At 41.8% G+C, this 144,179-nt stretch overlaps 2 protein-coding genes across 2 annotated transcripts in view; both read left to right on the top strand.

Moving 5' to 3' along the window:
* The first annotated feature begins 51,238 nt into the window (after window positions 1-51,238).
* Window positions 51,239-109,740, top strand: LOC126298465 (uncharacterized). Its single transcript, XM_049989794.1, has 2 exons — window positions 51,239-51,900; window positions 99,101-109,740. The coding sequence occupies exons 1-2, from the start codon at window positions 51,363-51,365 to the stop codon at window positions 99,412-99,414; spliced, it is 852 nt and encodes a 283-aa protein (XP_049845751.1). The 5' UTR covers window positions 51,239-51,362; the 3' UTR covers window positions 99,415-109,740.
* Window positions 109,741-137,121: 27,381 nt separating this feature from the next.
* The window catches only part of LOC126298475 (uncharacterized), a 49,537-nt gene continuing 42,479 nt past the window's right edge, over window positions 137,122-144,179 (top strand). The window contains exon 1 of the mRNA XM_049989809.1: window positions 137,122-137,293. Within this exon, the coding sequence (XP_049845766.1) occupies window positions 137,161-137,293 (133 nt within the window). The 5' untranslated portion in view covers window positions 137,122-137,160. The remainder of the gene's footprint in view (window positions 137,294-144,179) is intronic.

Below are 144,179 nucleotides of genomic sequence, written 5' to 3'. Positions count from 1 at the left end.
AATTTTCATATCAGCGCACACTCCGCTGCAGAGTGAGAATCCCATTCTGGAAACATCCCCCAGGCTGTGGCTGAGCCATGACTACGCAATATCCTTTCTTCCGGGAGTGCTAGTTCTGCAAGATTCGCAGAAGAGCTTCTGTGGAGTTTGGGAGGTAGGAGACCAAGTACTGGCAGACTTGAAGCTGTGAGGACGGGTCCTGAGTCGTGCTTGGGTTGCTCAGCTGGTGGCGACACGGTAGCTCAGCAAGCCGGCACTGTAGCTCAGCGTGTTCGGTCAGAGGGTTAGCTGCCCTCTGTAATAAAAAATCGATCAACAACGAACTTAAACGGATGTCTTACGACGTCCGCCCCGAGCAGATACAACGAACAAAATGAGATTTAAAAAAAAGCGTGTTCGGTCAGAGAGCTGGCTGACCTCTCTCTAATAAAAAAGAACTAATAAAAAAACTGAGTGATAACATCATCAACGAACTTCAACGGATGTCATGTGGCGTCCGCTACAACGCAAAACAACGAACCATAACGAAAAAAAAAGACGGTGGTAGAGCACTTGCCCGGGAAAGGCAAAGGTCCCGAGTTCGAGTCTCGGTCCAGCACATAGTTTTAGTCTGCCAGGAAGTTTCATATCAGCGCACACTTCGCTGCAGGGTGAAAATCTCATTCTGGATTGATAGTGCTCTTAAATAATGAAAGTTAATCGATTTATTTTCCACTATGACTAATAATTAGTTCTAATATTTCAGATAAATTTTCCTTAGCAAACAGCCTGCATGTTAAGAACAAACTGAGCAAGTTTTAGGCTTTGTATATCTCTTAGACTCATGCGTTCAATGTTGTCCTTGCATTTTACGCTCTCAAAAATTCTGGCCTTAGTTATTATGTGGCTAATGCACTGTATAACAATGGCTTTTGGGAGTGAGCATAAATACACACTAGGCCATCGCAAACAACTTTTTTTCAGAACCGAAATAAAAAATTAACAATCAAATTTTCTTTACCTACAACAGGGAAAATAACCATCATTACTACCTTTCGTGTAGCCTTGTTCGTTACGTAGACGAGAACAAGCAGTACGTCTTTTTAAATATGCACCCTCTCTTGTCTTTATTCAGTGGTCCACTCACTCTCCTGGAGACCTGTTCAAAAACGTATCGCGGGGTACCATTCACGTCAATATGACATTATTAGAAACGTAATACTAATTTGATATTGACTTTGCTGTGTGGGTACCTGACGTAACGTAACTCGTCTACTTGCTGAAGTTAGAAGTAAACAAATGGAAACATAAGGAAATTGAACACTATAACTCAGTCAACCATCTTTACAAGTGTGTGTGAGTACAACGTACACCAACGAAGAGCAGATAGAAGCATCTGCGGAGAACGTAAGTCAGCAGAACAAAAATGGTTCAAATGGCTCTGAGCAGTATGGGACGTAACTTCTGAGGCCATCAGTCCCCTAGAACTTAGAAGTACTTAAACCTAACTAACCTAAGGACATCACACACATCCATACCCGAGGCAGGATTCGAACCTGCGACCGTAGCGGTCGCGCGGTTCCAGACTTCAGCGCCTAGAACCGCTCGGCCACCCTGGCCGGCTTAGCAGAACAGTAACTGCATTAATTATTTCTTTTTTACAATATAGGTGCACGTAGTACAGTACCGTAGTACGATATGTAGTGCACAGTAAAGGCAGTCCTTAATTCAAAACTGCATCATCCTTACTTTTCTTTTGTTGCTAGTGTAATACTACTCAGGTAGAATTCTGAAACTACCGTAGATGATCGTAAGTAAGCGCAGATTATGGTAGTTTCCCTAGTAGCTCTGATCAGTTAAGGTCGTAAACGCGCTACCAGTGTGCTAAGCGAGTTTCATACCTCCCGGGCGTTAACTCATTTCGGTCGCTTTGTTTGCGTGTACAATCAGTACCTTAGTAGATTCCCCTAGAAACCGGAAGCGGTGAACCGTCTGGAAACTGAGTGGGATATATAATGGGCCGCATAGCCTACGGAACATTTTTGTTTTGCATAGGTATCCTCCTGTCTGCTACTTAAAAATAGACAATATTTGTAGCAACACAGAAATTGTCATTCTTTAATTCAAGTTTTATCCGAAAATTGTTGATTTGTAACGAGAAAATCAGGGATGTTGCAGTAAAAATAAGAAAAACAATACAGATTTATCATATAGGGCCAGAAAACGCAATTTCCTCCAAAAAAGCAAATTTGAAAAATAATGCAAAACAAAAACATATCAAACATCACCTCAATACTTCGTCGATATTATACAGGGTGTTACGAAAAGGTACGGCCAAACTTTCAGGAAACATTCCTCACACACAAAGATAGAAAATATGTTATGTGGACAAGTGTCCGGAAACGCTTACTTTCCATGTTAGAGCTCATTTTATTACTTCTCTTCAAATCACATTAATCATGGAATGGAAACACACAGCAACACAACGTACCAGCGTTACTTCAAACACTTTGTTACAGGAAATGTTCAAAATGTCCTCCGTTAGCGAGGATACGTGCATCCACCCCCCGTCGCATGGAATCCCCGATGCGCTGATGCAGCCCTGGAGAATAGCGTATTGTATCACAGCCGTCCACAACGCTAGTCTCTACATTTGGTACCGGAGTTGCGTAGACGAGAGCTTTCAAATGCCCCCATAAATGAAAGTCAAGAGGGTTGAGAACAGGAGAGCGTGGAGGCCATGGAATTGGTCCGCCTCTACCAATCCATCGGTCACCGAATCTGTTGTTGAGAAGCGTACGAAGACTGCGACTGAAATGTGCAGGAGCTCCATCGTGCATGAACCACATATTGTGGCGTACTTGAAAGGCACATGTTCTAGCAGCACAGGTAGAGTATCCCGTATGAAATCCTGATAACGTGCTCCATTGAGCGTAGGTGGAAGAACATGGGGCCCAATCAAGACGTCACCAACAATGCTTGCCCAAAGGTTACTTGATGCTAGTACTGTAGAGCAATGAGTCGCAGGTGAACACAAGCACAGAAGTCAACATTACCTTCATTCAATTGGGCCAACTGGCGGTGAATCGATGAAGTACAGTACATACTGACGAAACTAAAATGAGCTCTAACATGGAAATTAAGCGTTTCCAGACACATGTCCACATAACATCTTTTCTTTATTTGTGTGTGAGGAATGTTTCCTGAAGGTTTGGCCGTACCTTTTTGTAACACTCTATATAAAACATGTTTCTGTTATTGCTAAACTTTTGCATTCATCAGTTACAACAAGAAAGTCTTGATTTACATCATGATAAAAAATGTTCTATTCAGTAAAAAATAACAACAAGAATTATATATATTTTTTGTGTTTCTGCACGTGTAATTGTTTTGATTGCATAAAAGCGCAGAAGTTACGCTAGCAGCTGATTTTTTTAATTACAAAATGCAATTTATATTTTGTAAGGATATAAAATACACAGTGGATTAACACTGGAAAATGCGCAGTTTAATTTCATGCAAAGGAAACAAACAAAAAAACAAGGAGAAGTTCATTCAGATATTTCAAAAATCCGTGCTGAAGAGTTATATTTGAAGAAACATACACGTAATAAGAAATTGTATGTTTTGCCTTTATTTACTTTAAAACATAAGACGGGTCGATGTTTACGTTGGTTAGTATACTTACTGATTATACCTAACTAGCAGGTAGCTTCCTTCAAACTGTTTGCATTTACTGCATTCCGAAATAGACACATATTCTGACAATTATTACCACTCATATTTCCACTGACTGAATTAACCGAGAACGTCGAAGTGTGTTGTACACACGGCTAAAACTCACCTGCCTCACGTGTTGTGTTTCTCGCTACAAACGCAACCACGAAACGAAAAAGTGGGCGGAGCGAGGGGTGGTACCTACAACGGAATTCAAGTATTGATTGTCGCGCCTAGCAAAGTCATGGCAAATCAATGGGCAAGGGGGGAGAGAATCTGAAACACTCTTCAGAACATCGCGACGTGGGGTAATACTACACCAGTGGAGTCTTAAACGTACTGAGCCATTTGTGATATGAATGCGCATTGTATTTCGAATTGTTCGCAGCGAGTTTCTTTCGAAAGCTAACATTTCCGGCAGGCGTGAGTTGTGTCCCTTTTTTCATTGATCGCGACCCCCTGGCGCACTGTATTTTGTCTTTCTTGGTTACCAACGTCGACCCGTTCTGAAACTCATTTCGGAATTTTAACGTTCTGAGCCGTTTGTGATGTGAATACGCAGTGTATTTCGAATTGTTCTCAGTTACCAAACGTTGGGATATTTGGCGTGTCAACGGACAAACCTTTCACAAAGCGACAGGACGACCATTAATAACCTTGAATTTGTCTACCTTCTAACAAACTTTAAATCGATTCGCACAAGTTTGAAACATAGAAGCAGCGCGCTTAAAAACACTCACAAAAACGTGGTTTTTTGCATGTAAAACTCAAATGAAGCTTGATTTCTGAAAGCGAGTTTTCAGTTGTATCGCAAGAATGCATTTTTTATTTATTTCATTCACTGTAGACCGCGGATTCGATCTACGTAAGAACGAATTTTACGTGCTGCATTTAGCTTGACTTTAAACCATCGCATGTCAACAGTGGATAAAAATTATTGGATAAAAAATTTCGTTTGGGCTCTATCCATTTCTCTGCCTTTTTGCAAAGGTTGAACCGATTCTTACAAGTTTAAAGTATAGAAGTGGTGCGCTTCAAAAACCTCCAAGAAAAACGAGTTTCTTGCACCTAAAATCCAAGGAAAGCATTTTTTTCAAATGACTAAAATTTATATTAGAAAAGGTTCGATATATCGGTCGACCAAATCTTAATTGTTAGTCTCGCTCTGGTACGAAGTTTATTTTTGCACGTAAAATCCGAATGGTGCAAATAAAAATGGTGCAATTAACTGAGCATTAATATAAGCCCCATTAAATTTTTTGCAAAAGGAGTTAACCGATTCGAACAATTTCCCTGGGCGCCTGCCCCTTTTCATCGTTCAAACCTGTAATATAGCTACAGTAAGACATATGCTCGAGTGGCTATACAAATGTCCGCTGGTCTGGGCTAAACCAAAAACTTTTCACCCCATGATCCTAGCTCAAATAGGAACCGAGCACCAAGACCCCTGAACATTACGATTTTGTGCACGGCTTTTTCAGTCATATTTGTTACAGCAGTTCCGCGCTGTAATGATAGGTGGGCTTATTACGCAGGTGCTGCGTGTGACTGTATGCGCAGGAACTGACAATAGGGCATACTGTGCAGAACGGCCGACTCCATGCTTTTCAAGGAGGTCTGAGACAGTTTCACGAAATGACTCCGAGTGCCACCATCTGGTTGTCAAATTTAAACATCAACCTGAATAGTCGTTGTTTATGTTCTGTTACGACATACGACAGTAATAGCAATGAAAGTGTTGTGAACCTAACATCTAAATTTAGAGTTTGATTATTTAAGAGTTTACATCATATGGGAAATATGAAGTTTTGAAAAAAGGTACGGGAAAGAAAATCAGTGCGAAAGGGGATAATTCTTGCGAAATTCCAATGTAAGCAAGAAAAAGCCGAACAATCGTAGTAATAAATCTCTTGCGAACAGAAATCAGACTGTCGCCGTGTTTTTGTAATTTTCTGTCTCTCATTTTACCTATCTGCTTCATATGTATTTTATTAGCATCATCAATCCTTTGTTCTATGTTTTAAGTTCTACGATTTTCCACCATTTTACCATTTAAGTCACCGATTTTATCGCCTGCATTTATTATTTATTATCTTCATCTTTTTAAAACAAATTCTGTAGGCTGAAGAGCGGCATACTAAGCTGGTGCCAGCCCGCCTCCTTCGGGAGGAATCGATAGAAAGAAGGAAAAAAAATAGTAATATAATGAACCCCACTTCGTTTGATTAAAAAACTATTTTTGAATGCCAACAGCGTCAAACTGTAAAATATATGTAATTTTCACAGCACCAATGATGTTTTACATTAAGAAAATGAAACATGAAAGCTGACTAAAAGGTACAAGTAGCACTTCCATTGACGGTAGCAGTATCAATAGAGAATTCTATACAACTGTGCACACTAGGGCTGTAGAAATGATGAATTTGACAAGAAGAAAGTTGAAACGACTGCTCACAGATCGGCGTTCGAAATAGGCAGGTAAAGGAATACGTGTCTGCTAGATCACGAGAAGTGATACTTGAGGATAGCCCCAGAAACGGAACCTACATTGCCACTAGCTATGGGCAGCAGACGTCGTTACCGAAAGCGCTTGTCATTGTTGCCCTTTGTGCTGTAGAGAAATCGCGAGGAGTGAATCGGGTCGCTGGCAACTCACTAACACGGCGCACCCGGTCCGTATGTGTGACTATAGCTACGCACACTCTCTCCGAGGTACAATGACAGCGGTCCAATACGCACGGGCTTTTGCACTCCGAAATGGGAACTGATGTTCTCTCTTTACACACGATGACTCTCGTTTCGGGGTCCAAAAGAAAATACATCGTCATTGTCTTCTTTGGACGAGTTCTCATAACCTATTTGCAGTGGGCTTACCAGCTGCTTAGGATTACAGGTATACAACCAAAGGCCTTCCTCAGGTTGACACAGTGTTGCTTGACTTCCAGAGGGCGTTCGAGAAAGTTCCGCGCTGTCGCTTCACGAACAAAATAATCGAGCATTAAATTCATATGTTGATTTCGGAACACTTCCATTACTATTATTATCGTTTGTCGTAACAGAACATTATCAAATTCATAAACAATGAAATACAAGTTGATGTTTAAAGCCGGTCGGGGTGGCCAAGCGGTTCTAGGCGCTATGGTCTGGAACCGCGCGACCGCTACGGTCGCAGGTTCGAATCCTGCCTCGGGCATGGATGTGTGTGATGTCCTTAGGTTAGTTAGCTTTAAGTAGTTCTAAGTACTAGGGGACTGATGACCTTCGAAGTTGAGTCCCATAGTGCTCAGAGCCATTTGAACCATTTGATGTTTAAATCTAACAAACAATGTCAGCACTAGGTGTCACTTCATTCAAGTGTTTCAGACCTTCTTGAAAAGCATGGAGACAGGAATACTACATAATACGTCTTACTATCAGTTCCTCTTCATGATTCACACGCAGCACTTCCATTATAACACCACCTATCGTTACAGCGTGGAAGTGCTGTAACTAATATATCTGAAAATGTTTTATGGCTTCGGCACGACGCTGTTCCGTTACGGGCATTTGATTCACTGATGAGTGATTTTGTAATTTCAGCTCGTCCTTCAGTTCCCCGCTTATGAAGCTCGCTTCACGTTGTTTTGGTGTTGACATTCGGTTCTGCAGCGGCTTTTGCACCTGTCGTCCATTTAGTTTTTCGTGACAATCCTCACGATCAATCAACACACACGTTCATTCGCATTGTGCGGAATATTATACCGGCTTTGAATTTGGACTGTTAAGAACACATTTTTAACGGAGGGGAATCTTCAGGTGCAGCAGTAACTACGAACGTACCCCAAGGGAATGTTACAGGACCATTACTTTTCATAATTTATGTAAATGATCTATTGGATAACATTGGAACCTCCATGAGGCTGCCTGAGGATGATGCTGTCGTACAAAAGAGAAGTCGCAACATAGAAAATTGTAGCGAAATCAGGAAGACCTGCAAAGGTTTGACGCTTGGTGCAAGGAATAGCAGATGACCCTCAATATAACAGACGTAACTTATTTCGCATACACAGACGGGAAGACTCATCATTGTATGATTACAAGGCATCAGAACAATCATGGGAAGTGGTAGACATCTGTTTAAGGAGTTGGACATTACGACTGCTGCTTCACAGTATATTTATTCCCTCATGAAGTTTGTGTTAAATAATCCACTTCAGTTCAAAAGAAAATTTGTTATGCATAATTAAAATACCAGGAGAAAAAATGGCATTTAGTACTTCACATCAAGGTTATCTTAAGCGCAAAAAGGGGTGCACAGTGCGGCTACAAAAATTTTTGATCACTTACACAGTGAGATGAAATGTCTGACAGACAGCAAAGTAAATTTTCAAAATGAACTAAAAAAGTTTCTCCACGACAACCCCTTCTATTCCGTGAAAGAATTTCTATTATTTTAATATGTAAAACTTGGTAGGGAGGAATTACTAACTCATCTGTAAATTAAAAATATTTACAAATTGATTATTAAGTTGCGATAGAAAGTAAAATTACTCATTTCACGTCATTATGACATGTCGTGCAAAGCGATCCAGGTAACATGAAACTAACAGTCACATCCATTAAATATCTGAGAGTATGCTTAAGGAGCGATCTGAAGTGCAACCTCTCTTCTCCTGCTGTTAGGACAGCGTCTTGGGCGCTGTTATCTTGTTACTGCTTGATCAAGTTCCACACATGTTATGTCGCTCAAGTAATCTTAGAGAGCTCTTTTCAATGACGCAAAGAAAGGTATATAGTTCAACTTAAACCGTTGCTGGCAACTACAAATGATAAAAAAAAATTCCAGCACGCTATAAAATGTACCACATAGTCTGCTGTAACTGAGCGAAAATAGCACCAACACATATTTACTCGGTCTGGTTATGTTTGGGGCGCCCTCTCATACACTATGTGATCAAAAGTATCCGGACACCTGGCTGAAAATGATTTAAAGTTCGTGGCGCCCACCATCGGTAATGCTAAAATCCAATATGGTGTCGGCCCACCCTTAGCCTTGATGACAGCTTCCACTTCCGCAGGCATACGTTCAGTCAGATGCTGGAAGGTTTCTTGGGGAATGACAGCCCGTTCTTCACGGAGTGCTGCACTGACGAGAGGTATCGATGTCGGTCGGTGGGTGAGACCTGGCACGAAGTCGACATTACAAAACATCCTAAAGGTGTTCTACACGATTCAGGTCAGGACTCTGTGCAGGCCAGTCCATTACAGTGGTGTTATTGTCGTGTAACCACTCCGCCACAGGCCGTGTATTATGAACAGGTGCTCGATCGTGTTGAAAGATGCCATCCCCGATTGCTCTTCAACAGTGGGAAGCAAGAAGGTGCTTAAAACATCAATGTATGCCTGTGCTGTGATAGTGCCACGCAAAACAACAAGGGGTGCAAGCTCCCTCCAAGAGGAACACGACCACACCATAACACCACCGCCTCCGAATTTTATTGTTGGCGCTACACACTGGCAGATGACGTTCCCAGGGCGTTCGCCATACCCACCCCCTGCCATCGGATCGCTACATTGTGTACCGCGATTCTTCACTCCACAGAACGTTTTTCCACGGTTCAATCGTCCAATGTTTACGCTCCTTACACCAAGCCAGGCGTCGTTCGGCATTTACTGGCGTCATGTGTGGCGTATGGGCAGCCGTTCGACCATGAAATCCAAGTTTTCTCATCTCCCGCCTAGCTGTCATAGTACTTGCAGTGGATCTTTATGCAGTTTGGAATTTCTGTATGATAGTCTGGATAGATGTCTGCCTATTACACATTACGGCCCGCTTCAACTGTCGGCGGTCTCTGTCAGTCAACAGACGAGGTCGGCCTATACGCTTTTGTGCTGTACGTGTCCCTTTACGTTTCCACTTCAAAAAATGGTTCCGAACACTATGGGACTCAACATCTTAGGTCATAAGTCCCCTAGAACTTAGAACTACTTAAACATAACTAACCTAAGGACATCACACACACCCATGCCCGAGGCAGGATTCGAACCTGCGACCGTAGCAGCCCCGCGGTTCCGGACTGCAGCGCCAGAACCGCATGGCGTTTCCACTTCACTATGACGTCGGAAACATGGACCTAGGGATGTTTAGGAGTGTGGAAATCTCGTGTACAGACGTATGACACGAGTGACACCCGATCACCTGGCCATGTTCGAACTCCGTGAGTTCCGTGGAGAGCCCCATTCTGCTCTCTGACGATGTCTAATGACTACTGAGGTCGCTGATATGGAGTACCTGGCAGTAGGTGGCAGCACAATGCACCTAATATGAAAAACGTATGTTTTTGGGGGTGTCCGGATACTTTTGATCACATAGTGTAGCTGCCTCATGATGTGTTCTGAAGTATATTGCAGAATGATATACGTGTTCCATTATTAACTTCTATTACAAATTTACCAAATTCTGGTCTACGTTATTGAACTGAAAGTTGACAACATGGTTCTGATGAATTAAATATACTGATTTCAATTATGTACATAATTTGCCTGGGCTATTTACTATAATAGTTGATTCCTCAGCAAAAACTTCTCATATGAGTTTTTCGTTCATTTTTTTCATTCTTTATATAATTTAATTCCTACGCTTTTGCTATCTCTATTATTCTTATTGTAGTAATTGTTGTGTTTTCGTTAATGAGCGTGATGGGTTGGTAAATGTACTCACACGATGCAGATAGAGTCTCCAGTTGTTATAACAGATTTTTAAACTAAGCCTGCTTACTATTTTTATTCATTATTTTTACGGCAGTTTTCTGTAGCTTAAAAAATATGTCCACATTTCATGCTTCGAATCCCTAGAAAACGAGTCCATAGTTAAGGGCAGAGTGTACATAAAATAACGTTTAGCTACAAATTCTTGCTTTAGCGCTCTGGTTATAAGACACTACGGACACAACATATTGAAGATCCCCTTATGATACAGACAAAGTAACGTTATTTTTACGAAGACCTGTCGCAGTCAGAAACTAATACGACCAGCACTCGCTCCGGCATAGTCCACAGCGTACTCAATCAATCTGCTCCGCATTCGGGAGGACGACGGTTCAATCCCGTCTCCAGCCATCGTGATTTAGGTTTTCCGTGATTTCCCTAAATCGTTTCAGGCAAATGCCCGGATGGTTCCTTTGAAAGGGCACGGCCGATTTCCTTCCCAATCCTTCCCTAACCCAAGCTTGTGCTCCGTCTCTAATGACCTCGTTGTCGGCGGGACGTTAAACACTAACCACCACCACCACCATCAATCTGCTCGTCATCAGTTCTGATAGTGATTGTAGAACTATGTACACACTGTACTTGTGTCTTCAGTGCCAGAACCTTTGTGGTTTTCTCAGTATTCATACTGAATGAAGGTGACACACCGCTTCTCCTACTCATTCAGCGATGGAAGTATGACTGAAATTTATCGTCACGTTAATTATTCACTCATGTAGCTAATGAATCTCTCTAAATCTTTCTATTTGAAACTCTTGTGGCGACTGGGGTGTTTAGCTTCTTAAAAGTAACTGTTTATCACAGGTGAAGGGAGTGAGAGAATGTGGAGTGTCATGCTGTTTTTTTGCTGTTATGATGAAAGAGAAGGGAGAGGACGAAGTCCCCTGCCATCATTTAGCCTAGTTCTCTCCAATAGCATCAAACGGTCGCCGAGTTAAAAATCCCCATTCGTCGAAAGGATTGCGAGCATTAGCATCATATGCCCATAGTGCATGAGACGCTGCGAAAAGATTCCTCCATTTTAAGATCAAGTAATAGCGATGGAAATTTGTCCCGCCTCTAGGATCCCAAACTAGAGCACAATAACGACCATAGGTATGGACACTGGTATTACATTCGACTGAAGACCAGAGCCTTACAAGCGAAACGAAAGCTCTATCGAAGAACGTCGAAGAACGATTGGGAAGAAACTGACAGTGGGATTTAATGTTATCTCCTTCGGGATACTATTCCAGGGCTCCTCCTGAATACCAGCTAAATGTCTGAACTGCCGCGACACGTCGACCGATTCACCTTCATAAACGACAAAAAACACGGAAATACTGTACTCATAAAACATTATCACGCCCAATACGGTACAGGAAAACCGTTGGCATTTAAAATAGCTTCCAGTCGTCTGGCAATGGATAAATACAGGTCCTGTATGGTTATCAAGGAAATCTTATACCATTCTTCTTGAAAAATTGTGGAAAATTCAGGTAACGATTACGGAGATGGATACCTTACCAGAGCGGGCCACAAAGGCTCAATAATACTGAGATCTCGTGACTGTGGTAGCCAGGGGAGTTATCACAATTCATCCTCGTGCCCACAAAACCAGTCCTAGGCGATGTGAGCTGTACCTGTAACCGTGGAACACAGTATCACCATTGACGAATAAACATTGTATCGTGAGATGGACCTGATCAACCAAAACAGTCATATAATCCTTGTCAGTAATGCGACCTTGAAGAGTATTGATGGGACCCATCGAATACGACGATCAGAATGCCCAAATCATCACCAAACCCTCGTCATGTTTCACTCTTGGGACGTGAACTTGGCCAGAAGTTGGAAACAATATGAAACAAGACTCGTCCCGCCAACTGACATTTTCCATTGCTCCACAGTCCAGGTTTTATGGCTTCGGTACCACGCTGTTCCGGTACGGGCATCTGCATCACTGATGAGTGATTTTGGAATTTCATATCGACCCGCAATTCCCTGCTTACGGAGCTCCTTTCACGTTGTTCTGGTGTTGACATTCAGTTTTGTAGTGACTTTGGCACTTGTCGTCCTCTTATTTTTTGTGATAATCGGCCGGCCGATGTGGCCGAGCGGCTCTAGGCGCTTTAGTCTGGATCTGCGCGACCGCTGCGGTCGCAGACTTAAATCCTGCCTCGGGCATGGATGTGTGTGATGTCCTTAGGTTAGTTAGGTTTAAGTAGTTCTAAGTTCTAGGGGACTGATGACCTCAGATGTTGAGTCCCATAGTGCTCAGAGCCATTTGCCTCATTTTTTTTATGACAATCCTCTTCAATGGCCGTCTGTCATGCTCAATCAACACATACTTTCGTCCGCATGACTTAGCGGATGATGTTTTTTTTCCACTTTCCTTTTGTGCGGTATTAATCTTCGATATGGTACCTCTTGAAACACCAAACACTTTGGCTCCCTTGCTTGCGGAAGCATCCACCATTAGAACACCAACAATTTGCCTATGTTCGAAATCACCTAGCTTCGACGTAATCCGCCCACAACTACACAGAACACTTTCATGACCATGACTGACAGTTGTAACGTATTGAGAACATTGCACAGCTGCCGTTTGTGATTAAATACACCAACAGTGCAATCTGCAGATTTGGCTGTAATCAACATGTACGTTCAAGTAGCAATTTCTCGCTGTGTTTCCATATTTTTGTCCAACCCTTGTAGGTTGATACACAATGCTTGTATCAGACCAGGAAGGTATTTGACATCAGTATTCTGATTCAAAGATCTGTGATTTCTGTCCACAGGTGGCGTGCGCTGCTTAGTGTCGCAAGTTCTAGTTATTTAGTATTTATCATTTGCGGGAAGTTCTCGAAACACCTTGTGCATGATATTTTCGTATATTCCGGAATATTCGAAGTTGGTTCAATACAAGTATTCTGGAATATTACATGCTTCTATAAATGGCTGCACTCCCTGTTCAGGAGATCGTTTCAGTTCTAGCATTCGTAATCAACGCTCTTTCAGTGCTAAGTGTTATATTTCATTGACGGTTGAAGTTTTGTGGCAGTAATACGACTATATGAGCCGTGTTCTGCTCTTCTGGAAGATAACAGATCTACACTCATGAGTTCTAACAGAATCACTCACGGAAGTCGTTTCATTAGATACATGTTATAATTTTATGTTCTGAGCTGAGACTACAAGGACCCAGCAGCTTCGGGATTATTCCAAGAACATTTTTATTTCTTCTTCAAATAGTTTGGCTACAAACCATACAGCCGTTATCTACGAGTGTCACTGACTGATTTATCAGGGCGATCCTGCGCCTGTTAGTTACTTGCGAGGCCAACGAGACTAAAGTAAGAAGTCATAGATAACATGCAGTAAGCATAGTTTGCAAACATATATGCTAGAGGAAAAACGCAACTCCGTAATGATTATATGCCACATGGTTAGCCATTAAAATCTTGAAGTGATGCGGACCCAGGGTGAAAGTTATAGGACCTTTTGGAACATCGTAACTTCATTCACGAGGGATGGTAAGTTCACTGTGGAATGGGACAAGCAGGCAGTCTGCTAATTTTGTATCTGCTTGCTCGATGCAATGATGATTGGTCTGCAGTGCATTCTGTCTGGCGTAAGCCAACCCAAAGTAATTTAACATTTTGAAATGTCCAGCTGCCAAGATCATTCCTAAACACAGGGTAAATCCGGTACAGATGCCGCGCCGAAAGAGACGTAGCGCAAGCTGTGAATAGAGATTCCAACCGTGACCAATAGTTGCCAGTGTGCGTGCTGTAATAACCACAGTGTCCGAGTGTAGTGTAACTTTCTTGGATATAACGCAAATTGTAGTCGATATACGGAGATGTGTGCATATTTCTTTGTGACAAAGTTTTTCTTTGTGTTCTTCCTGACAACGTTTTTCCTTGCGTTCATATAAAAATGGGTCCAGGGTAAGAATGAGCTAAGTCCAGTTTTATAAATTTTACAGGACATTCATATTTCTTTTTAAATCTTTTCTTGATCTGATACTTATGTAAAAATATACATTTATTTTACATAATTACAAACTTTGAGTAATATTCTGTAAGTATATAACAATTTTATAACATATTCACTCAAATTTTAGATGCTACATGTTAAGAAGTTGAGTAAGGGTAACTTTTTCAGTGAAAGAAGACTACACACTAAATTGAGAATCTTACTTTTTGATATGCCTTGCATTGCCATCAATGCCTTACGACAAACTACAACTTCTTACACGCCATCCCCTGTTTGTCCTTGAATCTGTACTTTTAGGTTGCATTGTTAAATATCGCTTCACATTCGTCTTTCCAAAGCCTTCTACGCTGTGTTGGAAGTACAGTAACGAGATCACCTAGATAAGCAATCAGCAAATCTGTAGATTCCATCAAGTTGAATTTTTTTACAATACTTTGTCGTGTCTCTTCAAGCATGTTGTCAAAGCACTATAGCCTACAATGGCAGTTTTCACCCATCTCATCAGACATTAAATTAATCTTTTTGTTTACCTCAGGTAAGCGGCCATGCTTTTTCTCTTTTCTTCGTTAGTTACTGACCTCCTTACATACACAGGCATCACTTAATTGCTCACGTTCCATATACGTGGTTCAAGGCGCTTCAGTCCGGAACCACGCTGCTGCTACGGTCGCACGTTCGAATCCTGCCTCGGCCATGGATGTGTGTGATGTCCTTAGGTTAGTTAGGTTTAGGTAGTTCTAAATCTAGGGGACTGGTGACCTCAGATGTTAAGTCCCATAGTGCTTAGAGCCATATGAACCATTTGAAGGCATATACGTATTTTCGCAAAGTTGTAGACTCTTTGGTACACTGCACAAAGACCTGCACATAACAGCTTAATGTACCAACAATGCACATAATTACAACAATGTTTGACAACAACTGTTTTCATGGCTGCAACCTATATCATTATTTAGAGACTAGAACTTAATGGACTAATAAGCCTTTTATTTCCCTGTTTCACATTGACTGAACTCTTTCTTTCCCTGTACTGCATTTTTCCAACCTCATTTACGGTATGACTGAGCTTGTTTCTGCCTACTTACTACAGTAGGAAATATTGGGTCAGTTTCATACTTTTTCATACTGTTGAAAAGTCGAGAAGATGAAAAAATGGACTTCGCTCATTCTTTTCCTGGACCCTTCATATTGTATATTAAATGCTTAAATCAGCTATTCTTAGTATAGAAGAAGTCATAAGAGTGACTTTTGTAGAGAGCAAACCTATTTTAGGCCATATTAGCCTTGAAGTACAATAGGAGAGTGCGCCATCTCTACCTGACATAAGGGAGAGTAGCCACACGACAATCCGGTAGTGATGCCTCATTGCTACCCCATTGTATAAGTGATCCGAAAACATTTTACACTATTCAAAGGATACCGATGTTACCTCAAGATTTTGTAAATAGATACGTTATTTTATTTATTACACTGTTAACATCACTGTTAATATTTCTTACAGTGTTAACATCACTGTGACTGTATACTGTTCTATTATTTACAGAAATGCACAAATATTTATGAAATTCCTTCTCAATACAAAAGGAAGGGCACTCAGTGGATACAGGAAAATTTAAGAGAAGGTGTAAAAGGCTGGAAGCAAAGGAAATACCATTCAGGGAGGCAAAGGCACTATGGTATTCATGCGTGAACCTTAAAACGAAGAATGGAGCCCGGTAATGTCGAGAAGGTACAATGGGTGCAGCAGGTATAGCTATTTGAACAATCACCAGAATAAAATTAATAATTAGTAATACTTTTAAATTATATTTAACAAAATAAATATTAATGATATTTAAATAAATGCTATCTGCTGTAACTAATTTACTTCGAGAAATTAATTTATTTCCTTTTCCTTTATTTTGACGACGAAATGAGAAAAAATTTGTTGCCCACATTAAGGCTCTTGCAGCAGCTGGGTTTGCAGCTGGCAGGTAGACGGTGACATGAGTTGCATACAGAATGGCAAGGGAAATGGGACTGCCAAATAAAGTCAACAATGATTCTGACACTTCAGGTTACGACTGATTAAATTCTTTCCTACGTTGAGATCCAGAAGTAACTGTATGCCAGTCTGGCGGTATTGTCTTAGCAAGAGGGGCGGGAATGAGTAAGGAAATTGTTGGTAATTATTTAGAAGTTCTGGCAGAAGTACGGAAGGAAAACGATTCCTTTGGTAAACCAGAAAGATTTTTTAACATGGATGAGTCCGGAATGCAGGCAAACAATCAATCTGGTTCTGTGATAACGGAGAAAGGTAACAAATCCGTTTATGTACTAACTTCAAAAGAGAAAGGCTAAATGTAACTGTTCTGCCTTATTGTAGTACGCCATGCCAGTTTATGCCTTCTGTTTTCTAATATTTAAGTGGGTAAATAACATAGTGGACTTTGCTGAAGGCTTGCCTACAGGTTCCGATGTTTACATGAACCAAAAGTCGTCGTACATTATTTTATTTTATTTATACGTCAAGTTCCATAGGACCAAATTGAGGAGCATTGCTCCAAGGTCATGGAATGTGTCATTACATGAAATTACAACATAAGATAATAACAGATAACAATAAAATGTTAATGAATCCGAAAAAAGTCAAGCTATAAGTTTAAGTAAACACAATCAACAATACAACGAGAATAACCCTAATATTCAAAGGAATAGAAGGAGTGGCCCATAAGAAAACTCTTCAGTTTCGATTTGAAAGCGCGTGGATTACTGCTAAGATTTATGAATTCTTGTGGTAGCGTATTGAAAGTGGATGCAGCAGTATAATGCACACCTTTCTGCATAAGAGCTAAGGAAGGCCGATGCAGCTTGCATTCCTGCCGAGTATTAACTGAGTGAAAGCTGCTTATTCTTGGAATAAACTGATATTGTTAAGAAGGAACGACAGTGAAGAATATATTTATATTGAGAGGAGAATGTCAAAATACCCAGACTAGTGAAAAGGGGTTAACAAGAGGTTCGTCAACTTACACCATTTATTGTCCGAACCGCCAGTTTCTGAGCCAAAAATATCCTTTTAGAATAGGAAGAGTTATCCCCAAATATAATACCATACGACATAAGCGAATGAAAATAAGCAAAGTAGACTAGTTTTCGTGTCGAAAGATCACTTACTTCACATACCATTCGAATAGTAAAAATGGCAGCATTAAGTCATTGTACAAGATTCTAAATGTGGGGTTTCCACGACAATTTACTATCTATCTGAACACCTAGAAATTTGAACTGTTCAGTTTCACTAATCATTTGCCCATTCTGTGAAATTAAAACGTCAGGTTTTGTGCAGACCCCACATCGCAGCCATTCTCAACACTGTGTATAACGACCTTTGCTGTATGCTGCTAAAGTAAGATGTGAACCAATTGTGAGCTGCTCCCTGTATTCTGTAATGGTCCAACTTCTGGAGCAATATTTTGCGATCATCACAATCAAACGCCTAAGTTAAATCAAAAAATATGCCTAGCGTTCTAAACCTTATGTTTAACCCATCCAGTACTTCACAGCGAAAATACAATATAGCATTTTCAGTTGTTAAACGACTACTAAAGCTGAACTGTACATTTTATATCAAATCGTATGATATAAAATGATCAATTATCCTTACATACACATCCTTTTCAATAACTTTAGCAAACACTGATGGCATAGCTATAGGTCTAAAATTGTCTACATTATCCCTTTCAACCTTTTTATAAAGTGGCTTTACTACTCAGTACTTTAATCGTTCAGGAAACTTACCATTCCTAAAGGAAAAATTACAAATATGGCTAAATACAGGGCTAACATGTACAGTAAAGTTCTTTAATATTTTACTAGGCACTCCATCGTATCCATGAGAGCCCTTAGTCTTCAGTGATTTAATTATTGACTCAATCTCCCCCTTGTCTGTATCACAGAGGAGTATTTCAGACACAAATCTCGGAAAGGCATTTGCCAAGAGTGTTATATGATTCCTTGTAGAAACTAAATTTTTACTTAATTCACCAGCAATGCTCAGAAAATGATTGTTAAATACTGTACATATATTTGATTTAACAGTAATAGAAATATTGTTACTACGAACTGACCTTATATCGTCGACCTTTTGCTGCTGACCAGACACTTCCTTCACAACTGACCGTATGGTTTTAATTTTATCCTGTGGATTAGCTGTTCTATTTGCGTACCACAATATCTTCGTCTTCCTAATAACATTTTTAACCACCTTACAGTACTGTTTGTAATGGGATACTGTAGCTTCATTGTGACCACTTCCAACATTTTGATGTAATTCCCGCTTTGTTCTACAAGATCTCCTTACGCCACTATTCAGCCACCCAGGCTGTCTTTTACTGCTAGTACCCCGTTTAGAACGTTCTAATGGATAGCATCTCTCAAAGAGCATGAGAAATGTGTTAAGGAAAGCATTATATTTGTCATTTGTGTTATGAGGCGCTATACACATCCTACCACTCTTGTTCCTTAACGAGGTTTAGAAAACTCTCTATTGCTGTTGGATTAACTTTCCTACATAGTTTTTAAATAGTACAGATTTGTTCTACAGGTCATTCCCGAGGCACAAGCCATCGTGAAAGGCCCTTCTCGTTTTAGATGGACATAATCGTTGCAGCTTCGAGTAAACCCGCGTCTGTAGGAGTAGCGCTTAGTGGATTTGAAGCTACGTTCATCTGTCCCTTTAACCTTAACATTTCTTCTCATGTCACAAATGAATCATCGCCATCATCATGGACACAACAAACTTCTAGTTCTATGAACCCCTCGCTCACTCTAGCTGATTCTTCCCAAAACTCTCCACAACCTTCCACAACCAGAACGCCACCTGCTAAAATGACACCAACAAAACTTCTTCAGAAAATAAGTCCGATAACAAAACTGCCCAATTCAACGTCAATAAGACGAAAGCTCAACCCAAAGCATATACTGACGGGCGCTACAAACATTGAAGAGTAGCGTGAAAAACAAAGGCAAAACGAAATTAAGGAAAGAAAGCAGAAGGAAAAGATGAAAACCATATCATCCGCCACTGCACGAGGCAGGACGCGACGAGATAATAGGACCATTGCAAAAATTGGAAAGAACCCAACAAATTCAAAAACCAAGCGCTGCTGTGAATGTTGGGAAAATTAATTCCTAACCACAAAAAAGGTAACTGGATCAAACGTGTGAGTTGCAGTCTGTGGCTCCACGAGACATGCTCTGCATATGTGGACATGGGTGTAGATTGTGGCAAGAAAGATGCTAGAGAACAAATCACTAAGAAACAATCTATGTATACTTGTACCTTGTAAATTAAAATATTACGTAAAATAATGTTGTAAATTATGTATCAGTACGTGTTACTATTCAATCATATGCATATAATTGTCTTGCTGTATGTTACAATGCTCAGTTACATTGAAGTGAAGAAATCAGCTGAAATCTGATTTTGTTATTATTTGTTTTACATGCGGCATCTCTCGAAAAAAGTCGGCATCCATACCGGATTCCAGGAAGAGTCGCCGCTCATGCGACAATTCCTTTAGTCCTTTTCTCACTTTTATTTACACTTTCCGACGTTTTGCTCATATGTGATCTAGTTTTAAACTTACGCTCTATCAATTTTCAAAATTGTATAAGTAATTCTACCACGATATAACAAAAGATATACACTCCTGGAAATGGAAAAAAGAACACATTGACACCGGTGTGTCAGACCCACCATACTTGCTCCGGACACTGCGAGACGGCTGTACAAGCAATGATCACACGCACAGCACAGCGGGTCAGATACATCACATGATCACACTGACAGAACCACAGGCACATAGACACAGGCAACAGAGCATGCACAATGTCGGCACTAGTACAGTGTATATCCACCTTTAGCAGCAATGCAAGCTGCTATTCTCCCATGGAGACGATCGTAGAGATGCTGGATGTAGTTCTGTGGAACGGCTTGCCATGCCATTTCCACCTGGCGCCTCAGTTGGACCAGCGTTCGTGCTGGACGTGCAGACCGCGTGAGACGACGCTTCATCCAGTCCCAAACATGCTCAATGGAGGACAGATCCGGAGATCTTGCTGGCCAGGGTAGTTGACTTACACCTTCTAGAGCACGTTGGGTGGCACGGGATACATGCGGACGTGCATTGTCCTGTTGGAACAGCAAGTTCCCTTGCCAGTCTAGGAATGGTAGAACGATGGGTTCGATGACGGTTTGGATGTACCGTGCACTATTCAGTGTCCCCTCGACGATCACCAGAGGTGTACGGCCAGTGTAGGAGATCGCTCCCCACACCATGATGCCGGGTGTTGGCCCTGTGTGCCTCGGTCGTATGCAGTCCTGATTGTGGCGCTCACCTGCACGGCGCCAAACACGCATACGACCATCATTGGCACCAAGGCAGAAGCGACTCTAATCGCTGAAGACGACACGTCTCCATTCGTCCCTCCATTCACGCCTGTCGCGACACCACTGGAGGCGGGCTGCACGATGTTGGGGCGTGAGTGGAAGATGGCCTAACGGTGTGCGGGACCGTAGCCCAGCTTCATGGAGACGGTTGCGAATGGTCATCGCCGATACCCCAGGAGCAACAGTGTCCCTAATTTGCTGGGAAGTGGCAGCGCGGTCCCCTACGGCACTGCGTAGGAACCTACAGTCTTGGCGTGCATCCATGCGTCGCTGCGGTCCGGTCCCAGGTCGACAGGCATGTGCACCTTCCGCCGACCACTGGCGACAACATCGATGTACTGTGGAGACCTCACGCCCCACGTGTTGAGCAACTCGGCGGTACGTCCACCCGGCCTCCAGCTTGCCCACTATACGCCCTCGCTCAAAGTCCGTCAACTGCACATACGGTTCACGTCCACGCTGTCGCGGCATGCTACCAGTGTTAAAGACTGCGATGGAGCTCCGTATGCCACGGCAAACGCTGACACTGACGGCGGCGGTGCACAAATGCTGCGCAGCTAGCGCCATTCGACGACCAACACCGCGGTTCCTGGTGTGTCCGCTGTGCCGTGCGTGTGATCATTGCTTGTACAGCCCTCTCGCAGTGTCCAGAGCAAGTATGGTGGGTCTGACACACCGGTGTCAATGTGTTCTGTTTTCCATTTCCAGGAGTGTATTTTGTGTGTCTTCAACAGTCAAACATCTGTTAATCATACTGCTTTCTATCCGTTGAACCCAATTAAGTCACAGTCTGCCTCTGCGCCATTGTTTGTCGGTCTATATTCAAACATATTTTTAGATATTCCTTCTTGCCTCATTTTCACTGAGTGTCCAAACCGAAAAAGTTTACTGCGTTCTATTGCATCCACTATGGTATCTGTATTATGTGTTATTTCCTGTACGCCCTCACTTGTTCTATATTCCAAACGGGATATCCCTGAAGCTCGTCTCAGAAAGTCCATTTCTACAGCTTTTCTCCTCTTGTGGTTCTTTTCAGTAATCGTCCAACACTTCGAACCATATATGGTAATTAGCTCATTAATGGCTGTATATATATAAAGCTTCGGTTTTAATCCGATTTTTGTGGTCCTGGAAAGGGAGTTCAATTTCGATGTTGCTCTCCTGCCTGAGCTGAGACTGTTTCTCATGTTATCTTCACGCTTTCCATCTTTGCTACTTGTAACCACTGCGGTCTTCTAATTGATTTCCCATTGTATTGCATTTATTTTTCTGGTTGAATAATGATGAAGATAAACATCAGCCTTGTTTCTACGCTTCTTTTTATTTTAAATGACCTAGAGATGATAGATCCTACCCTTACTTTTCCGTACATATCTTTGTATATGTTATATATACAGGGTGTTTCAAAAATGACCGGTATATTTGAAATGGCAATAAAAACTAAACGAGCAGCGATAAAAATACACAGTTTGTTGCAATATGCTTGGGACAACAGTACATTTTCAGGCGGACAAACTTTCGAAATTACAGTAGTTACAATTTTCAACAACAGATGGCGCTGCAAGTGATGTGAAAGATATAGGAGACAACGCAGTCTGTGGGTGCGCCATTCTGTACGTCGTCTTTCTGCTGTAAGCGTGTGCTGTTCACAACGTGCAAGTGTGCTGTGGACAACATGGTTTATTCCTTAGAACAGAGGATTTTTTTGGTGTTGGAATTCCACCGCCTAGAACACAGTGTTGTTGCAACAAGACGAAGTTTTCAACGGAGGTTTAATGTAACCAAAGGACCGAAAAGCGATACAATAAAGGATCTGTTTGAAAAATTTCAACGGACTGGGAACGTGACGGATGAACGTGCTGGAAAGGTAGGGCGACCGCGTACGGCAACCACAGAGGACAACGCGCAGCTAGTGCAGCAGGTGATCCAACAGCGGCCTCGGGTTTCCGTTCGCCATGTTGCAGCTGCGGTCCAAATGACGCCAACGTCCACGTATCGTCTCATGCGCCAGAGGTTACACCTCTATCCATACAAAATTCAAACGCGGCAAACCCTCAGCGCCGCTACCATTGCTGCACGAGAGACATTCGCTAACGATATAGTGCACAGGATTGATGACGGCGATATGCATGTGGGCATCATTTGGTTTACTGACGAAGCTTATTTTTACCTGGACGGCTTCGTCAATAAACAGAACTGGCGCATATGGGGAACCGAAAAGCCCCATGTTGCAGTCCCATCGTCCCTGCATCCTCAAAAAGTACTGGTCTGGGCCGCCATTTCTTACAAAGGAATCATTGGCCCATTTTTCAGATCCGAAACGATTACTGCATCACGCTATCTGGACATTCTTCGTGAATTTGTGGCGGTACAAACTGCCCTAGACGACACTGCGAACACCTCGTGGTTTATGCAAGATGGTGCCCGGCCACATCGCACGGCCGATGTCTTTAATTTCCTGAATGAATATTTCGATGATAGTGTGATTGCTTTGGGCTATCCGAAACATACAGGAGGCGGTTTGTATTGGTCTCCCTATTCGCCAGGCATGAACCCCTGTGACTTCTTTCTGTGGGCACACTTGAAAGACCAGGTGTACCGCCAGAATCCAGAAACAATTGAACAGCTGAAGCAGTACATCTCATCTGCATGTGAAGCCATTCCGCCAGACACGTTGTCAAAGGTTTCGGGTAATTTCATTCAGAGACTACGCCATATTATTGCTGCGCATAGTGGATATGTGGAAAATATCGCACTATAGTGTTTCCCAGACCGCAGCGCCATCTGTTGTTGACAATTGTAACTACTGTAATTTCGAAAGTTTGTCTGCCTGAAAATGTACTGTTGTCCCAATCATATTGCAACAAACGGTGTATTTCTATCGCTGCTCGTTTAGTTTGTATTGCCGTTTCAAATATACCGGTCATTTTTGAAACACCCTGTACCTTTTATATGCACTATAAGACAAAAAAAGACATATTGTGAAGGAAAATTATCCGAACGGGATGGGAATCGGTTGATGTGGTGTACATTTTACAGGCAAACAAATGAATACAGTTTCAGAAAAATGTGATGAATCATTCAAGAGGAAAATCTTCACTAATTGGGCAGGTCAGTAAGGCACTGATCCACCTCTGGCCCATATGCAAGTAGTTCTTCAGCTTGGTATTGATTGGTAAAGTTGTTGGATGTCTCCTGAGAGATATCGTGCCAGATTCTGTCCAACTAGTGCGTTAGATCGTCGAAATCCAGAACTGGTTGGAATGTCTCGTCCATAATGCGCCAAACGTTCGCAGTTGGGAAGAGATCCCGGTTTGGCGAGCACGAAGACGAGCAGGAGAAACTCTTGTCGTGTGCGAGTGGGCATTAACTTGCTGAAATGTTAGCCCAGGATGCCTCGCCGCGAAGGTCGACGAAACTTGGCGTAGAATATCGTCGACGTACCTCTGTGCTGTGAGGAGGCCATAAATAACCAAAGAGCTCTTGCTATGAAAGGAAATGGCACCCCAGATCACCACTCCTGGTCGTTGGACTGTATGAGGAGCGACAGTCAGGCTGGTATCCCACCGTTGTTCGGGGCGTTTCCAGACACGTCTTTGGTCTGGAATTTCATTGACTGAAGTAGAACAGTCTTCAGTGATGAGGCTCGCTTTGAGCTGAGCTCCAATGACCAGCCAAGACGTGTTTGGAAAATTATAAATAAAGTTACAAAATTTCTTGTGGTACATGATATTCGGGACAAGCACCACGCACTGTTGAAGAACAATGGATGTAACAACACACCCACCTTCTTCAGCCGAATAAATTTTATATCACAGAACTGCTCTTTGAATTGTGACAACCAGCGGCATGATCGTTCTCGTACATTGTGATTAAGCAAACGGTGAAAATGCTGCTAACAGACAATCTAACCAACTCTGGTGAGGATTTAAATTTGGATAAAGTATGAAATCCTCCTGTTGTCATATTTGGTGCTGGAGAAGAAACTGGCTGTTGTTTCACTCAAGAATATACGGGGGTGGCTGGAAAAGTTCTCGGAACGATGTAGAAAAAAAGAACTTATATATCACTGAAACTTTTTTTATTTTTCCATGTTGTCTCCTTGTAGATTTATGCGCTTGGTCCAATAGTGTTCCAGTGCCTTGATCCCATCTCGAAAATGACTTTCCTCCAGGCCTGCAAAATAGTTGTCAACTCTGGCTATCAATTCTTCGTTTGAAGTGAACCTTGTCCGCCAAGAAAAATTATCAGTTTTGGGAAGATATGAAAGTCTGATGGAGCCATATCACTTGAATAAGGCGGGTGTGGCAACAATTCATACCTTAGTTCGTATAATCTTGCCATGGCGACGGCATATGTGTGCGCGCGCGCGTCAAGAGTCGCGGCACCCATCTTGGAGATAATTTTTTCATTTCTAATTCTTCAGTTCAAATGTGATATATCTTTTCTGATTACATCTGGTAAGGCTGAGCACTTCCAACCGGCGATCCTCCATGACCATTTTGCGCATTTTTGCAATGATTTCTGGAGTGGTGACACATCTTGGCCCACCACTGCGCGGATCATAATCTAAGCTCTCCCGACCAAATTTAAATTCATTTGTCCACTTGAATATGAAGGAGCAGAGTCCCCCAGTGTATTCTGGATATCGGCAAAAATGTCCTTTGGTTTCATACCTTTCTTTACGAAGTACTTTATCACTGCTCGAATCTCGATTTTTTTCCATCTTCGCAAATCACAACTCTCGCAACAACAGAATCACATCACCGCCACAGCTCTCTTCCAAGAGCACTGACGAGGCACGTGTTTACAGGCAACAGTCCATTGAATATCATATGAATAACTCATGGCGCTAGCGCTGAACTCTCTTGGTGATTTCGAGGACTTTTCAAACCACCCTCGTACTTTGTCATTAATTTCAAATTAAAACTACTTCGTGCCTTGCATACTTGCATTCAAATTACAGTTTTTTATTAACTGAGCCTAGAACCGCTCGGCCACCTCGGCCAGCAATTAATAGTGGAAAGTATCTTAGAAGTATGTGTGACACTTTGCTTTTAATTTATAGCCTATAAGAAAGAAAAGAGTATCGGTAGAGAAAATGACAGTATGCGCCTGGAAAATGTAAAAAATGCATTGTGTTCAAGTTAAGAATATCGGGACACGAAAACCAGGGAAGAGGGATTCGAATATCCGCCAAAATAATCGGAAACAAATTGCTCACAACAATTATTGTAGTGACGATATGGTGAGTGCGCTATCAGGCTGACATTTCTGCGACACAATGAAGAATAGGGGCCGATAACGAGACAGATCGAAAACGTTATTTCTATTGAAATGGACTTCCTCGTTGGCAGGGAAGTTTAAAAAAAATATTTTATTTATCGTGTTAGATTTTAAAAGGTTTTAGATTAAATAGTCATAAGTAAACGACAAAACATAGTTATGAAAAACTCAAAGTACATCTTCTATTTTGTGAAAAACTACACATTGAAATTCAAATAAGCAGTGATTAAAGATGTGGATTAGTATAGGTTACAATACGAATAAGTGTAAGAAAAGTCACCGTGTGCGACAAACTTTGCTCAAAAAATTACCGCTAGCGATTTATTAATGAGATAAGTTTGACGTCTGAGAGTGCTTCAATGCAAGGACACCGGTGAATAATATACACTAATGCTCATGAATTAAGGATAATTGCAGTATGTGGTGCAACAGAACTTGGCACTGCACTAAACTGGCACTAATAGCATAGGCACATAGGGAACACACACGACACAGATCTGTAAGTCCACGGTAATGGTGTTAAGTTGAGAAAAGCGTCCCGAAACACATGTGCTACAAAACGCCACTGTTTCTGCGCATGTACCCCGACATCAATATGGGATATGATCTCCATGAACACGTACAAAGGCCGCACAACGGGTTGGCATACTCTCGATCAGGTGGTCGAGTAGCTGCTGAGGTATAGCAGTCTTGCACCAGTACCTGTCGGAGCTCCTGAAGTGTCCAAGGGGTTTGAAGACGTGCAGCAATACGTCGACCGAGAGCACCCCAGACGTCCTCGATGGGGTTTAGGTCTGGAGAACAGGCAAACTACTCCATTCGCCTGATATCTTCTGTTTCAAGGTACTTCTCCACGATGGCAGCTCGGTGGAGCCGTGCGTTATCATCCACCAGGAGGAAGGTGGGAGCCACTGCACCCCTGAAAAGGCGGGCATACTGGTGCAAATGACCTGTTACAGTTCCTCTGTCAAAGACATGCAGGGATGTACGTGTACCAATCATAATCCTACCCTACACCATCGAACCACTACCTACGTACAGGTAGCTTTCAAGGACATTAAGGGGTTGGTATCTGGTTCCTGGTTCACGCCAGATGAAAACCCGGCGAGAATCACCGTTAAGACTATACCTGGACTCATCCGTAAACATAGCCTGGGACCACTGTTCCAATGACCATGTACTGTGTTCTTAACACCAGGCTTTACGGGCTCTCCTATGACCAGGGGTCAGTGGAATGCACCTTGCACGTCTCCGGGTGAATAAACCATGCCTGTTCAGTCGTCTGAAGACAGTGTGTCTGGAGACAACTGTCCCAGTGGCTGCGGTAAGATCCCGATCAAGGCTACCTGTAGTACTCCGTGGCCGTCTGCGGGCACTGATGGTGAGATATCGGTCTTCTTGTGATGTTGTACACTGTGGACGTCCCGTACTGTAGCGCCTGGACACGTTTCCTGTCTGCTGGAATCGTTGCCATAATCTTTGAGATCACACTTTGTGGCACACAGAGAGCCCGTGCTACCACCTGCTGTGTTTGACCAGCCTCCAGTCGCCCTAGTATTCTACCCCACATAACGCCATCCACATGTGTTCTTTGGGCCATTTTCAACAGACAGTCACCATTAGCACGTTTGAAAATGTCTGAACACTTACTCACTGCATCGTACTCTGACATGCACCAACACACCTCTCCGTATGTGGACTGCTGCCAGCGCCACTGTGCAACGACCGCAGGTCAAATGCACCGCATGGTGATACTTCGAGGTGATTTAAACCCTCAAACCGCCCACCACAGCGTTGTTTCACCATGTATCAGCATTATCCTTAATTTATGAGCATGAGTGTATTATCTACGGCTCTCTCCTTCTCAGGTGTTAGCACGGCAGTGCTTGGACTTGCGTTCTGTTGGGCACTACACAGTTTCAAATCACCAGCAATTGTATTAATAATTAGAAGTGAAGGTATATTATTTTAGACTTGCACTGACCTCGATACTCCGGAGAAACACGACTTATTGTATTTTGTACAGCATAGATACGTAGCTTAAAAAAGTAAAATGCAGTGCAGTTTAACAAAAAGGTTCTCAAATCCTTTCGTGAAAAACAAAAAGAAACAGCATTACTGTGCAGTCGACGTTTTATTCACAACACACCCATCTTAAAGAAGTCGGTCATACCATGAATTTTACGTACTGCTAGTCCCGCTTTCTGTTTTCCAGAGGTGTCTCATTCCTGCTGCTTCAATCTGACTTCATGCTCGCTTACTCCCTATCAGAAATCTGCAGCTAACTTTGTCTCTTTCTATATCACTCCCTTCTTGAGTAAGTTCTGTCTAACTGAATAAAAGAAACGATTTATTTTTCCCACTATTTTCTTAATTTATTTTTTCATCTTCCCATATGTACTGCCAATAGAACTGAAGCACTGAAATATACAAAGGTGTTCTAGCGGCTTTCCTTCAGCTTGTTTACAACCATGGTTTATGTGTTTACGACGTTTATCCCAAGCCCTATCTTCTGCAGCCGGACTTGTTGCCCCTTAATGAACTCAACAGATATCTGATTCACTGTTCTCACGTAATTCCTGCATTTCGGGTACAGGCTCATGACGTATCTTAAAGCCTGGCTTACTGCAATTTCCTCAATGGACTTCTACAATCTAACTTTAAGGATCCCGTTGAATACCTGCTTCAGGTCTAAAGAGGCAACATGTAATGTCGAAATGTTTTAATTAGCCATCCTAAGCATGATGGTGTGATATTGGGTATCCGTGTTTGAGCGAACGCCACGCAGTTCGTCTTATATTTGTCTTCTACCTTATTTCTCACTCAGTCTAACTTCTATGATCCCTGAGTGGAAAATACCATTTATCAAGAGTAGCGAAGTACTTCTGTAGTTATTGCATTCACAAATAACCCCTTTTTTAAATGTGGGAATGACTACAGTGACTTCCCAATCTCTGAGGACTTTGCCTGGCACGTATCCACCACAAATTTAAACAGCAGCTCTTCTCTCTCTCCCAAAATTTTATCGTTTCCGGTGATTTTCTCCGGGTTACCCACAATTTTAGCTTTTTAGTAGCCATCTGCATTTCGCATAGTTCCCTTTCTTACCGGCCTCTCTTTATCAGTCAATCTTTTCTCCTCGTCTATTTTCGACCAGATTCACTAATTATAGTAAGTTTTTTTTCATTATTTCTGTTTCTGTTGATAACATTTTTCCTGTCTTGTTTGTTTTGAACTTCAGAGCGCATTTTTTTCGTGTTTTTCAACACTGTATTGAATAACAGGAATTGGTAGTATTTAATTCCCAGCCCTAGCTTTAAGCTGGAAACATCTACGTGCAGATAGAAATGTGAAAAGGAACGAAAGATTTACGCAGCAGAAAATATTTATTACGAAGATAAATTTCACGACTGTCCACAGTGCCAGGGTGGTTCATGTCAAGCATCTTGTCCTTGCTTCCCGTTTTGTTGATCGCTATGTCTAAAATATTCTCCTGTGCTGTCTTTCTAGAAAGCGCTGCATTCGTGACGAACAATATCCCTAATCGTTTCAGCAAAAAGTTTCTATAAAATCGGACAATACCCTCTTCCCTTTTCTGGTTCTCATAATCATCCGACCATAGCACTACACACACTATAGTCACCAATACTATCGACATACACATCACATACAAATCGGAAGCACATAAGGCCAACTGCGGCAACTGTATTTCCAAAGCGATTACGTGAAATCCCGCATTTTTCCCAAAGCTAACGAGAAAGTACAAGACATTGTTTTACAAAATAAAGATATATTTGCTGCAGCACTACGGCATTAGAATAAAGACTTCATGTAATTAACATTCTACATAGGTCCGGAAAGGTTTCAACACCGAAATGAATGGTCCCGTTCTATTGCTAGAAATTCTCTGCCGTGAACGTCTGTGATAAGCCGATCGCGTCAGAGCGGTATTCGAACCTAGGCACTTACCATCCGCGGGCAGTGCTCTTGCGCCTAAGATATCTGACCGTGCTGTTTAGAATGACACAGTGCAGGTATTATCGTAATGTTATTATACACTGAAGAGCCAAATATACTCGTACACCTGCCTAATATCGTACAGGGCCCTCGCGAGCACGCAGAAGTGCCGCAACACGACGTGACATGGGCTCGCCTAATGTCTGAAGTAGTGCTGGAAGAACCTGACACCGTGAATCCTGCAGGGCTGTCCATAAATCCGTAAGAGTACGAGGGGGTGGAGATGTGTTGTGAACACCACGTTGCAAGGCTTCCCAAATATGCTCAATAATGTTCATGTCTGGGGAGTTACGTGGCTAGCGGAAGTGTTTAAACTCAGAAGCGTGTTGCTGGAGCCATTCTGTAGCAATTCTAAACTTGTGGGGTGTCGCATTGTCCTGCTGGAATTGCCCAAGTCCATCGCAATACACAATGGGTAAGGAATGGATGCAGGTGAACAGACAGGATGCCTACGCATGTGTCACCTGTCGGAGTCGTATCTAGACGTATCAGAGATCCCATATCACTCCAGCTGCACACGCCCCACACCATTACAGAGCCTCTACTGGCTTGAACAGTTCCCTGCTGACATAAAGGGTCCGTGGATTCATGAGGTTGTCTCCATACCCGTACACGTCCATCCGCTCGATACAATTTGAAATGAGACTCGACCGACCAGGCAACATGTCTCCAATTATCAACAGTCCAATGTCAGTATTGACGGCCCCAAGCGAGGTGTAAAGCTTTGTGTTGTGCAGTCATCGAGGGTACATTAGTGGGCCTTCGGCTCCGAAAGCCCAAAACGATGACGTTTCGTTGATACTTATCGATGACCCATCATTGAAATCTGCAGCAATTTGCTGAAGGACTGCATTTCTGTCACGCTGAACGATTCTCTTCAGTCGTCGTTGGTCCCGTTCTTGCAGGATCTTTTTCCGGCCGCACAAGGGCTGAGTGCGCTCGGCTTGCCAACAGCACTCGGCAAACCCAGACGGTGACCCATCCAAGTGCTTGTCAAGTTCGAAAGAGCTTAAATTCAGTGATTTGGCGGGAACCGTTGTTACCACTGCGGCAAGGCAGATTCTTGATATTCACGGTACACTCGTGAAATGGTTGTACGGGAAGGTCCCCACGTCATCACTACCTCGGAGATACTGTGTCCCATCGCTTGTGTGCCGATTGTAACACCACGTTCAGCTCACTTAAATCTTGATATCGGGCTATTGTGGCAGCAGTAACCGATCTAACAACTGCGCCAGACACTTGTCTTATATAGGCGTTGCCGACCACAGCGCCGTATTCTACCTGTTTACTTATCTCTCTTTTGAATACACATGCCTATACCAGTTTCTTTTGCGCTTCAGTGTAGAAGCCACAGGAGTTCAGATGTCGTGGGCCTTGGTGGAGTGGGGATTGTCGAGTGTAGACCAATAATTAAAGTGTGCTGTGAGGTAGAATAGACCAGTAACTATCTCTTTCCCTGTCTGCTGGATGACAAGATCTTATGTCAAAAATACACTTTTTTTTCTAACGTTGTCTCTTTTTAAATCTACACACTTTTTCCAAAGTTTATTCAGTGTACAGATTCTAGCCTTGAAAATTCATTAACACCCATCTGCAGTAGCCTAACCTGTCCAATGTGTGCAAAGCGTTTTCTAGGCACAAATGTCTTTAGACATTGGAACACAGATAATTTATAACCATCTTAAGATTGTATAAATTTTGCTGAGACATTTTTTCATATTCTGTTTGGTACTGCATTCAACAAAGTGCCACTCATTTTGCAGAAGGTTTTCCCTAACTTATTTCTTGACACAAAGTGTGCAACTATTTTTCTTCTCGTATATTTAAAGCGTCAACCATTTCATACACCTTTAATTTGTGGTCATCCAATATTAAATTGTACCATTTCTCATTTTTCGTCTGTGGTTCCATTTGTGGAATCTCCTTCACAGAGATAATCTTCGAGATAAATTGGGCCACGTTTGAATTCAGCAGCCCTTTTTTTTAACCGTTGGAAATGACGGAATGGAGTCCCTACAAGCCCACGGCCTTGCCACAGTGGTAACACCGGTTCCCGCCAGATCTACATCTACCTTTACATCCATACTCCGCAAGCCACCTGACGGTGTGTGGCGGAGGGTACCTTGGGTACCTCTATCGGTTCTCCCTTCTACTCCAGTCTCGTATTGCTCCTGGAAAGAAGGATTGTCGGTATGCCTCTGTGTGGGCTCTAATCTATCTCATTTTGTCCTCATGGTCTCTTCGCGAGATATACGTAGGAGGGAGCAATATACTGCTTGACTCCTCGGTGAAGGTATGTCCTCGAAACTGCAACAAAAGGCCGTGCCCAGCTACTGAGCGTCTCTCGTGCAGAATCTTCCACTGGAGTTTATCTATCACCTCTGTAACGCTTTCGCGATTACTAAATGATCCTGTAACGAAGCGCGCTGCTCTCCGTTGGATCTTCTCTACCTCTTCTATCAACCCTATCTCGTACGGATCCCACACTGCTGAGCAGTATTCAAGCAGTGGGCGAACAAGCGTACTGTAACCTACTTCCTTTGTTGTCGGATTGCATTTCCTTAGGATTCTTCCAATGAATCTCAATCTGGCATCTGCTTTACCGACGATCAACTTTATACGATCATTCCATTTTAAATCACTCCTAATGCGTACTCCCAGATAATTTATGGAATTAACTGCTTCCAGTTGCTGACCTATATTGTAGCTAATTGATAAGGGATCTTTCTTTCTATGTATTCGCAGCACATTACACTTGTCTACTTTGAGATTCAATTGCCATTCCCTGCACGATGCGTCAATTCGCTGCACATCCTCCTGCGTTTCAATACGATTGTCCATTGTTACAACCTCTCGATATACCACAGCATCATCCGCAGAAAGCCTCAGTGAACTTCCGATGTCATCCACAAAGTAATTTATGTATATTGTGAATTGCAACGGTCCTAGGACACTCCCCTGCGGTACACCTGAAATTACTCTTACTTCGGAAGACTTCTCTCCATTGAGAATGACGTGCTGCGTTCTGTTATCTAGGAACTCTTCATTCCAATCACACAATTGGTCTGATACTCCATATGCTCTTACTTTGTTCATTAAACGACTGTGGGGAACTGTATCGAACGCCTTGCGGAAGTCAAGAAACACGGCATCTACCTGTGAAGCCGTGTCTATGGCCCTCAGAGTTTCGTGGACGAATAGCGCGAGCTGGGTTTCACACGATCGTCTTTTTCGAAACCCATGCTGATTCCTACAGAGTAGATTTCTAGTCTCCAGAAAAGTCACTATACTCGAACATGATATGTGTTCCAAAATTCTACAACTGATCGACGTTAGAGATATAGGTCTATAGTTCTGCACATCTGTTCGACGTCCCTTCTTGAAAACGGGGATAACCTGTGCCCTTTTCCAATCCTTCTACGCTCTTCTAGAGACCTACGGTACACCGCTGCAAGAAGGGGGGCAAGTTCCATCGCGTACTCTGTGTAAAATCGAACTGGTATCATATCGGGTCCAGCGGCCTTTCCTCTTTTGAGCGATTTTAATTGTTTCTCTATCCCTCTGTCGTCTATTTCGATATCTACCATTTTGTCATCTGTGCGACAATCTAGAAAAGGAACTACAGTGCCGTCTTCCTCTGTGAAACAGCTTTGGAAAAAGACATTTAGTACTTCGGCCTTTGGTCTGTCATCCTCTGTTTCAGTACCATTTTGGTCACAGAGTGTCTGGACATTTTGTTTTGATCCACCTACCGCTTTGACATAAAACCAAAATTTCTTAGGATTTTCTGCCAAGTCAGTACATAGAACTTTGCTTTCGAATTCATTGAACGCCTCTCTCATAGCTCTCCTCACACTACATTTCGCTTCGCGTAATTTTTGTTTGTCTGAAAGGCTTTGGCTATGTTTATGTTTGTTTTGAAGTTCCCTTTACTTCCGCAGCAATAAGATCACCGAATTAAACTTCATCCGGTCTTGACAAGCACTTAGATGGGTCACCATCCGGATCTGCCCAGTGCTGTTGGCAAGCGAGGTGCACTCAGCTCTTGTGAAGCCAATTGAGGAGCTACTTGATTGATAAGTAGGGGCTCAGGTCACGAAAACTGGTAATGGGCGGGAGAGTGGTGTGTACCACATGGCCCTCCGCATCCGCTTTCAGTGACGCCTATCTGCTGACTGTGACACGGCGGTCGGTCGGTACCATTGGACCTTGCGAGGCCTGTTCGGACGGGGTTCAGCTTAGTTTTAGACTCCTTGTAAAACAGTATCAACTTTAGATGAATTTTCATTGGGTATAAACTGTCCAAAACAAGGATTTTTGAACAGCACAATATTCTGGTTCATTTATTTCAACGAAACGCTCCCAAGGCTACTACCGATGCGTTAAATATCCCTTTAAACTAAAATATGCCACAGATAAAATTGACACTTGACTTCGTTACTACGCAACGTGCTCTAAAATAACAAAAAAATTATTGCTATCAACATCAACTTTGTATTAGGTCGAGAATTTTTCAGTTTGCGCTCCTATAGTCGGATCTAAGGACGATGTGACAGAGAGGCAATTGTCCACGAACATATAAAGTCAATGACTTTTGCAGGTGTATCACCATGTTATGCTCTGGAGGTTTACAACTGACGGCGGACATCTCGGACTACAATCCCGGTCGATGTCTAAAAATTTCTTCGATATGGAACTGCGTGGTCTTACCCCCCCCCCCCCCCCCCCACGCTACTCAAAGAACACTTCAAAAGAAATTGCATTTCATAAGCGTTTGTTGTAAGGCTCTAGGCAACAGACCTTTGTTCTCTTCAGTACCAAAGTTTCTCAATTGCAGTACCCGAAAAAGACTCCAACTATGATCTGACGTGGATTGGAAACGTGTGTCCAGATGAATTACTTTTTTGTTGTTGCCAAATTTGAATAGAAGTCGGTGTCTATTTTATCTCAGACCTCAGAAAGATTACTGAAAGACTTTACTCGGGGCTTGGTGTAAACTGCGGAATCTTCTTTTATGTTCTGTGGATGTGTTAATCACACAGAACGTAATCCGGCTTTTGGTTGCGGGATCAAGCGCTTTGAATCGGAATGGCTGCATGGTGCTGTTCGACAGCAAGGTTTATCGTCTGTGTATCGTCTTAACGAAGATCTGAACAATACCAGCTCTGTCTCCTAACGGAATAAAACACTGACATGAGGGATATTTAGGAGCAGTCATACATCTGGATTGGTTCCCATAGCCTACCGATTCAATTTGAATTTCATCTCAGGGACTGCCTAGAGTAATGCCCCAAACGACTGTGCAACATCCACGTTTTTTTTTTTTTCAACTGGCTGTAATTGTGTCATCATTAGGTGATCGTTGGTGCCTACAATACACACAACATATTTCAGATCATATAACTGCTCTTATCAAAACCTGATCAGATGTTACACGTTACCAGCAAGAAACTGAATTCTTTGTTGCTGGTGAGTTAATATTCACTTTGCTGTGAAACTTCAGCCAGTTATTTAGTTTCTTTGAGTTGTATACTTCGCAGACCCTGATAATGGATCCGCAATTCTTGAGAAATGCATAGCTCGTGAATAAATAAATGTGTCAGTAATTGTGGCTAATGGTACTTGTATAAAGACAGCGAAATCGACGGGACATCATACCCCAACATGAGAAAATATGTGACAAAACTCAATGACAGTACAGCTAGTAATGTCAGAATGAAGAATATTTAAAAACCGCTACCTGCATGTATCATAAAATTGTATTACACCAGTAGATGGACTTTTCCCGGGTGGTCATCACACGTAAGTTACACTGTAGCTCGAGGTTTAAAGCACAGGCTCAGTTTTTCATTATATTTTTCAGTCACTTCAGATTGTAAATTTTGGTTTGTCTTGGGGTAACACATGTATAAAACAATGCACCATGGGATTTCAACACAAAATCAAACAGGCCATTTAATGATTAATTTTTACGAGGGTTGAAACTTTAATAGTGGCAACTATTTATTTACAGCTTGTACAAAATAGATACGTGTTTCAAAGTTTTACTGGCCTTCAGAGTAGTCACCAGCATTGTGTATAACCCGTTGCCAGCGATGTGGAAGTCGTAGGATACTTTTAGCAGTGCCAGTTGTGTTGACAGTTCGAGCGGCGCGGTCTATTGTCCGACAAATTTGTAGCAGTTCTGAAGCGAATGACGTGAAGTGTTTCCTTCAGTTTAGTAATCGAGTTGAACTTACGAGGGCTTAAGTCAGAGGAGTGCAGTAGGTGGTATAGCACTTAGCAGCCCTATCGGTCAAACAAATAAGTAACAGCTTGCACTGTACAGTCGTAGACAAAACGAGCGAGACCCCTCGCCTTTTCGTTATGCTGATCCGCACAGCTTTAAAGTCTGCTACACAGTATAACAGGCAAGGCGACGAAGTGCTACCAACATACTATGCAAGTTTGCTCAGCTGATGTGCTGAGATAGCTAGCACTGGAGAAACTCGCGCTTCGAAGAAGCCAGAGCATCGTCTGCCACCACTTTGTGGGAAACGAAATACCTCAAGTATAAGCCAATGTGTTGTATTCGCATATCTGTGACATGACTTGGATCTAAAGTATGGTTATGGATAGTACGTATGCTCAGATTGCGAATCTAACATCATGAATAAATACAAGGGGAAATGAATTAGGCGCCCTTCCTCTTCCGTAACATGAAATATATTTTAGTTATTCTTTCTTAAATGAACTGCGCAGAAAATCATTCGCCAGAAGTGAGTAACTTTTTAGCAACACCAGACGATGTTAACAGCTTGCCAACGCGGGTTAGTTATTGGCTCAACGGCGTCATATCGCGGACCGCGCGGCTGCTTGCGCCGTCAGTTAGAATCCTTCCCCGGGCATGGATGTGTGTTAGGTAGGTTGAAGTAGTTCTAGATCTAGGGAACTGATGACCTAAGCAGTTTGGTGACATAGTTCTTAGAGGCATTTTTTGACCTTTCCCATAAATTTTCTTTACATAAACGGCTGTATCTTTAGATTGCGTTGACATAGCTCACTTTTTTACACCACAAAGTGGCCATATACTGCAGGAATTGCGATACATTTCCGCTTATTATGTCCACCCATACTCGACGTAAACAGGTTTTAAGGGTTGGGTTGACAGTTAGACAGTCAAAAAAGTCAGACTAGTAGGGTTCTATTTTTACCGATTTACGTGACGAAATTCTAACAACGAATATAGGTACCACAGCTACTGAACATGAGGACCGCATAATAATTTCTCCTACTATTTATTCGAAATGCTCCAGTTGCAGTCGATACATCAGCATATTAATCGTAGCTACGCTTTCGATGCAAATCACGTTTACAGAATGCAAATAAAATCCATTTTCCTATACACGTAGTAATTCAGATCCCACTATTAATGCCACCGCGTTTTAGATGTGCGAGTATTCCCATTGCTAGCTACCTTAAGGAACACTTCGGCTGATGAACGTTTTCTGGCTGGGGCACGTCTAATGAAGAATTCTAAACATTGTAGAATACGTCTGGCAGCTACGTCGCCGTTTATTTCCTGAGGTGGTGCAGAATAATCCTACTAAATTTACTCTTTAATAACAGTTTTTAGTTATTTCGATAAACATCCCGAATGATTGTCACATAAGCGGTGACATAAACGTAGACAATTCATGTTTTTGAGTCCAGACAGCTCTATGCAACAGAAACAGGAGATCATTTTGCTATTTTCGTTGCGAAATTGCATTCATTTTTATTAGTACAGTTCATACTAATTAGCGTTCCTTCTTCCATTTATATTTTATATTTAGGTGTTGTGGTTAACGCAGTAATCAGCATTAATATAGTCTTACACATGATTGAAAACAGTCTGACAAATTTCGAATAGTTTTTCAATTTCATGCCTGTAAATAGTATGTTGGTAGCACTTCTTCGCCTTGGCTGTTATGCTGTGTAGCAGACTTTATAGCTGTGCGGATCAGCATAACGAAAAGGCGAGGGGTTTCGCTCGTTTTGTTCACGACTGTACATGCTTGAGCATTGTCTTGCAAAATGATGGTCAGGTCCTGCAGAAAGTGTCATAACTTCTGTCTCTAAGCTGTTCATTTTTGGAACACAACCTACGACCAGCTTAGAGACAGAAGTGATGACACTTTCTGCAGGACCTGACCATCATTTTGCAGGACAATGCTGTTACCGATTTGTTTGACTGATGGGGCTGCTATGTGCTATACCACCTACTGCACTCCCCTGACTTAAGTCCTCTCGAGTTCAACTCGATTTCTAAACTGAAGGAAACACTTCACGACATTCTCTTCAGAACTGCTACATATTCGTCGGGCAGTAGACTGCGCCACTCGAACTGTCAACACAACTGGCACTGCTAAGAGTATCCTACGACTTCCACAACGCTGACCATGGGTTACACACAATGCTGGTGACTACTTTGAAGGTCAGTAAAACTTTGAAACACGTATCTATTTTGTACGAGCTGTAAATAAATAGTTGCCACTATTAAAGTCCCAATCAAGCTAACCTGACAAGACAGTTTTTAAATAGAGTAGCTTTGAAACAAATTACTACTTTATACCATATATCAGATGTAATGCTGTCTCTGTATTTCACTGAATACTCCTATATTTTTAGACGCAATTAATACATAACCGTTCAACAGACACAGCAAGTCGGTACTGAACCAACAAACATTCGACCGGCAGTCAACACTAAGAGCTGGTTCCCGAGTCCAACTCATCGTCAGAGCTTTGATGTTACCGCCGGCAATATCAACCTTAGCCAAGACCAACAGCTGCATTGGCTCCTGTTTACCGCCCGTGCACAAACCTAAGCAGATTCCGGCTAACGAAGCGATTGGTTGGCCTTCGTTGATCTAGTGTGTACCCGCCTGGACACATTCCATGTGAGGTACTCTAATGCGACGGAGTATAAATGTGTTTGTGGTGTGAAAAGTGTTACACTATGAATGATCGAACCCTACCAAAATGATACTCTAATATTTTCTTAGTGTAGGACACGTTGATTATAGTTTCAAACATATGCGAGCATGTTTTAAATACATAAAGAAGTCATCCCCACGGATGAAGAATGGTGCAGGTAGGTGATGGCTATTGGGCGAGTCTAAGGTTTGTGGAACTTTTCAGTTGGAGATCGCAACACAGCGTATCCAGAGGACATACGTGTGCAGCTTATTGCTGTCTTTCGGACTTAGAGACTGGTTAAATCATTAGCACGAAGGATACTGGAGCATCATAACGGCAGATCAAACAGAATGTTGTAGTGCAATGAATGCAGAACGATTGTTGTCAGTATGGACTCTGGACCACACTGCAGCAAGTACAGTGCGGTGACAAAGTCATGGGGTACCTTGTAATATCGTGCCGTACCTCCTTTTGCCCTGCGTAGTGCAGCAGCTAGACGTATCATGGACTCGATAAGTCATTGGAAGTCCCCTGCAGAAATATTGAGCCATTCTGCCTCTGTAGCCGTCCATAATTGCGAAAGTGTTGCCTCTGCAGAATTTTGTGCACGAACTGACCCCCCGATTACGTCCAATAAATGTTCGTTCGGGTTCATGTTGGGCGATTTGGGAGGATAAATCATTCGCTCGAACTGTTCAGAATGTTCTTCAGACCAATCGCGAACAGTTGTGGCTCTGTGACATGACACATGGCTATCCATAAAAATTACATAGTCGTTTGGGAACATGAAGTTCATGAATGGCTGCAAATGGTCACTAAGTAGCTGAAAAAAACCATTTCCAGTCAATGATCGATATAAACAAAGCCCACACCATTATGGAGCCACCACCAGCTTGCATCTTGTGTACATGACTCCGTGGGGTCTGCGTCACAGCCGAACCCTACCACCAGCTCTTATCAACTGTAATTGGGACTGATCTGATCAGGCCACGGTTTTCCAGTCGTCTAAGGTCCAAACGATATGGTCACGAGCCCCAGAGAGGTGCGGCAGGCGATGCCGTGCTGTTAGATTATGCACTCGCATCGGTCGTCTGCTACCATAGCCCATTAACGCGAAATTTCGCCGCACCGTCCTAACGGATACGTTGACACACATTGATTTCTGCGATAAAATATGTAAATGTCGTATGACTAGGGCCTCCCATCGGGTAGACCGTTCGCCGGGTGCAAGTCTTTCGAGTTGACGCCACCTTGGCGACTTGCGAGTCGATGGGGATGAAATGATGATCATTAGAACAACACAACACCCAGTCCCTGAGATGAGAAAAACTCCGACCCCGCCAGGAATCGAACCCAGGCTCTGAGAATTCTCATTCTGTCGCGCTGAGCACGCAGATACTGGGGGCGGACATTTCTGCGGTTATTTCACGCAGTACTGCTTGTCTGTGAGCACTGATAACCCTATGTAAACGCCGCTGATCTCGGTTGTTAAGTGAAGACCGTCGGCCACTGCGTTGTCCGTGGTGAGAGATAATGCCTGATGTATGGTATTCTCGGCACGCTCTTGACACTGTGGATGTCGGGATGTTGAATTAACTAACGATTTCCGAAATGGAACGTCTCATGCGTCTAGCTCCAGGTGCTATTTCGTGTTCAAAGTCTGTTAACTCCGGTCTTGCGCTCATAATCACTTTGGAAACTTTTTCACCTGAATCAAATAAGTGCAAATGACATGTCCGTTAATGCACTGCTCTTTTATACCGTGTGGACGCGATACTACCGCCATCTATGTATATGCGTATCACTATGCCACGACTTTTGTTAAAAAAAAGTGTTTCAAATGGCTCTGAGCACTATAGGACTTAACTTCTGAGGTCATCAGTCCCCCAGAACTTAGAATTACTTAAACCTAACTAACCTAAGGGAATCCCACACATCCATGCCCGAGGCAGGATTCGAACTTGCGACCGTGACAGTCGCGCGGTTCCAGACTGTAGCGCCTAGAACCGCTCGGCCACGCCGGCCGGCCCACGACTTTTGTTACCTCAGTGTATATAGTAGGCATGGGTCTTCCTGGAAAGACTACGTTTCGATCAAATCCGAAGATTGTTCGGCTGGATCTGACGGATAGACAGATAACAGCAGAAATCCGGACAGAGGTTACAGGCAGAGTGCCACCACGAACCGTGGGAAACTGATTCCTGGAAGCTGCGTTGAGATCTTGTGTTTCCGTGCATCGTTTACCGCTGAAGCCATATCGCGGACAGCAGAAACTTGCTTGGTGTGGAGCCAAAGTCAACTGGGACATTGAGAGGCACTCTGTGGTGGTCAGCAGTCTCGTTTCTGTTTGTCAGGATCAGACCGACGCCACCATTTCGTAGACGACCTGACGGAAGGTCGCTGCAAGCAGCGATTCTCGAGACACGTACGTCTCTGCCACTTGGAACCACGGTGAAGAGAAGTATTCGACAAGGCAAAATAAATGATTTGGTAATTGTTAAAGGGGGTCAGAACGCGCGCCAGAACGTGCAAGGATGATAAACCTTGAAGTCATAACTTCATGACCAGTTACCAAATGGCATACTCTAACAGGGTAATGAAAGGCTGCCATACTGGAGTTCACTCCACAAACGCCACGAGGAATCTGCTGATCCACGACTGCACTGCCGGCGCCAATTATTTGTCACCCATTGGGCATGTCTAGGCAACGGCCTTGCCGCAGTGGATACACCGGTTCCCGTGAGATCACCGAAGTTTAGCGCTGTTGCCGTTTTTCGGGGTGCACTCAGCCTCGTGATGCCAATTGAGGAGCTACTCGACCGAATAGTAGCGGCTCCGGTCAAAGTAAGCCATCATAACGACCGGGAGAGCGGTGTGCTGACCACATGCCCCTCCTATCCGTATCCTCCCCCGGGATGACACGGCGGTCGGATGGTCCCGATGGACCAATTGTGGCCTGAAGACGGAGTGCATAGGGCATGTCTGAGATATACTTTCGTACCCGCCTTCATGAACAACGAATTAACCATTTAATACCCATTGCTATGTGACGAAAATCTACACAATGTTTTATAACTGTCGGACTGCTGCATCATGGTGTAACACTTGCCATTTCCGTTGGCCTTGCCAAGTTGTTAACACCGGTTCCCACCCGACCACCGAAGTTAAGCAATACATGAAATGTATTCGCATTTGATTTTGTGGACAACCATCAGCTGTATAACGGAATGACGACAATGACAGGCTGTACCGCAGCGGGACTCGAATCCGGATTTCCTGCTTATCGCGAACGGTCGCCTCACCATTAGGCGATCCGACCACGCCCCACGGCCGGACCCAAACTTGCATATGTCGTCAAACACAAGTCTACGTACTTGTACATACATTATGTATATGCCTGTACAGGGGAGACATTTTAACTAAACGTGCATGGATCGGTTACACGATGAATCAGTCTAATCTAAAAGCCGTAAGTTCAACTACACTACTGGCCATTAAAATTGCTACACCACGAAGATGACATGCTACAGAAGCGAAATTTAACCGACAGGAAGAAGATGCTGTGATATGCAAATAATTAGCTTTTCAGAGCATTCACACAAAGTTGGCGCCGGTGGCAACACCTACAACGTGCTGACGTGAGGAAAGTTTCCAACTCATTTCTCAGACACAAACAGCAGTTGACCGGCGTTGCCTGGTGAAACGTTGTCGTGATGCCTCGTGTAAGGAGGAGAAATGCGTACCATCACGTTTCCGACTTTGATAAAGGTCGGATTGTAGCCTATCGCGATTGTGGTTTATCGTATCGCGACAATGCTGCTCGCGTTGGTCGAGATCCAATGACTGTTAGCAGAATATGGAATCGGTGGGTCCAGGAGGATAGTACGGAACGCCGTGCTGGATACTAACGGCCTCGTGTCACTAGCAGTAGAGATGACAGGCAGCTTATCCGCATTGCTGTAACGGATCGTGCAGCCACGTCTCGATCTCTGAGTCAACAGATGGGGACGTTTGCAAGACAACAACCACATGCACGAACACTTCGACGATGTTTCCAGCAGCATGGACTGTCAGCTCGGAGACCATGGCTGCGGTGACCCTTGACAAACAGGAGCGCCTGCGATGGTGTACTCAACAACGAACCTGAGTGCTCGAATGGCAAAACGTCATTTTTCGGATGAATCCAGGTTCTGTTTACAGCATCATGGTGGTCGTATTCGTGTTTGGTGACATCACCGTGAACGCACATTGGAATCGTGTATTCGTCATCGCCATACTGGCGTATCACCCGGCGTCATGGTATGGGGTGCCATTGGTTACATGTCTCGGTCACCTCTTGTTCGCATTGGCGGCACTTTTAACAGTGGACGTTACATTTCAGATGTGTTACTACCCGTGGCTCTACCCTTCATTCGATCCCTGCGAAACCCTACATTTCAGCGGGATAATTCACGACCGCATGTTACAGGTCCTTTACGGGCCTTTGTGGATACGGAAAATGTTCGACTACTGCCCTGGCCAGCACATTCCCCAGATCTCTCGCCAATTGAAAACGTCTGGTCAATGGTGGCCGAGCAACTGGGTCGTCACAATACGCCAGTCACTATTCTTGATGAACTGTGGTATCGTGTTGAAGCAACTGTACCTGTACACGCCATCCAAGTTCTGACTTAATGTCCAGGAGTATCAAGGCCATTATTAGGGCCAGAGGTGGTTGTTCTGGGTACTGATTTCACTGGATCTATGCACCCAAATTGCGTGAAAATGTAATCACATGTCAGTTCTAGTATAATATATTTGTCCAATGAATACCCGTTTATCATTTGCATTACTTCTTGGTGCAGCAGTTTTAATGGCCAGTAGTGTAAATACCTAGGTATTACAATTACGAGCAACTTCAATTGCAAGGAACACATAGAAAATGTGTGGGGAAGGCAAACCAAAGACTGCGTTTTATTGGCAGGACACTTCGAAAATGTAAGAGACGTACTAAGGAGACTGCCTACACTACGCTTTTTCGTCCTCTTTTAGAAAACTGCTGCACTGAGTGGGTTCCTTATCAGATAGGACTGACGGAGTACATCGAAAAAGTTCAAAGAAGGGCAGCACGTTTTGTATTATCGCGAAATATGGGTGTGAGTGTCACAGAAATGATACAGGAACTGGGTGGGACCTCATTTTAAAAAGGCCTTTTTCGTAGCGACGGAATCTTCTCATGACATTCCAGTCACCAACTTTCTCCTCCGAATGCGATAATATTTTGTTGACACTGACCTACATAGGGAAATCAGAGCTCGTCCGGAAAGATATAGGTGTTCATTCTTTCCGCGTGCTATACGAGATTGGAATAATAGAAGATTGTGAACGTGGGACGATGAACCCTCTGGTAGACACTTAAATGTGATTTGCAGAGTATCCATGTAGATGTAGACATGTCCGAAGGAAGTTCCATCATACTTTGGAAAAACACAGGCACTGCAATATCACATTTATCCTCCGACACCGGGCAAGCAACTTTCAATTAAAATGTCTCCCCATGCGGAAAAATACATATTGGATGTACGAGTGCATGTTTTAGACGCATCGTTTACGACATTTGGAACTCTGGGTAGAGCTGTGAGTCGTGCATGGATAGCAAAGTGGCGCCGGCACGGTAGCTCAGCGTGTTCAGTCAGAGAGCCAGTTGGCCTCTGTACTTAAAATCTGAGTGGAGGGATCTACATCTACATCTACATCCATACTCCGCAAGCCACCTGACGGTGTGTGGCGGAGGGTACCCTGAGTACCTCTATCGGTTCTCCCTTCTATTCCAGTCTCGTATTGTACATGGAAAGAAGGATTGTCGGTATGCTTCTGTGTGGGCTCTAATCTCTCTGATTTTATCCTCATGGTCTCTTCGCGAGATATACGTAGGAGGGAGCAATATATTGCTTGACTCTTCAGTGAAGGTATGTTCTCGAAACTTTAACAAAAGCCCGTACCGAGCTACTGAGCGTCTCTCCTGCAGAGTCTTCCACTGGAGTTTATCTATCATCTCCGTAACGCTTTCGTGATTACTAAATGATCCAGTAACGAAGCGCGCTTCTCTATCTCTTCTATCAACCCTATCTGGTACGGATCCCACACTGCTGAGCAGTATTCCAGCAGTGGGCGAACAAGCGTACTGTAACCTACTTCCTTTGTTGTCGGATTGCATTTCCTTAGGATTCTTCCAATGAATCTCAGTCTGGCATCTGCTTTACCGACGATCAACTTTATATGATCATTCCATTTTAAATCACTCCTAATGCGTACTCCCAGATAATTTATGGAATTAACTGCTTCCAGTTGCTGACCTGCTATTTTGTAGCTAAATGATAAGGGACCTATCATTCTATGTATTCGCATCACATTACAATTGTCTACATTGAGATTCAATTGCCATTCCGTGCACCATGCGTCAATTCGCTGCAGATCCTCCTGCATTTCAGTACAATTTTCCATTGTTGCAACCTCTCGATACACCACAGCATCATCTGCAAAAAGCCTCAGTGAACTTCCGATGTCATCCACCAGGTCTTTATGTATATTGTGAATAGCAACGGTCCTATGACACTCGCCTGCGGCACACCTGAAATCACTCTTACTTCGGAAGACTCCTCTCCATTGAGAATGACATGATGTGTTCTGTTATCTAGGAACTCCTCAATCCAATCACACAATTCATCTGATAGTCCGTATGCTCTTACTTTGTTCATTAAACGACTGTGGGGAACTGTGTCAAACGCCTTGCGGAAGTCAAGAAACACGGCATCTACCTGTGTACCCGTGTCTAAGGCCCTCTGAGTCTCGTGGACGAATAGCGCGAGCTGGGTTTCACACGACCGTCTTTTTCGAAACCCATGCTGATTCCTACAGAGTAGATTTCTAGTCTCCAGAAAAGACATTATACTCGAACATAATACGTGTTCCAAAATTCTACAACTGATCGACGTTAGAGGTATAGGTCTATAGTTCTGCACATCTGTTCGACGTTCCTTCTTGAAAACGGGGATGACCTGTGCCCTTTTCCAATCATTTGGAACGCTTCGCTCTTCTAGAGACCTACGGTACACCGCTGCAAGAAGGGGGGCAAGTTCCGTGGCGTACTCTGTGTAAAATCGAACTGGTATCCCATCAGGACCAGCGGCCTTTCCTCTTTTGAGCGATTTTAATTGTTTCTCTATCCCTCTGTCGTCTATTTCGATATCTACTATTTTGTCAACTGTGCGACAATCTAGAGAAGGAAGCACAGTGCTGTCTTCCTCTGTGAAACAGCTTTGGAAGAAGACATTTAGTATTTCGGTCTTTAGTCTGTCATCCTCTGTTTCAGTATCATTTTGGTCACAGAGTGTCTGGACATTTTGATTTGATCCACCTACCGCTTTGACATAGGACCAAAATTTCTTAGGATTTTCTGCCAAGTCAGTACATAGAACTTTACTTTCGAATTCATTGAAAGCCTCTCGCATAGCCCTCCTCACACTACATTTCGCTTTGCGTAATTTTTGTTTGTTTGAAAGGCTTTGGCTATGTTTATGTTTGCTGTGAAGTTCCCTTTGCTTCCGCAGCAGTTTTCTAACTCGGTTGTTGTACCACGGTGGCTCTTTCCCATCTCTTACGATCTTGCTTGGCACATACTCATCTAACGCATATTGTACGATGGTTTTGAACTTTGTCCACTGATCCTCAACACTATCTGTACTTGAGACAAAACTTTTGTGATGAGCCGTCAGGTACTCTGTAATCTGCTTTTTGTCATTTTTGCTAAACAGAAAAATCTTCCTACCTTTTTTAATATTTCTATTTACGGCTGAAATCATCGATGCAGTAACCGTTTTATGATCGCTGATTCCCTGTTCTGCATTAACTGATTCAAATAGTTCGGGTCTCTTTGTCACCAGAAGGTCTAATATGTTATCGCCACGAGTCGGTTCTCTGTTTAACTGCTCAAGGTAGTTTTCAGATAAAGCAGTTAAAAATATTTCACTGGATTCATTGTCACTGCCACCCGTTATGAACGTTTGAGTCTCCCAGTCTATATCCGGCAAATTAAAATCTCCACCCAGAACTATAACATGGTGGGGAAATCTACTCGAAATATTTTCCAAATTATTCTTCAGGTGCTGAGCCACAACAGCTGCTGAGCCCGGGGGCCTATAGAGACATCCAATAACCATGTCTGAGCCTGCTTTAACCGTGACCTTCACCCAATTCATTTCACAATTCGAATCTCCGTCAATTTCCTTCGATACTATTGCACTTCTTATCGCTATAAACACGCCTCCACCTTCACTGTCCAGCCTGTCTCTGCGGTATACATTCCAATCTGAGTTTAGGATTTCATCACTGTTTACATGTGGTTTCAGCTATCTTTCTGTCCCTAGTACTATATGGGCGTTGTGACCGTTTATTAATGAGAGCGGGTCTGGGACCTTTCTATAGACGCTCCTGCAGTTTACTATTAGCACATTAATATTGTTATTCCCAGTTGCCTTTTGCCTACTCCTGCCTTGCCGCGTCTCAGGAGGCGTCTTGTCGGGCCTAGGGAGGGAATTCTCTAACCCAAGAAAACCCCATGTGCACTCCACACGTACTCCGCTACCCTCGTAGCCGCTTCCGGCGTGTAGTGCACGCCTGACCTATTCAGGGGGACCCTACATTTCTCCACCCGATAGCGGAGGTCGAGAAATTTGCACCCCAGCTCTCCGCAGAATCGTCTGAGCCTCTGGTTTAAGCCTTCCACTCGGCTCCAAACCAGAGGACCGCGATCGGTTCTGGGAACGATACTACAAATAGTTAGCTCTGATTCCACCCCGCGAGCGAGGCTTTCCGCCTTCACCAACTCCGCCAACCGCCTGTACGAACTGAGGATGACCTCTGAACCCAGACGGCAGGAGTCATTGGTGCCGACATGAGCAACAATTTGCAGTCGGGTGCACCCAGTGCTCTCTATCGCCGCCGGTAGGGCCTCCTCCACGTCTCGGATGAGACCCCCTCCGGCAAGCAGACAGAGTGAACACTGGCCTTCTTCCCCGACCTTTCCGCTATTTCCCTAAGGGGCTCCATCACCCGCCTAACGTTGGAGCTCCCAATAACTAATAAACCCCTCCCCCCACCGAACTTGAACAGTATGTCTTGCGACGTCCACAACGACCAAACACAACGAACAAAATGAAATAAAAAAAATGGTAGGGCAGCCGCTTTTGATCAGCAGGGAATCTGGGTTCTAGTCCCGGTCCGGCACAAATTTTCATTGTCGTCATTCCTTTCTAAACCTTATGGTCCTCCATATTCGCAACTGCGAGTACATTTAACCCTTAGCTCACGAGGTGTGGTCTCTCAGAGAGCGCAAAAGTTTTCGAACTCGCTCTCCGAGGCTAGTTGTGGTGGAATGCTTCTATATTCCCCCTGCCCTCCATAAATTGTCAAGCCTACGATGTTTTGTTGACAGTTGCGTTATCGCCTTTTGTGTTTATTGTTGACACATGTTACTGATACGTGTTGGAGTATCCTGGACCGCGCCTGGTGAACTACGTACCTATTTTCTTCAGTACGGTACCATATAGCTAATACTGTGTTGGCACGGATTTGTCATTTTTGACTTTCCCGAGTTTGATGAAATTGTTAGTCTGTCTATGAAGGAAGGTGTCAGTGATACGGATCAAGAAATAAACGAAAAAGGCGACGATTTTACATTAGCCAGTGATCACAGTTCTGTTATCGAGGAAGAACTTCAGGAAAGTTGTGATGGAAACCTGTCTGTTTCTTCAATGAAATATTTAAACTGTCTGTTAAAATCGAATGTGTTCTGAGTGATGATAACAATGTAGTTCCCAACAATGAATGTGAATTTGACAGACTTTCTTTTTGTAATTATCTGGTGGAATTTCTATGCGCAAATTTAAATCCTGGAATTTAGTTTTAATTGGAAATTTATTTGCTACAGAGATTTATAATTTTTCTGAATGTAAAATTCAGTACTCTAACAGTCTATTTATGTGTACTATTTAAATGAACCACGCAAAATTATGTGCTTTTGTGTGATAAATAGAAAATGCTGCTGGCTTTGTTTAGTGCAATAAAATAAACTAGAAGCATTTAAACAACAATTAAATAACTGTAAAAATTAATGTTATATAGCATAAATTAAAAATTTCAAATGATTTTTGCCTTAAATCTCGCTTTAAACATTGGGGGGGGGGGGGGGCAGGGACCCCAACTCGTGGTATACGTTACAGAAAAATCACCTCGCGAGTTAAGGGCTAATGTATATATTTTTGGGTCTGATCGTGAGCGGACAGCGGACAGCGTGAGAGTAAGGCGACCGCTCGCGATAAGCGGGAGATCCGGGTTCGAGTCCCGGCACGTATTTTCACAGTCGTCATTCCATTATACTGCTGATGGTTGTCCATATTTGCTACCGCGAATCCATTTCATGTATTTCCTAGCGACTGTAGTCACCTCAGTGCCTGTTCCTTCGGACATGTATGCACATTAAAAGGATCATTGCATCGTGTCTCAGAACAACACAGGTACTGCAATATCAACATTAAGCAGCGTTGGGCACAGCTAATATTTGGATGGGTGACCGATTGAGGAAAACCGGGTGCTATTGGTTTAAAGGACACGCAAGTTGCCGAAGTGGCGTCCAATTGAAAGACTTGCACCGGGCCGTGGTGCCACACGGCATTTCTTTTTTATATCTCGGCCATATCCTTGCCTATCTTAATTGTTCATTATAACTGGGAAGTGACAAAATACACGCTGAGATAATCAGTTGACTTGAAATGGAAAAGGGAATGGTCAGTGCTACAAATTCGTTCATTTAACACGTCATCTGGTTTCCAGTCACACGCTTCCGTAATTTCTTTCTCGAGACGAGTATTAAATTTTCTTTCTAAATACATTAACCGATTCCATAGTTAGTGCCATGAATTCAGAATTTGACCTTGGAGAGCGCCAACTTACACCATCGGCAGATATGCTATACACGTACACCTATTTCTACTAGTTCTCACATAAAAGATCAATTTATTTCCTTTTTAATTTTCATATTAAGATAATTTTAGATGTGTTCTTCCCGCGTTGCATAATTTGGTTACCACTGTAACTAAGGCTTCCATACGTCCGGATTTCACTCGATTTGTCCTAGTTTTGAAGACATCTGGGGCCATGTTGTAGGTTTTATACAATTGCCTGGGGTAAACTCGGACCTTTTTATATGGAGATAATAGGTTGACTGGAAATAAATAGATTTTAATAAAATCTTGGGTAAATTCGCTAAATTAAGACTGGCGCGTATTTAGTTTCTTTCATTTTGTCTTAAAAAGAAAAACCTTATCGTCGACAGACTGTATGTTTCCGTTATAATAACCTGATTTGACCGAAATGGAAATTTCGGAAGTCTTTGCCCGGGGCCAGCAGTTTAAATGATAGCAGACTTAACTGTAACTAGCCGCCTGTGCGTCTAAAATTTAAACGTATAAGCCAACTCTGAAATTTAAGGGTAGTAGTGTCTTGCTTCTGAATAACAAACGCCTTTCCCGAGCATCTTCCCAAAAACAGAAGAGGAAACTACTAGTAAAATATGTACCCTTCATTATAGATCGTAAGTTGACTTTTAGAACGCAAATGGAAACGTAAGGGAGAAATATCCGGAAAGATAGTAGAACGGCATAAAACAAAGCAGACATTGTTAAAAGCCAAGTAAATTATATATATATATATATATATATATATATATATATATATATATATATAATGTCGAAAGTTATAACTACACATTGCGGCAATATCAACTAAAAGAACACTATGTGTTGTGTTGCATTGACCCGTAACTGCTTTAAATTCCCCGGGCGGCCTTCTGCGCAGCAAAGCATCTAGAGTCACAGATACTCCGTTCCGTAAGTGATACAACCAGACTCAAAATTATTTATTTTGTATGCTATTCGATGCTACTATATTTGCATACAGTCTTTAATAAAAGATTACTTGGTTATATACACATAAGGACGACTGTTATTTGACTGTCCCGTAAGTAACACTGAATTAGTCTTGCATGCGACTTTAGTAGTCAAGCGAAATCGAATAATTGTCAAACACTTAAAAGCGTATGTGTTGTGAGTAGGAGGCGCACTGGATGTCAGTCTGGTGTGAAGTGGTGGTGTACCTCGGAATGAAATTGTAGCAGACTTAATCGAAAGTTTGTCTGTCGTGAGTTATTGCTGTAAATTAACAGAATGCTGGTGCGTGACAGGATTTTTCGTGTTCTGATATTTCTAAAATTGTGTTGTTTAGTATGTTGCTATAAATCGGACATTATGATCACTGATGAGGGTATTGTTACGCGCGATCAAAATTCAATATTGAAAGTTAATAGAAGCAATGGAATTTCACGAAATGTGGGTAATTTGCTGGAAGAGTGTGAGGACTACTGGGTTTGCTTTACATACAGGATGTTAAATAACATAAGCGATATAATGAAGACAAATAATTTTCATTTGACAGAAAGTATTTCCTTAAATCGTATACCGGTACACAGAAACAAAATGGAGAATGAAATTATGTCTGTTTACGACGAACAGAAAAAGTTAATAGCAAGTGCAGGTAAAGGCTATGGACAGCTGACGGCGGCCCTTATAAACAGTACAATAAAACTTTTTAGAACACATTTTTTAACGTGGAACGTACTACCTGGAGTGAGTCTTAGGGTTTACCGAAACCTGGAACATGATGGTGCTTGGGACGCTGCAGTGGAACTTCAAGAAAGCAAACAAGGTAAATTTTATTGCCACACACAGAGCTTTATTTTTGTAGAAATCAGTACTTGATCGATAGCCTTTTTAGTCCAAAAGGTGTTGACACAAATTCACATCTTCTTTTGGTTTTCTTCGTGTAGGATTATTTCTATAAACGTTTGCAACTTTTTTATTATTCTATGTGCCGTCTGCTGTCAGTGGTCACAGTGACCTTTCTGTAATTTCACTGGCAAATGTTTTTCAAAAATGGTTAATAAATTGCAAAGTTTCCATATGGTGGCAGAGAGATGCCTTATTTTTGTTGATAAACATGATTGGACAAAGTGAGTATATCTTATGGTCGTCTTTGTCCTGTTTATTATTATAGAGGTTTTGTTTTTATTTACTTATTTATCCATCTTTCCTTCGGTAGTGATACTGAATACACCAAGGCATACTTGGATGTGTTAAAAAAAGTATTTCGTAGGAACATTAAAAAAAACCTAGATTCCAGGCATTTGGAAGAGAGATATAGAGTTTGCACCAATATTACTTACATCCCTAAGCATAGTAATACCAGACAGATTTAAGAAAATATATGTACAATTTTGCATAGATACGGTGTCCAGCACACTGTCTTTACCTTGACTTTGCAGAAGAATCTCTTGTTTAAGAATTCTGTATAATTGCATCTAAGAACTCATTTACACTGTATTAACAGGCTGAGACCAGATGACATCTTAGTTTTTATTTGAAAGCAGACAGTGTTTTCAAGTTCTTCATACTGCTTGGAAGTTTGTTATAAAATATACACCCATCTATTCCAGGTTTTTTGTCATACAGCTTAAGTGTGTCTATGTACATGCAGCAGTTTTCTTTACATTGAGTGCTATAATTATGTATAGGGCCTATTATTTTTAAGAACATAGTAGCAGTGTCAGTATTTGTGATTCGTTGAATTTATTTCTGCAGGACTGCTTTGGTGACAGCTTTGCAATGTATCTAATAATTTTCTTTTGCAGTTTAAGTACTCTCCCTGTGTGTACATTAGCTGCACTGCCCCACACAGGTGTACAATAAGATATGTGCAGAAAAATGAGACTACAATACAGTTTTATTGAAGTGTCCTGATCATCAGTTTGAGAAGTATATTTGTGTTTCTCGTGTAAGGAAACTCCCCATCATCAATCCTAGAATCTTCTGGAGTACTTGAGTCCCCAAGCTTGATATCAAGATCTATTTTGACTTCCGTATTTGGTGGTATTCTAATGAAAGTTGTTCCATTTGAAAAAGGCTTCATCCCTCAAAATATTTGTATGCTCTATCTATAGAGGTGTGTCATCATGTCATCAGCATATGTGATCACTGTTTCATTTACAGCTTCCGGCATGTCATTTACATATAGAATAAGTGGTGGTGGTCCCAATACCAAACCTTGCAGTGTCTCATGTTTTAAGTTTTTGAACATTGAAAACAAAGTTACCCACCTGTTGCTCACTTTATATTTTATATCTACACATTTTTGCCTATTTTTAATAAATGTCTCTTTAATATTGTTTGCTCTGCCTCTTATATCATACAGGTTTAATTTTTCTAACGGGACTACGCGACACACACAATCAAAAGTCTTTGATAGGTCTAGGAATAGACTACAAACTTGTTCCTGTTTTTACAATGCCGTTACTACATATACTGTGAGGTCTGCAGCTGCTGTCTTTGTAGATCTACCTGTTCTGAAACTATGCTGTGCCCTATTTGTTATATTATGTTTCTCTATGTAATTTACTGTCCTATCATTTATGGTTATTTCTACAAATGTAGACAGTTCAGAAGTGATAATGACATATCTTTAGTCACAAGGATGCCCTTTATTTCCCCTTTTTCATGAACAGATCACGTTACATTTCTTTAAGCAATTTGGAAATATTCCTTCTTGCAGTATTTAATGTATAAGGGATTTGACAGGCTTTGCTAGGTGTTTCGAACTATAGTCAATTATTTGGGGAGACATGCTATATAATCCACCAGAATTTCTTTTAAAGTATTTACTTATACCTATGACTGTTTTATATTGCACTGGCCTGTTATTTGATAAGTCTGTTTACAGTAAAAGGATGTAGCATGCCATCTGAAATGCTTACTTCTCCATATTATGCAGCTAGTCATTCTTGGCCTAGTTCTTTGAAACCTTCACCAGAAATAGAAACAAAAGGTCTCATATGTTTGACACATACTGCAACACATTTTACTTTTATACTTTTTTTTTTAATTATTATTGTTACTGTCGGTATTCCTTGAGAAGCTCTACAGTATGGGAGTTCGTTCACCTCAGTTTCTTTAAATGAGTTGTTCATGACGGGAAACGCAACAGTGTAAAGCAGGCATAGTCCATATCAGTTCAGGCAGGCTAGAAAAAAATCTTACCTTCATAGTCTCGAATGTTATTAAATTTAGCATATGTTAAAATGAAGGACTAATTAATGAACATGTAAATTTTTTTTCTCAAAAAAAAAAAAAAGAAAAAAAAGAAAAGAAAAGAAAAAGAAAACGAAAAAAAAAATCTGCTCAGAGATACAGCCCTTCAAAGATGACACTGTGCATATCATTTTGAAGGTGGGATTTTTGGAAAAAAAATTTGAAATGCTGTATCTCTAGAACAGTTCTAGATATTTTGTTTGCTTCTTTTATTTGAAAAATAATTGCTTTATAATTACAAAAAAATCCTCCATTGGAGTTGTCATAGTTCTTTTACTATACCATTCTGAACTTTTTTTTATACTTTATGCAAAAAAAAAAATTTTTCAAAATGCAAATCCATAATTCTCCCCATCACCTGTCGATTGGTATCGTATAGTTCTACATTACCTGAAAAGGAGAGCTTCCACTTTTAGGTTGAGGTGGTTTCATAAACAATCAAAATTTTTGCCATACATAAAACCTGTTTTATTATCACATAACAGGCTAATGAAGATCAAAACCTACCATTATTTAACATAATTTTAGTTTTGAAAGATGACTAAGAGATACGTTTTTCAAATATTTTAAATGGTTCCAAAATGTATGTGAAAGGTCCAAAGACTTAAAGGTTTCAATTTATTAAACTTCTGTGCACTCTGTTTTGTATTGAAATTAGCCATTCAATGCACTAAAAATGTGTTCCATTGCTTCAGTGTCTTCCTTTGATATAGAGTGATGTCTTCCTGCTGAACCAAGAAAAGGAAGTGAGCACTGATGGTGGTGTTGCAGTCCTTCAGCCGGAAACCTATATCCATCAGCTGGTCCATGTGGTAGCATAAATTTCACTACAATTTCGATTAACTCATAACTGGTGTCTCTAATCTCTGCAATCCACCAGTCAGTCATACACACACGCCACAAACATCCCCCTTCTCACTCAGGTTGTGAATCTGAATATTATCCTGCTGTTTCTGAGGTGTTCGCCAAACAAACCTGCAATCCATCAGTCAGTCATACACACATGCCACAAACATCCCCCTTCTCACTCAGGTTGTGAATCTGAATATTATCCTGCTGTTTCTGAGGTGTTCGCCAAACAAACAAAATTTCCTTTTTCTTGTTCTTTAAAGTGCGTGCAATATGAGTTTGCCCATCACTTGTCCAAAAATGTGTCTTCTGACTTTCTTTCACAGGAGTAGTTTGTTTGGACCATTCTTCTTTTTTCTGCTCGCAGAATTCTTCTATTTTCTCTTTGGACAAAAGAATGAGGGCTGTGGATGTGTGAGATTTCACGACTCTTGTAAAAGTCTCGACATTCTGAATCACAACTGTATTTGGTCTGGAAAGATTGTTTTGTTAACATGGTGCTTCAGCAGGCCGCCTACACCAACCCAAGGCCCGTTCTCGTGACCAGTAGCACTGTATACCTAGTCAATTGGCACAAGTGACTTACTCAATTCCAACAGCTGGTAACAATTTTTAAAGTGACCAGGAACACTATCAGAAATAATTATCTTCTCTGAGATAGTACAAATTCTGAGTCATCAATGGCTCACCAATTTAGTACTAAGAGAGAAATGTGGGGTAAAAATCGGAGGGAGACAAAGAGATTAATACAGTAAGCAGATTCAAAAGGATGTATGTTACAGTAGTTATTCAGTAACGAAGATGCTTGCACAGAGTAGAGTAGCATGGAAAGCTGCGTCAAATCAGTCTTCAGGCTGGAGATACCAGCAGCAACAACAACAATAAAATTCAACAATTAAGTAGATACTAATTTTTTACTTTTAACTTTCTATGTTGAACTTATGAATGATGTAATTGTTACCTGGTATTGCTATTCTTTTTTTTTTTAACTTTTCTGCGTATGTACTGATTTGTTCAAAAAGATTGCACAAATTGTCACATTTACAAAAAACTGACAATCCCTTGGGAGCTTATCACAGATAGGTGTGTAGACAATGAAGAAATATGAGGGTCTAAAAAGTGAACTATGGAATATACTTCTGTTGGCTGTACACAAGACTTAAGTTTACTGGTTACATATCCTGCATAAATTGCTGGCATAATCCATATCACTTCTGCCAGGGGGGGGGGGGGAGGGGGAGGGCAGCGGCGGCTATCTTCATAGTCCCAGATGTTATTCAATTTAGCACATGTTAAAATTCAGTAGTAAGTAAGAAACATGTACTTTTTTCTAAAAAAAGAAAAGAAAAGGAAAGAAAAAACACCCCCAACTCTTGCCCTGAGATACAGGCCTCCAGAAATGACACTGCGAACAACATTCTGAAGATGCGAATTTTCGGAAAAAATTTGAAATGCTGTATCTCTGTAACCGTTCAAGGTATTTTGTTAGTGTTTTCTATTTAAAAGATAATTGCTTTATTACAATGGTATCCTCTGTTTGGACATATCTGTCAAAGTTCATTTACTGTCACCTTTTGAATTTTTCTTAAAAATTATAGAAAAAATTGTTTTTCAAATATGCCAATCCAGAAAAGTTATATTTTTTTCCTCGTGATTAGTACCATGTGGTACTATACTCTCTGTAAAGGCGCAAGTTTTAACTAGTATTCCATAGACATTTTCAAAGAAAACAATTTTGAACCATGTTCCATCAGTATCAAAGTACATGGTAGACAAATCAAGAAATGAGAGGTCTGTAAAAGGAGTCTCTGGAAGACCAGATCAATATGGCTATCCTGTAGAAGCAGCTCAAGTTCAAATAGTGCAGTCACTTTATATCAAAGATAAATGGATCTGTTCCTGAGTACCAACAAAAGACACTACACGTGTAACAGTTGTGAAAGTGAAGAGGCACATGACTTACAGTATCAAAGAAACTTTTGCAATTTATAGGAGCAACTATATAACTTCACATATTCGAAGATTAAAATTTTATGCATTTCAACCTAAGTGGGTAGTTCCACATGCACCTAGAGATGTCTGTTTATGTGTGTACTGCACGAATTTTGAATGTTGTGTGGTAACTTTAAACAGCTTACTGGAACATGTGACATATGGCACCTTGGTCAGTCAAAGCAGTAACACATCAGCACTTTAATAAATTGCAACAAAAACACATTGCAGAAGTGAAAGGGTGTGTACACACTGAAGAACTATCTTCAGCACTTCTCTGTGATTTTGCTGACAACTGGTCTGTAATTCTCCCATAAGAAATACAAGGGTATCATTGGAGTAATAAGCAGGTTTCAATTTTTACAGGAGTGACAGATTTTCAAAACAAGGCCACAATTGTTGCAGTTATAAGTGATGACACAGGACATGACTCAGCACATGCTTTGCCAGAAATACACAAAATTCTTCAACTGCATGATCTACCCATCCAATCTTCAGAATTCTTCTGTAGCATCAGATTTCAAAAGTTTCTGTTCTACTCTTGTCTAAACTTTTTATTGTCCATGTTTCACTTCCGTATATGGCTACATTTTATTCAAATGATTTCCAAAAAAGACTTCCAGACACTGAAATCTATATTCAGTGTTAACAAATTTCTCTTTTTGAGAAATGCTTTTCCTGTTACTGGCAGTCTGCATTTTATATCCTCTCTACTTTGTCCATCGTCAGTTATTTTGCTGCCCAAATGGCAAAACTCATCTACAAATGTATCTCGTTTCCTAATCTAATTCCTTCAGCACCCCCCTGATTTAATTAGGCTTCATTCCATTATTTTTGTTTTGCTTTTGTTGGAGATAATCTTACATCCTCCTTTCAAGACACTGACCATTCTGTTCAACTGCTCTTCTGAGTCCGTTGCTGTCTCTGACAGAATTGCAACATCATTGGCAAAACTGAAAGTTTTTACTTCTTCTCCCACGACTTTAATTCCTACTCCAGATTTTTCTTGGGTTTCATTTACTGCTTGCTCAATATTCAGATTGAATAAAGTCGGGGATAGGCTACAACACTGTGTCACTCCCTTCCTTCTCAAGCACTGCTTCCCTTTCATGTACAAGCTGTAAATAGCGTCTTCCTCCCAGTTATTTACCCATGCTACCATCAGGATTTCAAAGAGAGTATTCCAGTCACCATTTTCAAAATTCTTCCATTCTTCTTCTTCTGTAAATGATTCTTAGTATTTTGCAACTGTGACTTATTTGTGAATATTACCAAACTATCAGTCAGCACCTGCTTTGGAATTGGAATTCTTATATACATTTTGAAGTCCAGTGGTATTTCATGTGTCTCATAAACCTTGCACACTATATGGAAGAGCTTTATTGTGCTTCTCCCAAGGCTATCAGTATTTCTGACGGAATGTCTTCAAATCCTTGGGTCTTTTTTCGACGTAGGTCTTTCGATGCCGTGTCAAATTATTCTCGAAGTATCATATCTCCCACCTCATCTTCATGTATGTCCTCTTTCATGTCTGTAATATTGCCCTTAAGTACATCTCCCTTGAATGGACTCCTTCCACTTTCCACTTTTCAGGATTCCCATCAGTGCTTAGCATTGATTTTCCAAGTCTTGATATTCATACCACTGCTTCTCTTTCCTCCAATGGCCTCTTTAATTTTGCTGTAGGCAGTGCCTATCTTTCACAAAGTGAAACATGCTTCTTATACTTAATTGTCCTCTAGACGTTTGTATTCCCTTTCACCTGCTTCATTTACTGCATTTTTATGTTTTCTTCTTTTACCAATGAATTAAAAATCTGTATTAGCTAAGTATTTCTACTAGGCCAAGTCTTTTTACCAATTTGATCCTCTGCTGCCTTCTTTGGTTCATCTCTCGAAGCTACCTGTTCCTGTTCTAGTGTACTTCTTTCCTCTGTTCTTGACAGTCATTGCCTAATGCTCCCTCTCAAACTCTGAACAACCTCTGGCCTTTTAAACTTATCCAGTCCCCATCCTTAAGTTCCTACCATTATGCAATTTCTTTAGTTTTAATCTAGAGTTAATAACCAATAAATTGTGTTCTGAATCAACATCTGCCACTGCAAATGTCTTAAAAGTTAAAATCTGTTTATGAAATCCCTGTCACACCATTATATAAATCAGTCTGTCTCAAGTTTTCTTCTATGTTTACAACCTTCTTTCATGATTCTTAAACCGTTAGCTCTACCAGGTGGCTTCCTCCTTCATTCCTTTCCACCTCATCCATATTCTGTTCCTTTCCCTACTATCGAATTCCAGTCCCCCATCATTATTAAATTTTCATCTCCATTAACTGTATGAATAATTCCTTTATCTCATCATACACTTCTTCAGTATCTTCGTCTTTGGAGCTAGTTGGCATATAAGCTTGGACTGCTGTGGTGGGTGTGGATTCAGTGTGTATCTTGGTTACAGCAATGCATTCACTGTGCTGTTCGTAGTGGTTTAGCTGCATTCCTTCTTTGTTCATAATTAAATCTACTACGAATTACTGGTATTTGATTTTGTATTTACAACTCTATATTTACCTGAACAGAAGTCCTGTTCCCCCTGCCACTGAACTTCACTAATTCTCACTATATCTAACTTTAACCTATCCATTTTCCTTTTTAAATCTTCTTACCTATCTGCCTGTTGAAGGGATCTAAAGCTTCACACTCTGATCTGTAGAATGCCAGTTTTGTTTCTCCTGATGATGATGATGATGATGATGTCCTCCTGAGTAGTCACCATCCAGAGATCCAAATGGGGGACTACTCTACCCCCTGAAATATTTCACCCAAGAGGATACTGTCAGTATTTAACCATACAGTAGAGCTAGATACCCTTGGGAAGAATTATGGCAGTAGTTTCCCATTGCTTTCAGCCATTCGCAGTACAACCAAAGAAAGACCATTTTGTTTTATGTTAAAACGCCAGTTCAATCAATAATCCAGACTGTTGCCCCACAACTGCTGAAAACGCTGCTGCTGTTCTTCAGGAAGCACACATTTGTGTGGCCTCTCAACAGGTACCCATCCATTGTGGTTGTATCTACAGTACGGCTTTCTGTATCATTGAGGCATGCAAGCCTCCCTACCAACAGCTAGGTCGACAATTCAATCTTAAATCATATGTATATTTTATATTAAAGAAGAGTCTTTTCATTGTGTCTTAAGTATCTCATCCAAACTGTAAAATGACCTTTCCAAAAGAAATTGCCTTAGTGGCTCCCTAAACTGGCACCAGTTATCAAGCATACGTTTATTATGTAGTGGGAGAGCATTCAAAACTCTTGGACCAATGTACAGCACACCCTTGTCATATTTTTACAGTCGTTGTGTAAATCATGATTTCACCTTGTATTGTATCCATGATAGGTACTACTACTTTTATACAACTCAGAATTTTTACTGGTGAAACACGTAAGTGAAAACATGTATTGAGAAGTAGTAGTAAGAATTTTTCGTTTCCAGAAAAGGTTTCTACAACTAGATCTACAGTGCACACAACTCATTATCCTTATAACATGTTTCTGGTCCAAAAATATTTTCTTTCCTCGCAACTAGTTTTAACAAAAGATAATTTCATATGTCATTAGAGAATGGAAGTATCCATAGTATGCAGCCTTCACAGTGCTCAAGTTCCCACTCTGAGATAATATGTATGGCACAAGTTAATGACCTGAGTTTCTTGGGGAGGTTTACTATATGAGGAGACCAGTTTACTGTGCAGTCTCTTGTAACACTCGGGAACTTCATTGTTTCAACTCATTCTATTGTCTGTGTGGCACACTTAACTGTTATCTCTTCTTGAGTTCTAGCAGTTGCAGTTAGTTAGTTTTTAACAAAAGTCCATTGACACTAAACCATTTACTAAATCGGTGAGATTGTCACACGTACAACCGTCAATCAAAATGTTTGCATTGTAAAATGTGGCTATAGCATTGTATATTGCTGCAGGTCATCTAAAAATACCAAGACCAATAAAGGACGAAGAATGAATCCTTGTGGAACTCCCCATTTGATGCTTCACCATTCTGATGAAACCAGACCATTACAAAAATTGTCTCTGCCATCTAATACTACTTTCTTCTCCCTACCTTCGAGAAGGTGACATTCTAATTTGGATAGTAGTGTATAGGCCTACTCAAGGGGGAAGGGATATTGTTTAAATCAATGGTGTGGTTTATCATTGAACCATCATAAATAATTAACAGTGCAGCCTTTTACTATGGTAGTTAAAAAATGAAATTTATATTCCTACATAGTGTTGGTTGGATCAGCAACTAACAACAAACTCTGAAGAAATTATTTGGTTTAGTTGGTAATCAGTCCCCCCCGCACTTATTGGCTACAGGTTTCATTAGCTACTAAGTTTAGGCCATCCTCTGGCTTGCAGTCATCATGCTCCCTTCCTAAGCAGGTCTGTCATATAGCCTGTAGGCAAAATAAAGAATTGCAACTATAATCTAAAGCAAATAATTTTTCATAATGGTATAGTTAATTAATTTCTGCTTTTTAAGAAAATGTTATATTACTTGCTTCATTGTGTGTAATTTGAGGGGAAAAATCTTATTCATAGTTTTAAAGTTTCCTTGTACATCTGTATATGTATTAGAGGCCAAAGTGCATATGTTATGGCAGCCTTAGTTGTAAAGGTCAAACCAATCCTGGTAAGAGATCCTGTTTGTAGTGCCCGCCCATCCCACCCTTCTTCCATTGTATTTTTCATAGTACATGTTTGATGTATGTGTTGATACACACCAAATTAGTAGTTGCGATGTATTACTTCATGCAGATTTTCCGAATTTACCTTGCAGTTTTAGTTTTTATAATGAAAAGTGAGTCAAATGTGGTGTTTATGTAGGCCTATGACTATGCTACAGATAACTTTGTTACAACAATATTCATTTCAGATTCACATTGGTTGGCTTCACCAACCAACAATCAGATTTTTTCCTTCCCAGACAAGACCTTGGGCTGCATTACAGGTCAGTGTGTCACCACGAGCAAGATTTCGCGGCCGGGTTTAAGAGTTGCTATCACACTATAGTCCAGTTTCTTATGTTTGCTCTGGTCATCACAAACTTTCTTGTTGGATGGTTTATAAATGCTTCAGATGCAATCTGTTCAAAAACAGGTTGTGTGAAACATAAATTGCCATATACTGTTTTTCACAGAGAGACAAAAGAAAATTTTGTACCATTCCAAATAAGACAGAATACTGTAGGCATAATGCATCATTTGTACTGATAAAATTTTACAGGCACAGTGAAAGAGCACATTAGCATTAATATTATTTCAGCAATTCTGTTCACTGTATTAGTGATGTCCCTGTGCATTATGAAATTCATGTACAGAATCTTGTGTCCATTTGCTACATTGCAATTCTCCTGATCTAAAATAATGTGCAATTATAATAGCAAAGTGGAAATAGTAGTAGGAAGGGAAGTGTCTGTGTCTGATTCTAAACGTGCTGTGCAGGTTTGATTTTTATGTTCTTGGAAATTAATACTGAATACAGTGACACCTGAACAAAGCAATAAAAGATTTAGAAACTACACAGTAAAACATCATAAGTGGGAAAATAAAACTAAAAATAGTGGATTTTCTAGTTTTGGGATATAGCAGTTAGGATTTAAATTGATTGAAGTACCAAATGTGACAGAGCAACAATGGAAAACAGATACAGGAATTCATTGGTTGAAAGTGGGAATTACATTCGATGTTAATGGTCAGTTTTATGTTATTGCTTCCAGGATATTATAACACAGCATAATACATTGCAAACATGTTTAAGGACAAAACTTCAGACAAAAGATAAATCAAATTAACTGTAGGGCTCAAAGTTATAATGTTTCAATAAGGTTTTCATGAGCTTTCACAGTATGATTCATTGCTTACAACATTCTTGAGTAGGACACAGCCTCCTGACAGATGGTTTCCTTCTCACGCATAAAGAACCACCTGTTTATAACAAAATGTAATCAGCTTGCCACATGCATCACATTTCAATGTTTACATAGTGATAAGAGGGTGGAAGCCAGTTTATTAGCATGACTACACACACTTTTAAGTGATGGTGATATGAATGTTGCATATGTTCTACAATAATGTGTTTTGTCTGACCTACTTCCTAAGCTGTTAAGCAGGCGATTTGAGTGTGTGTAAATACAAACTAAACAAGCAGCGATAGAAATACACCGTTTGTTGCAATATTCTTGGGACAACAGTACATTTTCAGGCAGACAAACTTTCGAAATTACAGTAGTTACAATTGTCAACAACAGATGGCGCTGCGGTCTGCGAAACTCTATAGTACGATATTTTCCACATATCCACTATGCGTAGCAATAATATGGCATAGTCTCTGAATGAAATTACCCGAAACCTTTGACAATTTGTCTGGCGGAATGGCTTCACATGCAGATGAGATGTACTGCTTCAGCTGTTCAATTGTTTCTGGATTCTGGCGGTACACCTGGTCTTTCAAGTGTCCCCACAGAAAGAAGTCACAGGGGTTCATGTCTGGCGAATAGGGAGGCCAATCCACGCCGCCTCCTGTATGTTTCGGATAGCCCAAAGCAATCACACGATCATCGAAATATTCATTCAGGAAATTAAAACCGTCGGCCGTGCGATGTGGCCGGGCACCATCTTGCATAAACCACGAGGTGTTCGAGAGTGTTGTCTAAGGCAGTTTGTACCGCCACAAATTCACGAAGGATGTCCAGATAGCATGATGCAGTAATCGTTTCGGATCTGAAAAATGGGCCAATGATTCCTTTGGAAGAAATGGCGGCCCAGACCAGTACTTTTTGAGGATGCAGGGACGATAGGACTGCAACATGGGGCTTTTCGGTTCCCCATGTGCACCAGTTCTGTTTATTGAAGAAGCCGTCAAGGTAAAAATAAGCTTTGTCAGTAAACCAAATGCTGCCCACATTCATATCGCGGTCATCAATCCTGTGCACTATATCGTTAGAGAATGTCTCTCGTGCAGCAATGGTAGCGGCGCTGAGGGGTTGCCACGTTTGAATTTTGTATGGATAGGGGTGTAAACTCTGGCGCATGAGACGATACGTGGACGTTGGCGTCATTTGGACCTCGGCTGCAACTCAGCGAACGGAAACCTGAGGCCGTTGTTGGATCACCTGCTGCACTAGCTGCGCGTTGCCCTCTGTGGTTGCCGTACGCGGTCGCCCTACCTTTCCAGCACGTTCATCCGTCACGTTCCCAGTCCGTTGAAATTTTTCAAACAGATCTTTTATTGTATCGCTTTTCGGTCCTTTGGTTACATTAAACCTCCGTTGAAAACTTCGTCTTGTTGCAACAACACTGTGTTCCAGGCGGTGGAATTCCAACACCAGAAAAATGCTCTGTTCTTAGGAATAAACCATGTTGTCCACAGCACACTCGCACGTTGTGAACAGCACACGCTTACAGCAGAAAGACGACGTACAGAATGGCGCACCCACAGACTGCGTTGTCTTCTATATCTTTCACATCACTTGCAGCGCCATCTGTTGTTGAAAATTGTAACTACTGTGATTTCGAAAGTTTGTCCGCCTGAAAATGTACCGTTGTCCCAAGCATATTGCAACAAACTGTGTATTTCTATCGCTGCTCGTTTAGTTTTTATTGCCGTTTCAAATATACCGGTCATTTTTGAAACACCATGTACATTAAATGTATTTTCAATTGTAAATATGAACCACCATATGCTGTAGAATGGAATGATGTCAATAAAAATTTGTGCCAGACCGGGACTTGAACACGGATTTTACGCTTATTATGAGCAGTTTCCTTACCATTTGGCTATCTGTGCATGACAAACTTCCACATGTCATAAGCCATGCATCTACAACCTATACTCGTGCATCCATTACGTATATTCCCTTTCAGGTGAGACATTTTACTTGAGTCATTTGCCTGGTGTTGGTGAATAAATGTGATATTGCTGTGCCTATGTTATTCTGAATTATGATGCAATGTTACTTTGTACGTGTATGCATGTCCAAGGGAATTTTGCATTGTAATTCAGAATAACAGAGGCACTGTAATATGTTTTAATAGTCCATCTTTTATCAGTTTTCACTTTTGTTCATTTAAGTGTGACTCTGTGCTGATGTGAGGAAGAGTTCAAGGTAGCAAATATGGTCCTGCTTAGCATTTTATCATTCCTGAATTTTTTGTATTTTTACTCTATTAATCTTTTGTGGTCATTGTAAGGCTGCTGATAAAGATGTTGATTGCCCAACAACTGTATCATTTATGACACACAGTTCATGCATCATCCTACAGACAGTGTTGTGTATGTTACAATTTATAGTGTTAATTTATTAACCTCTACCGTGATGGAAGTTGTCTTTCTACTGTTACTCTTTACCTATGTTAAATATCTGTCATGAGCTGTAGGGCTTGCCTGGCCAGCTCTTAAGTTCCTACTTGACATTATACTTCTTTAGAATAGTATTCTGTTGTAGGTTGAAGGTACTTTAACATTCTTCTTTGTCTCCAGGGGATTACTTCTTGATCAAAGCATAGAATACCTGCAACTCAGTCTTGCGGTACCGTTCTCGCTTCCCGAGCACGGGGTCCCGGGTTCGATTCCCAGCGGTGTCAGGGATTTTCACCTGCCCAGAGATGATTGGGTGTTTTTGAGTCGTCTTCACAATTATCATTCATCCCATTTACAGTCGGAGCAAGGCAATGGCAATCCACCTCCATTAGGACCTTGGCTAGTACGTCAGTGCGGGTCTCCCAAATCATTCACCTACGCTCTGTCAAGAAGCATGGGACTTCATTTCCATTTCCAGCCAAAGAACAGAGTTCTGGTATCATTCTCCTCCTCCTTGTTCTTCTTCTACTGCAGTTTGTCTCATTCCAAGCAGTTTCAATCCACCAAGAATGATCAGAATTTCTCCACATGGGCGTTTTATATTTTTTGTGGTGAAACACAAAACCAGGAGTGTTGTACATTAGAGTGTGTTATCAGTAAGCATAGTATTTTTTTTTGCTTATTCTGCTGTTAGATCAGTAAATATCACACTTGTGTGGTGCTTACAAATCCACAGATGGGAAAACTCAGCTGGATTTCAGACACCTGACCAGACATCTCTGAGCAGAATCCATATTGCACCTGTTTAAACATAGTCATTGTCCACTAATGGCAGTCACTATACTGAAAGGTGCATGTGGCCAACCATTGCGTTTTCATCAGTCGTAGGCAAAGCAGTTAGTGTACTACTGCACTGTGTATGGTGTCTACAAGTGTACAATTTGACTTTATGATGTTGTATGTTAAATTGGTTAATCTAATGGTGCTCAAAACACATAACATGCTTTCAAATGGTTTCCATAAACCATAATGGGAATATGAGCAGTGCACTATCATGTGGCAATTGCTTGCTTGACTGACAAATCTGTTGAAGGTGGTCAATAGCACTTTTTAGTGAAATTTCAACCACTAGTCGACAGTGAGTAGTTTATAGGGGCTGTGGGCTTATGCAATATGAAACTTTTTAGGAGAGCCAAACCAGTACACTTGGAAGGCATGCTTAAGGCCCATTGTTTTCAATAGTGTGTATAGAACTGACACCAGTCCAAAGCTATTTGTGTCAAACAGGGGAATTTCGAGATTTTAGTAAGAATAGGTCCCTAGTTTTAGAGTTGGGTTAGGTGCAGGATTCACTTTTGATTATAGGCTTTAAAATTTTTGGCTGCTGTACTTGCAGTTCACTTAAGACCAGTGCTTTGTAGTTCTTCATTTAAAACACAGTTGCTACAAATCCAGTCATGCTAAATGGAGTGCAAGACAGTCATTTGCTTCTGTATATTTCTGGAATTTTCTGTTGTCTGAACTTTTACTAATTTTCTGTTAAACTTCAACTAGTAAGCTGTCTCCTGTGCAGCTCTGCTTACAGCTGTTAGATTTTATTTCTAGCTGTATCACAATTAGTCACCACTTCTCTCTTGTGTAAGATTAAACAGCAGATGAGATTTTTTCACCCATTATGTGTTTTTTCCTTCTGGAAAGTGATGTTACAGACACTCTTAAAAAAAAAAAAGTCATTTGAGCCTTTATCAGCCCTTGGAATGTATATAATTGTATAGCATCAAGCTGGATGTCTTCTTTTGAAGCTGATTGCAATTGTCTGAGACAAGATAGAGGTGTAAAAATTCTTCTTCTAATTTTGAGCAAAGTTTTTTTTGCATTGGGCTTTGTAAAAGTTGGATCAGTTCATAAAATGAACAATATCTGGCTTTGCAACTGTCTCAGTAGCACAAATAATTGGTCAATGATAGGGATATTCAATTGCTCAACAAAATTTGTTCTCAATTTGTATATGTAGCTTACAATTACTGAAAAAGCTGCTGCCCGTCTTTAGGAACCATGCATTATACGTGTATATGGTCTCCACAGGAATACGTTCATTAAGACTGTACCTCAGTAAAACCATCTGTATTGTTGCAGAATGCAAGCCACTCCCCCTGTCCATGATTCATGGGAGGAGAAAAATGATACATGGATTTTATCCACATTTTCATGGACCACTGTTGAAAGAACATCTCCAAATAATTTGTAAGCATCAGTACTGTGTTTGTAGCTAAAACTGTTATTCTGTTACTTTCATAACATTCATACTGTCATACTATGTTTTTTCTCATATTTGTTCCCAATGTGCTGCTTTCTATTATACATTGGGAATCAGTCATGTCTAGTTACATATTAAATTTAAAGCCATGTCTGACTAGAGCTGGAAGAGAGGGATATGGAAACTTAGTGAAACTTGTAATAATAGTGGAGATGAAAAGTAAATAACTTATCATAATATAAAAACAAATGAAGCATTTATTTGTGTATTTAAGGGGGGGGTAGGACATCAAACGGGCCGACTTGGAGCAGGAGTGGCACCACAGGACATTCTGTTTTCTTCTGTCTATAATTTTACAAATAAATTCATAGAACTTCGTCAGCATGACCAGGAAGGATTCAGGATTCACACTCATATCAGTGGAAGTGCAAAAACATAACAAAATTAATTTTTTTATATGAAATTTCATACTACTAACTCCACAATGGCTCTGATTCAAGACAGATAAAATACACAATGATTATAATTAAAGTTAAACTTCCAAACAGCTGTAGAAATAACACCACTGGTCAGAATGACGTCAAATTGCAACGGAATATTATCGTAGAAGGGGGAAACGTATGGCAGAAGAAAAGATAGTTACAAAACGTAGCAATAGATGGCGCTGTAAGCATCATAATTTAATAGTGGTTGAGTACAAATGACAAGAGAGTCATACAACAATGCCTGAGGCGTATGTTTGATATTAAACAAACTATACTACTCAGTATGCATGGGCGTACAGGTTCAAATGGCTCTGAGTACTATGGCACTTAACTTCTGAGGTCATCAGTCCCCTGGCGTACAGGTGTGATACTGTTAGTTACATTAGCCCACCCATAACTGCAAGGTCATATCACATCGGATGGGAAAAATCTGTTTTTAATTGTCCTGAGGCCAAAAACCGCATAAAAAGTATCGATCTAAATCAAACCGGATTATTAATTTCCGTGTGACTGGCGCAAAACATATCCAGTATGCTGTCCATAATTTTCTGCAACAAGTTGAAATCGAGAAACAGCATGTTCCACAACTGATCGAAGTGTTTCCAGCGTAACGTTCAGAATGTGTTGCGCAATGCGTGCCATCATTGCAGCTAAGTTTCCAATCGAAACACTGAACACAACATCTTTCAGATAGCCTCACAGCCACAAGTCAGGCGGATTAAGATCAGGTGATCGGGACGGCCAGGCTGTAGAGAAATAGTGGCTGATAACTCTAGAATTTCCGAAATGGCGCTTCCGCAGCTGCTTACCTGGATTTGCGATGTGCGGAGGTGTGCCATCTTGCATAAAAATGATCCCATACACACACCCCCGCGGTTGGAGAACTGGAATGACGTGGTTGCACAAAAGACACTCATAGCGCTTACCAGTACCTGTCTCTTCGAAAAAATATGGCCCTATGATATGCTTAAACCCGCATCACACAGGGACATTTTCAGGATGAAGTGGTATTGGTTGATTTACGTGTGGATTTTCCGTCGCCTATATTCGACAATTCTGTGTATTGACATACCCTGTCAGATGGAAGTGTGCTTCGTCTGTCCATAAAATCTTCTATGGCCAATCACTGTCCACTTCCATGCGAGCAAGAAATTCTAAAGCAAAGGTCTGTCTTGCTGGCGAGTCAACAGGAAGCAACTCGTGCCCATGCTCTCGAATCATTCATCGGACCAACACCTTTTTCAAACCGTTCAGCACCCGTAAATTCCGCAGAGCGATGTGTGCACAGTAATCATTCTTGTAATACAGCTTTACAAGCAGAGCGCGATCCTACATTGAGACAGTCGTGGCAAACGTCGCAGACGCGAAAGGACGAAAAGCTATGTACCCGGCGTGTTTCCACCAACTTAAACGGGGCGTGCGTGTGACACATATTTACATTTACGTAGTCTGACACATACAGCGCCATCTACTGATCGATTTTCATAGTATTTTTTTTTTAGTCTGCCACACGTTTTCCCCCTTCTCCGATAATATTTCGTTGCAATTTGACGTAATTATGATCAGTGGTGTTATTTCTACAGCGTTTTGAAAGTTCAAATTTAATTACAATCACCATGTACATTGCCGTATCACTGAAGAGATCATTACTTGATAAGATTTATATAATGGAAAGAAGAATAATTACTTGACTGAAAGACAGGTGGTGACATAGGTAACAAGATCTCTGTACAGTATTTTGGATCAAGTTGACATACGTTTGAGTCAGAGATTTCTTCGCAAAACTGTTTTGCAGGGTTGGATCATTGTTAGACTCAGAGGGGACTACATTTGAAAGTATTAAAAAATGCTATTGGAACTTATATCATCACTTAAGAAGGAACAGAATACTACTACTTGCAGGTCACAGTCGGGGTGTAAGTGAGTATCTGCATCACTGTGGTGAGCAGTAGAGTTATAGCATATTTGATACAGATGGGATTCTTCAGTTTCTATTGACATACTTAATCACAAAGCAGTTTATGGGTGAACAGCTGGATATCAGTGTCAAACAGGCACAATATTTTAGGAAGCGACCATGTTGTCATTATTAGGTGTGCTGATGTGACTGCTTAGGGACTGGCATGGCACTTCCCTCTGTTTCACCCTCCATGTGACAGCCTCTCTGTCTATCTGTGCCCAGCATCTCCTCCCACTGATAAGTTGCTCGGTCCTCAGTTTGTATCCAGATACAGCACCTCTGCTGTTCCTTTGCCTGCCCTAAAATTCAGTTCATTGTGGGATATCTCTTCCACTTCTTAACCAGGCTAACTGGAAGGTCCCAACAGTTCCATTATTCGAAAGTTGATAGATTCGTCAATGATGCAGTCCCAGAAGTTAGATGCGTGTGTCAGAACCTTAGTATGGGTAAAATCCACTTGCATAATTCCGATAGACAACGTTCCATGACTGATGATGTTCCAGGATGCTGCAATCTGTTGTGCCATTGGTGTTCTTGGCAGAGATCTTAAAGCAGGGCACTGTATCTGCCGTGTGTATGTCTGGCCACATTGGCATAGTATGTGATAGACCCTGTATTTCTGTACTCCTATGTTGTCTTTGAAACTATGAAGCAGGCTGTGAATGAGCTGGTCAGTGGAAGACAATTCATTTGGCCCTTCTGGAGAATTCGTGATGTATTTCTGGATAACACGCCACAAAAAGAAATAAACACAATGGCCACATCCTCCAGAGGATCCTCTTCCCCCCCCCCCCCCCCCCCCCCCACCTCCAGGAGGCTCACGGTTCTTTTGTGCGTTCGTGCCTAGCGCACACAGGGCCCCAAGCTATTGCAGCCAATTCTTCCTTCAGCCAATTCTTCCTTCCCTGGCTGGATTTCCTTTATCATGCCATCCCTCACTGTCCTCGCTCCTTCCCCGTTGTCCCCTCCTTCCTCTCTCTCGGTATTCTCATTTATGTTGACTTGGCTATCCATCTGATTTTCTGTATTGGTTGCAATTTTCTTCCTTTTGCCTGTTCTTTCATCCTTCTTTGGTGTTAAGGCCCCCGCTTAAGATTTGACCTCCACTTCAATTTTCCTGTTTTTAGCGTGAGTCATTTGGGGAAGAACTCCCTCCCTAGCATCTACAACTTGGATTCCTCTCCCCCTTTCCTTCTCTTCCTTCCACGATGCTAGGTCACCAGCACATGTAGCCAGTCCGTGTTGTGGATTTATGTACCTATATGGCTGAGCCCTCTGACAATACAGGGATCATACTATGATACCTGAGCTGTCCCTCCCCATGTATGCCAAGGAGTGGTTGCTTATCTTCTTGGAGCATCAGAACTCCCAGCAATGGCTTCCGTGCCAGACGACCCTTACTGTCGCTGGGAGGCACCCGTGGGGAGATCCCCTGGCCGGAGTGGGTGGTATCAGGGCGGATGCTTGGCACATGAAGGATATCAAGCTGCAAAAGTCTGGCCATTCTCAAATGGCCGTCTCTTCGAATGGTGAAGGATCTTTGAATGCTGCTTCGTATGACCCGACAACCTTCCCTTCCCTGGCTACACCGTGGGAGGAGGGCCAGGTTCACCGTCTTCGGATGTAAATCTTTCCCCATTACCTCGTCTGTACTAGGACAGATGGAGACACATTTACCGCCACAAAACCATTGTTTTTCGTGGAAAATATCGAGGACATGTTTCGTGAAGTGGACTCTTTTAGTAAGATGCAGTCGGGCTCCCTTTTGATTGAAGCTTCTTCTTACACCCAGTCCACAGCCCCTCGTACCTGTGATCGTCTTGGAAATGTCCTGGGATCTATAACTCCTCACCAATCTTTGAATATGGTACAGGGAATTATTTTTTTTATAGGGACCTCATCCTGCAAACTGACGAGGAACTCCGGGATAATCTGGAGTGGCGTGGCATTCATTTTGTTCGGTGTGTGCAGAAGGGTTGCAAGGACAACCATACCGATACTAGGGCCTTCATTCTGGCTTTCTAGAGGGGTACCCTCACAGAAAGTCAAGGTTCTGTGCTTCAGATGCGACATGAAGCCGTACGTCCCTCCACCTAAGCGGTGCCTTTGGTGCTTGTGTTTTGAGCATATGTCTTGCCGTTGTATGGCGAACCCTCTGTGTTGTGACTGCGGACATCCACTCCATGAGGGAAGCCCCTTTGTTCCACCACTGTGTGCCAATTCGACTGACCGCCACTCCCCTCGCTCGCCAGATTGCCTGGCTTACAAGAGAGAAAAGAAGATTGAAGAATAAAAGTCCCTAGATCGCCTGCGTTACGCTGAGGCTCGCCAAAAGTATGAGATACTTCATCCAGAGTCACTATCTTCAACTTTTGCCTCTGTTACTTCATTTCGTCCTCCTACCTCTTCCTAATCCCCAGCACCGTCTCCCCCCCCCCCCCCCCCCCCGCCCCCAGAGTATCGCAGCCGTTCATAGGCACTTGCAGAATGTCTACGGCGACCTGGCAGTGAACAAAAGAATGGGGAGTCGTTGGGCGAGGCGCCTATCGTCACTGCGACAGGGTCGCACAAACCTGTCCTATCTCCCGCATGCCATGCGGCCGCACACAGTTGTGACTCCTGCAATGATGGAACGAGCGGTCACTCTCATTAGAGGTGATTGACGGATCGCAAACAAACACCTCGCTGCACATCTGGACGTCTCTCCTGGCAGTGGTGACACACTCGTCCGCCAGTTGGAGTACTCAACGGTGTGGGCCCGCTGGGTTCCTCGCCGCCTAACAGAAGACTATAAAGAGCAACTGAAGACCATCTGTGCAGAACTACTTGCACGTTAAAATGCTGACCGTGACAATTTTTTGTCGAATATAGTCACAGGCGATGAAATATGGGTTCATCACGTTCCAACCAAAAAAACTGTAATCTGTGGAGTGACGCAACACCACCTCTCCTCCGAAGGAAAAATTCAAAGCCGCATCCGCACCCAGTAAAAAAATATAGCGACGGTCTCCTGAGCCTCTGAAGGGGTTATTATCTTTGATGTTCTCCCTCTTGGTGCAACGATGAACTCTTGACTTATATTGTGCTACCCTAGGTAAAGAGAAGAAACGACTTCAGCGACTTCCGGTAGTACAGGAATAGTGTCATTAGACGTATTTACGAGGGTTGTTTTCTAAGTAAGGGCCGTTTTTATTTTTTTAAAAGATACAAATACTTTTGTAAAAACTTTTATTTTCTGATTCTACACACTTTTACCTATTTTTCTACATAGTTGCCTTGTTTATTTAAGCACTTGTCATACCGTACAGCGACGTTTAATTCCCTCTTCAAATAATTCGGCCGCCTGCTCCGACAGCCAAGAGTTCACGGCCGCTTTCACTTCATCGTCGTCATTGAAGCGTTGCCCGCCAAGATGGTGTTTCAGGTACCGGGAAAGGTGAAAATCGCTAGGAGCAAGGTCGGGACTGTATGGTGCATGGTCCAAAACTTCCCAGCCAAAAGAATGAAACCCCGAGTCTTTTGAGAGGTGTGAGGCCTAGCGTTATCGTGCGAGAGCAAAACTCCTTCTGTCAACATGCCGCGCCTTTTGCTTTGAATTGCTCTGCGGAGTTTCTTTACAGTTGCACAGTAGGCATCTGATTTTATTATCGTTCCTCGTGGCATAAAGTCCACTAGCAAAACACCGCGCCGGTCCCAGAACACAGTTGCCATAATCTTGCGCTTTGACAGAGTCTGTTTGGCTTTGACCTTGACGGGTGAGGTTGTGTGTCGCCATTCCATCGATTGTCGCTTGCTTTCGGCAGTGATATGGGATACCCATGTTTCATCTCCAGTGACAATTTGACTCAACATGTCATCCCCTTCTTCCTCGTAACGCATCAAAAAGTCCAGTGAAGTGGAAAATCTCTTCTCTTTGTGGTCCTCTGTGAGGAGTCTGGGTACTCACCGAGAACAGTTTCTTAAACTATAGGTTTTGAGACACGATTTTGTACAAAACCGGTCTTGAAACTTGTGGAAATTCCAAAGAAAGATTGGAAATTGTGAATCTTCTGTCCTCACGAATCTTTGTTTCGACTGCAGCCACCAAATCATCAGTGATCACAGAGGGCCGGCCTGAGCGTTCTTCGTCATGGACGTTTTGACGGCCATTTTTAAACTCTCTAACCCATTGACGCACTTTACCTTCACTCATTGCATTCAAGCCATAAACTTCTGTTAACTGATGATGAATTTCTGCAGCTGATAGGCTTCTCGCGGTCAAAAAACGTATAACTGACGGTATCTCACACGCGGAGGGCGATTCAATAATCGCAAAGTAGCACAGCGATGCGTACACGTCAGCTACAGAGCTGCAACTTGCATCAGTGTGAACGGGAAGGATGCCGGCAAATGGCGCGGTGGCTTGTTGCGGCGTCCGCGCGAACTACGGGACTATACACGCGAACGGCCCTTACTTGAAAAACAACCCTCGTACATCCGTCTCGTGCAGCGACTGTACTCTACCGTCCACTGCGCACAGCGGCGCCTCAGCACGACTGGTGACCACACGTGTTGGTCGAACCCTGACCACAGGTGCTCGCTGGGCTGCATGCAGCGCCAGCCTATGTTTCTGCAGCTTCACACACGAAGCAAAGTACACTGAAGAGCCAAAGAAACTGGCATATCTGCATAATATCATGTAGGGCCCCCGCGAGCACGCAGATGTTCCACAACACGACGTGGCATGGACTCTACTAATGTTTGGAGTTGTACTGATTGGAACTGACGCAATAAATCCTGCAGGGCTATCCATAAATACGTAAGAGTACGAGGGGGGTGGAGATCTCTTCTGAACAGCACATTGCAAGGCATCCCAGATGTGCTCAATAATGTTCATGTCTGGGCAGTTTCGTAGCCAGCAGATGTGCTTAAACTCACAAGAGTGTTCCTGGACCCACTATATAGCAAATCTGGACGTGTGGGGTGACGCCGTCAGAATGCACAATGTACATGAATGGATGTGGGTGATAAGACAAGATGCTTACGTACGTGTCACCCGTCGGAGTCTTACCTAGACGTATCAGGGAGTCCCAATTCACTCCAACTGCACACGCCCCACACGCCTCCACCAGCTTGAACAGTCCCCTGCTGACATGCAGTTTGTCTCCATACACGTACACATCCATCCGCTCGATACTATTTGAAACGAGACTCGTCCGAGTAGGCAACATGTTTCCAGTCCTCAACAGTCTAATGTCAATGTTGGCTGGCCCAGGCGAGGCGAAAAGCTTTGTGTCGTGCTGTCATCAAGGGTACACTAGTGGGTCTTCGGCCCCGAAAACCCATATCAATTATGTTTCAATGAATGATTCGCCAGCTGACATTTGTTGATGGCCCAGCATTGAAATCTGCAGCGGTTTGTGGAAGCGTTGCACTTTTGTCACGTTGAACGACTCTCTTCAGTCGTCCCTCCGTTCCGTTCTTTCAGTATATTTTTCCGGTCGCAGCGATGCCAGAGATTTGATGTTTTACCGGATTCCTAATATTCACAGTACACTTGTAAAATGGTTTTACGGGAAAAATCTCCTCTTCTTCGGTATCTCGGAGATGCTATGTTACATCGCTCGTGTGCCGACTATAACACCACGCACGTTCAAATTCACTCAAATCTTGACATTGTAGCTGCAGTAACCGATCTATCAACTGCACCAGGCACTTATGTAAGCGTTGCCGACCGCAGCGCCGTGTTCTGCCTGTTTACGTATCTTTGTATTTGAATACTCATGCCTATACAAGTTTCTTTGGCGCTTCAGTTTATAATACCGGCAACAAATAGTTTCTCTGAGGTGGCCTTCGTACCAGGGTTCATCGGACAAGTCGGAAACTATAGATAGGCTTTCCTGCAGCTTTATGTATTCGGCAGCGACTTTGTGCCCTTCGATTAATACCAAGCTCAATATTTCGATAAGAATCTCCCGTGTTCTCTGAAAGTTCCAGTTCTAACGTGGGATTCAGTTTTGTCGCTGTCATTTACATCCAATCCATAAGAGTCGTGAGGAAGAATCTGGCCTGTTAGTTCTCGGCTCAAAGCAGCATTTCTACTTTGTTAAAAGTACTTCTCCCCGGGCATTGGTCACCAAGAATATGGTGTCAAATGCGTTCTCTCTGAAGTAGTTTAGAGCGTGTGCGATCACTTTATGGTAGCAAGGATTTTCATACGGACCAGAATCGCATGAAATAATAAGAATAGGCCTTACTTGGCCTTGACTGTCCTTCATAGATGCTTTAAAGGTCTCTCAAGACGAAAACCTATTGAAATCATCAGCGTAACATGTCACCATGAACGAAGTGTGCTTGGCTCTGCGTGTAGCTATAAACGTCGGCCCACTGTAACAGCTTCAGGGTGTCCCATCTGATTAGGTTTAATTTCACAGCTAGCGACCACTCTTGGAATTAATTCATGTTGAAAAGCAATCACGAAGTCTTGATGCGACGGATAAACTTGATATTCCAAGTGCATAAGGAATTATGCATGCTTGTTTGATGCTGTTAGTCCAGTGGGAACTTTCGGAAATTTGTGGTAAGGTCTTATGGGACCAACCTACTGAGGGCCTCGGTCCCTAGGCTTACGTATTACTTAATCTAACTTAAAGTAACTTACGCTAAGGACAACACACACACACGCATACATGTCCGAGGGAGGACTCGAACTTCAGACGGGGGGAGCCGCGCGGAGTCCAGTAGGAACAACCGCTTTTCCATACTGAGAAAAATACACTAGTGACCATTAAAACTGCTACACCAAGAAGATATGCAGATGGTAAACGGGTATTCATTGGACAAATATATTATACTAGAACTGACATGTGATTACATTTTCCCGCAGTTTGGGTGCATAGATCCTGAGCAATCAGTACCCTGAACAACCACCTTTGGCCGTAATAGCTTGGATGGCGTGTAGAGGTACAGCTGCCCATGTAGCTTCAACACGATACCACAGTTCATCAAGAGTAGTGACTGGCGTATTGTGACGACCCAGTTGCTCGCTCACCATTGACCAGATGTTGTCAGTTAGTGAGAGATCCGGAGGATGTGCTGGCCAGGGCAGCAGTGTAACATTTTCTGTATCCAGAAAGGCTCGTACAGGACGTGCAACATGCGGTAGTGCATTATCCTGCTGAAATATAGGGTTTCGGAGGGATCGAATGAAGGGTAGAGCCACGGGTAGTAACACATCTGAAATGTAACGTCCACTGTTCAAAGTGCCGTCAATGCGAACAAGAGGTGACAGAGACGTGTAACCAATGGCACCCCATACCATCACGCCAGGTGATTCGCCAGTATGGCGATGACGAATACACTCTTCCAATGTGCGTTCACCGCGATGTCGCCAAACACGGATGCGACCAACATGATGCTGTAAACAGAACCTTGATTCATCCGAAGAAAATGACGTTTTGCCATTCGTGCAGCCAGGTTCGTCGTTGACTTTACCACCGTTGGCGCTCCTATCTGTGATGCAGCGTCAGTGGTAACCGCAGCCATGGTCTCAGAGCTGATAGTCCATGCTGCTGCAAACGTCTTCGAACTGTTCGTGCAGATGGTTGTTGCCTTGTAAACGTCACCATCTGTTGACTCAGGGATAGAGACGTGGCTACACGATCCGTTACAGCCATGCGGATAAGATGCCTGTCATCTCGAGTGCTAGTGATACGAGGCCGTTGGGAACCAGCACGGCGTTCCGTATTACCCTCCTAAACCCACCGATTCCATATTCTGCTAACAGTCATTGGATCTCGACCAACGCGAGCAGCAGTGTCGCGATACGATAAACCACAATCGTGATACGCTATAATCCGACCTTTATCAAAGTCGGGAACGTGATGGTACGCATTTCTCCTCCTTACACGAGGCATCACAACAACGTTTGACCAGGCAACGCCGGTCAACTGCTGTTCGTGTATGAGGAATGGGTTGGAAACTTTCCTCATGTCAGCACGTTGTAGGTGTTGCCATCGGCGCCAACTTTGTGTGAATGCTCTGAAAAGCTAATCATTTGCCTGTCACAGTATCTTGTTCCTGTCGGTTAAATTTCGCGTCTGTAGCACGTCATCTTCGTGGTGTAGCAGTTTTAATGACCAGTAGTGTAAATAACTTTATCTGCGAAACACTATTGGCTTGAGGACGGCTGAGCTTTGCGAGAACTCACACAACGTTCCTCTTCGCCTCGGAAGTGTTACTTTTCCTGGGGAGCAAGTGAATGTATATGTTACTTCTAGATTTATTGAATCAGTTTTGTGAGCTTCGCTTACAGAGCAGATAGGGTATGGCATATGCGAATAAATTTACACCGACGGCGCTCTTCGGTGGGAGCACAGATAATAACGATAGTTTTAAAATGACCTGATTGTGTTCCTCAAAGCGCGAGCGCCCAGGGGCAGACCATGGTGTCAATGATTTAACTGTACCCAGACTCTGAGAGCAAACTTCTTGCATTTTAGTTTTGTGAGATTCCTGATGCTTTTTTCTTTCTTTAAACTGTCTACAGTTTTTCTTTTTAAAAGTTTTTTCACACTGATCGTTTACCATAATTTTAGGTTCGGTGCCGTCAGCAATGTTAAAGAATTTGTGCGACACCGTGCAAGATCAAGTTTCGTACGAATATGAGAAATTTTCTCCATGAGTGCGTCTTTCGCCGGAGTATGATGTTTTGGACGAGTCGGTTTCGTTTTCGACACCGCTAGTTTGAATAGGTTGCGTTTTATTTTTGTTAGGACCTGAAAATTTAAAATGAAGACACTGATTTATTTGTGGTGAGAAAATTTTACATGGGTCCCCAAACCAGTCAACCTGAGTTAAACGTTAATGCAGAAATGTATGAAGAAACAGTCGACTTAAATGCAGAATCCTCTTCACTGTAGTTAACCGTGTACGTAAGATCAGCTGATGCAAAGGTTAAAAGGCTTTTCTTTAATAAATGTTAACCCACAGGTCCTAGCCTGATTTTCATTTGTACTACTTAATGGAAAAACATTTTCCTATGATCGAAAATCGCAAAACACACACACACACACACACACACACACACACACACACACACACACACACACACACACACACACACACAATCAATCCCTTCCTGTCTGGAAAGACTAGCCGTGGGGATAAGAACCGCCTAGGTATCAGATGGGTGGCGGGTCATAAAGAAGTATAGCCCACGACGCGCGAATAGCCAGATTTTATTCATCCAGTATTTAGGAATGAGGCACTTAGTAACTCACAACGAAATTCATACATGATTTCAAACCTTCATGAAACTTTTTCTCGCTGAAAATCCCCACAAACTGATGAAAAGAAAAGAGTTCATCGCTCACTACATTTTCGCTGTACTAACACTATTCGCAACACATTTTCGCAGAGTGAATGTACCTACAAAATTATATCATTGTGAGACACACAGCCCAGGAGAACTGACACCATAAACACTGAGCTGCTTGAAACACGAAACTGCAAGGCGAAATTGGCTAGAGACGATGTACTGTGTGTACAAAACGTGTGAAATATGTGTAAAATGTATGTGACATGTGCGTACGCGGGCAAAATAGCAGGTCAAAAGCAGCTCCTAAAATACTTGAATCGATTTCAGCCAAACTCTGTACACATACTACTTACTTCCCGGAAAGAAGTACTATGGAGGTAAGAATCAGCAATCTCCTATTGTCGTGGGGGTGATAAGGTGATGAGAGTAGGATGTAGGAATACAGACAGAGATAGAGAGGGATAAGGAGGAGACGGTCAGTGAGAGGGGAGGGGAAAATGGACGGAAGGAGGAGGAGATGGACAGTGTGTGGGAGGAAATGGACAAAGAGAGGTGAAAGGAGAATATGGTCTAATAGAAGACTGGAATAAATAGATACCCGCGCAACGTCGGGTACTCAGCTAGTGACAATAATAAAAATCGTAAATTGATTCTCACTTGTTTAGTTCGTTTTGTTTGCAAATATACACACATCAAAAAGAGTTTTGCGTCACCCCGGTTCCCAGAACCCCCGTGGATATTCTATGACAGACACAGTCCCTTTGACTGTTCAGGGATGTCAGTAAACCCATCCAAAGATCTCAACAACCATGCATGAGTAGCGCCTATTAGACGGAGGGGGTCCGACAGCCGATCAGTTCGTCGTCCACCAAGAATGTAGGTACACGGCTATTGTTTGTAGTTCAACCATGCCTAGACGGTCAATACCGCGGTACGATATCGTCCGCTTGTTACTTTGTGCTAGGAAAGGCTCTCGACAAGGGAAGTGGCCAGGCGTTTCCGAGTGAACAAACGCGATGTTGTTCGGGCGTGGAGGAAATAGAGGGACAGGAACTGTCGAGGACATGCGTCGCTCAGGCCACCCAAGGGCTACTACTGCAGTGGGTGACCCCTACCTACGGATTATGGCTCAGGGGAGCCATGACAGCAACGCCACCATGTTGAATAACGCTTTTCGTGCAGCCACAGGACGTCGTGTTAAGACTCAAACTATGCGCAGTAGGCTGCATGATGCGCGACTTCACTCGCGACGTCCATGGCGAGGTCAACCTTTGCAACCACGACACCATACAGCGCGGTACAAATGGGCCGAAAAACATGCCGAATAGACCGCTGAGGATTTACATCACGTTCTCTTCACCGATGAGTGTCGCATATGCAGTCAACCAGACAATCATCGGAGACGTGTTTGGAGGCAACCCGGTCAGGCTCAACGCCTTAGACACACTGTCCAGCAAGTGCAGCAACATGGAGGTCCCCTGCTGTTTCGGGGTGGCATTATGTGGGGCCGACGTACGCCACTAGTGGTCATGGAAGGCGCCGTAACGACTGTCCGATACGTGAATGCCATCCTCCGACCGATAGTGCAACCATATCGGCAGCATATTGACGAGGCATTCATCTTCATGGACGACAGTTCGTGCTCCCATCGTGCACATTTTGTGAACGACTTCCTTCAGGATAACGGCATCACTCAACTAGAGTGGCCAGCATGTTCTCCAGACATGAACCGTATCGAACATGCCTGGGATAGATTGAAAAGTGCTGTTTATGAACAACGTGACCCACCAACCACTCAGGGATCTACGCCGAATCGCCGTTGAGGATTGGAACAATCTGGACCAACAGTGTCTTGATGAACTTTTGGATAGTATGCCACGACGAATACAGGCATACATCTATGCAACAGGACGTACTAGTGGGTATTAGAGGTACCAGTGTGTACAGCAAACTGGACCGCCACCTCTGAATGTCTTGCTTTATGGTGGCACAACATGCAGTGTGTGGTTTTCATGAGTAATAAAAAGGGCGGAAATGATGTTTGTGTTGATATCTATTCCAATTTTATGTACAGGTTTCGGAACTCTAGGAACCGAGGTGCTGCAAAACTCTGATGTGTGTCGGTGTATATATTAAGGGTGGTACTACAGATGGACCTTTTACATAGAACGACCTTTAAGAGCTCTACTTCTTGTATAATTAAAATGTAATGGAAACTGTATAAATAAAAAACTTGAGTTATACAGAAAAATAGTGTTGTTAATGCTTACAATATGAGAAAGTACGTTCAAAGTGTAAAATGTTTGTTTTAAACATTGTGTTTAAACAAAAATAGTTACAAAAAAACCCACAGTGTACATGTGTCTCGGGAACTTGTATTTTCCGGATCGGAGCGTGGAATGTCAGATCCCTTAATCGGGCAGGTAGGTTAGAAAATTTAAAAAGGGAAATGAATAGGTTAAAGTTAGATATAGTGGGAATTAGTGAAGTTCGGTGGCAGGAGGAACAAGACTTCTGGTCAGGTGATTACAGGGTTATAAACACAAAATTAAATAGGGGTAATGCAGGAGTAGGTTTAATAATGAATAGGAAAATAGGAATGCGGGTAAGCTACTACAAACAGCATAGTGAACGCATTATTGTGGCCAAGATAGATACGAAGCCCACACCTACTACAGTAGTACAAGTTTATATGCCAACTAGCTCTGCAGATGACGAAGAAATTGAAGAAATGTACGATGAAATAAAAGAAATTATTCAGATAGCGAAGGGAGACGAAAGTTTAATAGTAATGGGTGACTGGAATTCGAGTGTAGGAAAAGGGAGAGAAGGAAACATAGTAGGTGGATATGGATTGGGGCTAAGAAATGAAAGAGGAAGCCGCCTAGTAGAATTTTGTACAGAGCACAACTTAGTCATAGGTAACACTTGGTTTAAGAATCATGAAAGAAGGTTGTATACGTGGAAGAACCCTGGAGATACTAAAAGGTATCAGATAGATTATATAATGGTAAGACAGAGATTTAGGAACCAGGTTTTAAGTTGTAAGACATTTCCAGGGGCAGATGTGGACTCTGACCACAATCTATTGGTTATGACCTGTAGATTAAAACTGAAGAAACTGCAAAAATGTGGGAAATTAAGGAGATGGGACCTGGATAAAATGAAAGAACCAGAGGTTGTACAGAGTTTCAGGGAGAGCATAAGGGAACAATTGACAGGAATAGGGGAAAGAAATACAGTAGAAGAAGAATGGGTAGCTCTGAGGGATGAAGTAGTGAAGGCAGCAGAGGATAAAGTAGGTAAAAAGACGAGGGCTGCTAGAAATCCTTGGGTAACAGAAGAAATATTGAATTTAATTGATGAAAGGAGAAAATATAAAAATGCAGTAAATGAAGCAGGCAAAAAGGAATACAAACGTCTCAAAAATGAGATCGACAGGAAGTGCAAAATGGCTAAACAGGGATGGCTAGAGGACAAATGTAAGGATGTAGAGGCTTATCTCACTAGGGGTAAGATAGATACTGCCTACAGGAAAATTAAAGAGACCTTTGGAGAGAAGAGAACCACGTGTATGAATATCAAGAGCTCAGATGGCAACCCAGTTCTAAGCAAAGAAGGGAAGGCAGAAAGGTGGAAGGAGTATATAGAAGGTTTATACAAGGGTGATGTACTTGAGGACAATATTATGGAAATGGAAGAGGATGTAGATGAAGACGAAATGGGTGATACGATACTGCGTGAAGAGTTTGACAGAGCACTGAAAGACCTGAGTCGAAACAAGGCCCCCGGAGTAGACAACATTCCATTAGAACTACTGACGGCCTTGGGAGAGCCAGTCATGACAAAACTCTACCAGCTGGTGAGCAAGATGTATGAGACAGGCGAAATACCCTCAGACTTCAAGAAGAATATAATAATTCCAATCCCAAAGAAAGCAGGTGCTGACAGATGTGAAAATTACCGAACAATAAGTTTAATAAGTCACAGCTGCAAAATACTAACGCGAATTCTTTACAGACGAATGGAAAAACTGGTAGATGCGGACCTCGGGGAGGATCAGTTTGGATTCCGTCGAAATGTTGGAACACGTGAGGCAATACTGACCTTACGACTTATCTTAGAAGAAAGATTAAGAAAAGGGAAACCTACGTTTCTAGAATTTGTAGACTTAGAGAAATCTTTTGACAATGTTGACTAGAATACTCTCTTTCAAATTCTGAAGGTGGCAGGGGTAAAATACAGGGAGCGAAAGGCTATTTACAATTTGTACAGAAACCAGATGGCAGTCATAAGAGTCGAGGGGCATGAAAGGGAAGCAGTGGTTGGGAAAGGAGTGAGACAGGGTTGTAGCCTCTCCCCGATGTTATTCAATCTGTATATTGAGCAAGCAGTAAAGGAAACAAAAGAAAAATTTGGAGTAGGTATTAAAATTCATGGAGACGAAGTAAAAACTTTGAGGTTCGCCGATGACATTGTAATTCTGTCAGAGACGGCAAAGGAATTGGAAGAGCAGTTGAACGGAATGGACAGTGTCTTGAAAGGAGGATATAAGATGAACATCAACAAAAGCAAAACGAGGATAATGGAATGTAGTCCAATTAATTCGGGTGATGCTGAGGGAATTAGATTAGGAAATGAGACACTTAAAGTAGTAAAGGAGTTTTGCTATTTAGGAAGTAAAATAACTGATGGTGGTCGAAGTAGAGAGGATATAAAATGTAGACTGGCAATGGCAAGGAAAGCGTTTCTGAAGAAGAGAAATTTGTTAACATCGAGTATAGATTTAAGTGTTAGGAAGTCGTTTCTGAAAGTATTTGTATGGAGTGTAGCCATGTATGGAAGTGAAACATGGACAATAAATAGTTTGGACAAGAAGAGAATAGAAGCTTTCGAAATGTGGTGCTACAGAAGAATACTGAAGATAAGGTGGATAGATCACGTAACTAATGAGGAGGTATTGAATAGGATTGGGGAGAAGAGAAGTTTGTGGCACAAATTGACTAGAAGAAGGGATCGGTTGGTAGGACATGTTTTGAGGCATCAAGGGATCACAAATTTAGCGTTGGAGGGCAGCGTGGAGGGTAAAAATCGTAGAGGGAGACCGAGAGATGAATACACTAAGCAGATTCAGAAGGATGTAGGTTGCAGTAGGTACTGGGAGATGAAGCTTGCACAGAATAGAGTAGCATGGAGAGCTGCATCAAACCAGTCTCAGGACTGAAGACCACAACAACAACAATAATAATATTGTATTACTACCATTTGGCGAAAGTCTCGTCTTGATATGTTCAATAATTTCTTAAATACGAAGGCTGTTTCGATTTATATCACGCTACAGTTTGAATTAGCGTGACAATTTCGGGTGCAACGTGCACTGTTTTGCAATAAACCGCCCAAACTATATGTGCTGCATCGAATTCTGTAGCACCAGACTGTAGATCTCAAGATGATGTACATAAGTCTCTGAGAGCACATATTTTTGTCTTTTGTGGTTGATCCACAATCATTTTTAATGCCGTCTAAATCACCTGGCACAGCGACTACAAAACAAAAGAGTAGTGCTGGTAGCTAAATCATAAGATAAGCTCTCGTTTACTTTCTTGTAGATCTTTCTGAAGTCTGTAATTTACAACTAGATACAGTGATCTAGCTCTTACGATTTATACAAGAGTGTGCACTGACGGCAAAGTTTTTATTTTGTATTCGTATTTAAATGATTTCCCGTGGTCGCATCGTCATCAAATAGTCTAAATTGTTCGCTGGACTGTTACGAAGAAGACTTAAAAAATACACTCGGTATGTTCAGTAGTTTTAGAGTGATTGTGCGACTGACGCTAATTAGTAGTTACGACTGTTGTTAGAATTAAACGTATTTACATACATCATGTACATATTTTGAATGTGTTCATTAGAGATTTTATTTGACACCAAATGTTTCTCTTCATTTTATCAGGGATGATCAAAAAGTTTCCATTTGAGGGTGTTCCTGAAATGAAATGTCGTGTGACGAGAGCCTCCCGTTGGGTAGACCGTTCGCCCGGTGCAAGTCTCTCAATTTGACGCCACTTCAGCGACTTGCGCGTCGATGAGGATGAAATGATGATCAGGACAACACAACACCCAGTCCCTGAGCGGAGAAAATCTCCGACCCAGCCGGGAATCGAACCCGGGCCCTTTGGATTGACAGTGTCGCGTTAACCACTCAGCTACCGGGGCGGACTAGGGTTTTACTGTAACAGCAAGTATCCAATGCGTTTATATAAGCATATTTCGTGCGGGAACGTGAACTACGGCGACTGTATTACGAAATGCGTTCAAACAGAACCATTCTGCTGCTGTTCTTGGCTGCCGAACGACAAACAAGACATCCGTCGGAGAACGAAGAATGTGTATGGGCAGCGAGTCGCAAACCACCATTGTGGAATGGTGCGCCAAGGGATTGCTGCTTCATGCTATGCACGTCATCGTATAGCAAACGTAACGCAGAAGTTAGAGCAACTCGAGTGGGAGACATTACGCCTTAGGTCCCTTAAAGGTCTTTAAGGGCCAACAGTTTCTGTCGGACAAAAATCTGCAGCGAGAAGTTGCTGTTTTCATCACCCAGCAAGATACGCGTATCATTAACCTGGTGCGTCGGTAGGATGATTCACTCAATGCTTACGGCGTTTTAGCCCGATTGGCATACCGATTCTGGACTTTTACGGCCTTCGAACGGAAACTTTTTGATCGATCGGCCCGTAATTTTTTTTTAGACGTGTGGAATTTATTTTAAGAAATACCCGCCATATTGAATGCAATGCGACGATACGTAGCCACTCACGTACATACCGGAGGGTACCCCCGCACCCTATCCCCAAGAAAAAACAAAACCGAAATAACATGGTAGTACGCATTTTTAACGCTGGGCATGTACTATATTGCGCAACTCATTGCCAGCTCAGTGCCGCTTGCGTTGTCGAACTAGATTGTTCTGTTCATCAGCAGTGATTGTTGTGATTGTTTCCTTCTTGTTTAGTTTTTACTCCTTCCCATGAACCATGGACCTTGCCCTTGGTGGGGAGGCTTGCGTGCCTCAGCGATACGGATAGCCGTACCGTAGGTGCAACCACAACGGAGGGGTATCTGTTGAGAGGCCAGACAAACGTGTGGTTCCTGAAGAGGGTCAGCAGCCTTTTCAGTAGTTGCAAGGGCAACAGTCTGGATGATTGACTCATCTGGCCTTGCTGTGTTGGTACTGCGAACGGCTGAAAGCAAGGGGAAACTACGGCCGTAATTTTTCCCGAGGGCATGCAGCTTTACTGTATGATTAAATGATGATTGCGTCCTCTTGGGTAAAATATTCCGGACGTAAAACAATCCCCCATTCGGATCTCCTTGCGGGGACTACTCAAGAGGATATCGTTATCAGGAGAAAAAACTGGCGTTCTACGGATCTGAGCGTGGAATGTCAGATCCGTTAATCGGGCAGGTAGGTTAGAAAATTTAAAAAGGGAAATGGACAAGTTAAAGTTAGATATAGTGGGAATTAGTGAAGTTAGGTTGCACGAGGAACAAGACTTTTGGTCAGGTGACTACAGGGTTATAAACACAAAATCAAATAGGGGTAATGCAGGAGTAGGTTTACTAATGAATAGGAAAATAGGAATGCGGGTAAGCTACTACAAACAGCATAGTGAACGCATTATTGTGGCCAAGATAGATACGAAGCCCACACCTACTACAGTAGTAAAAGTTTATATGCCAACTAGCTCTGCAGATGACAAAGAAATTGAAGAAATGTGCGATGAAATAAAAGAAATTATTCAGATAGTGAAGGGTGACGAAAATTTAATTGTCATGGGTGACTGGAATTCGATAGTAGGAAAAGGGAGAGAAGGAAACGTAGTAGGTGAATATGGACTGGGGCAAAGAAATGAAAGAGGAAGCCGCCTGGTAGAATTTTGCACAGAGCACGACTTAATCATAGGCAACACTTGGTTCAAGAATCATAAAGACGGCTGTATACATGAAAGAAGCCTGGAGATACTAAAAGGTATCAGATTATATAATGGTAAGACAGAGATTTCGGAACCAGGTTTTAAATTGTAAGACATTTCCAGGGGCAGATGTGGACTCTGACCACAATCTATTGGTTATGACCTGTAGATTAAAACTGAAGAAACTGCAAAAAGGTGGGAAATTAAGGAAATGGGACCTGGATAAAATAAAAGAAACAGTTTCAGGGAGAGCATAAGGGAGCAATTGACAGGAATGAGGGAAAGAAATACGGTAGAAGAAGAATGGGTAGCTTTGAGGGATGAAGTAGTGAAGGCAGCAGAGGATCAAGTAGGTAAAAAGACGAGGGCTAGTAGAAATCCTTGGGTAACAGAAGAAATATTGAATTTATGAAAGGACAAAACATAAAAATGCAGTAAATGAAGCAGACAAAAAGGAATACAAACGTCTCAAAAATGAGATCGACAGGAAGTGCAAAATGGCAAGGCAGGGATGGCTTGAGGACAAATGTAAGGATTTAGAGGCTTATCTCACTAGGGGTAAGATCGATACAGCCTACAGGAAAATTAAAGAGACCTTTGGAGATAAGAGAACCACTTTTATGAACATAAAGAGCTCAGATGGAAACCCAGTTCTAAGCAAAGAAGGGAAAGCAGAAAGGTGGGAGGAGTATATAGAGGGTCTACACAAGGGCGATGGAAATGGAAGAGAACGTAGATGAAGATGAAATGGGAGATACGATACTGCGTGAAGAGTTTGACAGAGCACTGAAAGACCTGAGTCGAAACAAGGCCCCCGGAGTAGACAACATTCCATTAGAACTACTGACAGCCTTGGGAGAGCCAGTCATGACAAAACTCTACCATCTGGTGAGCAAGATGTATGAGACAGGCGAAATACCCTCAGACTTCAAGAAGAATATAATACTTCCAATCCCAAAGAAAGCAGGTGTTGACAGATGTGAAAATTACCGAACTATCAGTTTAATAAGTCACGGCTGCAAAATACTAACGCGAATTCTTTACAGACGAATGGAAAAACTGGTAGAAGCCCACCTCGGGGAAGATCAGTTCGGATTCCGTAGAAATATTGGAACATGCGAGGCAATACTGACCCTACGACCTATCTTAGAAGCTAGGTTAAGAAAAGGCAAACCTACATTTCTAGCATTTGTAGACTTAGAGAAAGCTTTTGACAATGTTGACTGGAATACTCTCTTTGAAATTCTAAAGGTGGCAGGGGTAAAATACAGGGAGCGAAAGGCTATTTACAATTTGTACAGAAACCAGATGGCAGACATAAGAGTCGAGGGGCATGAAAGGGAAGCAGTGGTTGGGAATGGAGTGAGACAGGGTTTTAGCCTCTCCCCGATGTTATTCAATCTGTATATTGAGCAAGCAGTAAAGGAAACAAAAGTAAAATTTGGAGTAGGCATTAAAATCCATGGATAAGAAATAAAAACTTATAATTACAATGTCATCGGCGAACCTCTATCAGAGACGGCAATGGACTTGGAAGAGCAGTTGAACGGAATGGACAGTGTTGTGAAAGGAGGATATAAGATGAACATCAACAAAAGCAAAACGAGGATAATGGAATGTAGTCAAATTAAATCGGGTGATGCTGAGGGAATTAGATTAGGAAATGAGACACTTAAAGTAGTAAAGGAGTTTTGCTATTTAGGAAGTAAAATAACTGATGATGGTCGAAGTAGAGAGGATATAAAATGTAGACTGGCAATGGCAAGGAAAGCGTTTCTGAAGAAGAGAAATTTGTTAACATCGAATATAGATTTATGTATCAGGAAGTCATTTCTGAAAGTATGTATGGAGTGAATCACGGACGATAAATAGTTTGTACAAGAAGAGAATATAAGCTTTAGAAATGTGGTGCTACAGAAGAATGCTGAAGATTAGATGGGTAGATCACATAACTAATGAGGAGGTATTGAACAGAAATAGGGAGAAGAGGAGTTTGTGGCACAAATTGACTAGAAGAAGGGATCGGTTGGTAGGACATGTCCTGAGGCATCAAGGGATCACCAATTTAGTATTAGGGGGCAGGTTGGAGGGTAAAAATCGTAGAGGGAGACCAAGAGATGAATACACTACCCAGATTCAGAAGGATGTAGGTTGCAGTAGGTACTGGGAGATGAAGCTTGCACAAGATAGATTAGCATGGAGAGCTGCATCAAACCAGTCTCAGGACTGAAGACCACAACAACAACATAGTTTTTACTGTGGCAAGTTTAAGTGAACAATGTGGAACTGTGAAATTTTGTTTGCTGCTCGGTAAAAATGCTGCTAAACTGTTTTTATGTCGAAAACAGCTGACCAAGATGACCCCATGGAAAAAAACTCAAGTGTAAGAGTGGTTTGCGCGATTTAAAAATGGCGAAATGTCTTTTGATGGCAAACCTCGTTCTGGTCGTCCATCAACTGCCATAATAGACGAAAATATTGAAAAAATTGGATAGCTTGTGCTCACAGACCGTCGATAAGACGATAGATAAACTTTCAACTATTAGTAGGTTATCTTGTAGCTTGGCTCCGCGAATTTTAACGGAATATTTTGGAATGAGAAGCGTTGCAGCAAAGTTCGTTCCTCGGGTTTTACTGACAATCAAAAGGAATGTAGAGTTGAAACATGCAGTGCTTTGAGACAACAGTTTGAAACTGATCCAAATCTTCTGTCAAATGTCATTACTGGTGATGAGTCATGGTGCCATGGTTACGACCCAGAAACAAAGAAACAGTCTAGCCAATGAAAGACGTCACCGTCAACCCACCCAAAAAGGTCATAAAGTCGGATCAAACATAAAAAAATTCAGATTTGCGTTTTTGATGCCAAGGATGTCGTTCCCCAGGTCAGACTGTCAGTCAAATCTTTTATTTGGAAGTTTTAAGAAGTTTGCGCAACAGCGTTCGTCAGAAAAAGATTTTTTGCTATCTCCGTTAGACAAGACGGTTTTGGCTAAAAATGCCATGGTTCCGCTGTCCCACGCACCTTACTCCCTTGGTTTGGCTCTTTGCGGCTTTTTCTTATTTCCACGTATGAAAAGGGGCATGAAAGGACACTGATTTGAGAACACCGAAGAAGTTAAGAAAAAGTGAGGTGGCAGCTGTCAGCCATTTCTGCAGGTGACAACAAGAAAGGATTCGAACAGTGGAAGCACCCGTTGGACAAATATATTACTTGTAATGGAGACAATCTTGAAGGGGTAAGGTTGTTTTGTAAAAGATTTCAAAATTTATAGCCTTTAAAAATTATTCCTTTTTTTGTATCATCTCGTACTTACGTAGACTCCTAAATTCATATTATAAACCTTCTGTCTGCTTTGCGATGGTCGGATAAAAATACGAAAAAATAAAGATTTTTACTTGTTTTAGACATTGATTAAAGCGCTTTACTAAACATGTGTTTTATTTAGAAAGTGTATTGAATGGTGTTTGTCACACTTCATTAAAAAAATTTCTTTAAGCATGCCAAATCTTTAGTATTCAGACGGACTGAGACAAATGAATGAAAAGCTTCGGTGATAATAGTAGTAACCATTTTGACGGATCCCTAAAAAGAAATTCACTTATTATTGGTATAAAATATACTTTATTAAATGTCATTGCACCTTTACGTACTTTGCAGATAAAAGACAATATTCTCTGTACCTTTCTTTGAACCGTATGATTATGTAGCTTTTCAGTCTCTTGATTTATAGGAATTCTTGTCGGTGAATTCAGCTTGGCATGATTGTTTTGATTCATCGGCATACTGCGTAAGATAGGCACTGTAAAAGTTTTGATACAAGAAGTGGTGAAGACAATAACATCTGATACTTGTGCCGCGTTAATTTCAGATCAGGAAATTCAGTTCATAGAGCCCATAAAGATCAGTGACCACTTTTAATGTTGCCTATGTTCAGGATTAACTTTATGAAATATGATATCTGCTATAACCATTAATCACAATAACTGCGTGGATATTCGCACTGTCTTAGAAACAATAGCTAATCACATGATTACAACTCAGTTTCTCGTATTCGACTGCCGTGCCGTGACATGCGGCCGGCGCCGTTCGTAGCTAGGTGGCGCTCCCGCGCTCAGCCGATTTGCGGAGCGCCTCTATCGCCGTTTGTGCGTACTGTCGTGGCGGCACTGTTAAATGTCGTGGCACTGTCACAACACTTTTCCCCCTTGAAAAAAAAAAAAACAACTCACTTCCTTGGAGACATGGACAGCGCGGAGACATCCATGGCCTCTTGTGAGGCCCCGAGGAGATCCCGCGCAGAGACACGAGAGTATGGTCGAAAATGTCTAGGACGGAAGCTCATGCGTGGAACGTGCCTCCTGGATGAGATGATGGGTGAAAACTCCGGAGCAGCATCCATAGGTGTCATGGACCTGGGAGTGTGCTCCAGCGAGATGGGTCCCGGAGAAGGCGGCGTCGCGACTGGGGCCGGTTCCGGCGTACTGTGGAGCGGCAGCGACGGCGGCTGCATCAACACGGACGGTAGATCGGCAGCAGCGACAGGACTGGCGTCTCGGGCTGGTGGAGGCGAAGGATGGGGCGGTGGCACATGCGTGGCCACCACTCGTGGGCGCATCTGGTCGTAATGGCGAACAACCGTGCCGTCGCCCGTACGGATTTCACAAAGCGAAGAGCCTTGACCACCCCTGGAATCCATTTAGGGCGAGATCCATACCCTCGTGCCCACACGTCGGCGCCCACCGAGTATTTTCCCGCACTAGGGGACACAGTACAAGGCAGGTGCAGTAGAGTGCGCGGTTGGCGGCCATGCAAGAGTTCAGCAGGGCTGCGATCACCCAGAGGCGTGAAGCGATAAGAACTCAGAAATTGCAGCAGGGCGTCATCTGTGGAAAAATCACTAAGGATTTTTTTCATCTGGCATTTGAAAGTGCGGACAAGGCGCTCGACCTCCCCATTCGATTGCGGATGGAAAGGCGGTGCTGTAACATGATGAATCCCTTGTACAGTACAAAAATCACCGAAGGCCTGCGAAGAGAACTGAGGGCCATTGTCCGTAACGATTGTGGATGGAAGACCTTCTAGCGCAAAGATTTTGGACAAAGCCAGTGGTGGGTGACGGACATCTAACAACAAACGGAAACTTCGAGAAGGCGTCAATCAACAGTAGCCAATAAGTACCGAGGAAGAGGCCAGCAAAGTCGGCGTGCACCCGTTCCCATGGCTGAGCTGGATCAGGCCACGGAGAGGGCATTGTACGAGGTGCCTCCAGTTGTTGAGCACACTGGCCACACGCAGCAACCATATGGGCGATGTCCGAATCAATACCGGGCCAATAAACGTGCCTGCGGGCCAGGGACTTAGTCCGAGAAATACCCCAATGGCCTTCGTGCAACAGTTTGAGAACATCTTTGCGAAGAGAGGCTGGCACCACGACCCGTGGAGATGCGCCGACCGTGGCCAGAAGAACATCACCATCACGAACAGACAGACGAAGGCGCAAGGCATGGTAGTTGCGAAGGGGATCAGATGCCCGGCCGTTGGTCCTGTCCGGCCAACCTCGTTGAACAAAACCGATCACCCGACGCAGGACCGGGTCCCGCGCAGTAGCCGACGCGACGCGACCTGCGAACCTGTAAGTGGAAAGCCCTCGACCGCACGACGTTCTTCCTCATCAATGTGGAAACAGGAGTTCATCACGATCGAAAACAGGGTCGGGGCCCATCGGCAATCGCGACAATGCATCAGCGTTGGCGTGCTGGGCCGTGGGGCGATAGTGAATCTCATAATGAAAACGAGACAAGTATAAGGCCCAACGTTGCAGGCGGTGAGCTGCCTTATCCGGAAGTGACGCCGAGGGGCTGAACAGAGACCAGCGGTGTGTGGTCGGTGATGAGGTGAAACTTAGAACCATGCAAAAAAAACGCTGAACTTTTTTAGAGCAGAAATCATAGCGAGCGCCTCATTTTCGATTTGAGAGTAACGCCGTTGCGCCTCGTTGAGGGTCTTGGAAGCATAGGCGATGGGTCGTTCCGACCCATCCTCATACCGATGGGCGAGAACAGACCCTAGGCCATACTGTGACGCGTCAGTCGACAGAACCAAGTGCTGACCCGGACGGAATGTGGCAAGACAAGGCGCCGACTGCAAATGAGCCTTCAGGCGGACAAAAGCCTGCTCACAGCCGTTGGACCAACAGAAGGGGACGTTTTTGCGTAACAGCTGATGCAGAGGATAAGCTACCGCCGCTGCGGATGGAATGAATTTGTGATAATAAGCAATCTTGCCTAGAAACGCCTGAAGTTCTTTGACCGTAGACGGCCGGGGTAGAGCGTTAATGGCCGCAATGTGCTGACGGAGAAGACGTATACCCTCACGGGACAAGCGGAAACCAAGATACTCAATGGAGGGTTGGAAGAACTGTGACTTGTCCAGATTGCACCTCAACCCAGCCGAATGCAAAACCCGTAACAGTGAACGTAAATTACGAAGGTGCTCCTCAGTGGAGGCTCCCGTGACAACAATGTCATCCAGATAGTTTATGCAGCCGGAAACGGAAGCCGTGAGCTGTTCCAAAAACCGCTGAAAAATGGCCGGTGCGCTAGCGACGCCAAATGGTAATCGCTGGTACTAATACAACCCACAAGGAGTGTTGATAACGAGAAATTCCTTGGAAGGAGCGTCCAACGGCAACTGATGGTACGCCTCCGATAAGTCAAGTTTGGAAAAGAACTGGCCCCCAGCGAGCTTGGTAAACAACTCCTCAGGACGGGGAAGAGGATAAGTGTCAATGAGGCTCTGAGCGTTGACAGTGGCTTTAAAGTCACCACACAATCGCAGACTCCCGTTTGGTTTAGAAACCACCACGATCGGCGATGCCTATTCGCTGGAGGTAACCGGCAGGAGAATCCCTGAAGCTGTTAACCTGTCTAGCTCAGCCTTGACAGGTGCACGCAACGCCATCGGAATAGGGCGTGCCCGGAAAAACTTAAGGCGAGCCGTAGGTTTAAGAGTAATGTGGGCTGCAAAATCCTTGGCACAACCCAGACCAGCAGAGAACACGGACGAAAATTCAGAACACAATCCATCCAGCTGTTGATACGGAATGTCTTCAGATATGAGGTGATTATCATCAATGGAGAACCCGAACAACTGGAAAGCATCATAACCGAACAGGTTTTCAGTGCCCGCATGATCCACCACATAAAACGTGAGGGGCCGAACAACAGACTTATAGGCAGTGGAAGCATCAAACTGGCCCATGATAGGAATTTTCTGTTGATTATAAGTCCTCAGATTTACTGCAGAGCCAGTGTCCACTTGCATGCGGATGTCTTTATTCAGAACACGAACAGTAACAAACAACTTATTTGTTTGAGAAAGCACACAGTGAACATCCATGGCCGATGCCTCGTCCTCGTCGACAGGAACTTTATGGGACTGACACACAGAAGCAATGTGGCCTTTTTTTCCTACATGAATTACACGTGGCCCAACGTTTTGGACACGCTGCCCTGTCGTGCTGTACGAAACAACCGGGGCAAGAAGGAAGCGCGGAACGAACCGGCTTCTGTGGTTGCTGGTTTCACTGCGAGCGTTGCGGCCCAACGCGACGTTGTTGACGCGACTGGACCGCCGCCACATCGTCTTTCTCCTGTGAAACAGGCAAATTGCCCGTGTCGAGAGTTGACTGTACAGCGCCTACATCACACCACGCGTCGATTTGCGCGCCAACAGCGTGAGACACTTCAAAGGATTGAGCGATGCTTAGAACTTCCGACAACGACGGGTTTGGCAGTTGGAGGGCACGTTGCCGAACTTCTTTATCAGGAGCAAGCCGTAGAATAGCATCCCTAACCATTGAGTCAGCATAAGACTCGTGATGTGTGTCCGTGACAAACTGACATTTCCTACTCAGACCGTGTAGTTCCGCCGCCCAAGCCCGGTAAGATTGATGGGGCTGTTTTATGACACCGGTAGAACGCCACGCGGGCGGCAACGACGTGGGTGTTTTTTCGATAATAGGCAGACAATAAGTCACATTTCTTGGAAGGACAGGGAGGCGGGTTCCCGCAGAGGGGCTAACTGAGATAGCAGCTGATAGACTCGAGGGGAAATCCAAGATAGAAATAACGACTTACACATAGGAGCGTCGACAACGCCGAAAGCCAAGAAGTGTTGCCGCAAACGCTTCTCATAATTCTCCGTCTTCAGCGGCCTCGTCGTAAGGAGGGAATGGAGGCGGAGAAGAGGAAGACAGACGATGAGTAAGCGACGTCGACAACGCCTGAATCGCTGCCGTCAGCTGTGTTTGTTGAGCCTGAATTGTAGCCGTCAGCTGTGTTTGTTGTTCAATGAGCGCTTGCATAAGCTGTTCCATGTCTGCCCCGTCACGAACACGCAAATCCACAACGCAGTGAAAATATTCCGACCTCGTCGCCAAAAAGTGTTATAACCATTAATCACAATAATTGCGTGGATATTCGCACTCTCTTAGAAACAATAGCTGATCACATGATTACAACTCAGTGTCTCGTATTCGACTGCCGTGCCGTGACATGCGGCCGGCGCCGTTCGTAGCTAGGTGGCGCTCCCGCGCTCAGCCGATTTGCGGAGCGCCTCTATCGCCGTTTTTGCGTACTGTCGTGGCGGCACTGTTAAATGTCGTGGCACTATCACAACAATATCTATTATAATAATGTATATTCTTTGAATTGAAAAGTTGACGTGAGATTTTCCTTGCGCCCCCCCTCCCCCCCTCTCCGTTTTAAATTAGATTTTTGTCGGACACCACTGTTCCCATTTTCAGCTCATGTAATTAATGGACATACCCTTATATGAATACACTTATTTGTTGAAATGACTCGTGCTCCTCCAGGTGCAAAATATACTGAAGAGCCAAAGAAATGTGTGCACCTGCCTACTCATGTAGAGCCCTCGTGGGCATGCAGAGGTGCCAAATCACGACATAGCATGGACTCGACTAATGTCTGAAGTAGTGCTGGGGGAAACTGATACCATTACTCCTGCAGAGCTGTCCATAAATCCGTTGGAGTACGAGGGAATGGAGATCTCCTCTGAATAACGTGTTGCAAGGCATGCCAAGTTTGCTCAATAATCATGTGTGGGGAGTTTGGTGAACTGTGGAAGTGTTTAAACTTGGAGGAGTGTTCTTGGAGCCACTTTGTAGCAATTCTGGACGTATGGGGTGTCGCATTGTCCTGCTGGAATTGCTTAAGTCTGTCAGAATGCATTATGGACATGAATGAATTCAGGTGGTCAGACAGGATGCTTACGTACGTGTCACCTGTCAGATTCATGTCTAGACTTATCAAGGGTCCCATATCACTCCACCTGCACACTCCCCACACCATTACAGAGCCTCCACTAGCTTGAACAGTCCCCTGCTGACATGCAAGGTCCATGGATTCATGAGGTTGTCTCCATACCTGTACATGTCCATCTGCTCGATAAAATTTAGAATGAGACTTGTCTGACCAGGCAAAAATGCTTAGTCATCAGCAGACCAATGTTGGTGTTGAGGGGCCCAACCGAGGCATAAAGCTTTGTGTTGTGCAGTTATCGAGGGTACGTTAGTGGGCCTTTGGCTCCGAAAGCGCATATCGATGATGTTTCGTTAAATGGTTCACACGCTGACACTTTTTGATGGCCCAGCATTGAAATCTACAGCAGTTAGCAGAAAGGTTGCATTTCTGTTACGTCGAACAATTCTCTTCAGCCATCATTCATCCCATTGTAGCAGAATCTTTTTCTGGCCACTGTGATGTCAGAGATCTTATGTTATATAGGATTCTTGACATTCACGGTACACTCTTGAAATGGTTGACTGGGAAAATCCCCACTTCATTGCTAACTCAGATTTGCTGTGTCCCATCGCTTGTGTGTCAACTATAACATCATGTTCAGACTTGCTTAAATCTTGATAACCAGCCACTTTAGCACTAGTAACGATCTAACAACTGCACCAGACACTTGTCTTATATAGGCATTGCCGACCGCAGTGCCATATTCTGCCTGTTTACATATCTCTGTTTTTGAATACACATGTCTGTACCAGTTTCTTTACTACTTCAGTGTAGATGTACTAATTAAGAAAACTTCATGGTGTGTGCCCAACAAGTAACAACAGTTTCATCACATTGGATGAATGGTAAAGGAAAGCATACAGGACAAACAAAAAGTGTTCATTTTTCCAGAAATACAGGTAGATTCATGAAGGCCCTGACTATATGTTAAACTGTTAAAACAGTTACAATGCTTAAATAATCAGTCTGTAATATTTTTGTCTGTATGTTAACACGGTTTGTGAGTACTTCCAAGAGCAAAATGTGCTGAAATGAGCTATATTACGTTACCTATCTGCTGACAGTTTCACAGTACTTTTTTCCCCCCTTGATCTACTTCCAATAATGAAGTTTGTAGTTGCATATACAATGCCTTTGCTTTGATTAGTGTGATGTTGTATCTTAGTATTGAGTTAAAGATTGTAGTTTATGCTTAGAAGAATAAAAATGAAAACATAAACTTGAAGGCTATGATGTCAGTAGAAATATGTATAATTTAGATACTGCATCAAAAACAGATCTATCACATACTGTCTGTCATGTTCACACCGAGACGGGTCCATTATTGATTTTTTATATACACAGGAGAAAAAGAATTACTTACTTTTGTGATCGAGAGTAAATCTATTTTTGCACGACATTTCAAGAAAAACTGCAACTACTTCTGTGGAGACTAAACATCATAAATATATTTTATTTTCATGTAGTTGTCCAGTTTATTCTGTCAAAACTGGACAGGCAGTTACCCAAATTCTTTTTTATAGAAGATAGACATATTTTTCCATATGTTTGTCACTGTTTTTATTATTTAAAACTGCCTTGTTTTGGGCCACCCATGCCTATCTTGAGATCATTTCTCATAGTTGTAGAGTAAGATTAGGTACTCCATAACTACAGGAAATGATCTGAGGATTGCCAACACTGCCTGAAACTGCTCAACTTGAAATAATAAAAACAGCGATCATCAAATATAAAATAAGTCCCTTCCCAGTTTCCTTGTCTTTTTCTTCTGCAGGTGTTGATAATTTCCCCCAAGTTGGATGAATGAAAATGCCCCATTCTCAGATTTCAGTGTCATATCAGAAGATTAACATATTTTGCATGGGAATTTAAGTTTAAATTTTATGTCTGTTAATGTTTGTGTGATAAATTGCATTTTTTCCTACATTTTTACATTTACCTTGTATAGTGTCTGTAGTACCTGTGCAGATTTGCTGGATGCTCCTGTAGAAAGAACTGACTTCATGGAAAGCCATTGTTTGTTCACCAGTTAAATTATCTTTTTATTGTTAAAATTCTTGAATAACGTTGTTTTCAGAATTTGGAAAAGAGATGCCAGCTGGAAAATATGTAGTTTACATGTTGAGTTATTGAGTAGACAATGGTATTTGTGTATCTTTTGTGTACTGGAGGGCCAAAATCAGCATAGCATTAAGCAAAAAATAGTTCATTTCACTTCTTGTATTTTCATAGGTTTTTGTTTCTTGTTGTTGTTGCAGGAAGTCGGACGTTCGGAGCACGACGTAGGATTATGATGGCTCTACTGCCCATGATGTACAAGATGGGAGTTATGACAACAATGCTTGGTGGTCTCATAATTCTGGCACTTAAGGGCCTCACAATTGGTGTCATTCTACTCCTGCTTGGATTTGGAAACTTCTTCCATAAATTTAAGAGTCAGGGACCTCCTTGGTATCCTCATCACCCAACCGATATCCATGTTCATGTCCATACAGATGGACATAAACAAGCATATAGTGGCTGGCACTATGGCCCTGTGTCAGCAGATCATTCAGAAGTGTACGGAGAATAACTTTCTTATGTCGAAAAGTGATGCCATGTGAGTGACTTTAAACAAAGTTTGAAAAAAAAAATATATTGTGTCTCATGGAGGACTCAGGTTTTTCCTAGGAAAGAAACATATGCATTATCAGTTAACAAAAATAAAGTAAGTCATGTGTACTTATCATAAATGGATGCCTTGATACTGATGTATTCATGTACATTTTATCAATCTTATGAGTGTTTGATGTTTGGCATTTGTTTGATGATCATGGATTTTGTTTAAAATACATCACATCTGCAATTTGAATATAATTAAATGTGACTGTACGTATGTGACTTTCAGCATTTTACCTGTGGGTTTCAAGAGACAGGTTTTGTTGAAAAACATTTATGCAGCATTCATTTACTATCCACCTCATATTTGGTTGTCTTTCAGAGGTAAGTCTCTGTTTCTGAGGCAGTTGTTCATACTAATAAGGGGAGAAGTGCACTATTTGTTTCAGCCAGGAGCTTAACACTGAAACTGCCAAGAGGAGCATCTGTTGAAGGAACTGAATAACAAAAATAGTCTCCAATAAAGAAAAAACACCTTTAAAAAGTTCTCAGATACATTGTCACTGTAGTTCTCTATGGTATTTAATTTGTATGTTTATACACACATTGCAGTTAAGAATGTGACAACCAGTAGTTTTGTGTGTGCGTACATGTAATTTAGATGTTGCTTTGCATGGTGCTGTAACTGGGATTGTTGCATTCATCTTATGCACACAAGAAACTGGTGTTGCTCTCGTACTGTAAACTACTTAATAAGATTGTCACAACAAATTTTATTTAAATGTACTGTTCATTTCAGATAAGTTGTCTGTACTAGTCATACTTGTAAGTATAAAGAGCTTCAGCATAGAATCAGCTTTGTGGTGCTGCAGGTGTGATTTTTTTATATATATCCCTGTTTTCACTTCACATGTAATGAAGCTCTAGGTGTCTTGTTATCATCAAATGATGAAGACTTTGGTACATAATTCTATTATGCATTTTATTACAGTTATGAACTGTGATTGAGATTTACATAATAATGTAAATAAGTTATCTATTTATTTATTTATTTATTTACTTATTTATTTATGCAATTAATTTTAAAGTGCAAACTCTTATACAAAGGGAAAAAGACTATCAAGGAACGCCTACATGTTCAAGTTTTTGAACGAGATATATTTTTCCTTTTGTTTATGAAGTTTTAAGAAGTTTCAGGCTTCAATTAATGTGCTGTAAAAATGCATTTCTTTGCAGATTTCAAACCAGAATTATGCAGATGAACAATGTAACAATAATACAGGCCACCAAAAATACTTTCATTACTTTTTGTGGGTGTTGGACACTTAATCCCTATCCTTAGTACTTTTATTTATTTATTTATCTTTTTTCCAATCACTTCCTGTTTATCACAATATGATTTCATTATAAACTAGAACATTAGTAAGACATATATAACTGGAATGAGAAGTAACTTGATTTTTAAATATGAACCAAGACTGAAGTCTAAATAAATACAGCCTAAATGGGGAAACGTTACTTTCACATCTTTATTAGATACAAATTTTGTGTCCATTGAATTATATTTACTTTCTCTCTTCTCCTTAAAGCATCTGATACAGCATTTTCTCTGGTGAATTGGCCATTGTACAGCTCTGTGAAGTGATCATCAGTAGTCTCCTGCATTACTGGTATTGCTGAGTCTCTGATGCCATCATTCTGTAACTTCGAAATTTTAATGAAAGCGCTCCCTTTGTTGGTCACTGATACCACACAAATTAATAGATGACTATTCAAAAAGAGAATCTTGATGCTTGTCAAACAGCTTAACTTTTTAAACTTTTCCAGCATGTTGGCTACAACTGAAAGATAGTGTGGATCCTGTTTGTTGCTTAAGCTCATAGTAAAAATCTCCTTGAATGATACTCCAACACCTTTTTTTTTGAATATATGGTCCAACAAACACACATTCTTCCAGTTTAGCTTTGGATAGATGAAGAGGTGCCTTCCAATCTTTGGGTATGGCTTTCAAAAACTTTCATTAAACACAAACTTAAGGTATAGAGGTAGAAATAAGATTTTTTGGGTCCATGAGGTTCTCACAGAAAAAATGAATGAAGAGCCAAAGAGCTTTTCGTAGTAGTTACAATATATATTAACATGTGTAACGACTACCACTGAAATTTCAACTTCCAGTTATTTCTAATTGAAATGGTATATGAAGTAAATATATCATTAAAATTGATAAAATGCATGTTCTAGTAATGAGTGTTAAGTGTAAAAACCAAATGGTTGAGATGCCTTTTTCCTTATTGTACTAGAATTCAGCTCAGTAAAAGCCTTGAGAATAAGCAACTTTTATATATAAAAAGTTTTGTTATTTGTAGGCCTGTGTAACCTGTCCAAATTTATTTTATTGCCCACTTTTTTGTTTTTAACTTTGTGCTGCTATTTCACAGTTAAGTTAGTAGACAAGTATTTCGTTTATACTTGGTGATCGATTGTGTGTTAAAAATTTCAACACGATGAAAATGTAAATACTGTATCAATTACAAATTAATTTATCATAAATTTGCTATACTTCACATGTTGCTGGACTGCTTGCATTGTACCAACTGTGAAATCTGAATGTATTCTTAACCTAAAAAATTGTGGTCATCGTTTTCATATATGTACCTGTAGTGCAGGTTTCGCTGTCCAACGAAGTAGATGATTGAACAGTAACACTAGTATCCTATATACATGATGCTGAAGAAATTGTTACTGATGAATCATCCATGTCATAACATAGAATAATTGTCTTCCAATTTTTAAAATGTACAGTTGATGTTGTCGTGACTTTTTCACATAGGCTTGAATGCATGCTTTTGTTGTTCAGCTAATGTTAATTGTATTGCAGAAGATCAATGTTGTAGCACAGTGAGGTATCTGACAGCACGCTGGGGAATGAGTTTTCAGTGAGGAGTAGTTGAGAAATAATATGAAAGAAGCTGTAAAAATAAATGTTCTTGGTGTATATATCAGAGAGTATTTTCTGATTCATGGAGCTGTGTAAAGCAATTTTCATTTAAACTGAGGAATAGAACCATTAACCCATCATATTTTTACCTCAGGGGTATAAGTTCCAGCATATCCACATATGATAGTTATTTGATGGGACCATCCATACTTACATATTTTGCACCTCCAGAAGTATTCACATTACGATTTTATATACTTTCTTATTCAATAGATTCAGCCATCTAGTGTGTAGATAAGTTGAGACAATTTTTTTTCCTTACAAAATAACCACAATCGGTGAACACTTTATTTCAAGTGCAGTTACTTTGCGTTGGCTGCAAGTACATATTCATTACCCTAAATTATGCATTTGGTTGCATTAACAGATATTGTGAGAGGCAAACTGTTCAACTGAAACATGATTGCTGCTCAGATAAAGTACACAAATCGGCCTAAGAAAATCGAAACCTATCCTATGGATAGTATTTCATAGTAGCTGCTGTGCATTTTTAGTGTTGTTGTTGTTGTTGTTCTTCAAATCTGTTAGACACAGAGTTCCATTTGCTCAAAAAAATTTTGTCTCCTGAGAGCTTAGGTTATTTTCAATCTACAGTGTATACTAACACTCTACATATACCTGTATAGAAGTATACAATTACAATAAGAACAGGAAAGTGGGAAGTTGTCAACACCTGTAAGTAGTTAGTAGATGATACTTGATTGCAGCTAGAGCACAACTTAGCAGACAAGAATATACACCATGTCATCTAATATCAAAATAATGACTAATAAAAAAAATTCAATTCAGTATCCGACTGATTTTGCAGCTTGATTGTAAGCTCATGTGGAGTGATATGGTGCACTGTTTGAGGCACTGGAATAACATTTGCGAGCAGCAGAGTTCAAAACCCTATATTCCCCTCCAGATTTTGTCTTTCTATTTTCTCCCTAAATTGACTAATTGTGAATACCAGGATAGTTTTTTTTAAAAAAAGATATGGCCGTCTTCCTTTCCCAGTCTGGTGCAACCAAAGCTCATGCCCCAACTTTATCGCTTTACCAACAAGGTGTTGAAATCTCACTCTTCAGTTTTTTTGCTCTGAACTCTCCACACTGGCACAGAATCAGCATGAAATTCATGTAAAAAGTACTATGTTGTCAAGTGTACTATTGTAATGAATTGGCAAGATCAGTCTTCCAAGTAGAGAATCTCCCTGCAGATTAGCCACTTAAATATTTTTTCTGGTTCACGATAGAAAGGACTATCTTTAGTAAATTTACCTTTGCAGAAATGCTATGTATTTTCTACCTCGCAAGCATTCAGTTGCTGCTATACTGAAGCTGATCTCTCATATATTGGCCCTTTCAAGAACAAACTGAACTGTAAATGCTAATTTCATATGTATTTTAATGCTGAATAAGATTGATAAAAGAGAACTTGAATTCGTTACATATTTGAAATAGATCACACAATGTGCAATGTCATAAATAGTCTAATGGCCACCTGGATAATTGCCTAAAGAACTATACTCAGGTTTCTAAGTACCAAAATAATTTATGCTGTTGAAATAGATAATTCAAATTTAAATGTTATGTGATCTCGCCTTATGAAGAGAAAGTTACATTTATAATTCTTAAAATGTGTATACGTCAGGGTATAAGTACTTGGAAAAAATGCCACCCTTCTTAACTTGTAAAACAGTGAATACTTCCCTGAAGTTACACACATTCAGTTCTGTCAAGGATTTCTCTGGGTGTTGAATATTATTACAAACTAAGCATTGTTTTACATGCCTCACTTACATTATATATACCCTGGAGGACATTATGTTTTGAAATGTTAACTTGTTAAGAAAACTAAAACTAATTATTATTACTTTTCTTATCTGCTTAGCTTGTCGGATGTAGATCATTTCTGTTTGTCTCATATTTCATTTATGTATGTTTGTTTAGCAGTTACTGAACTTGGATCTGCTGCAATTTTGAAATAATTTTACATCAGTCAGTTTGGGAGGGTAAATAATGTAGTGTATGATATATGTTCGTAAGATGGATAGATGATTTTTTGCATTCTTGTATTTAAACTGGTGCATATTGAGTATTTTAGGTGAAGAAGTATGTCTGCCACTATTGTCTGAATAGGTGTAAGGAAACAACTGCACAATCGATGCCCACATTACTGTGTCAAATATATTTGGTTGAATCGTAATCATCTATCTGCCTAAAATAAGTGTGCTCAACATTGCACTGTTCAAGCAGGTCAGTGTACTGTACACGTTCAAGGTAACCAACCTTAGTTTTGCTATTACACTTTTACTTTTATATCTTACTTGTACATAGATGTTGGTTGTATTGGAATTCTACATTCATTTTTCATGCTGATAGGTCCTGGTTATTAAATCGTGCTTTGGAAATCGTGCTTCATTTAAATAACGATTTTAATCTGAAATGAAATTGTCTGGGTTTTTCTATTGTGTCCCTTTCTTCCCTTAGGAAATTTTATGTCCACTTGCTGCTACATTCTTCTATATAGGTAAATGTTCGATGATGAATAAGGTGCAGCCTCGTACTAGAGTGTAGAACAATCGAGTGGAGGTGCAGTGGTGGGATCATGTGGAGAGCTGAGGCCCTATTTAGGCATCACTCGATTAACATTTATTTATTTCCAAGAGTGTACAATCACCCAGTCTTCTTCCCAGTGAAGCCTAGCAGCGGCTGTGCTGAGCCAGCTTTGCATGGAGGTGCAGCATCCGTCGGAGGCCCCTTGTACTTTCTGGGGTCAGTACTGTAGCGTCAGCACAGGAGGCTGCAGTAGCCAGCATGTCTATGCAGCCTGGAATGGCTGTGGACATCTGAAGCCTCAGTGCTCTTGAGTGAACCTACAATTGGGCTCAGCCAAAGAAATGTGCACGCCCCTTTGGTTGAGATGGTGTGTAGGTGAAAGATAAAACAGCAACATGAAAGACAGCCTGAGAGGCGGTCACAGCATATGGCTAGCAAGGTGGTACTTGTACTACCTCTGGAGTGTCAGCATAGACACCCTGCTCCCAAACTGAACAGATCATAGACAAGCAGATCAGTTCTTCATCTATGGAAGATTGGGCTGGTCCTCACCTTCAGTCAATTACAGCCAATCACTGTGGTAACTGACAGGGGTGCAGTGCGTAGAGTTGAAGTTCTGTCCACAGTCGGACGACTGTGGATTCGTAGAGTGGATTCCGAGCTGATGGTGGCTGTAGACACCAGGCCATCCTGTAACTAGTAGAGTTGACCTTTCATCAGTATCAATGATGCAGACAGAATAGTCTTGTCATAAATATGAGTGTGAGGAGACTGAGGGTTTTATAGTATTTGATGACAAGATTCCCTCCTGTACTAGTGCCTGAATGTGCTCCAATCTTCCCAGCCTGTCATTATTCTAGACTGGCCTGATGTTTAGTTTCAGGGCTTCAGGGCATTCCCTAGTGCAAGTTTGCAGCCTAAGAGGTATTCTTGTGTCAACCCTAGGGTTTCAGTTGTGTTAAAGTACAAGATGTTCACTCAGATCAATATCCAAAATATCAGTACCTGAAGTGTAATAAACAGTTTCAGCATTTAGAATTGGAACATAGATTTCATCTATTGAAAATTTTGATTTTATGGTGGAAGTTAGGAGTGATAGGGCTGGGCTGAGAGGTGTGCAACAACATTTGGGAAACATTTTTATTAACCACCTAAAATCTTCAAGTGATAAATCAAAATAAAAAGGCATGTGATCAAAATCTTCAGAAGGTTCAAATAACTTAGGTTTTGTTGCCGGGTGATGTCGTCAACCAGCACCAATATTTCGACATGAGCACACTCTGTCATTCTCAAGGCACAACTGCGATCTTGAGAATGGCAGGTTGTGCTCCTGTCGAAATATCAGCGGTGGTCGATGACATCACCCGGCAGCAAACCCGTAAGTTATTTGAACATTCAATTCACCAGGAAAAGTTAAGGTCTCTTCAGAAGGCTGTTATTATTTGGGTACATGCCTTTGTTGCATAGTTACCGTGCTCCGCAGCAGATGGAGGTCTGTGATCTTTCACAGGTTTCCTTCTCCATAAATATAATACAGGAAGAATATGTTCTACTCTACATTCCATATCTTCAGTGTAGAATTCAATTAAGGTGTTGAACTCTTCTTGTTGTTGGCTATTCAAGAGTATTTCGCCAATTGAAATCGGGAGTAGTGAAGAAAATCCAGACAGCACTTTCTTATGTTCTGTCAACTTTAACTCTGTTATAAAGCTATCAAAAGAAAAAAAAAAAAAAAAAAAACAAACTAGAACCAAACTATTTATGGATTATTAAATGGTAGCCCCCTAGCTTTAATGCTTTCACTGCAGTGGAAGAGTTACTTCTATATCTCGGTGAATAAAAAAAGTTTATAATGTTTGTTAAACAACAATTGTTCCTCTCTGCATGCAGTCACATGCAAAAAAAAATAATCATTTTGATATCGTGAACCATTTATGAGATATGATGATTGTTTCGACCGCATGATTCCTGGTGTGCATAAATGGAATCAGCAGTGTCATGCACAACTGTCTGCCAGGTATAAAAATACACTATCATTCCGCTCTCAGTATTAAATAAAATTTTGGTGCTTTTCCTACCCAGCAATGTATGATCTAAAATCAACCATATGCAAACCTACACAGTGCATTTTTACCTCCACAAACTCTTCAACATTTTGTGCAGTGCTTTACATAATATGTTGCAGCACAGTAACTATGACAAATAATGGAAGAAATTCAGTCCATTATCAAGCAAAGATATCAGACTATAAGATACGCAAAAATCAAATTTTTCTTCTTAAAATTGGATAATAACTATTTCATAGCAGCCTGAACACTGTCTCTCGACACTGGTAGCAACATTAGGCAAGCAGTATAGCAACAACAAAGCTTCACTTGTTTCGGAAAGCAGAGTCCATATCTACAGCAGTCAAGGATTTAATATTAAATGGGTGATACAAAAGCTACATTTACTATTGTGCAAGGTTAGCATTATTTAACAAATCACTCTACCAAGCCAATGCCCTCATCACATTGATAACACAGGTTCCTGCCTGATGCCGGAAATTAAGCAACATTGGGCCCAGCTAGAATTTGGATGGGTGACAGTTCGGGAAAAACCAGGTGCTGTTGGTTCCCAGAACCCCAAGTTACTGAATTTGTGTTCAATTAAGACTTGCACCAGGCCATTGTGCCATACGACATTCACCAAAGTATAAATAAAAAAAACTAAATGTGAAACATAACTTCAGGTGACCTGGGGGAACGACACAATCTGCCTCGCCAAGTACTGCAACTCCCTTCTTGCCATCAGTGTTAAAATACATTGCAAAACTTCCAATGCTCCATTCATCTTTACCTCTCATATAAACACACACGTGTGCAAACGTAATTGGTCAGTGACCCTAAGAGACAACCATTGGGTGTTGTTAAGTCACTGGAAATAGGCCAGACTTATTTATTATGTATATCATTGTTACATACTACAAATGAAACTCTGAGAGACACTAAAGTCTAAAGCATTAAAACCTTTTCCAGTTTTTAATCATTACAATGTTGTTTAAGCCATGTTTCTTTTATTTCAAGTTTAAGTGATCGCAGACACAATAGTTCCACTCTGTAGATAATGACAGAAGTCGATAAATATTGTCTGTGCCAAGTTAAGCTACAGCCGCAGTGGAGTGTGCAGTGCGGGGAGATTGGGAAGGAAGGACATAAGAGGGGGAATGTTGTCTGTCTACTATAAAATGATGCAACTTTAGGCACGCATATAATCAGCTACAGTATAAATTACACACTGAAGTAACAAGGTTATGTGAAAGCATGTTACATTGTTGTTCGTACTCAAAGAAGGTCATTATGCTATTTATTTTTCAGTTTACACGAAAAAAGAGTTCACCGCCCTGCTGTAATGCTACAGCTGTTAGATCACGTAAGTTGGCAGCAGTCACAAACATAAGATAGTTGACATGAAGTGTACCAACAGTAGTTAGAGAACCGAAGCTCAACTTAACATTGACAGTTTCTCCTCAACCCCTCCCCCCCCCCTTCCACCTGTTGTACACCTCTTGTTTCCTCCTCTTCTCATTTTTCTTTTTGCATGCACCCATTGTGTTTCCTAAATATAAACACATCTAGGGATTACAGGTGCTTAGCAGTTTTTAATAATAAAGCTGATCGTTGGGTGAAAACTGTTACAAAGTCATGAAAATTATATGGTTTCTTCAGCCTTTTTATGACAAAATCAGTAGAATGTTGTCAACAAGACAATCGGTTCATTGTCTTGCCGCCCCCGCCCCCCCCCCCCCCCCCTCGGTATACCTTCCCAAAACAGCCCACAAATATAACTCTTCCTAAACCATCCTGGACAATTAGAAACTGCAGAAAATCCTCCTTTTTACGTGGGCATATCACAGATATTTATCATTGCTCAGCCAGACGTGCAGGTAGGTGTTTTGGCATGTAAATCAGTGTTAGTAGCTAGTATGTTATCGGAATGGCATGGTGCAACCATCCAGAACATTTTCTTAGATAAAAGTGGCTATGAAAAACTAAAACATTCACAAACATTAGTTTTTAGTGGCTTGGTCCCAGATGTAACCGCAACTGGTTACAAGGCAGCAATATTTAGTATCTGGTATCGTGTAGGATATGGTATCATGTATGAGATAGAGATGCACATGATATAAAAATTTCTAAGTTTAATTTATTGTTGTTCATGAGAGAAGACAAATACATAAGTTGTGATATGCTGCCTGTAATGAACTTTTGATAACAAGTCTATGTAATTGTGCATATATAACAGAAAATATTTGTTTCTAAAAATCTCCCCTCATTTATAATTACAAATAGATTGAAAAACATGAGGGCACATTAGCTGTGAATGCATTTAATTTGTATATCAGCCTTAAATGGAACTGGTTTATGAAATTGAAATTGTTAAGATGAAGCTGTGAGTCCTTTCAAATGAATTGTTTCCTGTTTGTATAATTTTTAGTATCTCTTTGTGTGTTAGTCACTTAATTGTCACTAAGACAAATGGAAAGTGTTTACCAACAGTTATCTGCAATAGTTAACTACACATTTATTGTAACATCAGTATTATATGTGACTGGCTATTGAAATTGCTCAAGTAGTCACACTGTATTCTCAATTTTTTTTCTTCTGTTGTGTAGTTTTACTGCAGCCTTATTACCTATATTGTTTACATACAATCATAAATATTTGTACAGAAAGATTGTTTTTATAATGCACAAATAAAATATATGGAAAAACTGAAACTTATGTCTTTATGTTTTATTGTACTAATTTGAATATGAGAAACTGTTTACCTGGAACATGTGAATGATATTTTTACGAGATTGCAAAACTGATAACTAATTTCATGAAGCAACACTGAATCATTGGATATTAGCAGTTTCTGAAAGCATAGCCAAGAAAAATTAATGTTCCCATTTCTGTCAGTTTTAGTGTCAGGATGTAGTACCATGTCATAGTGTATAAAATTTTCCAAAGCCTAGCAAATATTCAGACACACAGATGTCCATTAGACATGTGTAATAGTTTGAAAGGTCTGTCTGTTGCTTGGTATACATGTGTGTGTCCAATTCAATTGCTAATGAGTAGGGACCTGGCAATGTAGCATCTATTCTTGGCAAAATTTGCATGTAATATATATTTTAACGACTAGCCATACACATCCAGAGTTTGTCGCAGTATGTGCCTGAAGATATAGGCTTAGTGTATTGAGACTAACTAAAAGCCTGTTTGGAATGTTTGCTTTTCAAACACATCACCTTATTTTCAAAATGTCTATTAATTGTTTTCTTGTTTGGGCTCTGTTTGTGATTACAAAAAATGATTGTGTATGTTGAGAATCAACAGCATTTACCTGCCGGTGATCAGAATGCTTCTGATTTATATTTCTTGGCATTATTTTTCTCTTCCTTCACAAGTAACTGCAAAATAGGCAGAACTTTTTGTGGCCATTCATAGCCATTTGACAGCACTACAGATGGAGCTGATAAGATACTGAGCATAGAATTAGAACAGAAAGAGTTCTGTTTGCATGTTAGAAGACTTTCAGCTTGGTCAAAATACTTCAACAGGTTCTGTTGCTCGCTCCGAATAGTGCAGAGTGCGAGAACTATAAACTGCCAGATGCCCATGATTGTAAACAAACTGGGATTATGAACATCACATAGTTATAGTGATTGCCGACCCCTTCTGGTGTTGTGAGGGGTTGTAATCGATCACAAAGATTAGTCTTCTTTTCATTCGTTTCATAATAAGAAAAGAAAACAATGAGCAACACAAAGCATTTGGTAACAGCTACCACACAGCTGCTTGCATAGGCCGACTTTGTCATTAATGAGGTAGTTCAGACTCGACCTCTAAGAATATTTGATGCAACCACAGTTCAAAACATCTGCCACCTAAACTGGTGTATTACAGTTCCACATTCACTATGTTTACATGGGGCTCCCAAAATTATTTCTTAAACCTGATTTCCAAATCCTGCTTCTAGTTGGCCATGTAAACACTCCAGTATCCATTCTGGGAGTGCGGCTCTAGTTGCTGCATTTAAACTTCTGCAATAGATTTTCTCCCATGTAAACATACAATTATTTTTAAAAATTCTTAGGTTATCAGGTTACAACTTTTAGTTAAAAAGTTTTGGCTAATGTTGATGGAGAATTCTTTCAGTGAAGGAAAGTATCAGTTGTCTACCTCTAATATTAATTAAGAGTATAAGCCATTGTACTGATTAAATCATAAACTGAAACTGCTGATTTCCAAATGCAGTGTAGCAAAACTACTTCAGTCCTTAATGTGGCAATAATATAACAGCGAAAAATGATTTTCTGAAATTCAATTTTTGTGTTCTAGAAGTTGCGTCTTGTGTAAACATAGTGATTATACCAATTATTAAAATTTTGTTAGCAGTCACATGTACATTTGTCTTTGATCTCAGATGAAAGGTCCTCTGGCCGAGCACTGTGGTGTATTGCAGGACATATAGAGACCATTCAACCACCCACCCACAATATAGACGCTGCACCAGAGCACTGACTGAACAGATTCATCGTTTTGTTCATGTAATTCTTAGTTTGCAAACATATTATTGTGCATATTATTAAACTATAATAAAATAGTTAATTTGGGTAAAATTCTCATGAAAAAGCTTTTATTAGGACATTTCATATTTTCACATTTTTGAGAAAGAATTGGCATTTACTGCAAAATGCGAATGTTTCAGGTCATTACTAATGAGTGATTGTTGCCTTGTCACTAAAGCTGCTTTTACATGTGGTGTACTAGCCAGACCAATATGCAAACAAGAACATTTTGTGCAGATAACAACTGTTTTTGTCTTTCACACCACTTCTGATGAAATGGTATGAATGCCACACCTAAAGCAATTAAATACCAAAAGTTTCCAGACATATAATACCACATTGTATGGTTCAAAAGGATGTACAGATCACAAAATAGATGCTAAGCACCTTGAGGGTAATAGGCTGCTTCAGGTGTTTTGAAAACCAGCTCTACTTGCTGCCTGAGTGTTAAGGCTACACCTATAGCATATCAACCATGATAACTTGCCATCAAATTGCAAGTTGTTATGCATAAAATATGTGCGCTCTCTGTCATGAGAATTTCATATTATTTCTTGCTTACCACTGAATTTTATTTTCATGAAGTATCTGAAAGCAATGAGATTATTTCAGTTGTGTACAAAACAAGACATTAGGATACTTTCTCCTCCATATATCCTTTCTCCAAAATACAACTATAGTCTACATGCTAGTCCACTTTCAGCAACGAAATAACAATCTTGTGGACTTTCAATAGTCAGATCTCCCTGTCTTTTTGCACGTGTGCCTTTCACTGGTATATAAACCACAACATTCTCTAGTACGTATTTGTCTATTGCTTTTTTGAGTTCCTGAGAGGAAAGTGAAAGGAATGTTAAGAAAGGTTGGAAAATGTTTTGTTCAGCAGTTGCAACTATAAACCAGTCTCTGATTCTGTAAACAAAAATGAGAAAACGCAACAAATTACATGTAGCAGACCAACACAAGGTGCTTAAAACCATGCAGCTGGGAACTTGTTATACTTCGAGATATCTTTCTTTGTAATGTAAACACACACAGACACTGTAACACTCACACTCAGGACTGCAACAAAACTGACTGACTGACTAGTTGCTCATTTAGAAGGGAGTGACAGGAGAAGAAAAGAGTGGTACAACTAGATGTATACATCCTGAAATTTCCCTTACTATAATAAGACTAATTACTTGTGTAGACAGTAGCAAACATCAGGCTGTGAGGAAGAATCTTGCGTCCCAACTCATTTGTGTTATGTTTTAACAACTGTGTGTTAAAGATTGTGAGGAGGCAGGGAGAACTACATCAAATTCACTTGTAGTCATAGCTTTACTCAGAATCAAAAGTAAAGCATGACCAAAATGTTTGTAAAGACAGTTGTGAGAGATGTCGCTGTGATGAGATGTCCATAGTGAAAAGACAAATACAAGATATAAATCTATGGAAACAATCTAAGAGTATTACCTTCCTTTATAGAATGTATAATTGATGTGATACACAGGTAAAGCCTCTGGGCTAGACAGAATTCAAAAGCTAATGCATAAAATAGCTCCTGTACAGACTGAATTTTATAATGTATGTCTACCTTAGGTCTGAAGGTGAGTACATGTTGTTTGTAGAAAAATAACAGATAATGATCTAGTGGACCCAAAGTCCTATCACCATATATTTGTATTCAGTGTGATGGGTCAAAGAGAAGAGAAATTTAATATGGCAGAATCTCATGGAATGAACCAGTGGCAGCCAGGATTTTGATTATGTGTGTCGACAGAGGAAGCAATAAACCAAGCAGACCTATTAATCCTTATATCAAATATTAATATAAAAAGTGGTTACAAACAATCTGAAAATCTCGTAAGGGTGTTGCAGTGTAGGTTGCACTGAGAGCTGTAAAGAAAAAAATTCAATATGTTGTGCCATTTCTGAGTTAATTTGCATTGAAGTTAGCCAATCTGGCTGTTGCATGTGCTAATTTGAGCGGCCTGCCAGAGGCAGTGTCGCCAAATGTGATCTTTGTCCAGTTTTCTAAAATCAAACAAGAAAGCAATGCAAAAATTGGACATGGGACAGTGATAAGGGTCGAACCCAAGCCAAAGGCTGAACAGTTCCATGCACACTATGAGAACTGACACTAATTGCATCTGGTAGGTCCCTTGAATTTGCTCACACAACAATTTTGTTCTTAACAGTTATTTCTCAGCACAATCTTCCCTTCAACACACTTACAAGCTTTTCAGACTGTTTCTGACCACCGTTTATGTTAGGAAATATGCCAGATATTTCTAGTACTTTTGACAAGCTATGGTTGTTTCGTATGTTCTTTTTGATATGGGAGACATAGTGTGTGAGGATTTCTATGATTGTTTCAAAGACTATTGCAATAATTGCATGGTGAGTGTCATTTCAAAAGAAGTTTATTACCAAAGTATTAAGGAAGGCTTGTCCACAGGTGTGTATATGTATGTATGCACGTATGTGGAGCTCATCTTTTTTACATCATTATGAAACCACTGTTGTAAACTAGAAAATGAGAATGCTTCCCGTTGGAGCATTATTTCATACCAAAGACTTAACAGTTGTTTTGTGGTAGTAGAGTGGTGTAAAAGCACAAAACTTTTTATTGTTACCAAAGCAATCGATTTACATAATGCTAAAAGGACGTTTAGTGTAACCCAGGCATGAGAATACAAGGCTCGTCTGTGCAAAGTTGGTCTTAAGCTAGTTAGCTTGGGATTTGTTGGAAGGAAAAATTGTATTTCACCTACACATTGAACAAATAAACCAGTCAATTATGTTGTAGTTCAATGAACATATTGGTGCTTAACCTAAAAATTTATCACAATAGTTTCCTTGCTTCAGTAGTGGTATTGCCAAAAATGTATGAGCCCACACCTCTGACCTTTTCAAATGGGTTGTGATAGAAAAGTAAAATGAGAGATTATTCTCAGAGGTATTTGGATCTCCCCACTGCTGGCACCACTAGTAACACGAAGGGTTTGTCCGTTGAACTTGATAATTCATAAGAAGCTGCATATTATTGATTAAGAAAAGGGAAACCTTAACAAATATATTAAAAACAAAGATTCCAAGACTTACCAAGCGGGAAAGTGCCGGCAGACAGGCACATGAACAAAACACACAAACACACACACAGAATTACTAGCTTTCGCAACCGATGGTTGCTTCTTCAGGAAGGAGAGGGAAAGACGAAAGGATGTGGGTTTTAAGAGAGAGGGTAAGGAGTCATTCCAATCCCGGGAGCGGAAAGACTTCCCTTAGGGGAAAAAAAAGGACAGGTGTACACTCGCGCGCGCGCCACACACACACACACACACACACACACACACACACACACACATACATACACACACACACACACACACACACACACACACACAGATGTGTATGTGTCTGTGTATGTGCGGATGGATATGTGTGTGTGTGTGTGTGTGTGTGTGTGTGTGTGTGTGTGTGTGTGTGTGTGTGTGTGTGTGTGTGTGTATGTGTGTGTGTGTGTGTGTGTGTGTGTGTGGGCGCGCGCGCGAGTGTACACCTGTCCTTTTTTTCCCCTAAGGGAAGTCTTTCCGCTCCCGGGATTGGAATGACTCCTTACCCTCTCCCTTAAAACCCACATCCTTTCGTCTTTCCCTCTCCGTCCTGAAGAAGCAACCATCGGTTGCGAAAGCTAGTAATTCTGTGTGTGTGTTTGTGTGTTTTGTTCATGTGCCTGTCTGCCGGCGCTTTCCCGCTTGGTAAGTCTTGGAATCTTTGTTTTTAATATATTTTTCCCATGTGGAAGTTTCTTTCTATTTTATTTACAAAACCTTAACAAAGTTAGATAGATAGTCAACTATCCTTCAGCAAGCAGTAAATTAAGAGTACTATAAAACACACATGGCAGAGATAGTAGCAAACCTCTCATACATGCCACAAGCCTTTTGGAATTTTTATCTGTGATTCAGGGAGATTAAAATTACAATTTTTCTAGCCCATATATATAGGGTGGTTGTTTTTCTTACCAGCCATGGCTGCTACCGAGCATATTCACCTGAAGCAAGGAAAAGGCATATACACTGTAGTGAAATTGGTGCTCCTGGATGAATGCAACATAATGTAATATATTAGTGGACAGTATATCTGCAGATGAGATATACAGGAAGAAAGTCATTGACATATATGAGAGGAATAGTCTGAGAAATACATGAATGAAGTATAATTAACAAGTCAGTAGAATAAGTATCTGATGGCATTAAAATTATGCAAAAATAAAACTGCCAATGGGAAGATACATGGGAGCTTTATGGCATTCCCTGAGCTTCACTCACTGAGGAGACAAAAATAATACAACCAATGACTGGGAGTCTGGTGTCACCAGTGATGTAATGGATGTGACTGCTACTATGATCTGTTACCACAATGTTAATTTCCTGTGATAACGTATATGCGCCTGCAGTCAACTTACAATATTATATAGTTATAGCACTTTGTTTAGAAGTAAATTTAGATCATTGGTAGCTTATTAGACCAGATAAAGTAGTATAATGGCTGTAATCACTGGAGTGTCCAACATGACATAGTATATATAATTGTAACTTTAAGAATCGTCACATGATAGATACACAGAGCTACAGACATATTGTATTGGCATCAATTTGTAATGTAGTAGTGAATTGCACATTGTGCATACAAATGGTGACTTTTTTTTAATATAATAATTCATCTTTAGGATCCAAAACGTATTGTGCTAGTAGCTAATCTGCATATCATCTTACAATGTTCACGAGATATAAAATGTTGTAGATAGTAATTACTAGGTTGATGCCTGTTTCTTTGCCTTTTCTGTTGTGAACTACATGTATTTATGGAGGAAATGTATTACTATGCTGTAGACTATTTTGCAAGTACAAGGAAATATGTACAAAAAATGGTTCAAATGGCTCTGAGCACTATGAGACTAAACAGCGGAGGTCATCAGTCCCCTAGAACTTAGAACTACTTAAACCTAACTAACCTAAGGACATCACACACATCCATGCCCAAGGCAGGATTCAAACCTGCGACCGTAGCGGTCGGAAATATGTACAAATATAAGCAATAATGTAAAGTCTTTTTTCTCCATATGCACACATTTAAGGGTACAAAAGTATTCAAATGCAGTATTATTAACACTGAGAGCTTAATTAAATTAATTACAGACATTGACAAAAGTAAATCTGTGAGGGCAGATCATGAGTCATGCCTGGGTAGCTCAGTTCAATAGAGCAGTTTTGGCAAAAGGCAAAGAATCTAGATTTGAGTCCCAGTCTGCCCCAAAGATTTAATTAGCTAGAAAGTTTAAAACTACTATGAAGTGCATGTTTAATGAAAACTGGTGTATAATTAACTCATTTTAAGTAATTTAGAATCAGTGAGCCTATCTATTGTCATCTGTAGCACTGAAGATAAATAACACTTGACTGAGAGTTATCCATATTGACGTATTACAGTATCGACTCTCAAAGAATAAAAGAAATTATGTACTATTTATTTATTGCACTAGTAGCCCAAAATGGAAAAGATAAACACAGTTATAGGAATTGCATAAAATATTACATTAGTAAAACCCTCAAACTGGATGTAAGACAAAACATAAACAGTTTCACATAAAATGGGAAATATAACTGACATGTCATGCAAAAAGTTAGCAACAGTCAGTTACTGCATTCAGTTTCAAGTCATTTATCCACTGACTTAAAGAATTTAAAACAAAAAGAGTGAGTCAAGATAAAGTTCTTGATCTTCTTGCTGTGAGTAAGAACTATTCATGTGGACCCTCTGAAATTTAATAATTGCTAATTTTGTATTGTGTGGGTATTTCAGGGAGACAACCAATTTTTGTATGTGTAGCAAGCCAGTAACTTTAGTGTTAATATTATATGGTATAAGAGGGAACATATTAGATTGTATCCTATCATTCCTGATCAACAGGAGCCAACACACAGAAACCGCAAAGATGACAGAAGAGAAAATAAGATTTGAAGTGAGAATTCTATGTTCTCTGTTTCTTAGGGATCCACTTTTGTCCCATTGCTTTTAATTTAATGCACAAATCATATCCCAAGCATTATTAATTATGAAAATATAGTTATGTATGCAGCTGACACAACTCTACTGTTCAAGGGTAAAGATACAGAAAATCAAGAAATAAAAGCCGCTTTAGAAGTAAATAGTGTTATACAAAGAATTACTGAAACAAATTTGCATAACAGCATTACTAAAACAAAGACACAATGCAATAACGATATGTAGCTGCTTGTGAGCATTGATTTACATCAGTGGGGAAACATAGAAATATTACTCAGTTTGTCTAAATTTCAAACTATAAAACCTTTGCAATGAAGTTATCAACTTTTGCGTAAATGAGTGCACAGCAGAAAACTCCAGGTACACAAAATTGCTTTGAATAATAATACATGAAAATGTAAACTGGGATAAGCTCATCGAATATATAAGTAAGAAACTCAGCTGAGACCTATCTGTGCTGCACAAACTCAGCTACCCAAAAGACAGAAATATTGTGAAACATGATATTGATTATAGTATATATCTTTGGCATTAAGTTTTGGCATAATTTTGTTGGCGGGCACCTCTAAAACAAAATTTAACACAGTATTCAAATTACAAAAAAGAGCAGTAAGAATGAAAGCTAACCTTAAAAGGAGAGAATCATGTAAGCCAGCATTTAATGCACTTAAGAAACTAACAGTACCCAGTATTATCTACACGAACTCTTATGCTGAACAAAATTCAGTGTGCTGCTGATACTCAAGATGACAAGGCACAACACAACTATGACAAAAGGAAATAGAAACTCTTCCATTAGCCAATACATGATACCATGAAATACAAATTAAAGCTATCATACACAACACCAAAATTCCCAGAAAAATGCCCTTGAGAGAAATAGTAAATAAGATAATTTTTTCAAAAATCTCATAAATTTTCTGATAAAAAACTGTTACTATAGTATAAGTGATTTAATTTGCACTGCAGTTTAAGACAAATTGCAATGCAGTTACTACATGAAAAAGAGATATAACTTATATGTACAAGTACATATAACATAAGAAATGTAAACAAAGTTGTAATTTGATAAATCTTGGTTAGTAAACAATGTATTGTTATCAGTGTGTGTATTACAATTTTACCTGATCCACCCAATGTATTTTGTCTACAGATCCAATAAGTAAATGGTCATGTAACTAATAGCATGTAAAATCTCCTATTGGCCAGCCGCTGTAGCCGAGCCGTTCTTGGTGCTTCAGTCCAGAACCGCGCTGCTGTTATGGTCACAGGTTCAAATCCTGCCTCGGGCATGGCTGTGTGTGCTGTTCTTAGGTTAGTTAGGTTTAAGTAGTTCTAAGTCTAGGGGACTGATGACAACAGATGTTAAGTCCCATAAAAAATCTCCTCTTGCTACTTTTAAGTATTTAACCCTAAAGGAAGCCATTCATTAAGTTCTTATACAATGAAATTGAAAATTGTTTGCATTCGTTCTGAAGGATGGTGAATTATAGTTTGTTGTATTGTAACCCTTAAGTTAGGGCCAACAAATTTTATATAACACAAATAAACTCCTGTAACAAGAACTTACAATTTTCTGGTAATCCATGACACCAAACAATACTAGTTCTTGGAACTCAGTGTAAGACAAAACAGTGTGTTCCTGACAAAGGCCAAGCACTAATAGAATTCTATGCATACATTTACTAATCCTGATTTTAAACAAAGTTCCAGTAACCCTAGTGATGGTGGCAACCATAAGTTCAAAATGTTTAGTGCTGTGTATGCAGATTTGAATCAGTTCCAGTAAATATTCATGGTGGTCAGAGTCTACTGGTAGAGGTGAGTCGGATTACAGCAAATGAGAAAGAGTGCTGGCAGTCAGCCTTATATCAGCAGTGATTCTTTCATAGGCATCCACATAGGAAGTGGGCAACATCATACATATCAGTCTTCCATTTGCAAATCTGGTGGGGTTACTAAATACCTTACCCTGATGAACCAGCACACAAGGCCAAAACATGCCAATCAGGTCCAGAGGATGCCAAAAATGAAGAAGTGGCCAGGAGCTGGACATTGTCACGATGGAAGGCACCTGGAAGTTATCCATTGAGGACGGTGCAGGATCCAGAGCATGTCACACAGGCCTAGAGACTCTTGGGAGTGGAGGCATCCCTGCAGGACCCTGATTGACATCCAGGCAACCATTTTTTGTAACCTGAAAGTGGAGAAAGTTATGATGTGACTACAATGGTAATGATAATGAGCTCCACAATGAGGGAAGCTGCTGACTATGGTGCTTCAACTGAAGTTGATTGCATTGCCAGTAAAGCATCCCACATGTTATAACCACCAACACCTTTTGGCAGCCCTAGTGTTCTGCCATGTACCCCTGGCTCCACCCTGGATTCCGCCCACCATATTCTGGCACACTGGGGTACCCACATAAAACGGCATGTCTGTGTCTTTCTCATGTTCTGGGGTTGGACACAGGAGATCAAGGATCTCCTCTAGGTTCCAACTATTAATGGGTGTGGACCTGTAAGAAACTAGGAAGGGATTTAGCACTGAATACAATTCAGCCAACCCTAAAGCAAGGCTGGCCATGGCATGCCAAACTTCACGTGTGCAACACGTGCGGGCCGCAGGCAGCCAAGGGCCGGCCTGTTACTCATTTTTGCTTGGTCCTTCTTGGAAATACAAGGAACAGTACAAGATTTCATTTAACATTGCAGTGCAGCATTTTTCACTTGGTCGGCACAGCTCTGAGTTTGGCAGAATCATGCCTTCAGTGCTGTTCAACATCTGCTATTTGTTTGCGGTAAGAGGGATGTTTACAGGTCCAGAGGCTGTTTGCACAAAAAGAGGCAGTCTAGCAATCTATCATCACAATCCTTTAAAACAAATGGAAATGACAGAAGAGAGGTATGAGAATTCTCAGTTCCTGTAAGTGACAGGTACTGCATATTTGCTATGAAACGGCATTATAATATCATGCAGAAATAATTTTAGATTTAGTTGACAATGAAGTAGCAATAAATTACAATGATGCACAGAAGGGATTCACTGTTCTGTACATCAAAAAGCACTTTGTTCTAAACTGACAGGCCTAGAGAATATGAAGAAATTCATGGCACAAATAGTAAAATTCCTAAAGTCACATACATTATTCCATTTTCAGTTGCAAACAGTTTTCAATGAAACTGAATGAAGAGTTTTAAGACTTCATATATTACTGCAAAGTATTTTGTTTAACTCATGGGGCATGCCTGGAATGATACTTCAATTTAAAGAAAGGAAAAAGGAGTGCAGAAACAAAAATTAGAACATCCAGAATGGATTGCAGATTTCACATTTTAAGTGGACTTGACTGCACACTGCCCACAGTGAGACACTGTAAAGTAACTTCTTCCTGATTTGATAGGGATGCATTTAAAAAGAAAATCTCATTGTAAAAGGGACACATTCTGGCAAAGACAGTATAGTTTCCTAAGCTGATTGGCATTAAAGAAAATGTGAGGTTTGTAGAATTCATTGTGGCCTTGAAAGAATTAAAAGAATAGTTTTATAAAGATTTTGAGGACCCAGTCAATTTTACATCTATTTTTTTAGCTGATTTCAAGACAATCTGGCATTGCAGTTGAAAAGCGCCCCTGTGCATGTGCAGATCTACATGACTGACCTGCAAGGTAACTCCAGTTTGAATGACAAATCTGTTTTCATTAAAACTGTCCAGGCCATCTACATTGCTTTCCTGAGGTAGAGTTTCCAAGTCTCCATAGTGAGGTTGCAAGAGTGCCACAATATGTAAATCAACATATTTGTGTGGAGACTTTTTTTTTTTTCAATTATGAAAATAAGTCAACTCACATGACAACTTGAGTGCAAAATTCTGTGAAATAGTCAGATCACTTCATATGCCAATAGTTTGAACCACATGAAATTTATTTTATGTTTTCAGTGAGCAAAACCTAATTAAATAATACTGACAATTTGATCTGTCTGTGACCTGTGTTGTTGAGAAATGTGAACTATAGAACCAAGTAAAAACCAAGTAGTATGCAGTGAACTACACTGCCATTTAAATGCAGCATGTTTGCAGTTTTCCCCTCTTCTTCATCGTCACATTCAGGCAGCATGGTGTGGTGGTGGGGGAAATGTGAAGCAAGGGTGAGAGCTTTGACACGGGCCTGAGCATGGCCCGTGAGCCAAAATCTTGGTAGCCCCTACCCTACAGATTTTAACATTCACACACTGAAAGTGTGTGCAGACCATTATTCCAGGCCATTAGAAGCTGAATTGAAAGTGGGTTTGGTAAAATGTTTAATTCTGATGTGAGTGCATACACTTTGGGAATCTGATGCTACGAATTTTGGGACTGTTGTTGGTGACCAGTCTGTGAGATGCACCCTATATTGTGAATATCTGCTCCAAAGCTCCCACAATGGCTGCTGCTCTTGTCTGCCAGAGACAGATGACATACAAGAACTAAGAAAAGGTGTCAATGTTGATAAACCACAGAACCTCAAGAAAGGGCGAATGAAGTTGGTGTGAACTTGGTTTCATGACTGTGTCAGATTGACCAGAGAGAGGACCACTGTGGTGGGGGCCAGCTGGTGTGCCCACAAAATGCCACACTGTCAAACCACCCACACAACATCATCATCCGTTAAATGTCAATAGATGTAGCAGTGTGCCAGACGCTTCGTTCTAGACACCCTTCAGTGGTTAGATCAATTGTTTTCCTAGCCCTGTCACACTGTACTGCAGAAGAAAACCTGTCTTTTTGAATTTCATAATCCTTGGACCAACACCTTTTCTCATATGCTTAAGTGTCCAGAACTTCTGCAGAGCTACAGGTGTTATTCATCATTCTTGTAAAAGAGCTTTACCAGCTGGGCACAATCTTGCATTGAGATATTCATGCTGAGCATCTCATACACAAACTGAGGAACAGTCATGTACCCTGTGTCTTATTTTGCATACACTTCTGCTTACAGTTCCATCTTGTGGTAAAGTATGTGTTAATTTTTTTCATAATCTTTCCCCCTTCTTCAATAATATTGGATTTAAATTTGATGTCATTCTGAGAAGTAGTTCTTTTTTTTACAGTGTTTTGAAAGTTGAACTTTAATTATGATCACCCTGTACTTAGACTGGTTAGTGACTAGGCCCAATCCACCAATATAAAAAAGAAAGGTCACCAGAAAATTTAGCACTGTTGCATATAATAAAATTTTATGAGGTGCCACACATGGTCACTGCCTGAAATGTTATTAATTTGAATCCTGGTGTGCTTAGGTATACTTCTGCAGTATGATTTTGATGTAAATGCTTACATCACTTGACCTCAAAATGTGGACATTCCCATTTGAAATGTAAGAAAAAACAATCTGGGTAATTTATAAACAAAGTGTATGAACATGAATGACACCTGGTGTTAGCCCAGAATTTTGGAGGATGCAGCTGTAAATCACCGATGAACAGAAACTTTTTACGATTGGAGAATCTTTGATGGCAATTTTTCGCTGCTCTGTACCGCTACGGCTCTGGGTCAAATGTGAAATGACAATTTCTGCTGGAAACATTTGTTGCATCCATTGCAACATTTCAGGTGTTCATGAAATTCATAGCATTTCAGCCAGTGAGAAGTCAGACTGTCTTAAGGTTAGCATCTGGACATTCATATCCAGGCCCAAGCAAATCATTACATCAGATATTGAACTTTCTAAGTGTGATATTACACACTCACACTCAGAGATTCATTGGAAGAATCCTAAGGAAATGCAGTCCAAAAATAAAGGAAGTAGGTTACAGTACACTTGTTCACCCACTGCTTGAATACTGCTCACCAGTGTGGGATCCCTACCAGATAGGGTTGACAGAAGAGATAGAGAAGATCTAACAGAGAGCAGCGCGCTTTGTTACAGGATCATTTAGTAATCGCAAAAGCGTTACGGAGATGATAGATAAATTCCAGTAGAAGACTCTGCAAAAGAGACGGTGAGTAGCTTGGTATGGGCTTTTGTTGAAGCTTCGAGAACATACCATCACTGAGGAGTCAAGCAGTATATTGCTCCCTGATACACCCGCTGAACCTGCTGGTCAGAACAAGTAATTAGGATTGTAGAAAGGGCCAAGTAGAATGGGGTCAGTTTCATCGTTTAATTGTAAATTATTGTAATTTAATAACACTTTTACATCCAAAGCTGCACATAACCGGACCTTTACCAAATGCAACTCTTTCACAGCTGAAGGCCTCTAAGCAAGAATCTTAACAAGATAAAAATCCAATTAAGATAGTAATAAAATAATTTAAAAAAAAACATCACAGCAAAATAGATAGAACAAACATATGCACGTTGCAATACCAAAGGCTGAAGGCCACAAATAAGTTTCAAAGTTTTAAAATATATTACCGTAGACTTTCGAAGGCAGAAGGCCACAATGTTTAAAAACAAGAAATCTTAAAAATCAACAAGAGAAAAATGCAATTAAAAGGCAAATACAATAAATAAAAAACATGTCATGGCTAAGTGGAAAGCCTCAAGGCAAAGCAGATAGAACAACATATGCAAGGTGCAATACCAATGGCTGAAAGCCACAAATAAGTTTCAAAATTTTAAAATATATTACCATAATCTTTTAAAGGCAGAAGGCAGCAATGTTTAAGCTTGAAAGATAAATTTAAGAATTAATTTTGGAAAATTTTTAAGAAAAAAGAAAAATAATCATAAGCGTTAAATTTTAAGTAGCTGAAAACTAGATAATTAGACACCGGTGGCACTCAGAAGCATCCAGAGAGGTTGGTCTGCCCTCATTCAGTTAGGCAAGACAGGTGGTGAGCCCAACTACACTTGATCTGTCAAAACCCAACCAGGGGACAGCCACGGACCAACCGACAAACAACTTGCTTGCCACTAATCAGTACATGAGAATTCAAACACAAAATGGTTATAAACATGATAATCCACAATGGAGTATGTATTAGCTGTCAAAATTACACACCATGTTGGACAGCAACACTAGGTGAGGAAAGGACGCTGCCTGGAATTACGTTAGTAGCCAGGGCAGGTAACCAGAAGATTAACAGCCACTAGGCAGAAAATTCCACTGGTTCAATCGAATTGTAGTCAACCAAAATAGTTAGTTGAACTGCATGGTGGCTAAATTTCAGCTGTAGAAACACTCGGTGTTGCTCACAGGAAAACCTCCCCAACAGCAAACCACCAAAACAAACCACCATAACATGAATAGACGTGGCTTCGGTAGCTGAAACTGCTACTCAACTTTGACGTCATGGATTGGTGAACCATGATGCTCGTAGCGATCAGACAGCTCCATATATGCTCTGACACTGTGGAGGGGACGCCAGTGGACCCAGCCGACTGCATGGCGTGGTGATAACTTCCCTTGTCCGCAACAACCGGCCGACTGCCTGCTGGTCCATTGCGACTGCTGCCCCATTGTGACTGCACTGTTGGTGCATCTCCCACTCACTTCCAGACACACGATGGCAGAAATACTGGCTCAGACCCAACCATGCAGAGGAAACATGTCCACTGGCTAAATGACATCCCTGCACCAGGAAAGGGCCAACCCAAGTTCCACAAGATGGTAACTGAATGGGCCCAGAAGCACTCTGAGAACCAGTTACACATTGCCTGATCAGACAACCGACCTCTCAGAGGCAATATGCTGACAACATTTAAGATAACTTGTCAAGGAAATAACACCAACTACACACACAACCTGACAAACACTGGCATGAAGACTTGAATGATACCCAACAGTAACTAAGCATGCATGAAGACAAATTGGGACAGCAGCTCATGAATGATCGGCAAGCCAAAACGCGTCACCTGGTAGGACGACCGACTGCCGATCCACCAAGACCATGGACTGGCTCAAGTGATGTGTGGTGGCACTGGTCGGGCAAGCCGTGTCGACGCAGACCTCACTGCTGCTCCAACCCGACTGCACTAGTGTCCCACTGCAACTCCTCGACTGGCAGGTCTGGACTGTGCTCCAGACGCATTCCCAATGTCTGGCAGACCACTTTCAACCTGAACTGTGATGAACTCACTTCCAATAGGGGAAGTAAAAGCAGTCGAGCAAAGATACTACAAGAGGGGATATATCAATATGCGCTGCTAATGCTGCTCATGGCCAGGCAATGCAGCAACTCAATGATAGTAGTAATTTAAATTAACTTAGTGAGATGGAAGATAATTAAAAACAGGGTGTAAAATGCATGATGGTGGGAACATGAGCCATGCACGGCTCAGTCCTTCCTATGTATACCTCGCAAAGAGACTATGAGGATAAAATCAGAGAGATTAGTGCTCACACAGAGGCATACTGACAATCTTTCTTTCCATGAACAATATGAGACTGGAATAGAAAGGAGAACCGATAGAGGTACTCAAGGTACCCTCAACCACACACCGTCATGTGGCTTGTGGAGTATAGATGTAGATGTAGATGTAGATGAATTTACATGTTTGACTCAACCCCTGTGAATCTGTAATTTGAAGTGTGTAACTTATAGTGTTTAACTTATGTATTTTAAGAATTCAAGCCTTGCAGCTACCATGTGTATTTTGTTGGAAAAGTGACTGGATAATAAAGAGAATATTTAAGATACAAATATAACAAATGAGTTGAACACTGGGGATAGCCTTTGAACCAGTAATATAACTGTGGATTCATAGGCAACAGAAAGGCCCTTGGCAACTCGGACATGTGATATCACTTACCTTGAAGTGTTGCATGAGGCATTTTTTATATATGTCCCTATTCCTCTTGAGCTATGTTAAGTAGTAGAAATGTCGGCATGGCTGACAATGCCTGTGACTGAAGTCACATTGAATTAGTGCCTGACCAGTTCCTGGTCCTAATTTACTTGCTGCTACCATAGCTTAACAAATTTTGCATCCATGGTGGTGCTTGGTGAGCCAAATTTTGACCTCCTCATAGAAATATTATATGTCTCACTTTAGGGCAAACAGTGTTTAGTGAACACAAATAAACTTTTATAATGACAAATTAAAATTGTCTCTTAGTCTTTGAAACCAAACTAATAGTTTTGGGAGGAACTTAATATAAGTCAAAATAGAACCCAATTTGAGACAGTTTCTGTAAAAGGCCAAGCAATACTAGCATGCTACACATGTATTCAGAATGTGTGACATTAAACAATGTTCCATTAATCCTACCAGTGTTTGAAACCACACATTCATAATTCATATGACTATGCACACAGATTTGAATTGGTACAGGTAAAGAGTCACAGTGGTTGGAGTATGTTGGTAAAGTAAGTTGGATTACAGCAACTGAGGAAGAAGCTGCTGCCAAGTGACCTTATCTTTTCCCATTCCAGAAATTCATGTTACTGGCTGTTATTGGCAGTGCTGCTGCTGCAGACACCCTTGCTGGAAGTGGGTGACTATGCATATCAGTACATCTACAATTTCCATTTCTACATCTGGTGGGATTAGTGATGATTTGGTGTTTTCTCTTTACAACAAAATCCCTAACAATATACTTGGATGTAAATAATGTATCTGAAATCTCTCCTGAGGAAGGTTTATACTCACGAGTCCACACACTATGATGTACCATCTACCAAACAAATAAGAATGTTTATATTTCAAATAAACCAGTGATGAACTTTCAAACAAGTATTTGTCACTACAAGTAGCTTTTAGTTGACTGGATTATCCATCTCATGTTTGGCAATACTCCAAGTAGAATCCAAGGTGTAAATCTGTGTTTGCAGCCTGACTGAGCATAATTTATAAGAGCCAAGTTTTCAAAAAATTAACACAACTTTATACCTTCTTGGTGTGAATTTCCTCCACTACACCATAAGCAGCCATAAGCAGTAACAAAACTCACAACAACAACTAAATTAACTAAATTCTCTCCGTTACTGCCTCTGGAGTTTGGGTATATACACTCCTGGAAATGGAAAAAAGAACACATTGACACCGGTGTGTCAGACCCACCATACTTGCTCCAGACACTGCGAGAGGGCTGTACAAGCAATGACCACACGCACGGCACAGCGGACACACCAGGAACCGCGGTGTTGGCCGTCGAATGGCGCTAGCTGCGCAGCATTTGTGCACCGCCGCCGTCAGTGTCAGCCAGTTTGCCGTGGCATACGGAGCTCCATCGCAATCTTTAACACTGGTAGCATGCCGCGACAGCGTGGACGTGAACCGTATGTGCAGTTGACGGACTTTCAGCGAGGGCGTATAGTGGGCATGCGGGAGGCCGGGTGGACGTACCGCCGAATTGCTTAACACGTGGGGCGTGAGGTCTCCACAGTACATCGATGTTGTCGCCAGTGGTCGGCGGAAGGTGCACGTGCCCGTCAACCTGGGACCGGACCGCAGCGATGCATGGATGCACGCCAAGACTGTAGGTTCCTACGCAGTGCCGTAGGGGACCGCGCTGCCATTTCCCAGCAAATTAGGGACACTGTTGCTCCTGGGGTATTGGCGATGACCATTCGCAACCGTCTCTATGAAGCTGGGCTACGGTCCCGCTCACCGTTAGGCCGTCTTCCGCTCACGCCCCAACATCGTGCAGCCCGCCTCCAGTGGCGTCGCGACAGGCGTGAATGGAGGGACGAATGGAGACATGTCGTCTTCAGCGATGAGAGGCGCTTCTGCCTTGGTGCCAATGATGGTCGTATGCGTGTTTGGCACCGTGCAGGTGAGCGCCACAATCAGGACTGCATACGACCGAGGCACACAGGGCCAACACCCGGCATCATGGTGTGGGGAGCGATCTCCTACACTGGCCGTACACCTCTGGTGATCATCGAGGGGACACTGAATAGTGCACGGTACATCCAAACCGTCATCGAACCCATCGTTCTACCATTCCTAGACCGGCAAGGGAACTTGCTGTTCCAACTGGACAATGCACGTCCGCATGTATCCTGTGCCACCCAACGTGCTCTAGAAGGTGTAAGTCAACTACCCTGGCCAGAAAGATCTCCGGATCTGTCCCCCATTGAGCATGTTTGGGACTGGATGAAGCATCGTCACACGCGGTCTGCACGTCCAGCACGAACGCTGGTCCAACTGAGGCGCCAGTTGGAAATGGCATGGCAAGCCGTTCCACAGGACTACATCCAGCATCTCTACGATCGTCTCCATGGGAGAATAGCAGCCTGCATTGCTGCGAAAGGTGGATATACACTGTACTAGTGCCGACATTGTGCATGCTCTATTGCCTGTGTCTATGTGCCTGTGGTTCTGTCAGTGTGATCATGTGATGTATCTGACCCCAGGAATGTGTCAATAAAGTTTCTGTTTTGGAAATTGTAGCTTTTTGGTGTAACAACTGGATCACAGCCAAAATGCAGACAGAGTCCACATTTACCAATTATGAACAAGAAATTAACTGCATCTGAAACTTTTGACATGTGGGTTTGATTTTGGAGGGCCTGTCCTTCATACTGTATTTGGTATTTTAACCTGGCAAGATCTGTTGGACATAAAGGACAAAATATTAGCTCTTGGACAAGTCTAGTATGAATTTAATTTACCTCTCTTGTAATGATTCTATTGAGGCTAATGCAAGGAACCATTACTACCCCCACAGTTTCTATTGAACAGATTGTAAAGCAGTTCATTATACATTTTAACATAATTCATGCTGAGATGAATGCAACTATCCATGAACTGTTTGAAAGATAGGATGCTGGTAGTAGACACATGATTTCAAACACCCTGTTGTTAAGAACTACCGACAGTCTACCAAGAGCTAGAATTGAGCCTCTTAATTTAAGAACAGTCCTAGAAAGTAGTTCAGAAGAAAGGTAGTATAAGTTTATATACAAAAATATCATCCATTATCTTTGACATCCATCTGTTGTAGAATACTAGAACATATGCTGAGCCAAAACATAATAAAGTGTCTAGTTCTAGAAAAGAGTGACCTCCTCCCTACTCATCAGCACTGATTTTGAATACTTTGATCATGCAAAGCCAAATGTCCATCACTATGACATGATATCCTGCAAGCTATATATCAACGTAATCACATAAATGCAGCATTCTGTACTTCTGAAAAGCATTTTATTCAGTACCACACCAATGATAATTAATAAAATTACAAGCATGTTGGGAATTAAAAATAATTTTTGACTGCATTGAGGTTCTTTGTTAGCGAGACTGCAGCATGTTATTATGGATGGTGAGTGACTGACAGGTATAGAATTAACTTTAGGCGTGTGTCAGGAAAGTGTGTTGAGACCCTTGCCATTCATGTTGTATATTAAGGAGCTGGCAGACAATTACAATAGAAACTCCAGACTTTTCACAGATGATGCACCTGACTATAATGATTTTATGTCTGAAAATGGTATCTCAAATATTCAGCCAGACATTGATAGGATTTCTAAGTGATGCAAAGATTGACAACTTGCTTTAAATGTTCACAAATATAGAATTCAGACTTCATGAAATGTAATGAAAACATAATGTCCTAGTATTAGAGTAAAATGATGTGGCATTATTGGCCAGAAGACCTCCATCTGGGATTGCTCAGTCACCCCTTCTGCAATTCTTTCTATTTGATGCTTCTTCCATTTCTTTGTGATGAAGATGAGGTGAAATGTTTAGGACAGTCACTCAGTCTCCAATTGAATAAAAACTCCGACCTACCTGTGAATCAAAACCAAGACCCCATGATCTCTGGAGGCACCAATGCCAACCAAAAGGCAACAAGCTGCAGACTATTACTACAGTACCAAAGAGTCACAATTTTTACTTACTTACTTTGTGTTCTGCCTTAAGGCAGATCTTGTCGTGGGGGAAGACTTGTCAGAGAGGTTCACTGCATGAGCGTCTAGGGAAGTGATTCCAGTAGTGGCTTCCCATTGCCTTCCACTGGTGATGATGAAATGATAATGAGGACAACACAACACCCAATCCCTGAGCGAAGAAAATTTTGGACCCAGCCAGGAATCGAACCTGGGCCCCTTGTCATGACAGACCACCTCGCTGACCACTCAGCTATCGGGGCAGACAGTCACAATTGGAATCAGTCAATTCGTACAAATACCTGGGTGCAACAGCTTGTGAGGTTTACAAAATGGAATGATCACACAGGCTTGATCAGAAACAATACAGGTGCAGACTTTGGTCCCTTGGTAGGATACTGGAAAAGTGTCATCAGTCTCCAAAAATTCTTGGGTAGCCCATTGTAGAATACTGCTCATGTTTTTGGAGTCTATAATTCATAAGTCCTCCCCCCACGAACCATAGACCTTGCCGTTGGTGGGGAGGCTTGCGTGCCTCAACGATACAGATAGCTGTACCATAGGTGCAACCACAATGGAGGGGTATCTGTTGAGAGGCCAGACAAACATGTGGTTCCTGAAGGGGGGCAGCAGCCTTTTCAGTAGTTGCAGGGGCAACAGTCAGGGTGATTGACTGATCTGGCCTTGTAACATTAACCAAAATGGCCTTGCTGTGCTGGTACTGCGAATGGCTGAAAGCAAGGGGAAACTACAGCTGTAATCTTTCCCGAGGGCATGCAGCTTTACTGTATGATTAAATGATGATGGCGTCCTCTTGGGTAAAATATTCCGGAGGTAAAATAGTCCCCCATTCGGATCTCCGGGCGGGGACTACTCAAGAGGATGTCATTATCAGGAGAAAGAAAACTGGCATTCTACGGATCGGAGTGTGGAATGTCAGATCCGTTAATCGGGCAGGTAGGTTAGAAAATTTAAAAAGGGAAATGGATAGATTAAAGTTAGATATAGTGGGAATTAGTGAAGTTCGGTGGCAGGAGCAACAAGACTTCTGGTCAGGTGAATACAGAGTTATAAATACAAAATCAAATAGGGGTAATGCAGGAGTAGGTTTAATAATGAATTAAAAAATGGGAATGTGGGTAAGCTACTACAAACAGCATAGTGAACGTATTATAGTGGCCAAGATGGACACGAAGCCCATGCCTACTACAGTAGTACAAGTTTATATGCCAACTAGCTCTGCAGATGACAAAGAAATTGAAGAAATGTATTATGAAATAAAAGAAATTAATAGTCATGCGTTACTGGAGTTCAAGAGTAGGAAAAGGAAGAGAAGGAAACATAGTAGGTGAATATGGATTGGGGCTAAGAAATGAAAGAATTTTGCACAGAGCATAACTTAATTATAGCTAACACTTGGTTCAAGAATCATAAAAGAAGGTTGTATGCATGGAAGAATCCTGGATATACTAAAAGGTATCAGACAGATTATATAATGGTAAGATAGAGATCTACAAACCAGGTTTTAAATTGTAGGACATTTCCAGGGGCAGATGTGGACTCTGACCACAATCTATTGGTTATGAACTGTAGATTAAAACTGAAGAAATTGCAAAAAGGTGGGAATTTAAGGAGATGGGACCTGGATAAACTGACTAAACCAGAGGTTGTACAGAGTTTCAGGGACAGCATAAGGGAACAACTGACAGGAATGGGGGAAAGAAATACAGTATAAGACCAATGGGTAGCTCTGTAGGATGAAGTAGTGAAGGCAGCAGAGGGTCAAGTAGGTAAAAAGACGAGTGCTAGTAGAAATCCTTGGGTAACAGAAGAGATATTGAATTTAATTGATGAAAGGAGAAAATATAAGAATGCAGTAACTGAAGCAGGCAAAAAGGAATAAAAACGTCTCAAAAATGAGATCGACAGGAAGTGCAAAATGGCTAAGCAGGCATGGCTAGAGAACAAATGAAAGGATGTAGAGGCTTATCTCACTAGGGTTAAGATAGATACAGCCTACAGGAAAATTAAAGGGACCTTTGGAGAAAAGAGAGCCACTTGTATGAATATCAAGAGCTCAGATGGAAACCCAGTTCTAAGAAAAGAGGGGAAAACAGAAAGGTGAAAGGAGTATATAGAGGGTCTATACATGGGCGATGTACTTGAGGACAATATTGTGGAAATGGAAGAGGATGTAGATGAAGATGAAATGGGAGATACGATACTGTGTAAAGAGTTTGACAGAGCACTGAAAGACCGGATTCGAAACAAGGCCCCGGGAGTAGACAACATTCCATTAGAACTACTGACAGCCTTGGGAGAGCCAGTCATGACAAAACTCTACCATCTGGTGAGCAAGATGTATGAGACAGGCGAAATACCCTCAGACTTCAAGAAGAATATAATAATTACAATCCCAAAGAAAGCAGGTGTTGACAGATGTGAAAATTACCGAACTATCAGTTTAATAAATCACAGCTGCAAAATACTAACACGAATTATTTACAGACGAATGGGAAAACCAGTAGAAGCTGACCTCGGGGAAGATCAGTTTGGATTCTGTAGAAATGTTGGAACACGTGAGGCAATACTGACCTTACGATTTATCTTAGAAGAAACATTGAGGAAAGGCAAACCTACATTTCTAGCATTTGTAGACTTAGAGAAAGCTTTTGACAATGTTGACTGGTTCGCCGATGATATTCTAATTCTGTCAGAGACAGCAAAGGACTTGAAAGAGCAGTTGAACGGAATGGACAGTGTCTTGAAAGGATGATATAAGATGAACATCAACAAAAGCAAAACAAGGATAATCGAATGTAGTCGAATTGAGTCGGGTGATGCTGAGGGAATTAGATTAGGAAATGAGACACTTAAAGTAGTAAAGGAGTTTTGCTATTTGGGGAGCAAAATAACTGATGACGGTCGAAGTAGAGATGATATAAAATGTAGACTGGCAATGGCAAGGAAAGCGTTTCTGAAGAAGAGAAATTTGTTAACATCGAGTATAGATTTAAGTGTTAGGAAGTCGTTTCTGAAAGTATTTGTATGGAGTGTAGCCATGTATGGAAGTGAAACATGGACAATAAATAGTTTGGACAAGAAGAGAATAGAAGCTTTCGAAATGTGGTGGTACAGAAGAATGTTGAAGATTAGGTGGGTAGATCACGTAACTAATGAGGAGGTATTGAATAGGATTGGGGAGAAGAGAAGTTTGTGGCACAACTTGACTAGAAGAAGGTATCGGTTGGTATGACATGTTCTGAGGCATCAAGGGATCACAAATTTAGCATTGGAGGGCAGCGTAGAGGTTAAAAATCGTAGAGGGAGACAAAGAGACGAATACATTAAGCAGATTCAGAAGGATGTAGGTTGCAGTAGGTACTGGGAGATGAAGGAGCTTGCACAAGATAGATTAGCATGGAGAGCTGCATCAAACCAGTCTCAGGACTGAAGACCACAACAACAACAACAAAAACTAAAAACTTCATAAGTCTAACAGGAGATACTGAATGTATACAACAAATGGCAGCATGAATGGTCATCAGTTTCTACAGTCCATAGGAGAGTGAGGTGGAAAGACAGGAATTTAGGAATATACTACAAGCTCCTGCACCATTAAAAGAGCTGCACTCTGGAGGACGCAACACATCCACTGCAAGCTGGGTGGGTATGTTGCACACCATAAGCTACGCGAATAATTACTTTTGCCTCACACTCGAGATGCATTGGTGGGGTCATGAAGTAATGCCCATAGAATGACATAACTTGGTCCCAAATGGCTCTGTTGGCCAATACAACAACAGGTAGTATCATTAGAACGTCACCTACACATGCACTATGACCACGTGGTAAGTTCAGCAACAGTTGGTCCACCTAAATGATTTTGAGAGAGGCCACATTTTGGGGCTGCCAGAGTCTGGGTGGCCCTATAATTGTATTGCACATCGCACTGGTTATGCAGACACCACCAATGCCCATTGATAGCAGCAAGGGACATAGGAAGTGACGCAAGCATGACATGTAGAATCTGGATGTTCGATATACATCGCAAGGAAGGAGGACCGATGGATTGTCCACGACTGGCAAACATATCCAACAGCAATGACAGAACCATTAGGTGGGCTTTCCTACCATCTATGTTACACCCTGCAAGTGCTAGCACCATTATCATGGTTGTATGATGCAGGGCACGTCACACACTGACCATTACAACACTTGCCAGTCACACCCCCACATACAAACACTCACTCAAGCAAACGGGAAACACCCCCCCCCCCACACACACACACACACACTCGCTCACACTCACGCATACGCAGCTCGGACGCATGACTGTAGTCTCAGACAACTGGAGCCAAACGACTGCAGTCGTGCGTGTGACTGCAGTTGCCAGACTACAGCCATGAGTGCGAGCTCGTTTGCATGAGTGTGTGTGTGTGTGTGTGTGTGTGTGTGTGTGTGTGTGTGTGTGTGTGTGTGTGTCATCTTTATTTGACGAAGGCCTTGCTGGCCGAAAGTTTATTTGGAACAACTTTCCTTTTCATAATATTGTTATATTCCATCGTTTGCCACATTAATTTATGTTTCTTTCCATGCCAACGGTTCCTGTAATCCTACCATTTGCTAAGACACTTACGCACTGTGCCAAACCCGACGAACTGTAGTTTTGGTACAGCGCAGTTCTGGCTGGTTGCAAATGAATGACTGGCAGATTAACATCACTTCTATGCCACGCCGTCAGTGATTGACTTTCACACGAACACCGGTACGAGCGCTATACCAGCTACAGCTCTCCAAAGCGACCAGTGTATTTCCATTTTTCTTAAAATCGGCTTTCGGACGTGCCATTTCACCCGTCTCAATATTGAAATGTTAATTATGACGATAAAAACGTAAGGACAACGCAGCACCCAGTCCCCAAGCAGAGAAAATCTCCGACCCGGCCAGGAATAGAACCCGAGTCCCTTTGCTTGACAATCCGCCGCGCTGATAGCGCAACTACCGAGGCGGACATGGTGTGCTCTTTGAAGGGGTGCCAGTATTTTGTCCAAGGCTAGTTCTTCAGTAGTAATACACTACTCGCCATTAAAATTGCTACACAAATAAGAAATGCAGATGATAAACGGGTATTCATTGGACAAATATATTATACTAGAACTGACATGTGATTACATTTTCACTCAATGTGGGTGCATAGATCCGGAGAAATCAGTACCCAAAACAGCCACCTCTGGCCGTAATAACGGCCTTGATACACCTCGCATTGAGTCTAACAGAGCTTGGTTGGCGTGTACAGGTACAGCTGCCCATGAAGCTTCAACACGATACCACAGTTCATCAAGAGTAGTGACTGGCGTATTGTGACGAGCCAGTTGCTCGGCCACCATTGACCAGACGTTTTCAATTGGTGAGAGATCTGGAGTATGTCCTGCCCAGGGCAGCAGTGTAACATTTTCTGCATCCACAAAGGCCCGTACAGGACCTGCAACATGCGGTCGTGCATTATCCTGCTGAAATGTAGGGTTTCGCAGGGATCGAATGAAGGGAAGAGCCACGGGTCGTAACACATGTGAAATGTAACGTGCACTGTTCAAAGTGCCGTCAATGCGAACAAGAGGTGACCGAGACGTGTAACCAATGGCACCCCATGCCATCACGCCGGGTGATACGCCAGTATGGCGATTACGAATACACGCTTCCAATGTGCGTTCACCGCGATGTCGCCAAACACGGATGCGACCAACATGATACTGTAAACAGAACCTGGATTCATCCGAAAAAATGACGTTTTGCCATTCGTGCACCCAGGTTCGTCGTCGAGTACACCATCGCAGGCGCTCCTGTCTGTGATGCAGCGTCAGTGGTAACCGCAGCCATGGTCTCAGAGCTGATAGTCCATGCTACTGCAAACGTCTTCGAACTGTTCGTGCAGATGGTTGTTGCCTCGTAAACGTCACCATCTGTTGACTCAGGGATAGAGACGTGGCTGCACGATCCGTTACAGCCATGCGGATAAGATGCCTGTCATCTCGACTGCTAGTGATACGAGGCCGTTGGGAACCAGCACGGCGTTCCGTATTACCCTCCTGAACCCACCGATTCCATATTCTGCTAACAGTCTCGACCAACGCGAGCAGCAATGTCGCGATACGGTAAACCGCAATCGCGATAGGCTACAATCCGACCTTTATCGAAGTCGGAAGCGTGATGGTACGCATTTCTCTTCTTTACACGAGGCTTCACAACAACGTTTCACCAGGCAACGCCGGTCAACTGCTGTTTGTGTATGAGAAATCGGTTGGAAACTTTCCTCATGTAGGTGTCGCCAACCTTGTGTGAATGCTCTGAAAAGCTAATCATTTACATATGATAGCATCTTCTTCCTGTCGGTTAAATTTCGCGTCTGTAGCACGTCATCTTCGTGGCGTAGCAATTTTAATAGACAGTAGTCTCAATCGGCTTCTCCGTTACGTTGTCCGTAGTCTTAATTGGCCAACAGAAATGACTTTGTGGATGCCTACCTCCGGAAAGACTGTAGCGTATTTTATAACGAGTCGCATATGAAGGAGGAGGCAGAATTGGGCGAGATAGCCGCCGCTTTTCGGCAATCGCGTGCGGCAAAGCACTTCCGGCGGCCGGCGGGCCGGTCTCGAGTTTACGGTTACGCGCGGGAACTGGCCGTAGCAGCGCGGTCCGCGAAGAAGTGGGTTAGGCTGGGGGAAGCGGAGCGCGAGTGGTCACGCAGCCAGAAGGACGGCATGCGGCCCAGCGGCTGGCTGTGTCTGAGTGTGGGGATCGCCCTGGCGCTCTCCGCCGGGGCCGCGCCTGCTGCGTCCGACGACGGCGCGCCGGCAAGCGGACTCACCGCCGGTGGAACGGCACTCGCTCCAGGTTAGCCTCTCCTTTACTGGGAGTCCTTCCTCCCCAAAGTCTATCCCGCTGACTAAGGGCAATCTCCTACACCTCATTAGACAATTATTTCTCTTTTCATGAAAGACGTATCACCAGCTGCTGTCATAAGCTTTATTAAGTTGCTCTTAAATTTCGGTCTATACATGGAGCTTCTTGTGGTGCCTTGTAATTATAAACAAAACAGACCGCCGTATCAACATCAAATTGTAAAAAAATTAAAAAGCACTCCGCCTTCAGGCCACGAGTGGCCTACCGGGACCATCCGACCGCCGTATCAAACTCAGTGTAGGATGCGGATGGGAGGGGCGTGGGGTCAGCACACCAGTCTCCCGGTCGTTATGATGGCATTCTTGACCGAAGCCGCTACTATTCAGTCGAGTAGCTCCTCAATTGTCATCACGAGGCTGAGTGCACCCCGAAAAATGGCAACAGCGCATGGCGGCCTGGATGGTCACCCATCCGAGTGTCGACAACGCCCGACAGCGCTTAACTTCGGTGATCTCACGGGAACCGCTGTATCCACTGCGGCAAGGCCGTTGCCTTGTAAAAACATTAAAAATTATACAAATTCGTGTAACGTACTTCATAATGACAATCTGTCCCTACCGGTCAAAAAAATTATTATAACTTCTTGCTTTCTAATGCATTACACATATCTGCCTTGACATGAAGTTAAACACGCAAGCATCAGTATTGTTATTAACAATGGCTCGAATGGCTCTGAGCACTATGCGACTTAACTTCTGAGGTCATCAGTCGCCTAGAACCTAGAACTAATTAAACCTAACTAACCTAAGGACATCACACACTTCCATGCCCGAGGCAGGATTCGAACCTGCGACCGTAGCGGTCGCTCGGCTCCAGACTGTAGCGCCTGGAACCGTACGGCCACCCCGGCTGGCTATTGTTATTACATATAACTAATACGCATTTGCTATCTGGACAGATTTGTACTTTCGTTGGTAAAAGTGTCAAACGCCTTTCTTGTAAGATCTCTTCAAGTTATTCCTAATACGCTTACATAGCAGACATGTTTCCGCATAGATGGAAAACGTTTTCACCTTGACTGTAAGCTGCCGTTTTGCACATTAACTCATAGCGTGGTTAATGACCACCAGAAGCGCGAGAATAGCTGTGTCCATCACACACGTGGCCACCAATGATATATCGATCTCTCACAGTAATGCTAAGCTTATTATATGCTGTTTTCCTGTATGCTTTACTCAGTTCTTCGGGGATTCTGTCAATTTTTAGTTACCCTAAGGCACTGAGGTTGTGGTACGTCAGCTATCTGTGAAGCATGTTAACTACGCAGATCGTATTTTAAGTGTTTTTGTGTATCATGATACTGAGCCGGAGATGGGAAACGGGCCCGGCATTCGTATAAGTATAAAATTTAGCATGGCCAATATATTTCACCATCGTTCGTTGATCCGTTGAAATTCAGTGGTTGTGTTGAGGTTTGTTATTCATGCGATGTGTCGGTGCGTTTTTAGCGGTGTATGACCTATGGCAGCGATGTTACAGGTTTGAACGATACCGTATGTCAAAGACGTATATAACCTGTTGTTTACATCTACTCGACTGTTTATACAGGTCGTTGCCATGTATATAAACTCTGGGAGAGCCTGGGGAATCTCTGGTCAGGAAATACGTGACAATTCACGAGTTGTTTCGTAATATACATTACAGAATTGATAAGCTTGAGAAATGCTTAACTGTTAATATGGATATACTTTAAGTCTTATCAACATTTAGACTTAAGTTAAATCAGTAAACGGATCGAAGCCATCTGTGTATCTTAGACAGTTTGTGACCATAATAGCACTCAAACGGAGGACGATGTAGAATAGGCCCAAATACTAAACGTCTTTTTCTAAAACTGTGTTGCAGCTGAATACCGCACTATACTTCCTCCTTTAAATCGTCGTAATAAATGACCACGGGATAGAAAACCAACTGAAGTCGCTCAACAGAGGAAAGGCCACTGGACCTGACGGGATACGAATATGATTCTGCTCAGAGTATGAGAAAGAACTTGCAACTGCAGTGTACTGTAGCTCTGTGGAAGTGCGAAACGTTCCTAACGATTGAAAAAAAGCACATGCCAACAAGGTTCGTCGAACAGACGCGCAAAAATACAGGCCAATATCTTTGACGCCGGTTTGTTGTAGAATCGTGGAACGTGTTTTATGCTCACGTATGACATTTCTGTCCGCCTGCTTGACTGAGTGGTAACGTGTCTGCCTACCATGCAGCGGGTCTGGGTTCGATTCCCGACCGGGTTGGAGATTTTCTCCGCTGGTGGACTGGGTATCGTATCGTCATTTCATCATCACCGACACGCAAGTCGCCCAATGTTGCATTGCTTGAAATAAAACTTGCAAATCTGCTGTCGAGCTTCCCCAGATGAGGCCTCCTAGCCATCAATGCCACACGATGATTTCATTTCATGACATTTCTGGAGACCGAAAATATTCTCTGTAGAAATCAGCATGAGTTCCGCAAACAAATATCCTGTGAAACCCAGCTTTCTGCGCTGCCACCCAATGAACAAAGCATGAGCATACGGAAGATCAGACCAGCTATATGACTGGATTGATGAGTTTCTAACAAACAGAACACAGCGTGTCATTTTCAACGGAGAGCAGTCTTCAGACTTAAAAAATAACTTCGGGCATCTCCAAAGCCGTGTTACAGGACCGTTATTCTTCACATTATATGTAAATGACCCGGTAGATAATGCTAGACGTTCTTTGAGACTTTTCGTGGATGATGATGTTGTATACTGAGAAGTCGCAATGCTAGAAAATTGTCGCGAAATGCAGGAGAACCTGCAGTGGATCAACGCTCGGTGCATGGAGTGGCAAGTGACCCACAACATAAACAAATGTAACCTATTGTATATACATAGACCGAAAGATCGCTTATTACAAGCTCACAGAACAATAGCTGGAAACAGAAATTCCTAAGTGTATCCGTACGGAGCGATTTCAACAAGAACGACCACATAGAATTTTTTTTTTCGTGGGGGGGAAGAGACCAAATAGCGAGGTCATCGGTCTCATCGGATTAGGGAAGGAAGTCGGCCGTGCCCTTTCAAAGGAACCATCCCGGCATTTACCTGGAGCGATTTAGGGAAATCACGGGAAACCTAAATCAGGATGGCCGGACGCGGGATTGAACCGTCGTCCTCCCGAATGCGAGTGCAGTGTGCTAACCACTGCGCCACCTCGCTCGGTCCCACATAGAATTAATCGCTGGTAAGTCAGGCGCCAGACTGAGATTCGTTGGTAGAATCCTCAGAAAATGTAGTCCATCATTACTTGAATATTCCTCAGCTCTCTGGGATCCATACCAGATAGGACTGATAGAGGAAATAGAGAAGACCCAAAAAAGAGCAGCACATTTCGTAACTGGTTCATTTAGTAAGCGCAAAAGTGTCACAGAGATGCCCAGTGAACTCCGGTAGCAGACGCTGCTAGAGAGGCGTTCTGTATCACACTGTGGTTTATTGTTAATCCCGAGTCAACTGATATATTGCTTCCTTCTACGTATATCCCTCGAAAAGACTATCAAGATAAAAATCAGAGATATCCTAGCCCATTCAGAGACTTTACAGCAATCGTTCTACCCGTGAACCGTTTGTGACTAGAACAGGACAAAGGGGAAGCGTTAACGTTGCTGGAGCTCGATCAACGGACCCCGGGTTAGATTCCCGGACGAGTCGGGAATTTTCTTTGCTCGGTTGCGTGTATTGTCATTATCAACGACGCGCATGTCGCATAAGAGGTGTCAAATAAAAAAGAGTTGCACCAGGTGGCTGAACTATCCAGAAGGGAACTCTAGGCCAATAAAGCGATACGCAAATTGGAAATTTGTGGTAAGTTCCTATGGGATCAAACTGCTGAGGTCATCAGTCCCTAGGCTTACACACAACTTAATCTAACTTGAACTAACGTATGCTAAGGTTAACACACACACACACACACACACACACACAAACACACACACACACATGCTCGAGGGAGGACTCGAATCGAACCTTAGACTTGGGGGGGGGGGGGGGGGAGCAGCGCGAACCGTTGCAAGGCCATACGCAAATTTCACATTTCCGGGGGAGCTGACACTGACACACGAAGTACCCTCCACCACACACTGTAAGGTGGCTTGCGGAGTGTAGTGATAGAATCATGAAACTGTTTGTGTTTCGTGGTGTGTTAGTATGTTTAATATAATATGACATTTAATGTTTCCTGCAGTTTGAGAATGAATTCGTTCTGAAATCCGTTATTAACACAAATTAATTTTGAGTGATATAGCTGCCATATACTATTCACGACGACGACCATAAGTTTGTGATGGTCGATAGTTCGAATTTTAATCTAGAGTAACGAGACTCTGTTTATGTTAAACAGGTTGTAGGTAGAGAAGTCGAGTTAAATTAGAAGTTTCGTGCATCGATAGAGAGCATATGAACGTTGCAGAATTACTTGTAGAGGTTGTACAGATCTGTTTGCTGAGTGCCTTATTATGGGGAGTTCATGATCCCCAGAGGCTCGTTACCAAATGATTTGGTATTGATATACTAGATTCTTAACGCTTCTGGGACGAAGTCAGAGGGATTGTACGGTAAGAATTAATTACTCATAAAGTCACTAGTATTTTACGACTATAATATCCTGGATACAGCGCCAAATAATAAAAATTTACGAAACAAATTACATTTTCTTTCCTTTTTTTCCTTTCTTTTGCTACTGCCTTTATCGTGCATTGTGTGCAGGGTCGGCAGGGTTAAGTACGGATTTGCCATGGTTAATTGTTTGGGGTGGCTGGATGCCCTTCCTGTCGCCACCCCATACCCCCTGGGACGGAATTAGTGTACCCCAGCTGTCTGCATCTAGTGTAAACCATCAAATAGTGTGAATGTGTTTCAAATGTCTGCGAGTCGTATAACTGAGGCGGAACGTGGGGACCAGCCTTGTATTCACTTAGTAGGATGTGGAAAACCGCCTAAAAACCACATCCAGGCTGCCCGCCACAACGGCTGTCGTCGTTAATCCGCTGGGCCAATTCGATCCGGGGCTGGCGCGCCTATCCGAGTCCAGGTAGCAGCGCGTTAGCGCTCTCAGCTGTCCTGGCGGGTTTTGAAACAAACTACACTGTGGTGCCAAAATTCATGGGATACCTTCTAATATCGTGTCGGACCTCCTTTTGCCCGACGTAGTGCAGCAACTCAACGGGACAAGTCATTGGAAGCCTCCTGCAGAACTATTGAGCCACGCTGCTTCCATAGTCGTCCATAAATGCGAAAGTGTTGCCAGTGTAGGAGTTAGTGCACAAAATGACTTCTCGATTATGTCCCATAAATGGTCGATGGAATTCATGTCGGGCGATCTGGTTGGCCAAATCATTCGCTCGCATTGTCTAGAACGTTCTTCAAACTAATCACAGACAATTGTGGCTCAGTGATTGGCGTATCCTCATCCATAAAAATTCCATCGTTGTCTGGAGACATGAAGTACGTGAATGGTTGCAGATGGTCTCTGAGTAGTCGAACATAAGCATTTCCAGACAGTTATCGGTTCAGCTGCACCAGGGGACCGAGTACATTCCATGTGAACACAGCCTACACCACTATGGAGCCACCACCAGCTTGCACAATGCTTTGTTGCCTTCTTGATAATTCAGAAAATGTTCAAATGTGTGTGAAATCTTATGGGACTTAACTGCTAAGGTCATCAGTCCCTAAGCTTACACACTAATTAACCTAAATTATCCTAAGGACGAACACACGCACCCATGCCCGAGGGAGGACTCGAACCTCCGCTGGGACCAGCTGCATAGTCCATGACTGTAGTGCCTTAGACCGCTCGGTGTTGATAATTTAGGTCCATGGCTCTGAGCACTATGGCTCTGAGCATGATCTGTGGTCATCAGTCCCCTAGAACTTAGAGCTACTTAAATTAGGTCCATGGCTTCGTGGAGTCTGCGCCACACTCGAACCACATCATTAGCACTTACCAACTGAAATCGTGACTTACTCGACCAGGCCACTGTTTTCGAGTCGTCTAGGTTCCAACCGATATCGTAACGAGCTCAGGAGAGGCGCTGCAGGCAATGTCGTACTGTTAGCAAAGGCACTAGTGTCGTTCATCTGCTGCCACAGCCCATTAACGCTAAATTTCGCCGCTCTGTCCTAACAGATACGTCCGTCGTACGTTCCAAATTGTGTGTTGCTTGTCTGTTAGCACTAGCAACTCTACGCAAACGCCACTGTTCTCGGTCGTTAAGTGGAGACTGTGGGCCATTGTGTTGTCCGTGGTAAGAGAACATGCCTGAAATTTGGTATTCGTGGCACAATCTTGACCCTGTGGATCTCGGAATATTGAGTTCCCTAAGGATTTCCGAAACGAAATGTCCAATGCGTCTAGCTCTAACTACCATTCTGCAATCAAAGTCTGTTAATTCCCGTCGTGCGACCATAATTACGTCGGAAACCTTTTCACATCCATCGTGACATCTCAGCCAATGCAGTGCCGTTAAATATGATGTGCACGCGATATGACCGCCAACTGTGCAGCTGCATGTCGCTGTCCCATAACTTTTGTCACCTCAATGAATGTAAGAAATGTAACAGTTCTTGAGCAAAATATGTAGGCCTACGTCTTTGTTACAACTCTCCTCAACATATTTTCTGATTCTTCACTCCAGTGTTTCTTTGAATCATCTAACAAGATGCCGTCCATCATACTTTTGACAGACTACTATGATGCATCATGGAGCGTCGCAGGTAGCCTGGTGTCCAAACTACCAGGCCCATGACATCAATTAGACTCTCGTAAACTGAATCTCGACATGGTCT

The sequence above is a fragment of the Schistocerca gregaria genome, chromosome X, assembly GCF_023897955.1.
Source record: "Schistocerca gregaria isolate iqSchGreg1 chromosome X, iqSchGreg1.2, whole genome shotgun sequence".
Classification (NCBI taxonomy): Eukaryota; Metazoa; Arthropoda; class Insecta; order Orthoptera; family Acrididae; genus Schistocerca; species Schistocerca gregaria.
The sequence above is the reverse complement of the archived record's forward strand: the minus strand, read 5'-3'. Positions and strand labels throughout refer to the sequence as shown.

What these genes read in the sequence shown, in the direction of transcription:
- LOC126298465 (XM_049989794.1), top strand. Translation starts at nt 51,363, where the DNA reads ATGCTGGTGCGTGACAGGATTTTTCGTGTTCTGATATTTCTAAAATTG. An exon ending in ACTTCAAGAAAGCAAACAAG is followed by an intron (nt 51,901 to 99,100) that starts GTAAATTTTATT and finishes TTGTTGTTGCAG; the next exon opens with GAAGTCGGACGTTCGGAGCA.